Raw genomic sequence first — 143791 nt, forward strand, 5'->3', positions numbered from 1 at the left:
GCTACATGATGGTGAAAGACGCTGCAGCCCTCACCATGGTTTCCTTTCCAGGGGAAATCCTCATGAGGATGTTGAAGATGCTCATCCTGCCTCTAATCATCTCCAGCCTTATCACAGGTGAGCCTGTTTACTGAAGCAATAAACAGTCGGTTAAAAGATTCGGGTTTGATATTTTATTTTAAATCAGAAGCAGATGGATTATGAGAACTTTCTTACAAATCTTGCTTTAGATGTAAACGCATACACTTAAGTTTTGGATCACCAAACAGGTTTTAATATCAAAGACAGATAACCTGAGTAAATACAAAATGCAGTTTTCAAATAATTAACATTTTTAAGGGAAAAAAGCTACCCAAACCAGCCTGGCCCTATCTAAAAATAGGAAAGCTGAGTCAAATTTCACTCATGCCTGATCACTGATAGACCTATAGTATCAAGAACTCTCTTAAACAGAACATGTCTGGCAACTTGAAGTAGGCTAAAAGATCTAATAAAGCAACTCATCATGTCCCGATCTAAAGACACTCAAGAATATATGAGAAATAAAGTCATTGACATCTGTCAGTTTAGAAAGGGTTAAAGGTTATCGGGGAGTGGTGGCCTAGAAGTTAGAGAGCAGGGCATTTGCGTCCTGTAGAGGCCACAAGTACCCTGGTTCAAGTCCCACAGCCTGCCACTCTGGGTCCCTGAGCAAGACCATTAGCCCCGGGCCCATTGCTCAGGAGGGATGGGTTAAATGTGGAAGACAATTTCTCCATTGTGAGATCAATAAAGTGTAAATTATTATTATAAAGCAATTTCTAAGGCTTCGGTACTACAGCGAACTGCAGTGCGAGAAATTATCCACAAATACTGGAAGAATTACCTCAGGTAATGTCAGTGTTCATGATTCAAAAATAGGAAATAAACTGGCCCAAATGAGACCAGTGGGAGAGTTCCTCCATAAAAACCACTGTTAAGCAAAAAACAAACACATCTATGGCAAGACATGATGATGCCCAAGACCTTTGGGAAAGATTTTTGTCGATAATATTCTGACCTGAACAAATTGCTATAATTGGTAGAACCATGCATTCAGCTCCGCAGCAGAAAACCTTGTAGGACAACGTGCGGCCTTCAGTTTGTGACCTTAAACTTAAGTGCACTAGGTTCCACAAGTCTACCTCAGTTGCTCAAAAAACCCAAAATGAAGGTTTTGAAGTGGCCTAATCAAAGACTTAAATCCAACAAAGAGTCTGTGGCATGACCTTGAAAACCTTATAACATGGCTAAATGAAAAAGAATCCACAGGCCCATAATTCCTCTACTGCGATGTAAAACACTAGCTGCGAGTTATGCCATCAAGGGTGGCACAACCAATTAATTGGTTCAATAAACCTTTCACATAGGACCTTAAATTGCTTTTTTCTGAGAAATAAAAGAAAGGCTCTTTTGAAAACAACTCTTTGTATTTGCTCCAGTTATCTTTGATATTAAGAGTTGCATGATCTGAAGCCGTTAAATGGGACAACAAGGCAAAAACCGAAGGACTATGTGAAGTGGCAAATACTTTTTCACATCTCTGTACTTCTGTATTACAATAAAACACACAGCTAAATTTACCCCCGTCACCCGCCCAGGCAAGATAAGCTGTATGTTTTTAAACTTTACTATTTCTATAAAAAAATGACATAACTTGGAGAAAGAAAGAAATGAAAACATGGCACTACTTCTTACCTTTTTGTTCTTATAACTAAGCAGGACAATTGTTTCATAAACATGGAGTTCCTGAGTGTTAGTTTTAAGGTTGGGTGGGGGTCTCCATGTTGCTACTACATCACTACTGTGAGGGTGGGGTGAGGATAAGGTAAGACTGCATCGACTGTTTGGTGGGTGACCTGAAATGAGCTGATATTCAAGTTTATTGGTCTAATTGGTCACTTAAGAATCCAGGTTTCTTTACATGAACTATACCTTGACAAAACAGCTCATTTGCACCAGAAGCTAACAGCACATCTTCAGTGTGGAGGATGAGAAAGGCTTAGTCAACCTTTTTTAACAAGAAAGCACAGCAGACAAAGGCATAGCTAAATTTAAACCTCTAAAAAGTGGTTTGTTTATTCCAAGGGTTGCCAACTTTGGAAAATTGAAATCAGCAACTCTTTGTAGACCTTTCTTCTAAAACAATCCAAATGTGGATTTTAAGTCATGTTTCAACTCGTGATGTTTGTTTGTGAGATACAGTACTATTTTTAAAGTCTCTCTCCTTTGTGAGCTCTTCTAGCTCTTAACAAACACTTCTGATCGGCTGAAGGAGCAACAACTGGGGACCTACAACCAATGATTGATGGATTTGCTAGCCAAATTCATGATACATGTGACAGACAGCTTCGTAATTCTTCTTTAATAATCAAATATGGGACAGCCATTTTAGATATCAAATATTTCTATGCCCAGTTGCGTGATAGAGTGTAATTAACTATGAAGTGGCTTTCTGTGTCTCTGTAGTATCTCCAAACAATATGTCTTTTGTGTACAATACCAGTCACTATTACTAATTGCATGCACTGTTGCCTTGCAGCAAGAAGGTCCTGGGTTCGACATTCGTTCTGCATGGAGTTTGCATGTTCTACCCGTGCATGCGTGGGTTCTCTCCGGGTACTCCGGCTTCCTACCACAGTCCAAAGACATGCCTGTTAGGTTAATTGGTCTCTCTCTCTAAACTGCCCTTAGGTGTGTGAATGAGTGTGTGGTTGTTTGTGTGTTGCCCTGTGATGGACTGGGGACTTGTCCAGGGTGTACCCCGCCTGTCGCCCATACACTGCTGGAGATAGGCACCAGCTTCCCTGCGACCCACTATGGAAGAAGCGGTATAGAAAATGACTGACTGACTGACAAGCTCTTTTGGAATAAAACCATATAAAAAAGAATTGTGCTAAATAATTTCAAATCTATTGGATGTGTCCTTCAGGTCTCGCTGGTCTTGACGCTCGCTCCAGTGGAAGAATGGGAAGCAGAGCCATGGTGTACTACATGTCCACCACTGTGATCGCAGCCATCCTGGGAGTCATCCTGGTACTGGGAATCCACCCGGGGAACCCCAAACTGAGAGGCAGCACGAGGTCCACAGCCACAAAAAACCAAGAGGTCAGCAGCCTGGACGCTTTCCTCGACCTGATCAGAAACCTCTTTCCTGAGAACCTGGTGCAGGCCTGCTTCCAACAGGTACTCAACATGAACTGTTTGTATTTATTTGCTATGGTTAATTTAATTTATTTTTCCTTAACTGCTCTTCATCTGCATTCCTTTCCTTCATTAACACCTCCATACAGACTCCAAAGTTGTTAGTGGTCCTCATCAGATATATGTTTCGTTTTTTGGAGTCAAGGTTAAGAGGTCTTTTTCAAGTTATTTGAAGTCCATTATTCTATAGAGCCAATGATTATTCACAAGTGGAAAACACTTAAGGCATATTACAATCTTTCCAGAAGTGGACTTCTCTGCAAATTCAACCCAAGGTCAGACTGTGCAATGTTGAAAGAGCCTTATCTCAGACTCTACCAGCCTTAGTTAACATGTTAAATGTTAAAGTTGATGACATGAGAATATGAAAAAGACTGAATAAGCAAGAATAGACATAGAAATACTCTTCTCTTTCAAAAAATATGGCAACACAACTAAGGTTTACAAAGCTGCTTCTGAATCAACCCTAAAAACTCTGGAACAATGTTCTTTGGACAGATGAAACCAAAGGAAAAACCTTTGGCCATAATTACCAGCACCGTGTTTGAAGAAAACCACACACACACCTCCTACCATCTGTCAAACACAGTGAGCACAAACATGAGCTTGGTGCAAACTGGGTCATTAACAGAACAGTGATCCCTAACACAGGAGCAGATATACAACAGAATAGCTGAAAAGTCCAGACCTGAACCTCGTTTAATGCTGTGGTGTGACCTTAAGAGAGCTGTGCAGAAGCAAACATCTGCAAACCTCAGTGAAGTGAAGCACAGGTTGCTTATGCAAGTCATGTTGTCTCTCTTTGCTATAAAGCGTCTTTGTGTCAATGATCAGTAGTTTTTCTGTTAAACTGGGTGAGTGCCATCTTTTTATCTGCTATGCTACATCTACATTCACCTCAGTGAGGAATCTGGTGGTAAATGCTGCCAAATCTGACCTTGTAGACTCATTTATTTTTGTCCCATGGTAATCCATCTGGTTTTTCTTTCCTTTTCCCCCCTATACCGCTCCTTAAATTTCAGTTTTACTGCTCCTTTTGTTTGTAAGCATCAGGGATTCATTAGTCATAAGAAGCCTGAATGTTTAAGTAGAAAGAAATTTTCCTTCCCCTTTTAGCCTTTTTGACTCTTTTATGCATCTTTGTTGTCTTTTATGTTAGAAGCTCTTGTTCTCAATTTACCTTCTCTTTAAACACAAATTAAAGTTTATTCTCCAGCTGTAGACATGGTAAAATATTTTCCCAAACCACTGACCAGTTGAGATCCTCTTGTAGGTGCAGACGGTTTTGAAACAGGTGGTGGTCACAGCACCAAACCAAACTGAGCCCATAGTGGAGAACAGGAAAAAACTGGAATACAAATGGGGCATGAATGTTCTTGGTGAGTTCATAGCTCATGTAAGCAACACGTTTGGTCTGCATGCATCTGTTTGTGTTTATTTTTGCAGTAAACTAACTCCACTATTTGTTCTTCAAGGCTTGATTGGCTTCTTCATCACCTTCGGGATCTGTATGGGCAGGATGGGTGAGCGTGGGAGAATCATGTGCGACTTCTTCAACATCCTCAATGAAATCATCATGACGATGGTTTCCATGATCATGTGGTCAGTATCTGTTTACAGGCATGAGTTTCTGTTTTTGCTCTCGGTGACCAACGGCTGCATTACTCTGAGGTTATGGAGATACCACACAGAAGGTCAGCAGCAGTGACAAATGTTTACAAGAGACAAATTGTGGGAACATGCAGCAAGTCTGGACGCTGAGGACCGAAAAGGAAACGAAGCAGGAGGAAGAGGGAGAGAGTGTGTTGGTGAAGGACACAGACAGATGGAAGGGGTTAGGGTCTCCTGGGGACATGCTGGAGTCTGTGGTATGCTGGGGAGTAGCAGGAGTGATGTAGTGGGCTCCTAGGGGAGTTGGGGTGGAGAATCTCCAAAATTAAATGGATCCACAAACAGGCAGAGGAGCAGCTTGGCAACAGAGAATAGAAGAAGCAGAGGAGTTGTGGAGAGATGCGTGTGAAAGCATGACTTCAGAGCAGAGAGCACGAGTTGAGGCTTTGCAGGACTCTGGACAAGTCATGCAGGAATAGACAGTGGAGTGGCACAGAGGAAGGATGGGAAAGGAAAGGGGGAGTAGTGAGTAGGAGTGGATAGTTGGATGAGAAACACCAGGAAGCCTGTCTCACAGCTCTCCTAGACAGTTTACATGTGCAGCTGGACACCAAAGGAATTGTGTCCTGTTTGCATCACTCACTCAGTGTAAACATAGTCAGGCCCTTACGGAGGCGAGCCAAACACAGAGTCCTGTGTATATAGAAAACATGCATCATACACGGAGCACATCCATCCAGTCAAACTGTCGGAGAATGCCTCGGATTTCAGCACAGCTGACCTGGAAGAGCAGGCCGCTGTTGTGATTGGACCTGCAAGGGGGGCGGGCTTAAAGGCCAGATTTGGTTTAAATCGGATCTCCCAAAAGAACAGTCTGAATTTATGAATGGGAACAACTGTGCTGCAAAGCATGCAACCAGAGATCCAAGTATGTGTCATGTCGTCCGGTGGAAGAAATGCTCCACTGGGTGAAAAATTAGCTGATCTGAGAAACTTTTTTTTACCTGCAGATCATTTGTTTACAGGTAAAACATGTTTTTAACCACATGTTCAAAGAATTGTGGTGGGCTTTTGCAGGATTCTTTTTGGGAGTATTATTGCACAGGGAGAATTTGCTTCCAAAGAACCAAATTGGTCTTTAGCTGTCACTAAACACTACATTCAATATTCAAGTTGTAATTTTGCATTTTCTATGAACTTGTGAATTTCTAGGATCTCGTTCCTTTGAGAAATGAGTTTCCAGCTGGGTGTGTCATTTTGTTCAAGATAGATCTGACACACAAACAGAAGAAACCTCAGAACTGAATTAGTAAAAGGTGTTTCATTTACAAAGTGATACTGGAACGTGAACGTTGGAATCGCCAACTGCATGGAAAGAGGGGAAGGAGAACTGGTGAAAACAAGAACTATAATCTTGAGGAATAAACGAGAAGTAATTATGTTAATAGTAGAACGGCTTACTAGGTGAGTGTAGACAGGTCGCCAGGGGTAGAGGGAGTCGAGACCCAGGTGTGCGAAGCGGAGAAATCCAGATGGTTTACTTGAGCTGTAGAGTGAGTTCTGGTGAGTTCAGGTGTTATTTCAATGTTCAGGTACTTGCGTTGGAGGGTGGACAGGGTACGCTTCTGCCTTTAGTTCAGAAGACGGAGGACAACAGGAAGCTGCCAGCTTGGTACTTGGAAACGAAATCCAAACGAAATCCACCAAACATAGGTAATCTTGATCGTCCAGAAACTTCTGGAACCGGAGTCAAAGTTCAAAAAAGAATGATCAGAAGGTTCAGGTTTTTGCCTGCGAAGGAACATAAACAATGTCAGCTTAGAGACAAAGAACGAAGCCTAGCTTAGAAGTGACTGAGTTTGTTACCACTGAAGGCAAACACTCTGGCATCGAAGTGCTGGCAGCCTCCTGGTTAAATACTCCTCCAATGCAATCAGCAGATCAGTCGCACCTGTCACCCAGCACACCTGAGAAACTCCAGCACCATCTGGAAACTGAACACAAAAGTGCAGACAAAAACACAAACACACACACTGAAACCAAAACCCCAACAGGGTGTCATCCACTCAGGAGTCCTGATGGAATATGTTTCAGAAATAGGTTCCAGAGGTAAAATATTAAATCTTGAAAAGTCCACTCACGTTTTTGTGTTATTGGTAAATTTCCATGGCAGCGTTTTAAAGCCTATAGGGACTTGAATGTGTTTTGGCCTTGAGTCGCCTTGGGGTCCCCAAAATGATCTGAAGATTATTGGTGGGAAAACATTATATTGGGGTTTCAATCCTGAACCTTGGATGGGTGGATGGATGGATGGATGGATGGATGGATGGATGGATGGATGGATGGATGGATGGATGGATGATAATAACTCCACTCTTTCTTTGGTGCTCAGGTACTCTCCTATCGGCATTGCCTCTCTGATTGCGGGTAAAATTGCAGCTATTGGGGACCTGGAGATGGTTGCCAGGCAGCTGGGCATGTACATGGTGACTGTCATCGTGGGCCTCGTGATCCACGGGGGCTTGATCCTGCCCGCAATCTTCTTTGCCATCACCAGAAAAAGCCCATTTACTTTCTACTCTGGGATTTTCCAGGCATGGATCACAGCTTTGGGAACAGCCAGCAGGTATGACAACCAGCCAAAAGCATCCATATGTAAACTGTCCGTTTGCTCTTTTATATAATACACACTTCCAACAAAAAACTCCTTTAGATTAAAATAATTGGAAGAAGTGGCCTGCAGATCACTGGCACTGTTATCATTGTTCTGGCTTATGCAACCGCAGCAGCAGTCCAGAGCAGCAGAGCTAAATGTGTGTAAGTCCAGGCTATCATGGACAAGTCCATGCCAGACAGATCCCATGTTGTAAATGTCTAAGCCTTTGGATTAGTTGTCACCAGCCAAACTGGCCCCATTGTATCTAGCTTGGCTTTGGCCTGGGAATCTGCTGGAAACAACTGTCATTTTGGCACATCACTAAGGTTTTAGTGAACCCGGGTAATCCTATCAACATTTTCTCTAATTATATTATGACCAGAGCTTAACAGGGCGAGGAATCAGATTCCTTTAATTCATGTACAGAAGGATTGAAACAGTGGCCTGCAGCAGCTGTCAGGAGGAGGCTGTCAGCCGACTCGAATTTCTGCTGCCTTTTATTCGTCACTATGTCTGCTTTACCCCTTCACCTTCCTGCCCACTTCTACACTCATGTCTCGCACCACCTGTCTGCCTATTTTATATTCCCAAACAGACACTCTTCCCCCTATCTTTGATAAATTGGCACTAATTTCCTGGCCCGGTGGTCTTGTGGGGTTTGCCTTTTCTTTTTCAGTGCAGGGACGCTCCCGGTCACCTTCCGATGTCTGGAGGAAAACCTCAAGATTGATAAGCGTGTGACTCGCTTCGTGCTGCCAATAGGAGCCACCATCAACATGGACGGCACAGCCCTATATGAGGCTGTGGCAGCCATCTTTATTGCCCAGATGAATGACATAGCACTGGATGGTGGACAGATCATCACTGTCAGGTATGTATGAGGAACTAAATGCTACTACTCTCCTCGTACTCAGGTTATACCGCCCCAGAAACAAAAATAAGGCTAACTCACCTATGTCAGATGTTTGATGACACAAAAAATATGGCTGATGTGCAATAAAATGATCATTACCAGTTTAATCCTTTTACCTGATGGTGGCAGAATACAGTGTAATGCATTCCTAAAACATTTGTGATATTGAGAAGCAACAAAGAAAACTTGGCAAGAAAAGCTGCCAAGTTTGATGAAAAAGATAACTATTGATCTTGGCCACTTTAAAGGAATAAAGCTGTGAAGTAGTTCAAAATAGGGTTAGGTAATAACTTTAGCTTTGAACATCTCAGAAAACGCTATTCAATCCATCATCTGAAAATGGAAAGATTTTCACACAACTGCTAACGTACCAAGAGATGACCGTCCACCCAAAATGACTGTCTGGGCAAGGAGAGCATCAATAAGAGAAGCAGCCAAGCCTTGTGTGCAGGGTGACACATGGTGGGGGGCAGCATCATGCTGGGGGATGTTTGTTTTTCAGCCGGAACAGGGAAGCTGTTTGGTAAGATGGGTGGAGCTACAGGGAATCATGGAAGAAAAACCTGAAACTGTGGTGGATGTTCTCCAGCCAGCAGGACTACCACCCTAAACATACAAGCAGAGCTACAATGGAATGGTTTAGATAAAAGCAAATTAATGCCTCAGAATGGCCTGGTCGAAGTCCAGACTTAAATCTAATCAAAAATCTCTGGCAAGACTACAAAGTATTGACACATTGGGGCTTTTATTTGTTAAATAATATTAATAAATACATATTTGACAACCATGTTTTAATTCTCCTTCCATTTCACAATTATCCACAACTTTGTGTTGGTATATCACATAAAATCCCAATAAAATACATTGAAGTCTGTGGTTGTAATAAGTTCAAGGGGTATAAAAACTTTTGCATGGCTGTATAAACTCAAACCAAAGAATAAATTATGTCCCCTATAATGTTTTATTGGGTCACAACTGTTTTTACCAACTACAGTATATCACAAGCTGCAGAATGAATTTAAGATTTTAAACTGTGCACAACATCTCAGGTCAGTTTTTGTTTGAGTGTTTCTTGGGCTTCTCATTACCTAAACCTGACGGATTAATCCTGCTGTTTTGTCCTGTTCTTCAGGTTTTCTTTTAGGAGTTTTCCTGGCTTGAAAGCATACATGAGATTTGTGGCCATTTTCAAGGTGTGGGGTCAAAACAAATGTTTAATCTAAGATGGTATTCACATGTTCTATTCAAACCACTATAAACAGCTCAGAACCCTCTTTTAAGGCCCTTTGTGCTCTTCTTGTTAAATTTCCTGCTTTAGGACATTAAATGTGCTGCCTAACTCCACATCTTTCAGGAATAAATAATATTTAGGCCTTTTCAGTTACTGTTGCTTCCAGAAACCAATAATTCACCTTTTACAATCACTTAGCACCACATTTGGCCAGCTGAGCTGAAGCAAGAAAGGAGCCAGGGTTTTATTGTATTATTTTGTTTTCTGTTCTAAAGTTGTCTTGCTTTTGAGTTTCTATTACCAAGTAAATATCTGCTATGATAGAATAAAGTTGGAGTACAATTATTACCCTATTTAAACGTCTCACTGCTGGCTTTTCGGTGATAACAGGCACCACAGGATTAGGTTAGGCAGTTTTAAAAAGGAGGAACCATCGATGTATTCCCTTTCAGACACAAACAAACAGCATCTTAAGCCAGCTTTGTCAGAAAACTTGTCCTGGTAGCTTCTAGTTAACGTAGACCTGCACATTTCTAGGGCATGTGAAGAGCGCTGGTTCCAATTAACACATTTCTTTGTCTAACAACAATAAAATGCATAATTGGTTTGTCCCTGGGTGTTTAGATTTAAGGATAAATGGTCAAATCTCATCATAATTGATATGTTTGAAGGTATTATTTTAAAGAAGTGGCATATACTTAAATATACATACACAAATATAGAATATAGATCTAATATTTAATATTACTTTACAGGTCTTCTGTAGACAGACTTTTTTATCTCTGCTAAACAAAATACTGTTTCGAAAACAACACATGGCATTTAGATTATATGCTAAATTAAACTGTGTATGGGGGGTCACGCTTTTTTATGAAGGCGTTCTTGTTCATCAATGAGCACAGAAATGTAATGTGCAGCGATTTATGCACACAGATATATTATACCACAACAATCTCTACATAAACATTTATCACAAATTAGAAGACGCGCAGGTTATATATAAAAGCTATGTATGTAAAACTCCCAAGTTACAGTTTTAATAATATGAAGACTTTAGATGATATTCACATTCGTATAACACAGAGTTAGTACAAAAAATGTTTTTAAATGGTGATTTCATTTACTTGTACTCGTACTCGTCGTCTTCCGCTTATCCGGGACCGGCTCGTGGGGGCAGCTGACTCAGCAGAGACACCCACACGTCCCTCTCCCCAGACACTTTTTCCAGCTCCTCTGGGGGAAGCCCCCCTATTTCTAAGGGAGGGCCCGGCCACCCTACGGAGGAAGTCTAATTTCCGCCGCTTGTATCCGGGATCTCGTTCTTTCGGTCATGACCTAAAGTTCATGGCCATAGGTGAGGGTAGGAACGTAGACCGACCGGTAAATCGAGAACTTTGCTTTTCAGCTCAGCTCTCTCTTCACCACAACGGACCAGCACAGTCCCCTCATTACTGCGGCAGCCGCACCGATCTGTCAATCTCCTGTTACATTCTTCCCTCCCTCGTGAACAAGACCCCAAGATACCTGAACTCCTCCACTTGAGGCAGGAACTCTGCTCCAACCTGAAGAGGATAAGCCACCCATTTCCGGTCGAGAACCATGGCCTCGGACTTAGAGGAGCTGATCTTCATCCCAGCCGCTTCACACTCGGCTGCGAACCGCCCCAGTGCATGCTGTAGGTCTTGGCTAGAGGGGGCCAGTAGGACCACGTCATCTGCAAAAAGAAGAGACGAAATCCTCTGGTCCCCAAACCAGACCCCCTCCGGCCCTTGGCTGCGTCTAGAAATCCTGTCCATAAAAGTTATGAACAGGACCGGTGACAAAGGGCAGCCCCGCCGGAGTCCAACATGCACCGGGAACAGGTCCGACTTAGTGCCGGCAATGCGAACCAAACTCCTGCTCTGCTTGTACAGAGACCGGAGGGCACCTAATAAAGGGCCCCCGATTCCATACTCCTGTAGCAACCCCCCACAGGGCATCACGAGGGACACAGTCAACCTAAAAAAATACAAGTCCTTCTCAAAATATTAGCATATTGTGATAAAGTTCATTATTTTCCATAATGTCATGATGAAAATTTAACATTCATATATTTTAGATTCATTGCACACTAACTGAAATATTTCAGGTATTTTATTGTCTTAATACGGATGATTTTGGCATACAGCTCATGAAAACCCAAAATTCCTATCTCACAAAATTAGCATATTTCATCCGACCAATAAAAGAAAAGTGTTTTTAATACAAAAAACGTCAACCTTCAAATATTCATGTACAGTTATGCACTCAATACTTGGTCGGGAATCCTTTTGCAGAAATGACTGCTTCAATGCGGCGTGGCATGGAGGCAATCAGCCTGTGGCACTGCTGAGGTCTTATGGAGGCCCAGGATGCTTCAATAGCGGCCTTTAGCTCATCCAGAGTGTTGGGTCTTGAGTCTCTCAACGTTCTCTTCACAATATCCCACAGATTCTCTATGGGGTTCAGGTCAGGAGAGTTGGCAGGCCAATTGAGCACAGTGATACCATGGTCAGTAAACCATTTACCAGTGGTTTTGGCACTGTGAGCAGGTGCCAAGTCGTGCTGAAAAATGAAATCTTCATCTCCATAAAGCTTTTCAGCAGATGGAAGCATGAAGTGCTCCAAAATCTCCTGATAGCTAGCTGCATTGACCCTGCCCTTGATAAAACACAGTGGACCAACACCAGCAGCTGACACGGCACCCCAGACCATCACTGACTGTGGGTACTTGACACTGGACTTCTGGCATTTTGGCATTTCCTTCTCCCCAGTCTTCCTCCAGACTCTGGCACCTTGATTTCCGAATGACATGCAGAATTTGCTTTCATCTGAAAAAAGTACTTTGGACCACTGAGCAACAGTCCAGTGCTGCTTCTCTGTAGCCCAGGTCAGGCGCTTCTGCCGCTGTTTCTGGTTCAAAAGTGGCTTGACCTGGGGAATGCGGCACCTGTAGCCCATTTCCTGCACACGCCTGTGCACGGTGGCTCTGGATGTTTCTAGTCCAGACTCAGTCCACTGCTTCCGCAGGTCCCCCAAGGTCTAGAATCGGCCCTTCTCCACAATCTTCCTCAGGGTCCGGTCACCTCTTCTCGTTGTGCAGCGTTTTCTGCCACACTTTTTCCTTCCCACAGACTTCCCACTGAGGTGCCTTGATACAGCACTCTGGGAACAGTCTATTCGTTCAGAAATGTCTTTCTGTGTCTTACCCTCTTGCTTGAGGATGTCAATAGTGGCCTTCTGGACAGCAGTCAGGTCGGCAGTCTTACCCATGATTGGGGTTTTGAGTGATGAACCAGGCTGGGAGTTTTAAAGGCCTCAGGAATCTTTTGCAGGTGTTTAGAGTTAACTCGTTGATTCAGATGATTAGGTTCATAGCTCGTTTAGAGACCCTTTTAATGATATGCTAATTTTGTGAGATAGGAATTTTGGGTTTTCATGAGCTGTATGCCAAAATCATCCGTATTAAGACAATAAAAGACCTGAAATATTTCAGTTACTGTGCAATGAATCTAAAATATATGAATGTTAAATTTTCATCATTACATTATGGAAAATAATGAACTTTATCACAATATGCTAATATTTTGAGAAGGACCTGTACATGAAGTCTGATCTCAACCATCACGTCTTGACCGTAAGCTCAGCCACACTTGGGTTACCCAGTAGAACAATGACGTGAAGAACACCAGCAAGTCCACCTCTGAATACCTCAAAATAACAGAAAAAAGCTAAATTAATGTTTTGGAGTAGCCTTGTCAAAATCTTCATTTAAACCTTGATTAAGTCCGGGAAACCCCTCCAATGTGGCGGAATTAAACCAGTTCTGCAAAGAAGAGTGGGTAAGAATCCCTCCACAGTGATGATGGTGGAAAACAAAATAACCTATGGAAAAGAAAGTCACAGTTGTATTATAACATTCCTTCTACCATGTATTTAACACTTAGAGTATTTCAGTGTTAAATATAAATAAAAGCAACCAGAATGATAATTTAATAAACATTTACTGAATATATTTTTTATGCCAACTTATTTTTAATTAACTCATTCAAAACGAGTCTTAGCTGTTTGTCTTCTCGGTGCATTTTCCTGTGATTTAACAGCATCTTCTCGTGATTACGTAAACATTCCCCTGACAAAATTGAATTGCTTGCTGCAGCCAGAAACAGAGTTGAACAGGAAACTGTGTGGATTAGGCTGTAAACGCAAACAGCTGGAACTATAGCCTTACATGAGAGCTAAAGACAACAACACTCAGGGCTGTAAATTATGCAAATTGCCTAGTTTTATGACCCAAATGCATCCTTCAGTGTTTGTTGCGGCTCTGAACAAGAAAATAGCCAGATAAGACTCAATAAACCTCTCAAAGTAGCAGGATTAAAAATGTGTCAGAGCCAATTTTAAGGTAAGTGAAATTTGTAGCTTTTTTTTAGCTGCTCACTACTGAATTCATTTTAAACACCAGAGCGCCATATTTTCAGTGCATATACAGCATTCTGCATGAAACATTAAGTTTGATAATGAATATGCATTCAGTTGAAGCAAGTCTAAACAAAACACAAGGCGTTTGTGGTAGACTTGCATGACTAAGGCAAATTATTATGATATGTGGAATTGAGTGGTGGAGTAAATGTCTAAAATTAATGCGGCAAAGAAGTCATCAGACATTTTTTCCCATGTCTGAGGTTGCAGCAAAACGTTAAGTCTAATTGGAACCAGTCTGCTTGGATGGGACTCAACTTGTTATGGCTGCGGGTTGCAAATAATGCTCAGCACTTTGAAATTGTTTATTGTATTTCTTTTTTGTCTGTTCACCACCAAATTCCACAACCTAATTTTTGAAACGTGCTTTAAAGCTTTTATCATGTGGAGAGAATCTGCTCTAAAATATCATCCATATGTTACACTTGAAATTCTTTATGCCCCTTCTTACCCTCCCCTCATAGTGAAGTTAATGATAAGAGCTTCAGACTGTTAGAATAAAATTGACTCAGAATCCTCAGATCTGATGAAAAGGGTTCTGGTGAAAGAACAGAATCCAAAGATCGACATAAACTGATCATTTCTCAAATTGCTGAAGAGAAGCAACATTCATACATGTTTTGCTGAGGATCAAAGAGGAACTTCACAAATAAAGACCAAGATATTGGTGAAATGTGTCAGATGTTGTTGTACCTGCCTAGGTTCCCTGCAGTCTGGACAAGTCTGGAGTTTGATTTATGAGTTTTCCTTTTTCTTGTTCTAGAGAATATTTAGTACAAGAAGCATCCATCCATCCATCCATCCATCCATCCATCCATCCATCCATCCATCCATACCTGTGGATAAGGCAGGTCTTGTATATTTTAACCCTAATGTCTGCCTTTAATTCAGAGTAAACTTTTTTATTTATACTTTACAAAATGGCTACAAAACAAAGAGAACCCAGAAATCTGAGTCTGAACAGGTCTGGATTTTTACATTAAATGTTTATGAACATTTTACTAAATCTTCATCAAAGATTATACGAATGTGTTGAACAAAATCAGAATAAGATGTTTTTATGATGTAAGTCATTTACATGAAGTTGGTTTGGTAAACCTTTGTCCTTATTCTCCACTAGAACTCAGTGACTTTAAAGGCTGTTTAAGGTTAATAAAGTAATAGTTATGGGGGTTAATGGCAGCCATTCAACAGTGTAAACTCGCTGAGTCAGCTTTAAAGCTCTCCAGAATGCTGGAGATTAAGTCTTGCATTTATTTTAGCAGTAATCCCCACTGTTAAATGTTTCCTAACAGCTTCAGTCACTGAAGTTGTTGGAAACCCTTCATAAGAAAGTTTGCTTTACATTCAGTGCATATGTTCTCATATGAGGCTGATTTTACAGCATAGTTTCAAGCCAGAAAAGAAATTAGGTAGCGACTTGAGGCAGAAGTCTTTGGTCACATTAAATGACTAACATTCAGAGTTCAGTCAGGCAACCATACATTTGTTTTTGCAGAATTTAAAATGTACTTTTTCTGCCCCAGTATGACCGCCACCCTGGCCAGTGTTGGAGCGGCCAGTATTCCCAGTGCTGGACTGGTCACCATGCTGCTGATCCTGACAGCTGTCGGGCTGCCAACTCAGGACATCAGTTTGCTAATTGCTGTCGACTGGCTGCTGTGAGTAAGGTGTCTGATGAGCAGGGAATGAAAATATAACTGCTTTGCGTTTTATTTTAGGGAAGCAACAACAACAACTTTAAAGCAAAATGGAGGATACAATAGAATAGAATAGTCTTTATTTGTGCTGGGGGGTGCAACGAAATACTGCATCATCTGTAGTTATTGACTCTGCTGGGACAGATTTGTTAGTAAGGACAGTTTTTATTGCAGGAGTGTAAACTGACAAGTGCAACTTTAACTTGAGAATCTTTATTCAGTGTGAGGAAAAAAATCCAATGATGAGTAATAACTGTTTCTTTACCAGATCCCTGGTAGCGCATTTATACGTTTTCCCAACACATTTCACAAGGTTGGAGCATGCAGAGAGGGATCTTTGACCTTTTCTCTTAAAATAATCTCATTAGATCTTCCACACTCCTGGGTCCTCTTTTATGCTCTCATCTATTCAGATAACCCCACAGGTTTTTTGTTTGATTTAGGTCTGGAGATTAAGATGGCAACGAAAAATTGTTGATTTTGTGTCTGATGACCCATTTCTGTTTGGGCACATGTTTTAGATCATTGTCCTACTAAAAGATGCGGTAACAACCCCCAGATATGTATTTCAAACAGTTCATGATGCCATGCACTCTAACAACGTTCCCACTAAAACAGCCCGACAGCATTATAGATCCTCCACCATGCTTTACGGTTGGCATGGGGTGTTTGTCCACATATTCCTCAGTGTTTTGACTAGAGACCCACCTGGATTATTACTTGCAGAAAGCATCAATCTTAGTCTTGTCTGATCAGAACACGTTGTTCCAGTTAGAGTCTCTGTAGAGTTTAGTGAACTGGACATGTTTAAGTTTGTGATTTTATTTATACAGGTTGTCGCATTGAGTCCCAAGATTTCACTTACAAGAGCGACCTGTTTGAAAAAATCAACCAGAACAAAAGTTACAAACACAGTAACAATACAAACAATTCAAACATGCAACTCAAATTAAACAAGCGAATAAAATATCCACTAAAAACAAGAGAAAGTTTTATAGAAAGATGGTGGGATAGAAAAGGCTTCTGGGAAACAAATTTCTTGTCTTCAATTACATTTTTAACACACATCTGTCTTAATTAAATTGTTTTTCCCATTTTTAAGAATGGCGTAAAGAAAGGGACCTCTGTGTCAGATCGTATTTATACTCCATGTGAACAGGAAGTTGTGGGTAGCCATTTAATGGTTCCTGGACATTCTGTTCCAGACCCTAAACATTCTTTTCTAAATCAAACCAAACCTTTTCTCTTTTAGTCAGGATTATTAAACTTGAGAAACCAGAATAATGAGATCATTTGTTAAAGTTTTTTTTTTCTACTTTCTTGGGATGCTAAAATCTACGTACATTTCTTTAGTAGCTGGTCGAATTGTCTTTCAACGGTTTAAATTGGGTCAAAGCTTGACCCATTTGTGTTGACAGTGATGATGCCACCTATTTCTGGAAATGCACCAATCTCTTCTGCGGACACCTGAACAACATGGTACTGCCACACCCGTACTTCACAGTCTGGATTGGGTTCTCAGGCTTTTAGGTTCCCCCCTTTTTCCTCCAAATATATCATTGATTATTATTTCCAAACAGTTAAGTTTGTCAGACCACAGGACATGTCTTTTTGCAGAAGTGGATTTACAAACTGTAATCTTGCTATTTATATTGATTGTGGAGTAATGGCTTCTTCCTCTCTGGGTGGCCTTTCAGCCAATGTTAATACAGGGTTAATTTCACTGTAAATAATAACCATCTCTTACCAGTTTCCTCTGGTATTGTCACGATGTCCTTCTGTTCTGGAGTTAATACTCCCATTTTGCACCAAAACACTTTCATTACTGGGTCACAGAACCTGTCCATGTATTGAACAATGTGAAAGCTGGACATGCCTGTGTGTTTATACTTGATTATAAATGTTTGACCAGATGAATGTGGCTCCTTCAGGCTTCTAAATTTCTTTTTATGTTTAATGATGTCACACGCACACAGCAGTGTGTTTGATGTGTTGTCTTAAAATAAATCCACATGTACCTCCAGAAATTCCCAATTTTTTTAAAGGCATCAGAATCTTACTTTATATAAACTTCAAATAGATTTATAAGTTGTTTTTTTTACCTAAATGACCAAAAATAGCAAGAGTGTTGTCTGATTTATTGTCAAACTGCGAGAAAATTGTTATAGGTATGTTTTGCAGCATATGTAAATTTCTGATTTCAGCTGTATAGTTGCAACAGGTTGTGTAAAGTAGTTATTAGCCATCAGTATCTTTCCTGAGGTATTCAGTAAAATCAAGCATAAAATTCCCTCGAGGGCTCATGCTGCCTATAGTTTTAGGGTTATATTATGGTATCCCTGCACTGACCATTAAGAAGATCTATGATTTCACTTCCTGACTTTTTTTATGTCCACCCAGTGACAGAATGCGTACCTCTATCAATGTGGTGGGTGATTCGTTTGGTGCCGGGATCGTGGACCACTTGTCAAAGGCAGAACTCGCGGAACTCGATGCAGCAGAAACGCTCCCGACAGAGGAAGAGTTGGATTTTATCCCTCCGCCACCAATCCTCACCGAAATGGACCTCATTGACCCCCTCAAGCCTCCAGAGCTGCCACCTCGGTCCCCTCGCCCACCTAAACTAAATCATCACAGCCATGTTCTCTCCCAGTCCGCCACTTACTCACCTTCATGTTCTATCCGATCGCCATCACCACACTCCGTTCGCTCTCCCTCTCCACGATCCGTCTGCTCCCATTCCCCTCGACCTTTCCGTACTCATTCGCCACGCCTCCTCCGCAGGATGGAACCAGGCTACTCTGCCCTGCCTTGCCATGATAACCAGGTATCTATCCAATGCTGCTCCTTGGCAGTAAATTTATATTTGTCAGTGTGCCAGCAAAGAATAATCTCAAATCTTTCTTTCTGCCCTCAGATTTCCACATTACCTCGCACTCACAGGGAGCGGGACAGGGGGCGGGACAGGGGGCGGGACAGGGAGCGGGACAGGGTCCGGGACAGGGAACGGGAGCGACTGAGACCCGAAAGTGAAACGGAGGAGGAGGAGGACAGAGAGCGAGTTCTGGGTGAAGTGAGCGACGGTGAGGAGAGTGACGACACTGCTTACGATCGGCGGTGCGCCATCCCACCCTGCGATTTGCCATAATGCCATATTAGTCTGTTTGTCTCGGTTTTATAACATATTTTTCCACTTTCTGCATTGCTATTTAGAAAAATCCCGTAGAGGCTCAAAGTGGAAACTGTCACAGAGATTAAATCGCATATACCCTAAATATTGCGATGAAAGTGGGGTCCCGTTGAAATCTGGAACAAAGTACCTGAAGACGTTTTTGTATTTTTCATCAACCTAAGACGGTTCTGAATGGCTGAAGTTCCTAAACTGTGTTAGAAAGAAAATCGTCTCTGCTGTTGATTAGAGGGGCATGTTTCTGTTCTTACCAGACTTTATTGCCCAAATCCAAAGAAGTAAATAAAATATTTCAACATAGCAATCGACAACATGGGTGTCAAACTCCATTCCTGGGGGTCCAACTTTTAGATGTGTCCCTGGTCCAACACACCTGGGTACAATAGCAGAATTGCGAGAAACATCTAGAGAAACATCTAAAGGTTGTAGGACACTGATCCTTAAGTACACCTGTGATCCAGAAGATTAACTTTACCTTTTTAAACATTTTCACCGAATTCCAGAGGTGACAATATTGGTCCCACTAATAACTTTACAGCCTGGTTCTGTTCAAAAGCAACAGCTTTAACTGCATCACTTTTCCAAAGCCAACAGTCAATTAACCATCGTGCTTTATTACTAAAATTACTTTTAGTTACATAGGTTTAGGAATTTGGACTATCTTCAAATTTGACTAACTTTGTGCAATGCTCTGGTTGCACGAGTAGCAAACCTCCCCATAGAATTATGCTGCCACCACCATGTTTGACAGATGATACTGTTATTAGGTATAAAAGCTTCACCCTAAATCCTTCAAACATACCTAATGTCGTTGTGGACATTGTGTCTCTTCTGACCATCACATTTCTATCCTGGAGGTCTTCGGCTTGTCTGTGTGGGCAGATTTTGGAGCAGGGTTGTCTTTTTTGGTCTGCAACCCATCAGTCTAAACAGATGTAGAACTGGTTTCCATGACATTAACACTAGTGCCCAAGGAGTTTCCAGTTCATGGCAGGATTAAGTTCCTGGTGGTTCCTTGGTTATTTCTGAGTATCCTGATTTCAGTCCAATCTTCTCTCATACCAACGCAGAGACGAACAGATGTTAATCCATATCAGCCCTGCCTACGCTGTACCTGTAAAACTAAATCCCTCCCTTCCTTCCTTCCTTCCTTCCTTCCTTCCTTCCTTTCTTCCTTTCTTCCTTTCTTCCTTTCTTCCTTTCTTCCTTTCTTCCTTTCTTCCTTTCTTCCTTTCTTCCTTCCTTCCTTCCTTTATATATCTGCCATTAGGCTCAAAATAAGCATTTCAGTCATTTTTAAATGGCTTTAAGCTCTGACCAAGAACGCTGAAGATTTGAATAAGGAACAGTAAGACATTTTTACATGCCCCTTGTTTTTAGCTGTTGTGTTGAGAAACCTTGCTGCTTAACACTAGTATTTATTAAAAGTTTTAAACACTGATTATAAACAGTTAATTCTTCTAAATTATGCCACCATGCTATAAATATACATTCAAAAGCATGTAACAAAGGAAACATCCAGCAGATGTGCAGGTGTTATTTTTATACACTTCTTTACCTTCCTGAAACTCTCCAGAGATGCCCTCAATACTCTTTCTCATGTACCCCCAAAGCACTAACTGTTCTTGGTAAAATTGTCTATACTATTTAAGGTTTGTAATTTTTGTGGTTTGCGGTGTGAAATGATGAATACTAGGCAATATGCTGTTTTAATGTTGTTGTATGTTCAAATTTATTAGTATTTTACTCTTTTACTTTCTGTTATTTTCACCTCTAATTGCTGTAAAATAGCCTAACTGACCACCTCTGTTCTGCTGGATCTCCTTTCATTTTAGACAGCTGCCCTACATCCTTAATTCCTAAACAGATTTACTTGTCAGGTTCTGTGTATATTGTAATAAAACCTTGTAAATTTATTTAAAGTAACTGCAATTTGTCAGTTTTATTTTTTTTCTACCGCTTAAATAACGTCTTGTACAATCTGCAGAAGGATTTGCTGTCAGAAAGGGGTCACACGTCAGTGTTTGGTGACTAAAAACGGCTGAAAAAATCCCAGAGACAAAGGATATTACTGGTCTAAGAGGCTGCAACAGACACACAGGCATTACACAACAAGGCTGTGCTTGCACATTGATGAGACAAAGACACACAGGGATACCAGTGCTCTTAATCCTCTCAAAGACGAGTCAGAGATGGGCGAGGCCAGGGGGAAGTGATGGATGGGAGAGGAATCGCTGGGCAGCAGATGGCCAGAAAGACGTCAATGGTTTTCATTCTTCCCAGACAGCATAAGGGCACTGTGGGTAATTGCAAGCAGAGCTGATGATAGCTTTGGGTCCCTGTATATCAGACAGGGGAGCCAAACGAGGTGGAGGGAAAAGGTGAAAAGCTGAAGGCTAACGTTCTTATGCGGCCTGAAAAGTTCATATTAGAATATTTTGTACTGGAGATTTCTAGGTGACTGTGTCAATACAAAGAAATACTACTCTGCTACACTTCAAGAACTGCTTCTCCAGTAGGTGACATGAGGATATTTTAGGCAGCAGGATTTTGAGAATACAATCAGGCAAGAGCTTTCAGAGCAACGTGTCTGTGGCAATAAACGTACATGAGTTTATAAGAACTTTGGGAAGCTTGCGCCTTTGGGTTCGAGTATATATTAAATATTTTAAAAATCTCACACTGACCAGAGCAGCTGTTAACCTCGGGGTCACCATGTAAATGGTTTTTTCACATGTCATAGAGCAGCGTTTAGAAATGAGCTTAAACATCATAAGAAATCAGCCTAAAGCACCTCTTGACCTTTTTCACAATTTGTCGCAGTATAACTGCACACCTCAGAGTTTTTTGGGGGGGTGTTATGCTCTAAACTGATTTAAAGTTGTGTTTCTTTGTGACGTGGAAGGAAAATTATAAATTGTTTTATAAATTTATAAGAACTGAATATTTCAAAGTGGAGAGTTTATGTGTATGCGGTTAGGTTGTAAAACAATATCGCCAACTTTGACCATTGCACAGAGTTTCATTTTCCATGTGATTAAAAGGGATAGTTGGAATTTTGTGAGTGTGGGAGTGCTATGGAGTTATAATCAGCAGTCAAAATCTTACGTGCAGTTTATTTATATAGCAATGACTTACAACAAACATGACCTCAAGGTGTACTACAAGAACATACTGGTCTAATTCATCAAAAATCTAAATCTAAATAAATCCAAATGACTCCTTACAGGTCACTCAGATTCAAGGCAGATTACATGCAGGAAAATGCAAACCAACTATAATTAAATTCAAATTCAATTAAAAAATACTTTATTAATCCCAAAGGGAAATTAATGTTGTTGTAGCTCATATTATGAGGGTTTCTTCAAAGAGCCGTTGTAGATGCTGATGGCTGTGGGCAGGAAGGATCTCTTGTAGCGCTCCGTCTTACAGCAAATCTGAAGAAGCCTCTGACTGAAGACACTCTGTTAGGTTCAGTTGATCACAAAATGCCAGTTAGGAGAACAATTTCTAGTGAAAATAGCATGCAACAAATTCCTCACATTAGCAAGCACATGGTGACAGTAGAGTAAAACAATTCCACCTGCACCAAGTTCTTCTGATTTCTTTATTGGAGCAAGGCAGAGATGCTTTTAATGACAGAGCACCTAACAAGAAAGAAACAAACCCCAGGAAGGAACACCAACCATATGCTAGCTATGCTTTTACAGCGAGAACACAGACCCACTCCGCTATCCCAATCTATTAGACTGGTAAAACATGGTGGAGATAGCATAAAGGCATGCTCAAATGCAGGGCCGTGCAGAGACCACTAAAGGAGCAGGTGCTCAAAGTAACACAAGGCCACAGATAACTAGATTCTAGGTTCGAATATTAGCAAGAATCTCAACCAGCTTCTACAGTTCAGTGTACTATGATGTTCTACAAAATCGAAAACATGGAGATATACTATTGAATCAAATCTAGGGACAACTATAATATAGAACACATCACCATGCATATGTGTATTAAATATTTTATTAGAGAGCTACGTCACCAGACATTTTGTTTTTACACAATTACACTGTCAAGCTGAAGAAGGAGTCCTATCGGCAGTGGTTGGCTTGTGGGACTCCTGAGGTGGCTGACGGGTACCGTGGGGCCCAGCGTGCCGCGGCCCGGGCGGTGGCAGACGCAAAAACTCGGACCTGGGAGAAGTTCGGTGAGGCCATGGAGAAGGACTACCGGTTGGCCCCGAAGCGATTGTGGCAAACCGTCCGGCGCCTCAGGAGGGGGAAGCAGTGCTTCGCCAACACTGTTTACAGTGGGTTGTGGGGAGCTGCTGACCTCGACTGGGGACATTATCGGCCGGTGGAAGGAATACTTCGAGGATCTCCTCAATCCTGCCATCATGCATTTCCTGGTGGAAACAGAGGCTGGGGACTCGGGATTGGACTCTTTCATCACCCAGCCTGAAGTCACCGAGGTGGTTAAAAAGCTCCGCGGTGACAGGGCTTCGGGGTTGGATGAGATCCGCCCTGAGTACCTCAAGTCTTTGGATGTTGTGGGGCTGTCATGGTTGACACGCCTCTTCAACATTGCGTGGCGGACGGGGACAGTGCCTTTGGATTGGCAGACTGGGGTGGTGGTCCCCCTACATGAGAAGGGTGACCGGAGGGTGTGTTCCAACTACAGGGGGATCACACTCCTCAGCCTCCCTGGTAAGGCCTACGCCAGGGTATTGGAGAGGAGAGTCCGGCCAATAGTCGAACCCCGGCTTCAGGAGGAGCAGTGTGGTTTTCGTCCCAGCCATGGAACACTGGACCAGCTCTATACCCTCTACAGGGTGCTCGAGGGTTCATGGGAGTTTGCCCATGGGCCATCCGATCTCTGTATAAGCGGAGCAGGAGTTTGGTCCGCATTGCCGGCACTAAGTCAGACTTGTTCCCGGTGCATGTTGGACTCCGGCAGGGCTGCCCTTTGTCACCGGTCCTGTTCATAACTTTTATGGACGGGATTTCTAGGCACAGCCAAGGGCCAGAGGGGGTCTGGTTTGGGGACCAGAGGATTTTGTCTCTTCTTTTTGTAGATGACGTGGTCCTGCTGGCCCCATCTAGCCAAGACCTACAGCATGCACTGGGGCGGTTCGCAGCCGAGTGTGAAGCGGCTGAGATGAGGATCAGCTCCTCCAAGTCCGAGGCCATGGTTCTCGACCGGAAAAGGATGGTTTGTCCTCTTCAGGTTGGAGGGGAGTTCCTGCCTCAAGTGGAGGAGTTTAAGTATCTCGGGGTCTTGTTCACGAGTGAGGGAAGAATGGAGCAGGAGATTGACAGACGGATCGGTGCGGCTGCCACAGTAATGGGGGCGCTGTGCCGGTCCGTTGTGGTGAAGAGAGAGCTGAGCCGAAAAGCGAAGCTCTCGATAAACCGGTCGGTCTACGTTCCTACCCTCACCTATGGTCATGAACTTTGGGTCATGACCGAAAGAACGAGATCCCGGATACAAGCGGCGGAAATGAGCTTCCTCCGTAGGGTGGCCGGGCACTCCCTTAGAGATAGGGTGAGGAGCTCGGCCATCCGGGAGGGGCTCGGAGTAGAGCCGCTGCTCCTCCACATTGAGAGGAGCCAGTTGAGGTGGCTCGGGCATCTATACCGGATGCCTCCTGGACGCCTTCCTCGGGTGTTGTTCCAGGCATGTCCCACCGGAAGGAGGCCCAGGGGACGGCCCAGGACATGCTGGAGGGACTATGTCTCTCGACTGCCTTGGGAACGCCTTGGGCTCCCCCCGGAGGAGCTGGAGGAGGTGTCTGGGGAGAGGGACGTCTGGGCGTCTCTGCTGAGTCTGCTGCCCCCGCGACCCGGTCCCGGATAAAGCGGAAGACAACGAGTACGAGTAAAAGTACAATTACACTGTTAAAAATATAAACAAAGGGGCACAATACAACCTTTTAGCGTACAGTAACAAAGGCCATAATAATAAATATAGCAGTCTGGATGTTCTGTTGTTACGGTGGAGATAAAGATGATGCATTCAGAACAGCACAGGTGCATTAACCTTTAACATGGAACTGCAGACAATAAGACGAAAGAGTTGTTGACACATTACCTTAGTGTTACATGTCACCATGAGAAAACATAAAGCCTACTTACACTGCTAACCGACCACCAAACTTTAGGTTAAATCTCTTCTACTTGTGTGTGTTTGTGTTTTTGTAATTCCTCATGTGCATTTTGATATTTTCCTCTTATTTTCTTTGTTCTCTTTTTCCTCATTGTCTCATCCTCCCTGTGTTGACTGTAGCTCAGTGTCTCTTGTTATTTCTGTCTCCATCTTGTCTGATCTATCACTTTCCTTCTACAGGCAATAAATTAGATATCAATTAATCTACATTTAACTACAGAACATCTTAACATCATGAATAACTCTTAAACTGGTTGCCTATGAAATTCAACATAAGTGCACAACCAAACAGCTTTATGTTGACTAGCATATTTGTTCTTACCTGTTATACTCTCTCTTAACCAGTTGGTTAACAATCCACTACCTTTGGCTGCTTCTCCTTGTTTGTTTCAGACATTTTTCTTTACAATCCATCTTAAAACTAAAACCAAAACATTATGAATTATAATCTAAAGTGCTCTACTTAAAATGCACATACTACTATCCTATCAAATTTCTAGAAATGAGTCATTATAAATTTCTTGAATAATAAAAACAGAACATTTTACAAAATCATTTCTTATTAAATTGAAACATAAAAACCCACATTATTAGTCGATGAGACAAATTTTAACAGAAATGTGACATAATCTACAAAATGATTTGTTAGTGATAGACTATTTAGTTCATTCTAACCACTAAAACAGCTGATTGATAGAAGAATAAGAATGAGTTTTAATTGGCTCCCAAAAAGGTTAAATATTAATCAATCGCAGCACCAATGCATATCATCATCACACATCTCCTAAAAGTAGCTTTTCTACCAGTATTATAGTAATACTGCTGTGTGAAAGTTTTTTAGACACCTACAAAGTCTTTAATGAACAGCTAGTTCATAACAATAGCTTCTACTTACCTGTCTCATCCCGCTCAGAGAGCACAGAGCCGTCCTTATTTCTCCCCTGGCGTGTGTGTTGTGTTTCAGCCGCTCTCTGCTCAGACTGCTAGTGGACATCAGAGACCAGATAGATCCATACATGGCTGGATTGGGCTGTATGACCTTCAAGCTTGGTGAGAAATTGACAACTGCTGATGTAATTATTCAGGAATGGAAAAAAATTTAAATGTACCAACAATCAACCTTGGACTTGAAGCTCTATGCAGGATCTTAGCTCATGGGGTGAGGGTGATCATTACAAAAGTGAAAGATCAGCTCACAACCACATATGAGGAACTATTAGCAATCTGAAGGCAGTTTGGACCACAGTCACCAAGAACACCATAACACTTAGATCTGTAAGTTAATATCTAAATGATTAGGTGTCATGGGTGGAGTTGCTGGAGAACCCAATATAGCAGGAAGCAGGGGAAAAAAATCATTTATAATCGTGGAGAAAATGGATTATCAAATGAAAAAGGAACTCAAATTAACACAGGAAAAGTCAAAAGTCCAGAATCAAACCACAAAATGACATAAATCAAGGACATGATGGAACAACAGAACCAAAGACCTTCATATCATGATATTTTGACAAGGCTTGGGAGAAGGTCCTTTGGTGAGATTAGACCAAAATCTATCTTTTTGGTATCAACTTGACCCATTGAATTTACAGGATTGCTGAATATGACCCATAACTCAACAGAATCAGAATCAGCTTTTTTCACCCAAGTTTGAACACACAAACAAGGAATTTGACTTCAGGTGTACTTTGCAACTTCCACTTTCCCCACAGCACAACACAATGGCGGAAGGATCATGGTTGGCACAGTTTTTTTTTTTTTGCTAAGATTGCAAGTAGGTTTCACTGCATTGAGGAGTCCAAGAACACAGATGATGGGTTATAAACAGCTCTTCCAATGTGACAAAAAGTCAAAGCAACAAAGAAGTGCCACAAGAAAAACCACCTTATGTCAAGGTCTGACCTTACCAGTCTCCAGACCTCACTACTCTAAACATTCATTTCTATGGCCTAACGCTGACTCTAATCATTACCAGTACTGGTAATGGCTTCAAGATGGCGCCGCAGATGGTCGCCTTGGCGTGTTGGTGCGCATTGTTTTGTTTTGTTTTTTGCTTTCACTTGCACTGCCATACTTGCACACTGATCATCTGCACTGTTGTACCACTCTTGCACCCAATACTGCTCTATATTTACTCTCACTCACTTAAAACTGTGCACATATATTTATATTATATTGTAGATATGTTTATACTGCTTGATTTGTATTGTATTTCACTGACTATGCCAAAACAAATTCCTTGTATGTCCAAAAACGTACTTGGCAATAAAGCTTTTCTGATTCTGATTCTGATTCTGATACATACCTAACCCTAAACCTGACCTAAACTCAATTTACACCTTAGTCCTAAATCTAACCCCTAAACCAAAGCCAGAACTTTTTCATATAGAGCCCAGGTTTCGGGCCCCATAAGGAGCAGTGGGTCCTCACAACATAGAATATGTTGGAAAAAAATGTACACTGTAACAAATGCTAGAACAGACACACACACACACATACACACACACACACACACACAATGAGGCCTTCTCCAGGTTTATATAAAGCATTCCAGGCTGTCGTATGAAAATCACCATTTTCATTTTCAGGGCTGCTTCTCCAAAATTGAAGATTCCTTTAATCCGCCTTCCTCCTGGACTGTTTTTGTCAGGTCATTCAGATAAAAAGTACTTTCATAAGTAAATACTTTGGGAGAAGCTCCAAATCTTTATTTAAATATTCTTAGTCATGTGGTATAAATTAGTGATTTAAATTCAAGATGAAATATGCTTTGTTGTTTTTTTTTTCAATATTAAGTCATAAATCAAGCCCAGTGGCTGCAGGAAAGAAGGAGTCTTCTTGTTCTCTGTTATTTTGCTACTCAGTCTGACCTCTAGAGGAAGGATCCCTCTTCACATGCAGCCGAGTGACTGATAAAATACTCAGATCTCGCAACACTCAAAAATCAGATCAGAACCTTTCAATGTCCATTCTTTATCCGCCTCGAAGTTCATGCCTCGTGATGCTTTAAAAATAAAAGAAAAAGTTGTTTATTCAACCCACATCATCACATTCTCCCGGAGACACTGAACAGCGAGTCATGTGGAAGGAATGCAGAAATCCAGGATGTAAGTTATAAAACATGATCTTTATTAAGTAAAGAAAGATGTACGCATTACATGGAAACATTGGCTGTCAATGTGCGGGCAATATGGGGTCCTCATAACCTAATAAATTATACAAATTCATTCAAAAACCAAAGGTTAGACTCCTTTTTTGAGACTAAACCTTTTACAGCTTTTTCAGATTTTTGAGCATTCATGCTGACTTCTTTTTGGGTAGAATAATGTAAACATTAGGTTTGACTATTTTAAATGTAATAAATGAATGACTTTTATTATAATAAAACATGATATAAAGAATAATTGACATTTTTATTTTTGGGTCAATGTGGGTCAATTCCAAGATGCTTTATCAAGCGGCAAAATTAAATTGAATTCAATTCAATTCAGTTTATTTATATAGCGCCAATTCACAACACATGTTGTCTCAAGGCACGTCACAACACTCAGGTACATACATTCCAATTAGTCCTAACCATTGAAAAGTGCAATCAGAGTAAGTTATTTATTCATATTGAATAAAAAGTTTTTCTATCTAAAGAAACCGAGCAGATTGCGTCCAGTCAGTGACTTGCAGCATTGCCTCCTCCTGGATGAGCATGTAGAGACAGTGGACAGTGACTGGCGTTGACTTTGCAGCAATACCTCATACTGAGCATGCATGTAGAGATAGTGGAGAGGAAAAACTCCTTCTTAACAGGAAGAAACCTCCAGCAGAACCAGGCTCAGTGTGAGCGGCCATCTGCCACGACCGACTGGGGGTTTGAGAGAACAGAGCAGAGACACAAAGAGAACAAAGAAGCACTGATCCAGGAGTACTTTCTATGGGAAGGAAAAGTAAATGTTAATGGATGTAGATCCTTTAGTCGTTTCACCTAGAAAGAAAGAACAGATAAACTCTGAGCCAGTTTTCAAGGTTAGAGTCTGAAAGAGAGCACATATAATTAGTTACAGTAAAAGCTCAGTCAATCGCCATGTCTAGGAGAGAGAAAGGGTTAAACACTGAAAGACAGGACTATGTGGATCATCAGTAGAGGGTGAGCATTGAGTTGTTGCCAGCAGAAGCTTGGATGATGCCCCTTTCCAGAAAGGTGTCACAGGTAGACACAGAGTCAATAAAAAAGTTTTTTTTTTATTCATGATTTAGATTTTAAAAAATGATGAATTACTTTTGTTTAATTCTACTGTTTCAGTCAAGCTGAAATGTTGCTCATAGGTTTGCTGAAACAAAGTGTGTGAAGACAATTATAATTTCATATTCTTAATGATTTTTCCATTCAAGTGTTTTCAGTATTCTGTCACAGTATCAATATAACTGTGGAAATTACAGTTTATGTCATTAAATCTGTCAGAAAATGGAACGGAGACACTCCAAAATTAATCAAAATAACATTTTATTTTGCAAAAACACAGTGTGAATCACTCATTTTTGGTTTTTTATTATGCTAGCACCATTTTTCTTCAGCTCTTTCACATTACCAGTCAGTTTTTTTGTCAAACCTTGAAGCAGATGGGCTACAGCAGCAGACGACCGCACCAGGTGCCACTCCTGTCCGCTACAAATTGGAAACAGGGGCTACAATTCACACAGTTCATCAGATAGAAGAGTTTTTTCCTGGTCTATTGAAACTAACAGCAATGTTCACATGATAATGTCTGCGTTTAGCATGAACAACATGCAAGCACGGATTCATCTTGCCTTGTATCAACAGTTCAGCCTACCAGTGGTGGTGTCGTGGTGAAGGGGATTTATTCTTGGCACACTTTGGGCCCCTTAGTGCTAGTTGAACATCATTTAAACGTCACAGCCTTCCAGAATATTGTTGCTGACCATGTCCAGTCCTTTATGACCACAGTGCACCCATCTCCAGATAGCTACTTCCAGCAGGACAATGGACCATGTCACAAAGTTCAGATCATCTTCAATTCAATTCAATTCAAAGATACTTTATTGATCCCCGAGGGGAACTTAGAATTCCAGTACAACCCATCCAAACACTTAAACTTAAACTGGTTTCTTGAACATGATAATAATGAGGTTATTGTACTCCAATAGTCTCACGTTTTAATGACAGAGCATCTTTGGGATTTGATGGAAAAGGAGACTCATACCATGGATGTGCAGTAGACAAATTTGCAGCAACTGTGGAATGCTATTATGTCAGCATGGACCAAAATCCATAAGAAATGTTTTGAGCATCTTATTCATTCGATGTCATCAAAATGCAGTCGTGAAGTCAAGAATTGGCCCAACCTGGAACTAGAAGGTAAACGTATATAGTACCTTTAGTAAGTTCTGGCTCTTCTGCCAGAGGGACATTGTTGGATGGGTGCAAAAACTTGTTATCACTCATGTAAAACCTTTGTGTTGCAAGGCACCTGCACTATGCCTTCCTCCCTGTGTGTGTGAATTATTGTTATCTCTGTGTGAACCAGCCTCCTTTCTGTCTCACACACACACACCCTGTCTGAACTGTCTGTTGAATTGTGTATATAAATAAAGAGATAGGGTGTCAAAACTTTGTAGTTGCACTGCAAAGTGGGCTACCCTTGTCACAAGTAAAACTGACTCTGTATCGTTCTTACCTCTGAGTTGACTGAATAATACCTAACATTATTTGGTCCTTCGTAGCCAGATTAATTCAATAACCTTATTTCTCTTTGCTTTAACAGTGACTCTGGGATCCGTGGGGGAAGCCTGACATCGAGCGAAGCACCGCTGCACAGCCTCCTTTAGCCGGAGTGGCTGAAAGTCCCGGTGTGTGTGAATTCACACCTGGCCAGTGGGTTATCGCCTTCCTCGGCGCGGGGTGACTCTCACAGGGTCCAGAGAGTCACCAAGAAGTCAACTCCGAGGTGAGACAGTTTTAAAATACAGTTCATAAGAAAAGTACTTAACAGTCGTTGGTAGTGCGTCGCCGGTAAGGACGCTGCATTGGGATGGTTTTATTCCACCGTGAAAGGAATAGTGACAAATTTGGTACAATCCCGCCGTGAAGGGGATTAAAGAAAACGACTGAGGATTATTCCCCTGCGAGGGAATAGAGTAAAGCGCTATATACATAAAAGAAGAAAAGTACTTAAAAGTCGTTGGTAGTGCGTCGCCGGTAAGGACGCTGCATTGGTATGGTTTTATTCCACCGTGAAAGGAATAGTGACAAATTAAGGTAGGGCCCCGCCAAGAAGGGGGCCAAATAAAACGACTAAGGGTTATTCCCCTGCGAGGGAATAGAATAAGCACTATAAAAGTAAAAAGAACAGAGTAAATTGAGCTCATAAAATAACACCAAGTTAACTTAGAAAAATTACAAGGTACCTGAAACTAACTGTGTGACTGTGTTGTGTGTATATATGGAGGACTAAGCATTTTAATAGAATCAGTAGGATTCTGCTAGTCCTGTGTTTTCTTTTGCCCAGATTAAAACTACGTACTGGTGACTTTGGAGATTCAGGTCGGATTTCATTCCAGAAAATTAACACCGCTGCGAATTAGTCGCAGTAGAAGGCCGTGTTAATGTCCTCTCCTTAAAGTCTCATGCCAGTGACCTTTTATCTGGGACATTTATACTATAATTAAACTAACATAAAACATAATGGGGAAGAAACAAAGTAAACTAATTGACTTAGAAGGGGATGTAAAGTTTATGGAGAACTATGTGAAAGGAGCAGGTATGATCTGTCATAGATGGAATAAAAAATAAAAAACATGGGTTTTTGGGCAAATTAGACACAAAGGATGTCTTAAAATTACAAGGGGATCTAAAATTAGAAATAATGAAAACTAAAAAGAGAAAAATAACAAAGAACAATGGGGAAGGGACAGAGAAAAAGCTCTGATTTAACAGAAATATGTACACGATGGTATAAAAATACGGATTTTCAGGTAATTTAATTATCACTGAAATCCTAAAACTACACGGGGATCTTAAACTGGAGATTATGCATTCAAAAGATTCAAGAGACAATAAAAAGCCTTGCCAGATTATAATTTCAAAGGGGACCTTTCAGTCCCTGAGTGCACACAGTTGATAAACAGATTAAAACAAAAAGATAAATTAAAAAAACAACAAGAGCAGCCTTTAACTGACATAGCCATAATACTGAGGCCTTAAGAAAAGCACAGGAAAAAACTTTCAGCTTAACTGAAAACAAATAAAGGGGGGCGGAGCGCCACTCATCCCAGTTTAGAATACCAAGGTAGCCCCAAATTATAAAGACTAAGAGGTGGTTTTAGAGGACGTGGTAAAGGAAGTTAAAGAGGAGGTGACAATGTGGACAACATGGAAACTGTCCAACTGGACAACCCAGTGAACAATGACTAGAGAAGAGAGAACAGAATGTTGTTAAAGAAGTAATCTGAGAGTAAAAGATTTTGTAGGCAAGCATTAGTGAGAAACAGGTGCTTTAAAAATCATTCTATGGTGTTATACTACCAATAATATCATGATAAAATGCAAAAGATTCATTTTACAGGGAAATAATTCCATATTTGGCTCAGATTGTGTGCATTCTTGATTTTTCCTCTTTGAGAGAAGTTAAATTTCAGCTCTGTGAAACGACCTTGACAAAGAGATGCAGCTGCCTGAAAACAAAGATAAAACTTCAGCAAACAGCAGAAGCCTGTCTCTGCTGAAAGGTCTGGAAAAAAAATTGTAACTCTACCCTGCATGTGTCAAACTCAAGGTCCGCGGGCCAAAACCGGAGCCCAGAAGTTTAGTGATTCTCTAGAAGTAGAACCTTTTAATATGGTGATTGTGTGCTTGAATGTTATTTTGTCAATCAATAAGCAGTATTGTCTATATTCTGCCACAATCTGCCTTTTGAAAATGTTTTGCTCTTTATGTAAAAAATTGGCTAAAGTCTGCAGACACAAAATGAACCTGGATTGAAGCTCTAACTATGTTTATTTAATCTGAGATCCTCTCCAAATGCAACAGTATATGTCGATCTACATGAGATACTAACAACTTCACCTACAGGGTGAAGGATCCACAGGAGGTGATACCGAACCAGAAGAGATGGACATCAGACGGGACCCATCTCAGAACACTGACGGAAGAACATGACGCACATCCATTCCTACAGAATTTCTGGTATTGTTCATGGTGGCATATGCAACACTGAACCAGGTGGAAATGCACGAAAATGAAGGGGACGATTATGATGACATGTTGTAAATAAATCACATCGAAAGCCTGAGTGTACTCATACATTGTATTTCATAAAATGACCTTACAGCAGAAAATCGAAAGAAGTTGTTGCTTAAGTGAAATGAGAAAAAGTACAATGATGACATAAACAGGGCAGATTTTTAAATTCCTTTATTATGTTTCACTGTTTTCATTAAGTATTATTCTTTTATTTTTATGATTTCAAGTATTATTCTTTTATTTTTATGATTTCAAGTATTATTCTTTTATTTTTATGATTTCAAGTATTATTCTTTTATTTTTATGATTTCAAGTATCATTCTTTTATTTTTATGATTTCAAGTATTAATCAACATTTAACTTTTAATGGTTGCCGAGGGCATGAGTATTTCCCACAAAATATAATCTGTTTACCGTCCGTAGGTTTCTGCTCATACAGAGTATTTTTCTTATTCGTTTTTATATGAAATGTTTTTACTTGTGATAAAAGGAGGGACTGTTGGATGGGTGCAAAAACTTGTTATCACTCATGTAAAAACTTTGTGTTGCAAGGCACCTGCACTATGCCTTCCTCCCTGTGTGTGTGAATTATTGTTATCTCTGTGTGAACCAGCCTCCTTTCTTTCTCACACACATACACCCTGTCTGAACTGTCTGTTGAATTGTGTATATAAATAAAGAGATAGGGTGTCAAAACTTTGTAGTTGCACTGCAAAGTGGGCTACCCTTGTCACAAGTAAAACTGACTCTGTATCGTTCTTACCTCTGAGTTGACTGAATAATACCTAACAGACATCTTTGGAAAACCTCCAAGGGAGGCGTCCAAAAGGCCCCCCAATTACCCTGGACCCCCTAAGCTGACTCACATGGATGAGGAGCATCAGTGGTTCCTGGATGATGGAGCCCCTCTGCTTATCTCTAAGTCAGGACCCAGCCACCCTGTGGAGGAAGTTCACATGACTTGTATCTGGGATCTTGTTCTTTCAGTCATCATTCATATCTAAAGAGACAAGGGTGGGAGGTACATGGACAGACAAAGCCCTGATCCAACTATCCCGACTCACCTCTGAACTGGAGGAGGTATTCCACCTTTTCTGGCTTGGAGAAGCTGAGGCTTTTGGAAGAAACTTTAATAATCTATTATTATTAATTCAGGTGATCAGATTTAGTATAAAAATGTATTTATGGTTTACGTACAACCTTTATAGCATTAAAAGCTTAAAGTTGAAAGTAAGACAATCAGATTTTCAGTAACAAAGGATTTCGTTGATTAAATAAAGAATGTTAGTGGTTTCTTTAGTCAGATTATGATCATGACCTAACACGTTAATGCCTTAGCTCTGATCGGAGATCAGCTTTTTCCCATTTCTCTGAGCTGTATCACTTACACTGTAAAAACGTGTCACACACAAACTGGCTTTGGACCAACTGCATCAACTGATATGTGCACAACCGCCAGCCAGACGATGAGCGATCTCTTTGTTGTCTACTTCAGTGTGAAATTACATTTCTACCATAACTGTGACAAAGTGCAACATCAACACCTGCAACACCCATTGCACAATGTACTGTAGTTGCTACAAGAGGTTCACAGATAAATTGTCATATTTATTCATATAGCACATTTTTTTTACAAAGCAACAATAGCGCTGCACAATGAAGTATAAACATGTAAGGGATTGAACCTGTTTGAGCTTTATGGATTTTCTCGAGCGTTTACACACATTCCCTGAAAACATGCCTCATATTCTCAGAACTCTACACACAGTTAAAAAAACACAGTCTTCAAAACCCCTAAATTCCCCTGCAAAATCAAACTTTACTTTCTAAACGATATGAATTCCTCTCGGAAGGCTATTTTGTTTGAAAATGACACACAAACCTTCAAACGAATAAACATTTCTAAGAACCATTTAAACACTGATGAGCTCAGTGTAAAACACTATGATGAATGAAAATCACAAATCACAAATCATGACTTAGACCATTTTCTCTTCAATGTTGCTGCAACAGTTTTGTATTATTTTTACATATTTGTTTTTTACACTCACAAACTCAGAACACAGAAACAGTATATTTTGTATAATGTACAGTATGTTTTATTTTTCCTTCAAAAAAATACATCCAACCAACACAAAGTTGCACATGGTGCTACACACACAAAAACACTGAAATTTACTGTACATGTGGTAACAGCAAAAAACAAACAATGCTGCATCCTCTCGTCTGTTGGGGTGTGGCCACAGAACCTCATCCACGTCACAAGGAACGTTTTCCCTGGCCAAGCAGCAGGGTAAATATCGCCTTGCTTGGCGAATCCAGCCATGAAAAGCATCATTGGCTACATCTCCACATGGATCTTCCATAGCTTGGAAAAGATTACAATACTGAAATATGTAATCAATAATTTATAGTGTTGAGACTTTACATCAATTGTGAGATTATATAGAACCTACTTGCACATAGATATATTGCAGTTCTTTGATTCTCTCAATTGCATTTAAATGGCACCCTGTAATTATTCCTGCGCAGGACACGGTCCAATGTTGATAAGCTTACCCTATCAATATTTTTAAATAATTAATTGTTTTAATGATCTTTGTATTTGCCGTAATGTTATGGCATTATTTTCTAGGACCATGTCTATAATTGCAGTTTCCTGTTCAGGAGACAGAAGGCGTTCCCGACCACCTCATGTTGGTAATCTTTCAGTTCTGCAATACAAATAGTAAAATACTGTAAATACTAAGTAGCAATACAAAGTAGGAATATCACAACCAGACACAGAGAACCCAAATTCAGCCAAACACAAAGTGATAAGTTAAAAGGTTTATTCAGAAACTCAGGATCAGAGAGCAGGAGAGCAGCAGTCAACTTCCAGGAACCACTGAGAACAGAGAGACTAGTTAGTGGCTGAATAAAACTCAGGATTTGCGAGGAGTTAGATAAAGCCACTAACCTTCTCAGTCTGGGGATGAGGCACAGAATCCAGAAGAGGAAGTGATCCAGACAGTTAATGAGGAAGCGTCCAACAGACTGAAATCTACCGTGGCCGGGGGGTGCAAAACACTTTTACAAGTACCGAAACAAATTTACATTTCAGAAAACAAATTTACATTTCAGAAAACACTTTTACATTTCAGAAAACACTTTTACATTTCAGAAAACAAATTTGCATTTCAGAAAACACTTTTACATTTCAGAAAACAAATTTGCATTTCAGAAAACACTTTTACATTTCAGAAAATACGTTTACATTTCAGAAAACAATTTAACAAAATGCGAAACAAATTTACATTTCAGAAAACACTTTTACATAATCAACCGGAAAGGGAATGTACCAACGCCGAGCCTCAGGGCTGCATCCTTCGAAGGCCGTATTTGTAGACCGATTACGTTACAGCGCGGCGACGAAGGCTGTCCCAATTCATGAATCATTCTGAGCAAATGCTGCCAATAAATGTGTCCTTATTTTGCCCGATTTGAAGGATGCGTCGTGAGTATCCTTCGCGGCCCATCATTTCCCATCATTCATTGCGGGTCGAAGCGGATTGGTCAAGCAGGGGAAGCCATGGCGGACCATAGCAACAAAAGCTGTGAGTAAATTGTGGAAAATTACACTTTCTGTGACACAAATTAACTTCTACAATGTTTTTAGTGCGGGAATATAACTATGTAGACGTGAAATATCTGCTTGATTTATCAAGACATCGCTTAATTTCAAACGTGCTCTGACGTGTTCGGAGTTTTCCGTTCCCGGCGTAGTAACCGGCTCGCCTCGCGAGCCCTACCGGCGGTGAGGTGAGCTAGCCCGGTAGAGATCTGACCGGACTATCGGCACTAAGCTCCCGCTGGCAGTCATCACAGTGAACGTTTAACACAAGTGATTTCTAACAGTTTATGTTATTATTTTAATTGTTACTGAAAATCGATTTAACATTTCAGGTGATATTAAGGTTAACCAGAATAAATGGACTGTTTTATGTAATCCAACTGTATAGCTGGATTGTGTGATTGAGAATAAATAAGCTTTACAATATGAATTTTTAATGAAGAAATGTGCTATATGTTTTAAAAGTTTATTTATAATTCAGTTAGCATTATAATTTCTGATTCCAGGTACAATCCAGAGACAATCATGTTCAGGTAAAAAAGATGTTTGATTTAACTAGCCAATAAACAAAGAGATAGCAACTTTATGGCTAATGTATGTCGACATATATATATATATATATATAAACAACAACTTTAAATTTTAAGATAGATGGGAATTATAAAGTATTTGATCCCCTCTGGCTGTTCTTAGATAATTATATAATAATGCAGTGTTTTTGGTGTATTGGTATCTACTTGCTTTGATCACTTAAAATATCCAGAAGCATGCCTTAAAAATAATGTATTTTTCCATCTCCATTCTTCCCTTTTCTAGACCAGACCTCTTTACTGCAGGATCAACCTGAGTGTCCCAGTCCTGATCGCTTCTTCAACCAGGAGGACACCAGGCCTGATTTTTGGCTGAGCAGGGAGTCTCTGGCAGTGCTGCTTAATCTTTTGCACCAGGACAGGCGACATGGATGGGTGCTACTATTGAGACCTTAGTTTTTCTTTTCTGGCTGGCAAGTGGCACATCCTACAGAGTGGTCTGCAGAGTGTTTGGGATGCCTCGCTCTACTGTCCATCGCATCGTCCACAGAGTTACAGAGGAGATCGTGGCTATTCGTCACCAGGTCATCTACCTTCTAAAGACCCCTGAGGTCTTAAGGCAGTGTCCCGTGAGTTTGCAGGGCTGGCACGCCACAGAGCTTTTCTTAAAGCTGTGGGTGCAATTGACGGCTGCCATATCCGCTTCAGGTGTCCAAGCAGCCTTGATGGTCAGTGCTACAGGAACAGGAAACTCTTCCCTTCCATAATCCTGCTGGCAGTTTCTGAGAGCCATTTTATTGACACGTATGTGGGCTGGCCTGGGTCAGTGCATGACTCTAGGGTGCTCCGCCACAGCCCACTGTACAGTTTATCCTCCTCCAGGGCATTTTATCCTTGCTGATGGAGGGTACCCATGCCTCCAATATCCACTCCCCCTCATCACTCCCTACAAGAGGACAAGACAAGGTGTGGGAGCCCAGCGCTTTAACAGCCATCATTCCAAAAACACGCTCTATAATAGAGCGTGTTTTTGGAATGATGAAAACCAGATTCAGGGCCATCTTCCTGCAAGCGCTGGAAGTGCATGACACCTTTGTACCTCACATACGTTTTGACCTAGATCCATTTTATATATACATTATACTTAATATATACACATACACATATATGCACCCTCTTTTAAATTGTTTTCAGGTCATAACAGCGTGCGCCATCTTCCACAACATCTGCCTTGATGCTGGGGATGTCATGGCCCCAGAGGATGACCCAGAGCAAGCTGTAGAAGAGGATGAGGGTGTGGTTTGGACTGAGGCAGTCAGCGTTGCTCTCTGGCAGGACCAGCTTTCAGCTGTGGTGTCCGCCCTGGAGGAGGTACCACCAGAACATGACTACTGTGTGCAGCCAAGTATAATATTATAGATGTGATTAATGTTTGAGGGGTATAACTAATTGTAATATTTTGTGAGCACCATCTTCTAATTTTGCATTTTTCCGATTACCTCTTAGTGGCAGCCGTCAATTCAGCCAGCCCTTTAAACCCACTTGATGGACGATGACGTGGACAGCGGAGAGAGGCATCACAAACATCTGCAGACCACCTGTGTGATGCTTCGCTCACCATCCAGAAAGACTAACCACAGGTCTCAGTTGCAGCATCCCATCCAAGTCTCTGACCTTGTGAAAGATTTAGCCACACTGCCAGACTTTCTGTTCAGAAAGACATCTGCCTCTTTGTTCTGTTGAAGAGGTTTTTCCAGGAACTGGTCACTCAGGTTGATCCTGCTGTCTCCATTGTAAATATTTGTACATAGTTTTATTTTATGCCTTTTGTTTCTTGTAATCTTGATCTGTTTGAATGTTTTCTTCCCACATTCTGTTTAAAGTGCTGTTTGTATTTTTCATAATAAATTCTGTTTATAACTTTAAATGAAGTTGATGTATTGTTAGATCAAATATAAATAACATTAGTGACAAAAACAATTTTGAAATTTATTAGAACACCTTACAACTTTAAGAAACAATCTGAACAAAACTTAATATTTCTTATGCAGCACCTTATTTTGGTGCCAGTCTTTGGAAAACAGTCTGTCCATTCTCTGTGCCCTCATGTCCTCCCTGATCGACTCCATCAACTCCATCATCTCTGTCCCTCTTTCTTTTCTGATACCTTCCTGCTGGCTCACTGTCTTCCTTCTCCATCTGGTTGACCACCGCTCTGCTTGGCCCTGGAGTGTCCTCAGGGATGGAGGCAATTAGGACAGGAGGTGTTGTGGAAGACCTCTGTCCCAACACCTCATCCATAAGGACAAACCAGGGCCAAGTAGCAGCAGTGGGCTTTTCACTGACTCCCTCTCCTGACCCTGGTTACTTACAATCCTAAAGTTAGATGGAATAAAAAAAAAAGAGTTGACTAAACAGAGAAACCAACAAGACTTTTAGAAATATTTTTTTATTTGTGTGTGACATGAGAACTTCTGAACATACTTTATATTCTTTTTTTTTTTTTTTCAAATTGTCCCACATTGTTTTGTCCTGCAAAGGGGTGACCTTCCCCTGTTGGTCCATCTTCTCCAGAATTGTCCTAAACAAAAAAAAGTATGTTAATCACTGGATGGATATTTATGAAAGTTAGAAAGATAGGAGTTATTGAAACTGGACAGAAACTGACTGCAAAGAATGTTGTTATTGTACCTCCAAGCCACGGTGTCTGAGTTTTTAGCTCCAGTAAAAAGGTGGTGGTTCTCACCCCTGAGCTTCATAAACTGGCCCGTCTGCTCCTTTGTACCTAAAAAAAAACAAAAAGAAAATACCAAAAAAAAACATCTTGCTTAATATCAGAGCAAAAATAAAGCCTTTTTTAATTTCACATTTGTCTTAATTTGAAGAAAATATTTCTAAGCAAATGTCTAAAACAAGCTCTTTCAAACTTTTCACTTCTTTACTGAGATTCACTTACATTTGGAGGTGTATTCCTCGTCGGGTTTACCTGGAATTAGAAATTATAATGCTAACTGAATTATAAATAAACTTTTAAAACATATAGCACATTTCTTCATTAAAAATTCATATTGTAAAGCTTATTTATTCTCAATCACACTCTCCAGCGATACAGTTGGATTACATAAAACTGTCCATTTATTCTGGTTAACCTTAATATCACCTGAAATGTTAAATCGATTTTCAGTAACAATTAAAATAATAACATAAACTGTTAGAAATCACTTGTGTTAAACGTTCACTGTGATGACTGCCAGCGGGAGCTTAGTGCCGATAGTCCGGTCAGATCTCTACCGGGTCTAGCTCACCTCACCGCCGGTAGGACTGGCGAGACGAGCCGGTTACTACGCCGGAAACGGAAAACTCCGAACACAGTCAGAGCACGTTTGAAATTAAGCGATGTCTTGATAAATCAAGCATATATTTCACGTCTACATAGTTATATTCCCGCACTAAAAACATTGTAGAAGTTAATTTGTGTCACAGAAAGTGTAATTTTCCACAATTTACTCACAGCTTTTGTTGCTATGGTCCGCCATGGCTTCCCCTGCTTGACCAATCCGCTTCGACCCGCAATGAATGATGGGAAATGATGGGCCGCGAAGGATACTCACGACGCATCCTTCAAATCGGGCAAAATAAGGACACATTTGTCGGCAGCATTTGCTCGGAATGATTCATGAATTGGGACAGCCTTCGTCGCCGCGCTGTAACGTAATCGGCCTACAAATACGGCCTTCGAAGGATGCAGCCCCTGAGGCTGACTTCCGGGTCAGCCTCGGCGTTGGTACATTCCCTTTCCGGTTGATTTTCTGAAATGTAAATTTGTTTTCTAAAATGTAAATTTGTTTTGCACCCCCCGGCCACCGTAAGAATCAGAATCAGCTTTATTGCCAAGTTCATGCAAACAAACAAGGAATTTGCCTCCGGTACACTTTGCTCTTTTGTTCTGTTTTTGCATTACAGAATATACAAATATACATATTTACAATGTACAATATACACATATCTAATATAAAAGGTGCATTTGCAACATCTGTATGCTGTTGTTCTGTACTCTATTGAATGTTCATCAGAGAAACAACCTGGGGGAAGAAACTGTCTCTGTGGCGGCTGGTTTTAGTGAACAGTGCTCTGTAGCGGTGGCCTGAAGGTAAAACTCTGAACAAGGAATACATTTCCCAAATACTTGAATCATATTTTATTTTTTACAGGTTAACAGAACAGTCCACAGGCATTGCTGTCCTACTGTATAATTGAGTACTGTATTGATATGCAGTACCGCAATTTCCTAGTGAAAGTACATTTTTTACCTATCCTCATCTTGGAAAGTCTGGATGATGTATACCTTACATCATCCAGACACAGTAAGGTATACTGTGGTATACCTTAGCAGGTATACCACAGTATACCTGCTAAGGTTTGGCTGTCCTCTTTGCCCAGCCTCCCTCATTGTTAGACCATGGTTGACCACATGGTCAACTAAAGTGGTTCGAATGCCATTAGAGATTATGGTCCTTGGCCATCCTCGTCCTCTTCCTCCTCTTTCTCTCACTCCTTGTCCTGCCCGTCCTCTTCCTTCTCTCACTCCTATGGCTTTACCAATGTTTCCAATGTTGGCCTCGATTGAACTTAAACTGAAGGTATCACCTGTGGCCCTTGTCTGCTCAAACTTTGATTGCTAATTATAAAACTGTGTGACAGGTGTTTGCCCATGTTGATGTGCAAAGTTGGGCAATTGCTTTTAGAATTTTGAATATCAGTGTGTTCCTTGTGAAAACTGAACATTTTCCTCATATTAATTGTGCTAAATGCATGAGAATAGTGTGTAGTGTTTTGACAAAACTGTGTTTCATAACTACATCTATAGAGAGTAGCAATGGAGTTTGGACTGCTTGAATAACATCTGTGTTAACTGTTTTGCAAAAGTGTGGGGAAAACATGTCCATGCAATAAGAAAGGATTAACACATCTGCAAGAAGTGTCTTCTGCTCTACAGAGATGGTGATGATGACAACTGAGTGGATCCCAGTTTCTTCAAGTAGGTCAAAGCAATCAAGAAAACTTGAGCAACCTCTGCAGTTATTTGCACTCCTTGTAAACAAGTGCAAAAAGCCTTAAAATACGTCTTGTGTAATCTTGCGTTGCTGTAGCATAATCTCTCCATAAAGAAATCTAACCTTTAATTGGAGAACATTTATTCCATGGGGAAAACCTTGAGAAATAATTGCTTTTTGGTTGGTAAGTGAAACAGTTTTGTATTTTATCTATTTGACATTATATTGAACAGAGTGTCTATGAGCTTTTAATTAACAATCCAGGACTTCCTGATGCCCTGAGGGAAAAGGTGTGACACAGAGGCCCATTTCTCTTAGCCACTCTTCAAAATGAGAAGAACACGAGAACATGTATTCAAGTAATGCAGATGATTGTTTATTTTCACAGGTTGGCAAACAACCTACAGGAAAATAGCTACTTGCCTACAGTCAGAGCCATAATTAAAAAGTTTAAAACAACTAAAACGGTGACAATTTATTTTGTCACCGTACATGGTGAGCAAGATGGTAAAGGAGGTCAAATAAAATTTCTGAAGCTCCCTAACAACCAGTAGAAGCCATCCATCTATCTATCTATCTATCTATCTATCTATCTATCTATCTATCTATCTATCTATCTATCTATCTATCTATCTATCTATCTATCTAGATATCTATCTATCTATCTATCTATCTATCTATCTATCTATCTATCTATCTATCTATCTATCTATCTATCTATCTATCTATCTATCTATCTATCTATCTATCTATCTATCTATCTATCTATCTATCTATCTATCTATCTATCTATCAGACAGTGGTTTAGTAGGCATGCCAGGAAAAAGGCTTTTCTGTCCCTTTATCATAAACATAAACATTTGGAGTTCCCTTAACTCTACTGGGACTTTAACCAGTAATGTGAACTAATAGGGCTGCACGGTGGCGCAGTTGGTAGCACCGTTGCAGCAAGAAGGTCCTGGGTTCGATTCCTGGCCTGGGGTCTTTCTGCATGGAGTTCTCCCCGTGCATGCGTGGGTTCTCACCGGGTACTCTGGCTTCCTTCCACAGTCCAAAGACATGCCTGTTAGGTTAATTGGTCACTCTAAATTGACCTTAGGTGTATGAATGAGTGTGTGCTTGGTTGTTTGTGTGTTGCCCTGCGATGGACTGGCGATCTGTCCAGGGTGTACCCTGCCTCTCGCCCATAGACTGCTGGAGATAGGCACCAGCTCCCCCGCGACCCACTATGGAATAAGCAGTAGAAAATGACTGACTGACTGACTGTGAACTAATATTGAGCTTTATTGCAACAAAGAGTGCAGGTGAGTTTAGTGCCAAACAAAGGAGCAATATCTGGAAAAGCACCTCATGCCCACTGTTGAGTATGGTGGAGGATCTGTGATGTTGTGGGCCGTGTTTTCCTCCAACACCCAAGGTAGCCTTATTGGAGTGCATGGCATCATGAACTCTTTGAAATACCAGGACATTTCAACTAAAAACATCTGGTGGAACCTGCCAGAAAACGGAAAAATGGGTTGCGATAGGGTCTTTAGCAGGATTTTCATTTAAAAAGTACAACCAAATGAAGCAGAAATGGTTCACCAGACACAAAATCAACCCTTTCCCATGAATGTCTGAAAAGAGAGGATAAAGGGGCGATTTAGAAAGATTGTGCAAAGATCCTTCTCTTTGCGTTGTAGGGAACAACTAAGCAAAGTCCTAGTGGTAAAAACATATTAACAGGTTTTTTTATGTGTTCCATTTAAATGTTGGATTAAGTTTGGTATTTTGCCTCTACCATAAAATATTAATTTATTTTACATTTTTTCTTTTACACATCTTTAAGGTGGAGGGTGCTGCAATGGCTGTGACATAAATGGAGACATAAAAACATAAAATATTTTATATTTTGCTCTTGGATAAAAACCTAGCTTCCTTCTAGACTTTGCAAAATTTAACCGCACAAATGCCTGAGCTACAAGAATCAAAGTAACCAGCTATATTTGTGGCCATGTTCATCTTGATAACTCTGACTTGTTTTGTCATATTAGCAGTAACCTCTTTCCTTAAGTTGTCAGAGTATGAATTATTTTTGTCACACCTGGGTAACCAGAGGTTCTTTGAGAGAGAACTTTATCCCTTGCTGATCTTGTGGTTCCTGTTCTGCACAAAACCCAGACAGGAGGTTCCCATTGAGTGGTGGGCACATTGCCCTGTTCTGTTCATACAAAAGTGCATAATCCACCATGCATTCAGGATCCTGATCCCTTCCATCCTCTTCATCATCCTCTTCACCGTCCTCTTTGTCCTTTTCCCAGAGTGATGTGGAGACATGGTGGTATTCCCTGTTGTCCTCACATTCCATCTCTCGGTGGTAGAAGTAGCTGAAGTTTGACACAATGACAGGCACCGGCAAAGAGATGGTGAGCACACCCGCAATGGCACACATGGAGCCCACCAGCTTTCCCCCAGCTGTCCCTGGGCACATGTCCCCGTAGCCCACGGTGGTCATAGTCACCACAGCCCACCAAAAGGACTCAGGTATGCTGGTGAATAGCGTACCGGGACTGTCCACCTCAGCAAAGTAGACAGCACTGGAAAATATGATGACCCCGATGAAGAGGAAGAAAATCAGGAGTGCAAGCTCTCGCAGGCTGGCCTTCAGTGTCTGACCAAGGATCTGGAGGCCTTTGGAGTGACGAGAAAGCTTGAAGATCCTGAAGACTCTTACAAGCCTGATAACTCTGATGAGGGCCAGGGACACAGATGGCGGTGTGCCTTTGTCCTTGGCAAGCTCTGTGCCTACTGTGACAAAAAACGGTAAAATGGCCAAGAAGTCGATGATGTTCATAATGTCCTTGAAGAAATTTATCTTGCTTGGAGCACTGATGAAGCGCATGATGAGTTCAAAGGAGAACCAGCAGATGCATATGGTCTCTACTATGAAGAACGGGTCTTGGAAGGGAGAGAACTTTGGTGGGACCAGGATGGTTCCGTTGGGGATGGTCGGATGAGACGTGGTTGTGTATTGCTGAAAGACAAAATGAGAAGTAGTGGTCACAATCAAACACAAAAATCATCATCCTTCAGGATTTGATTGCTTTTTTCCATGATGAACAAACTGCACAACATACAATTTCAGTGATGAAAACTGAATCTCAGTCCACAAATTTGAATTTACTGAGAATTTTCTCAAATGTCTTTCAGCACCACACACATTTCACAGCCATTAACAGGTCAGTGGGATAACAGTCTCTGGATATTTGACCCCTCTTATTGACTGGATTAGTAGAATTTATTCATATTGGTTGCTTTCCTGGCATGGGCTTAGCTTTTAAGAATAGACCACATGTTCCATAAAAATGAGGTTGGGTAGTTGAGAAGAACATTCCAGAATCTCATTGTTAGCCCTCTTTATCAGTTCCAAAACCTGATCATTTGGGATTATTGTCCATTTGGAACATCTATCTGTGTTCCAACTGGACAATCATCTAGTCTCTAATTTGGATAAGGGTTTTGTATTACACTAGTACCACTGGCAGTGAAACAACCCCACAAAATGATAGTGCCACCATCATGCTTAACAGTTGGTGCAGTTTTCCAAACATTCTTCTTCTCATTGTGGCCAAGAACCTCAATCTTTGTCTCTTATGATCAACTTTGTCCAGAGGCATTTGGCTTCTCCATGTGGGAAGCTGTATATTTGTGTGATGACATCCAGATAACTTATACATGTCCCTAAAATTTTTATAACCTGTAGTTGACTGAAACCGACTTTCCGGATTTGTTTAAATCTACAATTCACCTTCTTAGATCTGCTCTGAGATCCTGAGTATTGATCGATTAAATGTGTGCAGAAACCACCAACTTCACTCAGTCATGATCACTAACCATAAGTTAATAGGACTTAGCCTCCTCAAGTGAAAAGACAGTGTAGGACCTACAGCACCAGATATGAAAATATTTAGGTGAGGGTTTGCTGTGAAAAAGTATTTCCCCATAACAGGTTTATCTGTTTTTGCAAAAAATGTTTGCATCAAACCAATTTTAATGAGTGTTAGACAGTGTTAAACGCAGTTTATATAAAATGAAGTTTTTAAGTGAGGATTTCATTTATGAGGGGCAAACATCTATTTATGGGCTCATGTGAAAAAGTAATTATCCCCCCTAAACTAATGCTAATAACTGGCTATACCACCCTTGCTGCCATCAAGTGTTTGTGATACCTGGCATTGAATGTTTTACGTCACTGTCGAGGAGTTTTGGTCCACTCTTCCTTGTAGAAAACCTAATTTGGCCCCACTAGAAGGTTTTGAGCATAATAAATAATGTTTAATGTCAAGCTGCAGGTTCTCAATCAGATTGAAGTCTGGACTTTGACTAGGCCACTGCAAAATCTTAAATTTGTTTTTGTTTTTATTTTTCAGAGGGGAACTTGCTGGTGTGCTTTGGATAACTGCCCTACTCCGTGTGCTTGGACTGCCACCACCATGTTTGTCTCTTGGCATGATGTTCGTTATTCTGAAATGCTGCGTTAGTTTTACTCTAGATGTAACGGGACCACCATCTTCCAACAAGTTTGTTTCCTCAGTCAAAAGGATATTTTCCCAAACGTTTTGAGCATCGTCATCTCTGCTATTGGATAATGACTCTCGCTGTGGTTTGCTGGAGGCTCAAAGCTTTAGAAATTAATTTGTAGCCATTTGTAGGCTTGTTGGATTTATTTTGTTTGGGCTATGATGTGTTGTTTTTCTTTTAGATATTTTGGCTTACTTAAAAATAAAATCCTTGTTTTAAAACTGCTATTTTGTCTTTACTTCGGTTATACTTTGATAGCAAATTTGACGAAAACAGAGGAAAAATAACGGGACATTCATGTCACATTAATTCGACTTCCTTGGAGTCTCTTAGGAGGTTTTTTATGCTTCAATGGTTTATAGATCAGAGATACATGTATTAGAAAACAAACAAAAGTCAGAACTGGGTCACAATTTGTGAAAAGAAAGGAAAAGACTGAAGAAAACAGCTTGAAATCAACCGAACATTTTAGAAGATTTTAGAAAAGTCTAGATCCTCAGAAGAAAAATGTAAAGAATGTTATCAAGTTGTAGTTTAGCTGTTGTAAATAGGTTGTCCGTTATGCATAGATACTTTGGTTCAGCCACTGAATGTTGTACATTTTTTATGATTAAATAAATAATAGGTCAGAATGGCTTTGCATGCAAAATGAAAGAGCATCAGAAAGCTTTGACCACTATTTATTAAAACAACTTTAATTTATTAAAAGAAAGTCTGGATGCCCATATGTGTAAAGTGTACAGGAGAGAAAACAGAATCAAAGTATAATATCTGTGACAAGGATATTATGATATCTGTGATACTGTTCTAATTTTTTCTCCCTTCTCCTTTTACACTTTCCCAGCTTTATTTCTTCTCACTGACTTTTATATAAATCACTTTCTCTATTTTTGAACACACAAACAAACTTTAAGTTCATGTGACTCTGGCTTGAATTACAGGCATCTGTTGCTTCGTTTAACTTAGACGTATGTTTTTATCTGTGTGGAAGATGCTCTCCTGACATAACTGGGCATTAGTGTCCTTTAACAATTTAGATAAAGTTACACCAGGTTTTTGATGGCTCTGTGCTGAATTTTGTCCTAAATACTGGCAGATACGGTTGAGATAATGTTATTGAATCAATTTAAAGGATGTAGTGTGTGGCATTTTTTACAGTTCCTTGCTTCATTAGGATAGATGTTTTCATAATTCAGCTCGAATGCATGGATGAATAAAATACCGGAAATTAACGATTCTTCAAAATCAAAGCGCAGCTGAGCAAACATCTCCTCTTTCAACTCAGACCGAACCTCATAACCTCCCTGAAAGGAGGATTTATTGCAGGACTGATGCATTAGATTAAATTAGTTTCAGCTGGATCGACCCAATAAACTGGAAACTGCACTCTTGCCTTCAATGTTCCTCCCTGCCCATCAGTTTGTTTTGTCTTTTTCTTGTAGTTTTGCAGATATTTTCCAGGTTTTTCACAAATAAATGTTAGTTTAAGACAGAAACTACTAATATGGGCTTGATTACAGTGGGTCTCTAGACCCGTGGTGCTTTTTAGATGTTTGCCTAAGCTAGGACATCAGAACTTGAATGGCTTTAATGCTCCGATGCTGAGCTGGTCCATCCACCGTTTTGGTCGATCCTGGTATACCAAACATAAAGCAACAGAACAAATTAATCAACATCTAAGAAAGTCTAGTCATGTTTGTAAGATTTAACATCTGGCAAATGACTGATTAGGTTGGAGCGATTGCATATGGAGGTTTTGGATAATGTCTGAAACTCTCAGACTTCCTGCAGCAGCGGTCTTATATGAGTTATGATGAAGCAAAAATCTACTTCCATATACAATATTGTGCAAAAACATATTTAACCATTGCTGTATTTTTTTATTTTGCTTCCATGGAGACAGACCTTCTTGGAATCCTTTGAATTGGTCTATGATCAGTAGCTCTCCCGGCTTTTTAGACGTTTTATTTGGACTATGGCAGCTTTGTCACTCATTTACTACTCAGGTGTTTACTAAACTAATATACTCTAATGTATTAACCATTCAGTAATTAAAAGCATCCTAACAGACACCTCATAGAAGGCCTTCATGCCTTCAAATAGTTAGAGAAAACAGAAACTTGAGTTTAGCTTCAACTTGGAAATGTTCTTTGTATATAAGACTTTCTTGAAATCTTTTGAAGAAATCTTAGTAGTTCTTCAAGTTTTCTGAAGATTTTCTTTGGCTCCTTTTTCACTCTTGCATTAAGTATCTGTTTGTATTTTGTTTGCTAAACCAATTACCCCTAGACATCCCAGTACACAAAATGGATGGTTTTTAAGCATTCAAATTTGCGTTTATTCGTTAATTTTCTGGTGTTAAAGAGACAACAGAAAATAAACACCACTTTTTTCCAACTTGGCCGTTGTCTTTATACCTTATTACCAAAGATCCAGGCTATCTTGTATTCAAACGGTTTTGATCAGTTGTTCCTGCAGATCCTGGAATTTCCTTACTAGTTTCTGTCCTGTCTGGCTGCTTTTGTATGTTTTTTAAACCAATAAAATTTGATCTACAGTATTAACCAATCAAACCTAAAAAGTCTCCTACAATACAACAAAGAAAAGCCTTTGTTCCTTCAATTCATTGGAGCTACAACAGAAATAGAAAATAATTTAACACCAGCTCCAGAAAGTTCTTCATACACCCTTCTTAGCAGCTACATTTCCTGTAATCTTTTAATTTGGTCTTGATCAATAGTTTGGATGAAGTTTCTCCTTAAAGTTGTTGTTTTGCCCTTTATTACCAGACAAAAACAGCATAAACATCTTTTTATGTCTAGTCAGTCAGTCATTTTCTACTGCATATTCCATAGTGGGTCGCAGGGGAGCTGGTGCCTATCTCCAGCAGTCAATGGGCAGGAGGCAGGGTCCACCCTGGACAGGTTGCCAGTCCATTGCAGGGCAACAAACAACCAAGCACACACTCATTCATACACCTAAGGGCAATTTAGAGTGACCAATTAACCTAACAGGCATGTCTTTGGACTCTGGGAGGAAGCCAGAGTACCCAGTGAGAACCCACGCACGCACAGGGAGAACATGCAAACTCCATGCAGAAAGACCCCAGGCTGGGAATTGAACCCAGGACCTTCTTGCTGCAAGGCAACAGTGCTACCAACTGCACCACCATGCAGCCCTACTCTTTATGTCTATTTCAGGTAAACCAGTACCAGAACAGTCCTGTCCAGATTTAGCCTTAACAAATGCTTTAAAATTCATCCAACCATCCATCCTTCTATACATCCATCTATCCATCCCTCTCCCCAGGCCTTCTTCCCACTGTGAAGAGGGAAATCAAGTCTAGGAGGGAAATCCAGAAGCACTCTCCTGCTGATTCAGGAGGATTCTGAGGCATTCCCCGGCCAGAAAGGGTGTACAATTCCTCCAGGGTAATCTGGGGCTGCCCTGTGGTCTCCTTCTCATGGGACATCTGCAGAAAACCTCTAAAAGAAGGCGCAGAAGAGAGACACCTTAACATCTCCTGATTTAGAAAATAACCATCATCATTATGATGCCGGCGGCTCCTCCCTTTTTACTTTTCAACCACATTGTTAAGCTAGAAAGCAACCTTGTCTTTCTTTTGCTTCTTTAAAGAAATGTTGCCTGGGGTTTTTACAGTTAGTGCTGGAAAATATGAGCAAAGTAAACAAATGGCCTAAATAAATCATGAGTCAGGAAGTCCAGAGGCTTAGCTAGCAAAATGTTCCAGTTTTGGACAGAAAATTTGTAAAAAGTAGCCAAGGATCAGAGGAGACCTTTAGAAAATCTGATGAGCTGACAAGACCACTTCAGATGACTACAAAAACGTCTGAATCAAGATTGTGACTTGCTGGAGGGAGTCTTTTTGTTTTGACACTTTTGTCCTCCACTTGACCGCTTTCATCACACTTTTCCAGAACACACGGTCCAAATGTGAGAAACGATTTCTAATTGCAGTGTTAAAGTTGCTTAAAACTTTACCAAATGGAATAACTAAGCCTGACTCTTAAAGTCTTATTTGGGCTAAATTCAGAAGGGAACTATGGGATAAAGAAGTGCAGATTTCTGTCATGATTTGTAGCATTTTGGGTTATGTTCTAAAGGGTTTTGCCATATATATTCAATTCTCTGTGCTTATATTTATTATGTGTTTTTTCATGCTTTTCTTTACATTTAGCTTTCAAGTTTATTCTTGTGTTCTTTTTATTTGGAGTTATTTCTGTTTAAAACAAAATCTTTAAATAGCCATAAAAAGGATGTGCAGTGCTTGGCTGAATTATATTGTTATGGTCAGTAAATGAGTGACAAAGCCACCACATTGCAAGGAAAACCCTTAAAAGATATTGAGAAAGCCTGGAGAAGTATTGCTCAAGAGCCGTTTGAAGGATTACATGAAAGTCTGGTTCCTCAGAGGAAACGTATAGAGAAGTTGGTGGTAAATTGTTGTTTTTCTATCCTCTGACACTTTTTGATTACATGAAGGTCTTTCATTGTCTCTGTTAGAAGGCTTTTTGTGCTTTACTGGTTATTAGATAAGAGTTTTTTTAGTTTAGCAAAAAAGAGCAGGAACTCCGTAAAATTAGTGAAAAAGAAGCCTCAGAAATCTGTTGAAGCCATTGATTGAGACCACTTTAAAAGATGATGGGATAGTCTGGAACTTCACACTGAAAATATAAAAGTATTTTTCAACTTGGATGTTAAACAGTAGTACATTTCTGTTGTCTTAACAACAGTTTGAAGGTGTGAAGGCCTTCTTGGTGTGTGTTAGGAGCATTTTTATGCCTGAAAGTCAGAGTTAAGTAGCTTTTTTTTGTTTTTTAAAAACTGTCAGGACCTGGACAGAAGATGTGTACAAAAGGCAGCCAAACTTTGAAGAAAACCATAAAACTCTACTGATCAAGACCTCCTAAATAGGCTAAAAGAAAGGCTTACTTAAGACTCTGTACGGTGCCGCATCCTTTCTGCAGCAGCCCACAATCCGTTTTGTATCTGGGCTTTATGAGCAAGTTTGGTTCTAATTTCCTGCTGCTGTGAAAAGCTGATCTGCTGCCGTCTTTTTCATGTCGTTCTCAGAGCTTGTGAGTCACAGCGTTTATTAATACGGACATCAGTTTATGTGTCGTGCTCTCTAACGGTCGTCCACACTATTTTTAGACATCTAGGTCTCTGAGCAGTAACTTTAGACAAGCTCTTGCATTCACGCTCACTTCTCTACCTCTGAGGCTTCTCAGTCACTCTCACTTCCCGCTGGTTTTAAAGAATCACCCAAAGGACTCTGGCAGTCTGTTAGTGGTCAAAAGAGGCAAGGCATCTCCACAGTGTGTACTCCTCTAACTGTACACCACCTGAATGCTGTCCTTATTCCTTCAACTCAGACTGATTGGATCAGCTTTAATGACACTGCTCTCTCTGCTTCTTTGCTTGCTTTTTCAGCTATTTTCACTCTGAACCTTTATATTCTTATCAAGACAAAGTGACTCTTGTTGTCCTCTTCTGCTCACCCCGTTGCTCATACCAACCTCCCCTCCTCACCTCCTTGTGTTCCTTCTCATTTTTGAACTCAGGTAGAGTCTCCAGGCAGAAGATGAGGATGGAGAGGACGATGACCATGACACTGATGATGGCGATGATCCGGGCTCCACCCGAGGACTCAGGATACTCAAACAGCATCCAGATTTTCTGCTGCCACTTTGTGGGAGGCAAGGGTCTCTCCTCCTCTTTAGGAAAGCCCTCGTCTGCTTTGAAGCGGTCGATGATCTCTTCGCTGAGCTCATAGAAGTGCAGCTCCTCCAGGAACATGTCCAGGGGGATGTTGGCGGGCCTCCTCAGCCTTCCACCTGACTGGTAGAAGTAGAGGATGGCGTCGAAGCAGATGCGGTTTCTGTCCAGAAAGAGCTCGTTGCGCAGGGGGTCGTAGTAACGGAGCCGGCGCCGGGGGTCCCCCAGCAGAGAGTCGGGGAACTGAGCAAGGGTACGGAGCTGGGTTTCATAATGCATCCCTGAGACGTTGATAGCCAGACGTTTACTCAGCGCCAAGCTGCTCCTACAGGGGCGACAGCTCTCCCTCCTGGCCTCACTCCTTACCTCCTTCTCACTGCTCTCCTTCTCCAGCTTGTTGTACTTGTCTTTGCTCTGCTTTTGTTCATCACTGATCTCCTCAGCTTTTTGTTTCCCTTCTGTTTCATCTCCTGCTCCATCTGTGCCTCCCTTGTCTTGATTATTCATGTCTCAGGGTCAGATGTTTCTCTCTCTTGCTGACTGTGTCTCTGTGCTGGAGGAAAGAAAATCAAGGTTAAACCAGGAGCAATGGCACAAGTGAACATGAAAACATCAAAGAGTTATGTGTTGATGCAGATAGAAATTTAAAATCCTTCAACTCTAAAGAATGACACTAATGTCTTCTGTTTATCCCCTTTTCTGCCTAACAACCTAAAGATTTAGCCAAAATATTCCAAGAGTGAGTCACAGAAAATCTTCACAGCACATTTCATTAAGTTCAATTCTTTGAGACAAAACTGAGAATTAGAAGCTGCTCAAAGCAGAAACTGCTGCAGGGCTGCATTAGATTTTGTTGAATTTGCTTTAGTGTTTGAGAATTTCTTCATATTTATTAAACATTTTAACATAAATCTCATCACATCATCAGGCTGCTCTCTTCCTTCTTACCTGGCTTCACTAACTCGGACTACTCACACTTCCACATAACTCTTCTGCTGTGCCTCCACCTCCAGGTGCCTGCGGTGATGAGCCTTCCCTCCGTCCGCAGCTTGCTCTGTATTGATTCCCTCATCAGGATGTCCAGGAAAGCTGTCCCAATCTTCCCTTCTTTCGTGAACTATGAGGAGGAGGCAGAGGGAGCAGCGTAGCTCCTTCAGGGGCCGCTGTGGTGTTCATCTGCAGCCCTGGGTTGAAGTTAAGCTTGTTTGTGGATCACTTCTCTTTGAACCCTCTCTGTTACGCGCCACCCCAGGGAATGCTGTAGAGTTGAAATTTAATCTTTGACCCCAATCCAAGAGCACCGCTGCCCCACACCTACCACCCATTACCCCCAACCCCCACCTTTGCTGTCTGAAAATGTCAACCTCTTAAACCTACTAAACATAGTCTACATATTAAATGCAGGAATAGAGTACATATCTGCATGCATAAGAAATATAATAGTAATAAAGTAACAAAATTATTTTTCTACTGTTACTATTGAGTGTTTTTATTTCTAAAAAATATAGGTTATAGTTTAGAACTTGATGTTCTCTATATTCATTCATCTTCTATACCGCTTATTCCATAGTGGGTCATGGGGGAGCTGGTGCCTATCTCCAGCAGTCTATAGGCGAAAGGCGGGGTCCACCCTGGACAGGTCGCCAATCCATCGCAGGGCAACACAGAGACAGACATACAGGACAAACAACCAATCACACACTCATTCTCACCTAAGAGCAATTTAGAGAAACCAATTAACCTAACAGTCACGTTTTTGGACTGTGGGAGGAAACCGGAGTACCCGGTGAGAACCCATGCATGCACGGGGAGTTAAAATGAATAAATTGTTTTAATTACATTTAATTTTATTTCGTTTAATTTAATTCCTGGAAAAAGATTTGGAAAACTTTGGTGTCATTTATCTTTGATCATTTAATATTTCCCAAATTTCTGCTTTAAGTTCAGTTTAGTTAATTTACCTTTTTATAAGCATTTTATGTATATTTTGTAAACAATAAAACAGGCACCGGTTTTATTGGTTAATGCATCTGTTTTTGTGGGTTTTTGATCTCTTTGTTTTATTGATCATTTTTTACTATTATTTATTTCTTACTATTTTAAGCTTACTTTTACGTGTACTTGGTATGTTTTTACTTTTCTCTAATTTTATATACTTTGTGTTGTTTGCTTTTCTTTTTAAAAATTTTTCTGTATTTGATTCATTTTTCCAACAACACTTTTACAACAATTTAAATGTCCCTTCTGAGGAAGAAATAATCTATTATTCCATCCAGATATGTATGTGCTGTGATGAATCTGTAAATTTGGGATTTAGTAGCCCTGAAGGAGCTCCCTTAAGGTGTGGTTCCTGTAGAATGGCCCTGTTTTCTGTTTCAACTCAGAACCAGAACTCCTTGTCTTTAACTTATAGGCACTAATATCTTTTAGGTCATATTTTATATCGCTTAATCAGCTGCAGGTATAATAACATTTTACTGTATATTGTACTATGCATAATTGTGAATATGACAAATAGACAAATAAAGAAATTGTTTTTGGATCAGTTCTGGATTTATTTTGAAAGAATTCCCTTATTTCTGATATTTTTGTGGTTTTCTACCTAAGGTCCTTGCATTTTTCCTCATCCATTTCCTCCTGTGTCTCATCAGCCTATCAGGTCTTGTTTATGCATTAAGGCTTGCCTCCTCCAACTTTGTTTTTCCTTATTGCAACGCCTATAAAAAATATGTATGCATGGTGTCATTGTCTTGCTGGAAAATAGATGGTCTCTCAACCTGTAGTACTATTTTTCTATATTCACAAGCCTTTCAGGGTCGACTGCTGAGAAGCTTTCCCAGAACATGATGCTGCCCCCACCGTGTTTCACTGCGGTAGTTAGTTTGTGGTGATGTGCAGTGTTTAGTGTCTCCCAAATATAGTGTTTAGTGAATACCTAAGACCCTTGATTTTGTCTCATCAGACCAAAGAAACTTCTTTCTTGGATTCTCCTACATACCTGCAAATTTCAGACAAGATTTCATAAGCTTTTTTCAGCAGATATTTTCTCTTCCCACTCTCCACCACAGTTTTGACAATTGACGAACTGGGCCAACAATTGTATGTTGTACACTCCAGTCCATCTGAGCAACTGAAGCTTTTTACCTATTTCATATCAGGTGATCCAGGAGGACCAGGATTAGTTTTTTGGATTCTTTTTTCCGCAGATTTAGCAACGCTCATGCTTTTATTTCTCCTGTGCTTGATAAATGCAGTAACCTGTGATAACATATACCCATACTGCTGTTGACAAAAACAAGCACTGCAACATATATTTTTTCCTAACTAAAACTACTGTATTTTACTGTTTTTATCAAGAGTGTAATTACATACATTAGGCAATTAAATAATGTAATTATTTAAACAGTCAAGCAATTTATAAAATAGTGTTTGTCATATTTAAAAAAAAACATCTGTAATTGTTTCAGTATTTATTTAATAATTTTTACAGTCTTGAAGCATATCGTATTTGTCAGCCTTGCCCGTCAAACTCAGTGGGTGGGGCTAAAACTGCTATAGACAAGGTGATTGGTCTGCAGTCCAAATGATGTGTTAATGAACCAATCAGATGTTCAGCGTCTCTTTGAAGCGCCATAGTCACAGTTTAAATTATTTCAGGGGTAAACCGTTGCAAATGAAAAACGAAATACTTAAATAAATACTAAATAATTAATCATTTAACGTAAAATAAACCAGATTTTCTATTATTTCTTCCTACATTAAATTATTCACTTGTATTTTTCAGAAATTATTGAACCATGTTCTACAAATATTTATTTTTTAATTATTTGAAGAATGTATTGCAACTTTCTTTAAATTATCAAATGTAGAAATATTTATGACTGATTTATTTTTTGGATTGTGGCCCTAAAAAAAAAAAAAAAAAACATATAATACCAACTGTATAATTATTGTTGTTTCCAGTAGATTTCACAGCTTTGTCTCATGTCATATGTATGAAGTTTTTAAGCTTTTATGTGATGCTTTGTTCATGTTTTTTAGGTATCAGATTTTTTTTTTATCTGTTCCTTAGTTTTCCCTGTAAAATGATCTGAATTACCCTTTATGAATGGTGCTAAACAAATTAACTGGTGCCATTCCTGCTTTATGAGGAGTTTTGCCGCGACTTCCGGGATTTTCGATCATTCCGTCACGACTTGAACGCATCAGAGCAAACCAGGACTTTTCTGTGGGACTTTGAACTTTACAAACAAACAGTTACTGACAGCTGGATAATATTTAACAAAGTAGAATTGACTCAGAGGTGCAGTCAGCTTGAAATATTGATCAACCAATAACTTCTGGTCTATAGGAGATAAACGTGTCGCGCTGTCGGGCAGCAGGGCACCAAAATGTCGCTCCGCTACCAAAACAAAGTGGTTGTTGTCACTGGAGGTTCCAAAGGCATCGGCAGAGGGATTGTCAAAGCGTTTGGTATTGTGGATAATTGTATTTGCATTTTTTGTGTTTGTTACGAATGCAACAAAAAGTGGAGCCCTGATCATTTTTGCGTCTTTATTTAGTGGAAAATGGAGCCATCGTGGTGTTTTGTGCAAGAGGAGGTCAGTCACATCTTGTCAGTAAAACTGCTAAATGCGTCTAGCCACACTATTTGCTCTCCTTGCCAACACATATGGGCTAACAACAGATGCAGAATATGTCACTTACAATAATAATGTGTTTCAGTTGCAGTAGGTGAAGCCCAGGAAGCAGAGTTCAACACGCAGGGACCAGGATCATGCAAGTTTGTGAGGTGTGACATGTCCAAGGAAGAAGAGATCAAGGTAAAGTGAAAAGGTGATGCTCTGGCTGCACATATTTTTAAAACACAACCTTAGAGCTGGAAGTTGTTCTCCACTTGGTCTCCTATCTTACAACAAGCCAATGAACATCTGCTTTCTGTCATTAAGTTGTTAGATGAGTGCCAGCATGATGTATATAAAACAGATGTCTACAGCTACATCGTTTGGAATAAGATGGACCTCAGGATTTGTTCATATGGCAGAGTCTGATTGTGGATGCCTTATGGGTAGTGCTTTTAGAACCAGCAGTCATTTGGTAGGAGAAAATATCCAGATTCACACCTAAGAAAACTTTAGAGCTTCCAGTTAGCCCAACATGTGTGTGTTTGTTCTATGGGAGGAAGCCAAGGTACTTGGTGACAACCCAGGAGAGCATGCAAACTTCACATAAAGAGGCCTGACACCATGTCCCCACTTGGTGCGCAATGGATGCTTTAAAAAGAATAACTACTAACTGCCAGTTAAAAACTCAAACATTTGACACAACTGTTACTTTACAGACAGGTTCAGAGAGAGTATATCCATGTTAAAGCAAGATAGCATCAAGACAGAAAGCAGCTACTGCTGTTGGTAATTTGTTTTACAGCCCTATTTTGGAATAGAACAGCAATTTTAACATTTCACAAGGTTGGAGCATGAAGTAGGATGAATCTTTAACTCTACGTGTGTGCGCAATCTCTCCAGAATGTTTCTGGGTCCTTTCTTATTCCCTCTTCTCTTGATTTCACTGCACAGATTTCCTAAAGGATTTATGTCGGGGGCTGGGATGCCCATTAAAGAAGGTTGATTTGTACTGGACTCTAGTAGAGGCCACCAGATCTTTAATTTTAAAGTCCTGATCTTTCAATGAACTGATAATGTTATCTTCTCTGACAAGGTTCTTAGAGCCTTTGGAAGAGAAACATGCCCACAGTATTATCGTCCTCTACCATGCTTAACAGTGGGGATGAGGTGATTTCAACGTATTTATCGCTTGTTTATCTCAACCCCCCTGGAGTGTTTGCTGCCAAACAGAGTCAGTTAAAGTCCAAACTCAAAACATTTATGTTTGTGGCAGTAGGCCAGAAAATACCTTTTTCTGCAATGCCAATTGGCATGCAACTAGCATCTAATGGTTGTTATGGAGACTTGGTGGCCGTAAGATGCCTCTCTCTTTACTCCACTTCTCTAACAGTTAGTTTAAGAGACTTGTGAGAGGTGGCAGGATAAACCTGGCTCTAGTCCAGTCTGACTGTAGATTTTGACAGAATTATAGTTCAGTAGCTATTTATTTTAGAGCCAATTTCTAGCCAAGGAAGACCAACACACATCTACTTTATTTGGGTGGCATCTACTATTGTCTTTACACTTTTGGAGAGTGGCAAAGGGAGGAAGGTTTCTGTGGATACATTGAGCAAATAAAAATGCTAAATTTACATTTACTGCATAAAAATGAATATATATACCAATAACTGTGTTGGACAGTTATTTCCTAAGATGATATGTTTCCCTACTGAGTTAATGCACTCATGATAAGGGTTGGATTTAGTTCAGTATAAATTATGCTGCATAAAAGATTAATTAAATAACGAAGCTTTTCACACTTCTTTATCAAGGGTGGGAAGTAGAAAAAAATATTACTGCTCACATCTAGAAAACACATAGAAACCTGCAAATGTCTTGTTTAAGGTTTGTGTCTTTCTGTTTGACCTGATTGTCTTTGCAGCGACTGATCACAGTCACAGTGGAGCTTTATGGATACATCGACTGTTTGGTCAACAACGCAGGCTGGCGTGAGTCTCTTCCTCCAGCAGATATCAAAACAGCATCAAGCGAAAGCAGCATATGTTTGAGATTGTTTCATTTTTTTATCTTGCATCTCAGACCCTCCTCACAAATCCACCGATGAAACCACAGCAGAGGAGTTTAGAAATCTTCTAAATCTGAACCTCATCAGCTACTTCTTAGCTTCCAAGGTAATTTTATTTTACTTGTGTTTGCAAATGATTTTTTTTTTTTTTGCAAATTTAAACATTACAAAAATTTCTTAAACACAATCATTAACAAAGACTTTTTAATCTAAACTCATGGGGAAAATTCACAGTGCCATTCGAAGACTGGAAAGCAGTAACCATTATATTCCATGTTATCTCATCCAAAATGCTTCTGAATATGTTTTGATCTCTCTCTCCCTGCAGTTTGCCCTACCGTATCTGCGTCAGCGTCAGGGAAACATCATTAATATCTCCAGTCTTGTGGGCACCATTGGTCAGAAAGATGCTGCACCTTATGTTGCCACTAAAGTGAGTAAAAGTGTCAGAAAGAGACTTTTTGAATTCAGCCAAAACGGCTCTGTAATGCGAGCTTTTCTTTTCTCCACAAGGGGGCGATCATCTCCATGACAAAAGCCATGGCTGTGGATGAAAGTGGACACCACGTGAGAGTGAATTGGTGAGCCAAACATAATTTCAAGGTTATTCCAGTTCACAGAAGGAAGTGAGACAACATCCGGTCAAATCTAAGGGTTTGTGATGAGTTTGTTTAAGTTTTTGAGTCTTTCCAAATAATCTCTATTAAATAGTTTGCATTATAATTTGTACTCTAGTGGTTTAAATAAATCTGTGCATTTTCACATGTTTTATTGGAAATATGTAATTTTAAACATTATATATATATGCATTTGAGACCATTTTGATGCAAAGTGATGGTGGCTGCCTGACAACATTTTAGGCTAATCAAACTCTCTTCAAAGAATAAATATGCATCTGTTTTTGCAAAATTATGTAAAAACAATGTGAATTGTCATGAAAACCAGAAGCTGCAAAGTTAGTAAAATACATTTGTGCCACTACAAAAATCTGTGGTAAAAAAAAGAAACCTATACAAATATTTAATAGCTTGTAATTTGATTATTAACAAGTGTCTAACTTGTGTTGCAGCATCTCTCCAGGCAACGTGATGACACCTCTGTGGGAAGAACTTGCGGCACAGACGGTCGATGCCACAGCTACCATCAGAACGGGGGAAAATGCGCAGGTGAGGCCAGGAGAATGCTTTAAAGTCTTTGAAGAGATGAGGTTTATGCAAAGTCTCCCGCTGTTTCTGCTCTTAAGAAGTAGCACCGAAACTGGATTAGCAGAAAGTTCTAGCTGTTTCGTTGTATTAATGAAGCAAATTGATTTGTTACAACCCTGTTGTGTAGTAAATGACACACCTTCATTCTTAGGGCTAGCAGGAGAAATTTCAAGTCATGTCTGTTATATTGAAATGCAAATTAGGTTAACGTCTGACAAAACTACCTGATGTTTGTTTCAGCTGCATTATTTATAGTGGAGAAGTTAGAAAAATTCTCAGACTTGAAAGGGTTGCTTCATTTATTCCCAGGCCCTGGGAACTGTTATTATTTACAATTTCTTACTGTGGTTTGCAAAGTATTATAACCCTTTGAACCTTTCCACATTTTCTCAATTAGCAACCGCATTTTTATTTAATAAACCGACACAAAACAGTGCACAATTGTAAAGTGGAAAGAAAAGAATACACAGGTTTCAAAATGCGTTATAATAAATCTAAAAAGTGTGTCGTGCATTTGTAAGCAATCCTCCTTTACCCTAATACCCCTAAATAAAATCTAAAGTAAGCATTGCTTTGTCCTCTTCCTGGTTAAATAATAATTTGCGATAGTCTCAATCACATAAAACCCCATTAAAATACACTGAAGTTTGTGGTTGTCATATAACAAAAAATCAAAAAGGACAAACAGTAAAAATACTTTTGCAAGATACTGTATATTGAATCTAGGACACTCCTGTCTTTCCTTCTCAGCACAAAGAAATGTGGTATTTTATCAAAGTTATGGAATAGAGTAAACTGAGATGTTTTAATTATATGTAAGTCAAGTGGATTTTACAACTTAGCAGCAACTGGGGGAAAGCTGCGGGCTTCCACGTACACGAAGCCGAAGTTCAACCTGTTTGCTGTGTTTCTCTTCCAACAGCTTATGGGTCGGATGGGGACTGAGGCTGAGTGTGGAGTCGCTGCTGTGTTTCTGGCTGCAGACGCCACGTTCTGCACCGGCATCGACCTCATTCTCAGTGGAGGAGCTGAACTCAACTACGGCTTGAAGAGTCAGATCCCGTCCTGATGGTCTCTGATGTCCACAGTGTCAGCAGGAGATTAGTTCAGATACTGACACGATACCTGCTGCAGGATTAAAACAAAACTCATTCATAAAATTTTAGTAGAGATGTTGGTATTCCAGGACAATAAATATTGTTGGCATTTTCCCTGGTAAAGATATGTTCTGGCATCCAGGCGAGCTGTAACAGGACCCGCACCACTCCCCTCCTGAGAGGCCATTCCACACCAAGCAGTTTGACGTAACGTAACCTCTGTTTTTCTAACCAATCAGGGGCAAGGCTTTTGGCACGCCTCTAATAACTCCCTCAATCATTCTGATTAAAATAAAAATTACCTCTAATATTGTTGCATTTTAACAGAGTAGTCCGTATGATTTTAAATTATTAAACCAGAACATTTTCACTGTAATATATTCTAATGTATTAATACAAAATAAGCAGTTCTGAAACAGGGTATGTCTGAGCGGAACTCATTTGGATTTGCATTTGTTTCCGCACGGGTGGATAATCTCGGTTTATCAGCAGAGGAGATGGCAGCCCTCCGGACGGTGAGTGAGTTCAATGTCTAATGTGTTCCTTATCTGTTTCACTGATAACCGGGTCCAACATTATTTAACCAGTAAACACCGAGGAAAGGAGATAACTGTTACTGTATAACCGACCATTCCCGCGCCGGGGTCCGACCCGCCAGCACGCACTGCGGGGCACGAATCGACCGCACGCCAGACTTCATTAAAAAATAAAATAAAACTAAAGTTTCGACTAAACATGAGACGTAGAACAACAAACTGGAGGTTGAATGTGAATTTTAAAGAGTTGACGACCAATTCGGCAACCTTGTAGCGTTAATATGTTTATAGTAACATTTGAAATGTTTTATTTTATACTTTGCACAACGTTAACTTCTAATGTGGCTTTTGTTTGTGTTTGTTTTTAGTGACTAAGGTTCATTCATGAGTTTTTCTTTTGCTACGCCATAAACGTATAAGTCTTTATGGCAAAATCTGCTTAATATACATGCAAAAATGTATTTTGAGTTGATAATGTGAACATGTTTTCCCTTTTTACATGGTTATGTTTTTATAAATTCAAATATTTTGTCATAGGTTTCCTCCATTTCCAGTCTTGAGATAAAGGAAACGTGGCTTTCATAAGATTTATAGCTGTATGTAAACACTCAGTAGAGGAGGCAATAAAGACAAAACTTGCATTATCCAGTCGTCATGCATTTCATTAATTTATATCTTACTGAAGACCTCTGAATTAGACCTCTGAAGGTCAACTGTGATTCTGAAAGTCCTGAAAATTACAACGTGATCCTCCATGGATCCGATTCAGACATTCAATTTTCTCCTTGCATTCCTAAAACCATTAGGGAGCGATGTGACCTTGTACCTTGAGTTTATAGCAGGCGGTCCTAACCTTTTAATAACTCAATGACATAATGAAGTTAGCAGTGGATCATTGCACAATGCTTTCAGGTTTCCACATTGGCTTATAATACATCTTGGGACAATGTTTTTATTATGTCATCAAAACCCATGAAGCCCCATTTTGAAATTATACACAGCATGGAAAAGTGTGGAGTTTTATTTCACTATTTTTCTGGTCCAGATAGGAGAAAGCAAAAATTCAGGAAATATTTTTATTTCCTGAATTTATTGCCTATGCAGTTGTATAACAGTTGTCTAATCTGTCTATGCATCCATCCATCTCTTGATTGATCCCTGTATTCTTCTATTCATCCAACTTTCTATGCTACCATCTGAGCATCTTTTCGTCCATTTATAGCAATTCCGTTTGTCTTTGGAGGAATTAAAAAATGTGATCTATCAGAGCAGGCCACCTTCATCCAGTGTACTTTCTTCTTCTTAATCCTCTGGAGGCTTGTCCACAAAGGGTGTATCTTTATCAATTCAAGCTACCAGTTGTCCTTCAGCACACATTTAGTTTTTTAGGAGCATTGGTGATCCTGGGTCTAAAGCCTGCTCCTAGTTTTCAGTTGTATTTTACCTTACCAGGAAGTCCACTCAGCTAGAGAATGGGTAAGTTTCCCAGGAGCTGCAAGAGTAAACCAATATTGACAAAATGCTCAAGAAAAACCTGTTTTACAAGAACTAAACTGAGTTTCTAACTATGTAATTAAGAAAAAGTCAAAACTCAGCTTGTGTGGCGAGAAAAAGAGCTGAAAGTTGTTGTAATTACCTCCAAAGATGAGACACAGATCATCTACCTGTCTGCAGTTTTACCAGAATGACCCATTATTGGTCTATTATCTCATATTACATGTCTTATTTTACAGTTTCCTATCTAAATTGCATTCATTGTTCAGGTTTGCATGCTCATGTCATGCACTGCAGGCGAGTCTCAGTGGAAACTTACTGCGACACATAAACTGACTGGCGCTCAGTCACACAAACCCACAGACACCGTGTCAGCCATTGTGTCATTTCACCAGGGCTTGATGAATTATGAAGAAGGCAGTGGTTCATCAGTTTTGCTGCATGTCGCCAGGTAAAACCTCACCTCTCAGCTGCCAGATCATCGACTTGTTTCCTTTGCAGGCGCTCCATGCACGACTTGTTCAGACTTTCCCATTTTCCTTTGGCTCCATGCGATTCGCCAGCTCCTTTAAGGTAATTAGGAAACTTGTCGGTAAGACCTGCACATACATTGTTTGGTAGATGTTTATATAGAACCTAGGGGGAAAAAACCAGAGGTTTTGTCTTGTTTAAATCTGATTTCCTCCTCTCGCCTTTTCTCACTCTTTCCCTGTTTAATTATGTAATTCAGTTTAATTGACCCTGATTAAAGGAACCAGAACAGTCAGCACCTTAGCTGACTCTAATAATTCTGTATCTCCAATATATTTGTTTAAAGCATGCTCTATCAATACCCTTTTTCAAAACAATTACTGTGTTCGTGGCCTCTGCTCGTGTCCGTCCCACTCTTGTCCCGTCCTATCCCTCCTCCTTCCTATGGTTCCCCGATCCGTCTCCACTTCAGGCAGCAGATCTCACCATCGAACGCAACCCGAAATGCAAGCCAAAGCCCGACCCGTCCACTCTGCTGTTTGGCAAACAGTTCTCTGACCACATGCTGACCATAAGCTGGTCGGAGAAGGGTGGCTGGGACGCTCCGCAGATCAAACCCTTCCAGAACTTGTCTCTACACCCGGCCTCCTCCGCCCTGCACTATTCCACAGAGGTAAAAGGGCAACAACACTTCTGTTGTAATGTAAAGCAGCAACTGTTTATTGTACAGTTTAACTGAGAGCGGCAGGAATAAATGTGGGAAAGTTTGATTTGAAACAGCTTTGAAAAGTGATGGTGGAAAAAACACTTCCCAAAAACGTCCTGGATTTGCAACCCTACATTCAGAATTGTTCCTAAAATGTTTTCTGTTTTTTTTTTGTCGTAGTTGTTTGAAGGCATGAAGGCCTTCCGTGGAGTCGACAACCACATTCGTCTGTTCAGGCCCATGCTGAACATGGAGAGGATGCATCGTAGCGCAGATAGGAGTTGCCTTCCTGTGAGTTCGTGTCCTGAATGTTCCTAAAATTCAGTTTATTATTTGCTCCTCCCATCATTAGCCAGAGCTGCAGTGCCTCTAAAGGTCGTTTTAGGACTGTGACAAATTAATATGGACTTCTTCTGAAGGACCAAACGCAGGAGCCTCATTTATCCGAATCCGTCTCTGCAGACGGAGAAATGCTGGGTCATCTGGCAGAAAGCTGATCCTGACTCAACTCCGACTGCAGTGCAAACACAAAGGGATCCAAGAAGAAGCTGCCCAGCAGGCAGGGAATCAAAGATCCTGTAAAATACAGAATTATGTGCAGCCTTTCAGAATATCATTACATGTAGGAAAAGGAGCAGGAGCTTCTTGATCAGATCGTCGTTCTCAGACCTTTATTGGAGTCTTTAATGTAAGAGGAAGTGAGCAGCATGCAGTGAGCCGGCAAATAAGATTGTAGTGGATGTCTTAAATGCTTTATATTCTGTAAAAAAAAAAAAAAAAAAAAGTTTACAAGTGACAAAAAGAACTCGGAGCATTAAATTGTTAATCGTAGGACTCCGGCCAAAGAAGAGATTTATAAAAACTCTGTTTTTGAGCCTGCGTGTGTACATGATCAAATGGACTTTTACAATTCGGTGCATCACTGTCTGCGACAAATATTGCAGCGCTGACGTCAAATGTGCGACCATTATTTATAGACTCGGCCGTACTGTGGAGTAAAAATGAAGTAAGAATGATTCCCAATCTACACTATCTTGTGTTTTATCCGCTTTATATTCTAAAACTGTATTTAAAAGAAGTTCAACTTGTTTCTCTGCACGCACAAACGAACCTTCTGGCGCCATGTTTTATACCTAACAGGAAGTCGTGATTATTTTGAAGGATTCTGATTGGCTGAGAAAGGTTTCAGTTTTGCAGTACACTGCCCCCTATGCGTCTGGAGTGTTTAACACAACGCTCAGTGGCGTATTTCTGCGGGTTGGTTTGGATGAAAACTTTTCTGAAAAACCTCACTTGTGTACGATATTATTTTTAAAAACGATGTAGGGGAGATATTCGTTCTTTTAAATGCCCTGCTATGTGTGTACAGGGCCTTAATCAAAAAGTTGATGCATAAAAAACCTCCAGAAATTAGTTTAAACTATGTAGTATATTGTAATAAACTGAAGATGTTTTTTGTCTCTATTTTTGCTCTGACTGAATTTTTCAGTGATGGTGAAATGTTCTGCTGGATTGGTGTTGGTTTATTTTCCACTAAAATGTCCACTTCAAAAAACCTTATAAATAATCATATAGCAGTGGCTGAAATTATGCTTCAGATGTTTTGAAAATGGGAAAAAAAAAAAAAAAAAGAACAATAAGTGACCAGATGTTCAGTGATGCCGTTTTTTTGTTTGTGAAAATTATGATGAAAAACTCCAGTCTGGAAAAGAACGGGATTTAAGAATTTCCAGACTTTATTCCCTGTCTCATTCTCTAAAAGTTGGATCCATCCATCAATCAATAATCATACATCTGTTTGGTGATTTATCCATAAATCCATCCTTGTGTCCATTTGTGCATCATCTGTCCATCCATCCATCTCTATCTCTGACTGTCCATCCATCCATTTCAAGATGCAAATTATTTCCTTTCATGGAGGAAGATTAATAATCCGCATTTTAACGTTTTTGGTACTTAAAGATCATCTTTGATGTGTCTTTCAGCTGTTTGATAAAGTCGAAATGCTGGAGTGCATCAAGAAGCTGGTGGAGGTTGACCAGGACTGGGTCCCTTTTTCCCAGGACGCCAGCCTCTACATCCGACCCACCTTCATAGGAACTGAGGTGAGCCTGGGCCTGATGACCTGTAAAGCATCCCGTCTCAGTGGTGTTTATCAGCTGGTGAAACTCTTGCATTTTTTAACGATTTCCTGCTCCTTTCACTGTGGTCTCCTCAACCAGCCGTCTCTTGGTGTGTCTCGGACCAGTAAGGCGTTGATCTTCGTCATCTTCAGCCCAGTGGGACCATACTTTGCCACTGGGTCCTTCAACCCGGTTTCTCTGCTGGCAGATCCTGCGTTTGTCCGAGCTTGGAAAGGAGGAGTCGGGGCGTACAAGATGGGAGGGTGAGTTTCTATCCCTCCCCATGTGCAGCTAGGATGGACTTCTATGTGGATTTAGTCCAGCATCATCAGTGTCGCCTGTGATTGGAGCTCTGATGTTCAGCTGAAATAATAAAGACACATTTCTCTGCATTACAGGAAGAACAACATGGAGAAAATGGAGATTAGACAGAAGAGAAAAGTTTATGTGAAACTGCAGCTCAGAACATTAAAGTCTTCTGGCTTTGCCTGCTACAAATCTTTCATACTTGTTTGGACGTGCAATCAGGAGCTTTTGGAACATCCTGTTCAGATCCTTTTGATTCGGCTTTCCCAGTTGTTGAGTCAGTTTGGAATTTGGAGAATTTGAAGGTTGAGATGGCGCCTGAAGCTCTTTGTTTCTCTCTGTGTGGCTGAGCTGACACCCTGGAGATCAGCTCAACGCTTCTGAATAAAAGGGGTTCGACCCTGACCCCTGTTTATTGCTGCATTGTGATGCTTGTTTAATATGGTTTTAAATTACAGATATATTGTAAGCTTGCTTTCGGCTCAAATGATTTTACGTCTGACTTCAGGTATTTGAGTTTTTGGGGCTAAAACGTGGTAACACCCAGCTTTCCTTATCCCTCGAGACACTCTGGGGGGACCAAACTTGTACTTTCTGCTTATTTGGTTTTTTTTACTTCTCAGTATCTCAATCGCCTTAAAGGTCGGTTCTGTAAAAATTGGCCAGGATTTGCTTAATTTTTATTTTTTAAATTTCTTTAATTTTTTTGATTGCAAGGTATGTAGATCAAGAGCTATGCATTTTGCATACAATCTTTACATATTTAGCATATTGAGTGTTTTTCCACTTCAAGAAATCAAGGTTTTTTTGGACAAAACGACATTAAAACATAGAAAAGATTTAAAAAATATGAAAAACCTTATATCTTTGGATAGGTCTGAAGTTTGGTGGAGAAAGATTTGATTAAGTGAATGTGAAAAAAATTAAATATTACATTTTATTACACTTCTATAAGAGGTACCGTTTTGGGACATAAAGGTAAAAAGTGTTTGTTCAGTATAAAGGTGCATCAAAGGTTAATTAAACGTTTGAGTTAGCTCCGATAAATTCACTTATTAAAAAAAAAAAATCTCAAAGAAAGACTCAATTTTCAGAAAACGGCACATTTACCAAACAAAATGTTCTTTCATTTTATTGTTAGTTATTTTTTCAGCGTTAGAGGCTTTTATGTTTTTTTATTAGGGGGGCAGAGAGAGGGGGAGACATTCGGCAAAGGACGCCGGGTCCGGGGCCTCAAACCCAGGACCGCTGCATCGAGGACTATAGCCTCTATATATCTATTTTATATATATATATATATATATATATATATATAATAGATATATAGATAACACCGCCAGCGCCGTGTCCCTTTCATTTTAAACATGAATATTACTGTGTCCAGTATTAACAGAAGTATTTGTGTCCAGTAATTACGGGCCGACCATCGCCGTCCAGAACGAGGCGCTGAAGCAGGGCTGCCAGCAGGTCCTATGGCTGTACGGAGAGCATGAGGAGATCACAGAGGTCGGCACCATGAACCTCTTCATCTACTGGACCAATACTAAAGGAGGTGAGACATTTTTTAAGAGTTGTTAGGTGCTGGTGGTGGGAATATATCAGCCGCTGTGATTTCTGTGTTTGTGTGTCTGCAGAGAGAGAGCTGGTGACCCCTCCTCTGGACGGCATCATTCTCCCCGGGGTGACCCGGCAGTCTCTGTTGGACCTGGCCAGAGCCTGGGTAAGAAGACACAATGTTCTCCTGCTTTTCGCCCTAAAGTTTGAGCTCAGAAGTTAACAAGAAGTCAAATTAATTTGTTTCTGGAAAGAGATTTTATCCAAGCTGGAGCTTTTTTTTAAAATTCTAAACAGAGTAAGAAAATTTGTATTTCAGCCATTTTTGAAAAATTCTTCATAACTTTGTATATCCTTGTCGATATCTAACAGTGTGGAAAAACCATTTATTTGTCCTTTTTACGTCCGTCTCTATCAGGGTGAGTTTAAAGTGACGGAGCGAACGATGGCGATGAAGGAGCTCCTCGAGGCTTTAGATGCTGGAAGAGTCCTGGAGGTGTTTGGAGCTGGAACCGCCTGCGTTGTTTGTCCCGTTGAAACCCTCCTTTATAAAGGAAAGGTAAGACTTCTGGTTTGTGTTTCTATTTTTTCTCTAATTTGCTGAAGCTGCTCATTCTATGGCGGCCTCCCAAACAGTTGCTAGAAAATAAATTTAAATAAATGTCTCTGAGGAATGAAGAAATAAACTACATGGTGTGAAACAGAGGGCAATTTCTCATTCCTCGTTCTTCAAAACAGGAAAGACAAGAACATGCCATTTAAGGACTGCCAACATGTGTTGGTCAGGAAATGGCTACTAGACTAAATTTGTCTACATCTGCTGTCAGAGCAGGAATTGAAAAGCTTTAAACAACTGGAACAGAGACCAACAAGGCTGGGCAAGGACACACGTTTATCATGTCTCCACCTAACAAAAATCTCCTAAGGGAAAATTTCAGGAAAAATTCTTTCTCTCTTACCCTCAGAAACATAACAATGTGGAGCTTGCTCAACTTTAATTTCAATTGTGTCCTCTGGTGAGAAAACTAAGATCTAAACTAACACTCCAGCTAAGTCTGGTGTGAATAAATAATGGATTTGTGCCCACTGTTGAGTACAGAGGAGGAGGTGTCATACTTTGGGCTAATGACGACTGGATTTCTTCCTTTCTTTCAGACATATCAGGTCCCTACCATGCAGAACGGTCCAGATCTTGCAAAGAGATTCTTTAAGGAGCTTACTGATATTCAGGTAAGATCATCACATTCTAATTTGCATTAGCCTACTTCAACCTTTTAATAAGTAAAATGACATTTAAGCAAGAAGTAAAAATAAATACAGGGGTTGGACAATGAAACTGAAACACCTGGTTTTAGACCACAATAATTTATTAGTATGGTGTAGGGCCTCCTTTTGCGGCCAATACAGCATCAATTCATCTTGGGAATGACATATACAAGTCCTGCACAGTGGTCAGAGGGATTTTAAGCCATTCTTCTTGCAGGATAGTGGCCAGGTCACTACGTGATACTGGTGGAGGAAAACGTTTCCTGACTCGCTCCTCCAAAACACCCCAAAGTGGCTCAATAATATTTAGATCTGGTGACTGTGCAGGCCACGGGAGATGTTCAACTTCACTTTCATGTTCATCAAACCAATCTTTCACCAGTCTTGCTGTGTGTATTGGTGCATTGTCATCCTGATACACGGCACCGCCTTCAGGATACAATGTTTGAACCATTGGATGCACATGGTCCTCAAGAATGGTTCGGTAGTCCTTGGCAGTGACGCGCCCATCTAGCACAAGTATTGGGCCAAGGGAATGCTATGATATGGCAGCCCAAACCATCACTGATCCACCCCCATGCTTCACTCTGGGCATGCAACAGTCTGGGTGGTACGCTTCTTTGGGGCTTCTCCACACCGTAACTCTCCTGGATGTGGGGAAAACAGTAAAGGTGGACTCATCAGAGAACAATACATGTTTCACATTGTCCACAGCCCAAGATTTGCGCTCCTTGCACCATTGAAACCGACGTTTGGCATTGGCATGAGTGACCAAAGGTTTGGCTATAGCAGCCCAGCCGTGGATATTGACCCTGTGGAGCTCCTGACGGACAGTTCTGGTGGAAACAGGAGAGTTGAGGTGCACATTTAATTCTGCCGTGATTTGGGCAGCCGTGGTTTTATGTTTTTTGGATACAATTCGGGTTAGCACCCGAACATCCCTTTCAGACAGCTTCCTCTTGCGTCCACAGTTAATCCTGTTGGATGTGGTTTGTCCTTCTTGGTGGTATGCTGACATTACCCTGGATACCGTGGCTCTTGATACATCACAAAGACTTGCTGTCTTGGTCACAGATGCGCCAGCAAGACGTGCACCAACAATTTGTCCTCTTTTGAACTCTGGTATGTCACCCATAATGTTGTGAGCATTTCAATATTTTGAGTAAAACTGTGCTCTTACCCTGCTAATTGAACCTTCACACTCTGCTCTTACTGGTGCAATGTACAATCAATGAAGACTGGCTACCAGGCTGGTCCAATTTAGCCATGAAACTTCCCACACTAAAATGACAGGTGTTTCAGTTTCATTGTCCAACCCCTGTATATTTAAAAAATGGATTCCACAAGTGTCTTTCTTCCTCTGGATGTTGTAGATCTTTATACAAAGAAAAAACAATACAGTTAACAGGATAAATATTTTATATCTGCATATTGTTTTTAATAAGCTGGTTGGGAAAATGTGAACACAAAATGCACTAAATAAAACGAGTGGTTAAAGTTTTCCGTACAGAATGCTGAGAATCTTCTTTACTGCACCATAATTTGCATAAGGAATGATGGACAAATCCATAACTTGGGTGCGTTGATCACAAAGAGGATGTATACCTTCCTCTGGTCTCCCAGCAACCGGCACAGCCAAGCCTGCACATGGTTAGGCGCCACGTTTATGGTTACAGCCAAAGCAGCAGCAGAACATGCCCTGGCAACTCTGCTGGAGGGTTACAGCAACTTACTGTGCTGCCAGTCTGGGATGGGCGTGGTGAGGTTGTAGCCTTGACTTTTTGTGCATGCAGGGAACTCCTGTGCTTCACCACACACAGGGGACCCCACTGTGTTATTAATGGACCCCCAGAAGACCTTAATTTAGGTCAATTTTGGTTTTAAATAATCATCTTTAACCTTTTCAGTGCTGATCTAAATATTCACCTGCTTGTTTTCCTTTCCTCTTGTTTCCCCACTCCTCCCAGTATGGCCGCAAACCAAACGAATGGGCGCCAGTGGTTGTTTAAAGAGCCGTCTTTGCACACGCCACATCCATCAACAGTATTTATGTCCAGTCCCTTCTGTTCGAACGACCAGCCAGTGCAATCATCCTAAACTTTACCAGCCTGAGGAGACCTGAGGAGGGTGTCCCCGTCAGTCTGAAGCTCAACACCCCCACCCCTCACAGATCTCTCCCCACTCTTTCTAAGGACCCCTCAAAGAAAAACAGTTGGAGCTTTGAATGTAATTAACACATCAAGAATATAAAGATTTAATGTCAAGTTTTGGTGTACAGACTTTCTCAGTAACTTTAGCTGAACAAACATCCATTGTGATCATTCTTGTCGGCACAAACAAACTTATCTATGTTGTTTAAACAGCAGCTAAATATTCAGTGTGTAGGGCCTGAGTGTTAGACAGTCAGCCTCTCTGCAGTATGCACTATTAATTCACTGTAGAACAACTGTTACACCAGTGTGAAGATGTCCTGTTACTGTTGCGCACACAGATCCGAGCTCCCCGGTTCTCGTAGTGGAGGCCGCGCTCAGAGGAAACGTTTTTAATTTAAATGTTAGTGATCAGAATCATGGAGGTGGAAGTGAACAGCGGCGCGCACAAGTGGTAGGAAGCAAACATGTAGAAGAGAACTAAATGCTGGCGGTTACTCCTGCAGTAGTTTGTGTTTTATGAGAACAATGTAAAGTTACTGATTGTGTTTCAAGGCTTTTAAATTATTGTCTCCTTGTATTGATGTAAGATTTGGCCAGCTGTCTTCCAAAGTTTCTCCAGTATCTTGCTGTATTCTCCTTTAATGTTTTGTTTCTCCTCTCTCTGAATGTACTTTGTACACAAATTGTATTCCTGTCCCTCTCCTCGAAGTGCCTGACCGCTGTGGGTTAGCTTGTCCTTCCTGTGTTAGTCCTCCAGAGGATGTACCGCTAAAACAAGTCATTTTAGTCCTGTTAGTTTCAACGTGCTGTTACTTTTATTCGGTTTTTACTATAAAACTTGACTAGTTTTAGTGGTTGGCTTTTCTTTCAGATGATAAATGTTTCCTGAAAGCAGTGACCACAAGGGAGCACTGTTGCACATAGTTCAACGTTGCAATATTTTCTCTGCGACACAAACTTGATTAAACATGCAGCACAGTTTTATCCTTGGTGCCCACTTTAAGGAGACTTTATTAAGATAATTCACACGTGGAAGACATTTAAGTCAGCTCCATATCCATGCAGGAGTGGACCAAAAAAACCAATAAGTCTTTCTCAGAGTCCACAGGCATCAGTTAGCATGTTAAATGTTTAAATTAATGACAGGACGACAGGAAAAACACAGAACAGGTTTGGCGTGTTTGGAAGGAGGGCCTGGCATAAGGTAAGCAAGGATGCTGAGTTCTGGAACAATGTCCTCTGGACAGATGAGACCAAATGTTCAGGCTTAATGTATAGCACCATGTTTGGAGAAAATCAAACGCCTAGTAGGGGTGTAATCCACGGTGGTGGAGGGGTAATGGGTCTGGCCAGGTGGTTTTTGCTTTCTCATAACCAATTCTGCTTGAGGACGTCACCCTGAAGCTTGGAGGCTGTTGGGTCTCCAGTGGTCCTGCTCTTTGGAGTTCAGAACCAAGCTGTGACCTTCCTGGATAAGCTGGTGTCTGGTCAGTACCAAGGTGCAAGAAGACAAAAATAAAACTAAACCTTTAAGGAATAACACGATCAACATAAACCCAACTTAACCAGCTAGTCCAGAACATATAAGATTACTTAAAGAGCCTTACGTTTACGTGCATCTAAACAAACAGCATGTTGAACCCTTGCCAAATCATCATTTGAAGGATAAAAGGTTATGTTTGCTTAGTTTTATTTAATGATAAAGACCATTTTGCTCAGTCTGGGTCAGAATGTGTGTGACGACATCGATTTAAAAAGTTAGTTTTTGAGCATTTATAATGCTAGAATTTCTTTAAAAGTTTTTGTTTCTGGACCATGTCAAATTATTACAATATAGATTTTCCCTGATTATTCTTTATTATATAATCTGAAGAACAGTTACATTTCACGAAATGTTCACTTTAAGTATTAACGTCTTTCCAGTAATAACAGGTGTCAGTAATTTCCTATCTGATCATTTATGTTATAGTCATGTTCAAATATATATATATATATGTGTGTGTGTAAAAGTTTTGGAATCAATTTTTCCATAAAGTTAAGCCCCTTCACCATTCCCATTATTTGCAAAACAACAGATAACTGAGGGGAGTTCTGCTAAGATCCATCAGAAAGAGATTCCTGATGTTTCCTAATGCAGATGGATCGGGTATTTTCTGGAGCAGCAGGTGAGCAGCAGCTGCATCTACTCCTCTGTATCTTCTGAGGAGACGTTGCTGAACAAGGCCAAGGTGTGCTGACCCAGTGGGTTGTACAGGAAGGATTCAATCTCCCCTCCACCGTTGCCGTTTTTCTGGAAGTGGATTTCCAGCATGTCCTGCAGAGTCTCCTGGTCCATGACGTTTGGTATTCCTGTCAGCAGAACGGTTCGACGGCACATGGAGGTCCTGGTCTAGGATGGGAAATCCCAAAAATAAAACTTAAAGCAACGCAGTACAAATGTGGGTTTTGGGGTGTTTTCCTAAAACTTTCTCACCTCCAAATTTGTTATCTTTCCATTTATGAAAGGCGTCACTCTCACTTTGTGCTTTGTTTGGGTGAGCTTTACTTCATGGTGTTCTGTTTCGGTCAAACGTTCTGCAACTGATTGGAGAAAGGTCAGAAGAAGAAACAGTTTCGCCGTTTTCTCTCCAGTGAACGAGTAAAGACAGAAAAACACAAAATATTTGAGCGTCTGCCGCTCTCCTCACTGTTTTTCTCCACGAACGTGATGACCACCGTCCCAGAGTCTGGCAGGAACTCGCAGCAGTCCACTTCGCCGCCTCCATTTTTGGATTTGGAGAAGTGGATCTCCAGTTTGTTCTGCATAGTCTCCGTGTCCATCTTGGGTAGGTTGGAGATTAAAATCCGCTGAGGACAAATCTCAGTGTCGATCTGCGGTTTGAACGGAGATGGGCACAGGTTACCTGCAGGCTGCACGGAAACATTTCCTTTCATGACCTCAGCACGGCTGGTTTACCTCGACCAGACTGGGCATCATCAGGTGAACCGGCTGGGCTTCCACGATGATCCTGCACTCTTCCCCCAGATCCACTTTATGTTTCCTCATTTCCAGAATTTTTATCGCCACTGGCAACAACAGTTTCCAATTACATATGAAGAAAAATCCCAGTTTAAGTAAGGTGGTAAGCTGCAAAAGACAAAGACAATTGGGTTCTGTTTTCTCACCGTCCTCCTCCTCGAACGTGATGAGTGCCGTTCCTTCTTCCATCGGGTAAGTGATGTGAGGCTTCATCTCAAAGTCCTCCGTGTCGTTGGCCTTTCCTATCTTCCCAGAAAAGACAAACTTCTTCTCTGGCATTTTGGAGAACACCTACCATGGATGGGTAAGATTTTAGGGGAGATGTGCAGAAGCTCGGGCTGCGGATAAATCAGAATATAACCTACATCCGCCCGCTCCCTCAGATGGGCGTTTCTGGAGTCTTCTTCCTCGATTTCAGCCTCGATTCTCTGTAACTCCTCCATGAGATCACTCTTCTCTTGCTTCAGCGCATTCAGCTTGGCCTGGAAATTAAGACAGTAACCAGACAGCTTGCAAGTTCAAAGCACCTTTCAGTCAAAGGAAAAGTCATTCAAGACAGTTTTGGTCAAGAAACGGGAATATTTGGTCCTAATTCTCACAAAAATTGAAGTCCGTGTCTTTCAAAGGCTCCCATAGACCCTTAACATAAAGTTCAATTCGTGTTTAATTAGATTTTATGTGATTAATGAACACAAAGGGCATAATTGTGAAATGGAAAGAAAAGCCGTCATTATATTTTAATTCTTGCCTAAATAAATAAGAGTGGCATCTGTGTTCAGCCCCGAAGAATCAATACTTTGTAGAACCACCTTTTTCTACAGGTACAGCTGCATGTTCTGTGGAGAACGTCTCCACCAGCTTTGCACATCTAGAGACAGAAATTTTGACCAATTCATCTTTGCAAAACAGTTCACGCTTTGTCAGATTGGATGGAGACCGTTTGTGAACAGGAGTTTTTCCGTCCTTACACAAATTCTCAGTTAGATTCAGGTTTGGACTTTGACTATGCCACTTCTCCAATTACGTTGATGTAAACCCATCCATTGTAGCTCTGGCTGTATGTTTAGGGTCGTTGTCCTGCTGGAAGGAGAACCTCCACCCCAGTCTAAAGTCCCATCAACTATAACAGCTACTCTGCTCTCAAAGAAAGAAAAGGTGTCTGTTGCCTAATCCTGAATCTAACATGTAGCTTCTACTGTATAAAATTATGCTCTGTGTTTGAATAGTTGAAAAACATATAGTCAAGTTTAAAATAAAACAATTTAAAATTTACAAGAAAAATTTAGGTTAAGACAACTTAATGCGAGTGGGTTAAAATTGAAAATAATTTCTGCTTACATCTCCACAACAGCATGTGGCAGTAATGTGCCTGTGTGTCTTTGTTTAGGAAATTGTTGCAGACTGATTTCTCAAAATCCACTTGAGCCTTTACGACAGTCTGGTCAGAATCCAAGAACCCAGTCTTAAGAAACGCACATAGTTGTTTTTGAATTAAATAGACATGACATAATAGACTGTTGGACACTGAAGTTTTAGACTGCATGCTATATTGCAGCAGGTGACTGTGCCTTTCGTGACTCAGGAAAGGGATCATGGGTAGAGTTCATGTTGACTGTTAATCATTTAGCTTGTTTAGGACAGTTCTTTTAGTGTCTTAGCCTGTTCTTGTTTCTCTAGTTTATGTGTTCATTAAGTGTTAGATTGTGTTCGACTGTTCAGCAGGGTGTGTGAGGAAGTTAGTTGGCAGGAAGACTTGTGAGCTTCACCTTATTTCTAAGTATCTAAAATAGTGGTGATTTTTTGCTCCACACCAGGAGATGTAACTCACTGTCAGTAGTCATTGGTAAAATTGCACAGTATTACATGAGGTAAAGTAGTTCAGCTCAAGTAATTTGTAGATTGTACTACTTTGAAAAGTAGCTGAAACTACCCTAATAAATTAAGTAACTTATAAGGAGATCATACAAGTTTAAATGACCCAAGGAAATATGTCAGTTCATAACATTTACACTTACAGATCTAGTTGGAGTGAACCTTGGTAACTAAGTAACAGTAACACAAATACATCATGTTTGCCCAACATAATAACATTTAGGTAACTCAACAAAATAGTTTCTTGCTAAAGGAAAGTGTTTTATTAAGGTGGCAATTATTTCCATTGTTTTTTTTGTTTTTTTTTCCAATAATGATAGTTATCCTGTCTACAGATTCTTCCACCTGAGCTGTATGTCTCTGCAGCTACTCCAGAGTTAACATGAGCTTGTCGTCTCCTCTGGTGAATGCTCTTTTTGTCCGACCCGTTGGATGTTAGGCGGATGACCACTTCTAAACATGATTGGGTGCACTAGATTTTATTTAGGTGAATCAGATTACAAACGCAGGCCACACTTTTCAGATTTATATTTGTTAAAATGTAATGAGTGAAATAAAATGGTTTTTCTTTCAGGTCAGAAATATTCACACACACCCATACATATGCTCATATAATCCCAGCAAAACACACAGAGGTTTGTGGCTGTGATGTAACAAAATGTGGATGAATTCAGAGGGTGTAAATACTTTTGCAAAGCCCTTTTCTGGGTGTTTTCATCGGTTAGTCTAATAATTAATTTTTCTTTTCCAGTTTTACTCTTTGGCCCTTCATGATGAGGGTAGAAACTGTACTTCAGGTCCTCTAGCATTAGCGTTGCAACAGGGATTTGACAGTATTTCTTTGTACATAAAATTAACCAGGTTTCTGTGAATGACGTATTTTTAGTTTTTACAAAAGAACTAAAACTGAAGACAGCAAATTTATTTTAAACAACTGTATTAAACCTGCAGAGCGCTGGGAAAAGTGTTATCTCTCTCTTTACGCCGTTACTTAGAGGCTCAGATAGGAAAATACAAATACTTTTGGCATTTTTTTTAAATCAGCGCTCAGTGTCTTGGTTCTTGGGTTGAGTCTGTGACCATTTCAACATATTTGATCTTTATATCCGACAATGATTTAGTCTTTTTTTTCCAGGCTGTGCTGCAAAAATGTAAGACCTTCACCATGCGCAGACACACCAACACACACACCAACCTCGTCACTGGCGATCTGTTCTTTGAAGGAGATCTCGTCCTTTTTCAGGGCCTCTGTCAGCTTTTGTGTGCGTTTCTTGAACTGTTGGGTCATATCCTGATGTTCTACAGTGGAGTCCTTTATGTCCTTTTGCTCCTCCAGGATCTCAGAATACTTTTTCTGAGGACACAAAGGAACAACCGTGTTTACGGGCTGCCAGAGAAGGCTGACGATGTGTTCCAATGTGGCTTGTTTGTCAGATTAAGAGTATTGTATGAAAATAACAACCTTTAAACATTTATAAAACATCTCTTCCAAAAAGCCCACGTCATGGGTCTAAGAATTCAATAAATGTAACTTTTTGGCACCTCTGAACATTCAAAAGATGTAAAAAGTTAAACACAGACACTTTAAACCCTCCTTCATCTGTCCTCCTTTTGTTCTTGCATTAACATTGAATAAAGGTCATTACCCTCCAGAATTACTGCCCTCCCAGTAAAGATGTGTGAACAGCCTACAAAAAAACTCGTCTTTTATTGGTGTGAGAAATAAATACAACTAAAGCTCTTTTTTCAACCTTTTTTAAAATTGATCAGATTGCTTACAAGCTTTTAATTAGATATCCATGGATCCCTGTTTCCCTGGGGGATAAATATGATGTGAAACAAAGACCCATTTCTCTTAGCTTCTCTTCAAAATGGGAAACACAGGAGAACACGTCATCCCACTAAGGCAAATTTGTGTCGATTTTAGTCGCCTGAAGTCAGAAAATTTTTATATGAATATAAATTAAAACTGTAACTGTGGCAACGAAGCTGGAAGAAGGTCGGATTTTAACTTGCCAACATGTACAGTTCGGAGGAAGGTAAGAGAGGTAAAAACATCTCCAGAGTCCACCTTTAGAGGACTGCAACAAAGAGTGGCATCTTGGGGCAACCACTTAAGAACCATTAGAGACTATCTGTATGCAAGCATAACTGTGTGGAGTTTGCTTAACTCTACTGGGGTTTTCATCAGAACCATGTGCTCTGGTCAGATAAGACTATGATGAACCTTTTTCAGCAACAAACACTACATGTCGATCTGGAGTAAAATAAAACATGAATAGGTGCCCACTGCATGCTGCCCACTGTTAAATATGGCAAAGGATGTGTGATGCTGTGGGCTTATTTCTCCTCCAATGGCCGATGGAACATTAGAGCGTACAGCAACATGAACTCTTTGAAATACCAGGAAACATCAGGTGGACTCTGCCAGTAAGCTAAAAAAGGGCCGTCATTGAGTCTTTCTCGAATGTTTCTACACAAAATCAACCTTTTAACCTTCACGGCCGTCTTAGTCCTCACACAAGAGAAGAGAGCATAATTGAGGAACCAGGTGGATGATACAGAGAAATTGTCGTAATATCCCTCACTCTGTATCCTCAAACATTGTGAAGTGTTACAGCAGAAGACTAAATGCTCTCCCATTAGCAATTATTTCCCAAATTAATAGAATAAGTGTTTCAGTGTAACATTATGCTACTGCAAGAATGTGCATATTTGAGCACCTGGTATTCCTTAATTAGAGCCTGGACTCCCTCTAAGGTGTCTTCATTTTGGTCCGACTTTCCCACCAGGGAGAAATCCTGACACAGGAGCAAACAGACAGTAAGAAAAACAGATCTGAAGACAAACGTTTGAGTTAAACATACGTTTAAAGTATATATGTTCAGTGAATACATGTGAAGCCGGATTCCACCTTATAAGGAAAGAGAAAGTGTTTTAGGCTTTGATTACATGACAAACAATGACATGATGAAGCTTAATCTCACCTCGTCTGATGACATGGTAAAAGAAACCTGAAAAACAATTCACAACATATTACATATTTAACAAGTTACAGCTGTAGAGAACTGTATAACAGCATAAAAACATTAAATAACGAGTTATAAACATGTTTTCATAATGTCAACAAGGAAAGGAGCCACCCTGTAGGCCTCCTTTCAGATTAACAGTAAAAAATAAAAGTCAGACAAATAATTCAACTTTATATTAAAACAGAAAGCGTTTAAATAACAGTAAAGAGATGAATTTATGAGTAAAACACAGCAGCTCGGTGTGAACCTACCTCCCACCAACGATCTCTGCTCTGAACTTATTCTTTCAGTTTCTTTTCTCCTTCAACAGGAAGACCTGCTAGTACCGATCCTCTCCACCAGAGGGCGCACAACCTCCCTACACGATGCTGCGTTCGGGGGCTGTCGAAAATCTGACTACTTACTGGCACAAAGCGCAGCCGGGCGAAGATTACTGCAGAACTGTTTTAATTTCTACAATACTGAGTGTACAGCTGCTTCTCGGTAAATTAGAAAATCCCAAAAATGTTAATGTATTTCAGTAATTAAATTAAAAATTATACTTTTATAGATTCATTATTCATAATGATAGATCCTTTACTGACAGTCTATTCTAACTTTTGCTTCCTGATTTTGAGTCAGATTTTTATAGTTTTTTGCTTCCATTTTGCCTTTTTGTTTTGCCACTGACACACCTGAATTTTCCCACTGTGGGACAATAAAGGATATTTCCATTCTATTCTATTTCAAGCAATTATTTCTGTTAATCTTCGTTATTATAGCTTACAACTAATCAAAACCCCCAAATCAAATTCAGCGACTTTAAATTAGATTATTAGGTGAGACAAAAAAAAAAAAACGGTGCTTTAATGCAAAATTATTACGGTCTGCGCAACCATATCAAAGACAATCACTGACTCCTCTTGAAGGAGGGTAAGCTACAAATGGTCATTGCTACAGAAACTGGGTAGACAGAGGGTGCTATATCCAAACATGCTATGGAAAAATGAGTGGAAGGAAAAAGGTTTGGTAGATAAGGGTGCACAAGCAGCATTAAGAGGATTCCTAAGTCAAGCCAATTTAAGACTTTGGTCAAGACTTACTGTTGACTCCAGCTGGAGTCAGGGCTTTAAGACCCACCACACAGAGATGTCTCCAGGACCTGGGATAAAACTGCCCTATTCCTCATGTTAAGCCATTCCTAAATCAGAACCAATGAAATAAGAACTGGACAGCTGCTCAGTGGTCCATCTTCTTTTCAGATGAAAGTAAATTCTACATTGGATTTGCAAATCAAGGTCTTAGAGTCTGGAGGAAAAGTGGAGAAGCTCAGAATCCAAGCTGCTAGAGGTCCAGGGTGAAGTTTCCACATTCAGTGATTTGTGCCGTGAGGCAGACACCCTGTCTACTTTTAAGGCTAGGCTTAAAACTTTCTTTTTTGATAAAGTTTATGGTTAGAGCAGCTTAGGTTATCCTGAGCTATCTCTGTAGTTATGCTGCTATAGGTTTAATGACCACTTTCAGCCTCTTCGCTACATTCTCACACTACTCTCCAATTTTGCATTATTTGCTGTTATTTCAGCTTTTAACTTTATGTTCTCTCTCTTTTCTCTTCCAAGAAGCTACACCTGGCCTGACTCTGTGTCTACCTGTGACACCTTTCTGGAGAGGGGCATCGTCCGAGCTTCTGCTGGCAACAACTTAATGCTCACCCTCTACCGATGATCCACATAGTCCTGTCTTTCAGTGTTTAACCCTTTCTCTCTCCTAGACATGGAAATTGACTGAGCTTAACTGTAACAAACTCTATGTGCTCTCTTTCAGACTCTAACCTTGAAAACTGGCTCAGAGTTTCTGTTCTTTCTTTCTAGGTGAAACGACTAAAGGAGCTACATCCATTAACATTTACTTTTCCTTCCCATAGAAAGTACTCCTGGATCAGTGCTTCTTTGTTCTTTTTGTGTCTCTGCTCTGTTCTCTCAAACCTCCAGTCGGTCGTGGCAGATGGCCGCTCACACTGAGCCTGGTTCTGCTGGAGGTTTCTTCCTGTTAAAAGGGAGTTTTTCCTCTCCACTGTCGCTACATGCATGCTCAGTATGAGGGATTGCTGCAAAGTCAACGCCAGTGACTGTCCACTGTCTCTACATGCTCATCCAGGAGGAGTGAATGCTGCAAGTCACTGACTGGATGCAATCTGCTGGGTTTCCTTAGATAGAAAAACTTTTTATCCAATTTGAATAAATAACTGAATCTGACTGAACTGTTCAATGGTTAGGATTGAATTGAATGTATGAACCTGACTTTTGTGAAGTGTCTTGAGACGACATGTGTTGTGAATTGGCGCTATATAAATAAACTGAATTGAATTTGGGGACCCATGTCATCTGCTGGTGTTGGTCCACTGGGTTTATCAAGTCCAAATATGTCCATCAAGAAATTGTAAAGCTCTTCATGCTTCCCTCTGCTGACAAGCTTTAAAGAGATACTGATTTCATTTTCCACCAGAACTTGGTACCTCATAACTCAGCCAAAAGTATTACTACCTGCATAAATGATCCACTGTGTTTGCATGACCTGAATCTCATGGCGAATCTATGGGGTACAATCAAGAGACACCAGAGCCAAAAACCCAGACAAGATGAAAGCTGCAGTTAAACACAGGCGTCATGAACACCTAAACAGCACTGCGCCGATGCAAAAGGAGCCCCGACCACGTATTACGTAGATATTATCTACAGGACATGAGCATCCTTTTTTAGTAGGCCCACATTTCTGCACTAAAATACTTTTTATTGGTCTAATGTAATATTCTAGAGCAATTTTAAACGTTGGATTAAAATAAACAGAAATCATTACTTGGAATACAGATACAGCACAAAAAAATTAAATATTGTTAAAAGTGTCAGAATTTTTCGTCATTCATTTCAGAAACCCATTCTATAGATTCATTACAGATAGAGTAAAATATTTAAAGCCTTTATTTCTTGTCGATTATGGTATACAGATAATGAAACGCAACTTCAGTGTATGAAAATTTTATATTTACATAAGATTAATAAAAGAAATGCACGTTAAAAAGATGATGAAAAGTATGTTTATTTCTTTGCACTTTGGTATGGGCTCCTTTTGCACAGGTTACTGCATTATTGTGGTGTGGCCTGAAGGTGATCAACCTGCTGGAGTGTAATGGAAACCCAGGTAACCTTGATGGCAACTTTAGATTCGCTATTAGGTTCAGATCAGACCAGTTTGTTGGTCAGTCAAGCACAATACCACCATGGTCATTAGACCAACATTTGGCAATAACCCCAGAAGGAAGCATGAAATGCTCGACCATATCGAACGTGGATTCTGTGCCTCCCCATTCTTCCTCCAGACTCAAATTTCGATTTCCAAATGAAAATGTAAACTTTATTTTCAACTGAAAAGAGGACCTCTGAGCAACAGTTGGCTGCTTGTAAAATTAAGCCAAGATTGTTTTTTTTTAATATATTAGAGATCAGTAAAAGTAACCACCCATGATACAATTGTTACACCGCATGAGAAAACGAGAACTGCAGCCTCTGCTCTAACTCTTCCCAAAAGGTGTTCAAGAAGGTTGAGGTCAGGTTTGAAATATATATAAATAAAACTGAAAGAAAGGAAAGAATCAGGGTAGGCATAACAGATGGGATACAATTTCGAGACTAGAAAAGCACTCGGTAAACGCAGACCTCTGCCAGGGCCAATGCCTGTCAGCCGCTCATAGGGTCACAAAGTATGAGCTCCAAAATGTCGCGCCATGTAGGAAGGAATAAGAATAAGCAATAGGATAAGCAGTACAGGCAATAAGGAATCCTCATTTTATTAGATTTTCAGTTAACTCAAGATCTAAGAACGATCAAGTGTTGTAGTCAGGTTTTAAAATCTGTTTTATATGTATCTAGACATGGAAAATGCTTGACTTCATTACAGCTTAAACGGTGCCTTTCCCTTCAGAATGGGATTCAGAATCAAAGAGCCAGGAGTCCAAATTTCCATTTATAAACATTTATTTTGTGAAACCGAGTGAAATTAGAATCGAAGCTTCTGGAAGAACCACTTGTTCTTGCCTGTCTTGTACCTGGAAACAAGAAAAAGACAAATTTAGTGAGAAACCAACAGCGTAAATTACAATTGATGAACTTAAGTGAAGATTGAATGCTCAAAAATCCGTCTGACCTCTCCTCAAACTTGACCTTGGCCTCCCGCCTGGCTTTGCGTTTGAGAGCAGGGTCCCTGAAGACATCCTTGTTGACGACAGTTTTGTCCAGAGGAATATCCACAGAGTATCTGAGGGTGAAGAGGGACAGCTGTGAAAGATTGTTGGGACGTTGTGGATACTGCTAACACGGTCCTGCATCTCTCATTTCAACGGTTTTACTACTACAACAATATGACCAAAAGGTAACAAAAAGCTGTTTAAATGTTCAGAAACAGCAGCCATAATGGAAGTAGTTTGTTATTCATTTTTTTTCACCTCTCCTTTAAAGAAATGGCCAAAACAAAAAATAGATTAGTTTATTAGAGCAGAATAGGACTAGTTTTAAAGATTTTTTCTATTTAAAAAAGGAGCACCATCCAACAAAAAGCTGAAGGAATAACAAAAATGGAAAGCAAAGCCAAGTAATACTCATGATCTTACTCTTCCATACCGCGGAGTCTGGCTGTATGTGGGGGTTCAGGTGAAAACCTCAGCAAATAAAAACCAGAAAAGTTCTTCTCTGCAGGCTGATTTGCTTTTATTGATCCAGGGGGAAGACAGTCCAATCAAAGATGCACCAATCAATCATTTACAGGGCAATAAGGACATCCAATTGTCTTTGAGGTCTGACATTCTCATTGTGATTTAACAAAACACAATAACTATGTTCTCTCACTGCCTAGAAGCTCCACCTGGCCTGGCTCTGTGGTTAGCTGTGGCACCTTAATGGAGGGGGACATCTGCTGAGTTACTGCTGCAAACAACTTCATGCTCTCCTTCTACAGATGATCCACTTGGGACCGTCAGTGTTTAACCCTGTCTCTCCTAGACATAGATACTAGCTGAGCTTCAACTGTGACTGTATGTGCTCCGTTTCATCTTCTAGACTTGAAAACTGGCTCAGCTCATCTCCTTAGTTGTCTTTCTCTCATAGATGAAGCCACTAAAGGAGCTATAACCATTAATGTTTCACTTTTCCTTCCCATAGAAAGGACTCCTGGATCAGTGCTTCTGTATTCATTCTGTGTCTCTGCTCTGTTCTCTCAAACCCCCAGTCGGTCGTGGCAGGTGGCCGCTCACACTGAGCCTGGTTCTGGTTCTGCTGGAGGTTTCTTCCTGTTAAAAGGGAGTTTTTCCTCTCCACTGTCGCTACATGCATGCTCAGTATGAGGGATTGCTACAAAGTCAACACCAGTGACTGTCTACTGTCTCTACATGCTCATCCAGGAGGAGTGAATGCTGCAAGTCACTGACTGGATGCAATCTGCTGGGTTTCCTTAGATAGAAAAACTTTTTATCCAATTTGAATAAATAACTGAATCTGACTGCACTGTCATAGCAAGGATTACTTGGACTGTATGTACTTGACTTGAAATCTGTGATTCAATTTAACTGTATTTGTGAAGTGCCTTGAGACAACAGGCGTTGTAAATTGGTGCTATATAAATAAACACAATTGATAAAAGTGTTGCAGGTTCCTTAACAGAGGAAGCAGTTCTGTTTCCAACAGGAAATGAAGGAATTACGATTATCACAACGTGTGCTTTAAAGCTCATGTCCCTAACTTTAGATTTTTATTCAACACAAGAAAATGCATCAAAGTAAATGATGGTGGTTAATGCCCTGGTGGACTGAAGATGGTGAGAGTTCTTAGTTAAGATGCATTTAATGAACTAAGGGCAAATAGAAAAATTTGAATCTACTTTATCAGGATTTAACCTGCCAATCGTCGTTGGTTTTGCTCCCTGGCTGATTCCTGCATTTCTAACTCCAGCTGAACCAGTCGGTTCTGAACAGATGAAAATTGAACACATGTAAAATAAACTAAAGGTTCTCATCTGAATAGGTTTACACAACAATCAGCGAACCTGAAGCAGAGTTGTGTTCAATACAAAATCTACTCCCAATTTCCAAGATGTAACATTCACAATTAATGCAAAATCACAAATATAGAAGGCACCATTAATCTTGCCCCCAAAATCCCACTTTAATCAAAAAGGACAAACCCCCTCTATTTAATGTTTATGTACATGTATAAACAACTGGGTTTGAATGTTAACAGTCCGTTTCATATGACTGTACTATAGTTCAGAGGGGTAACAAACTATTAGGTGAAAAATCCAAAGTTTTTTCTTGCCAACCTCTGACACATCTTTTAGCTTAAACTCAACAGTAAGGTTTAGATATGAAAATGGTCACAATAAAGCTTTCCCTATCAACAGCAAGGAAGCATCAGGCTCCATATGGTGAAGTTTCAGGGGGCATATGGTCATAATGCCACTTTTAAATGTTTTTCTGTCTGATTCTTGGTAAAAGAGAGAATCAGCTGTTTACCATCAGACTGATAGGATCATGTTTTGAAGAAGAGACTGCAGACTGGTGCACAGAACGAGTAGACCTAAACCAACTCAGAAGTCAAGTAATGTGGAATTATGTCTAGTTAACCTTAAGGTAATGAGAAAAGGAGTAAATTTGCTTGAATGCAAAGAAGGACCTGCAGTTACTCCAGTCATCAGGAGCTTATGCTCTTGAGTGGTCATTATGTAGAACTGGTACGAGACTGAGTTAAGATGTTGGTGTATTCTCTTAGGATTTACCTACAGGTGAACTGAAATAAAAGGAACATTAAGGATTGCTGTGTGCTACTGACCTGGTGGGCATGAGGTGGTTGTAGTTGAAAACTTTGACGAAGGCCTTGATCTTGGATCTCTTGGCAATCTTCTTCTTGCCCATGGTGGTGGTCACCTTACGGGGGTAGCGGTCGATGCCTGCGACCAGAGCGTGGCTGTAGGGTCGGTCGGTGGTGCCATCATCTATGTTCTGCAAAGAGATCAATAACAGACCGCAATTACAGATAGATCTGTACATCTTAGCCGACATAAAAACGCAGGTGACAAAAAAAAACCTTCAAAATGTTGACAATAAATGAAGAGAATATCTTCTCAAACTTCACCAAGTAGTGGATAAGATGTCTGAGGTAAATTATAATAGATCTAATTGCTTTCTTTGCTGCAAATGAAATAAGAAGTTATAATGGAACATTAATAACAGTCCCCTTAAACAGTTCACAGGGTACAGTGTCCTGCAACCTTAGATGGGTCCCATGTTAAACACACATGGTTGAATAAGACCCTCAGCATCCAATCAAGTTCTTCAAAGTCCTGCTAATGACCCAAACATCGAGTCAGGTGTGCTGATGCAGATACACTTTTAAAGGTTGCAGGACCACAGCCTGGACAACTGGAGTTTGAGAATCATAGGGTGTATTCACACTTGCCACTTTTGGTCCGCTTTAAACGGACCAGAGTTCGTTTCCCTCCTTGGTCCGGACCTTTTGTGCAGGTGTGAATACACTCAAGCGAACCCTGGTCCGGACCAAACAACCGGACCCAGACCCACTTTTTGAGGTGGTCTTGGTCCGCTTCCAAACGGACTCTGGTGCGGTTCGCTTATGGTCTGAATATAAACCGGCCCCGATCCGAACCAACTACAAAAAGCGTCTCTTTGGATATAAAAAGCCACCGTATCCGGTAGCAAAGGTGTGTGTTGTAAGGTAATCATACCTGATAAGCAGTGTGTTGCTTAGCAACGCTACTGGCTTGTTGTGGGACAAGGCACGTAGAGAACGTCAGCGTTCAGCACGTATTCTCCGACGGGGTTCCAAAATTATAAATGGAACGTCTCAAAGTCTGTGCTGAATGAGTTGCTCTTCAGTCTCACAATAATATTGCAGCTGTAATAACGACACAAATATCCAGAACAGAGGTGCTGCACGCAGCACGTCTACAGATGTTTTCCTAAATGTCCGGGTCTGTGCTCTGTCCCGCCCCGGTCATTTCTGTCCAATGGGAACAATGATCGTCACCCGCGCGGCTTTGTTTACAAGTAATAGTTCACTTGCAAAAAGTACAATGTGAAAACAAACCGCACAAAGTGAAAAAAATAGAGTTCGCTCTTGGCCCGGACCAAAGGACTTTCCTGGTGTGAATACACCCATAATGTAAACAATATACAGAAATGTTACTATAAAACTTTGACAAAGAAATAGACAATTTGCAAGCATTCTTCTAAAAGCAAAGTTAATGTAACATTTAAACGTGTTCAAAATGTATAAAATCTATCAAATCTTCTGTTTGGAGTATTACTATGAATGAATTCAAACACTGTATACAAGTCATAAAGAGTTTATAAATATATTAACTTAGTTTTTATTCATATATTCATTTATTTCCTCATTAACATTTTTGTAGCAACAAATATATATTTTTAAACTAGATAGGACATCTTAACCCAAATTTTTGTAGTTTGCTTAATCATGCAACCTTCTACAGATACGATTTGTGAAGACACTATACATTTTGGATAAAAACAACTAATATTGCCATTTGTTCACTGCTCCAACACAGCTTAACTCTAGAAAAACGTCAGTTTATACCTTGACGATGACAGCTTTACGCCCGGCGTAGCGTCCAGCCAGGACCATGACCACCTTTCCAGGCTTCATAAACTTGCCCATTTCTGTCAAAAAGAAGAAAAAAAGCAATTAAACCATCCGTAAAAAATTTGATGCAAAAATAACTCTTCAAAATCAGATTTTATTACCGCCTCGCTGTTACTCCCCGAATTCCAGGCTAGTTAGCATTTAGCTAACTACAAACTATAAAAACGTTTTAGAAATTAATTTCGCTCTGGTATCAGTTCTGGGTGTTTCTAAAACAAGGCAAAATGCTTGTCAAACAAAGCACCTCCACAAAAAGCCAAAATATGTCAAAATAATCAGACAACAAGCGACTAAAGTCCTGCGTTAGCCTTCAGAGGGCTGCCATGTTGGAAAGAGCGGCGGGGAAGCGAACCAACTGCAACAAAACGGCTCATTATCTTCTTTAACCAAGCACAAACCCACTAAATATCAGGTAGCCATTAATATTGGGGAGGACTGTCTGCGATATGCCGTGATAAAAACAACAGATATACGCAGATTTTACACGATGGACGTGGATTATTAGGAGGAAAATTTCACTTACTGATGCTGCTCTACGGCCGCCGCTAACAGGAAAAGGAAGTTCAGAGGGCTTACGTGAAGTACGTCACTTCCTAAATAAATTTTTTCGAGAAATCTCAGGAATAATTTTCTAAATTTACTGTCAAAAAGCTAAAACAAAAATGTATTATTTTTACATTTTAGATGTTATACATTTCTGCAAATTTAACATTGTAAATCACCTCTTTTAAAGAAGAGTCAAGAACAACACTAAAACGTTGCTGTCACTGTTTCTTTTGAGCATATGTTTAATGAGTAAAGTATTCTTCAGCATTATGTAACTATAGAATGTAGAAAAAGAAAGCAAAAATGTGGTAAATTAAAGAAATTACAAGAAAAAGTAAAGAAAATTAAAATATTTTAATTATGTAATCTTGTTAAGTAAAACACGACTCAAATATTTAGTTTGCAGTACCGTCGCCTAATGCAAGCACAGTTCAGGATTGGGACACTATATTAGGTACACCTTTTTAATTGTGTTAAATAGTCAGCCAATCAAAGAGAAAAAAAAGTATTTATGTAAACAAATTTGTTTGATGTGAAATATTTAAAAAACAGAAAAGACTATGGGAGCAAATACTTTTTCACCATATATATATATATATATATATGTGTGTGTATGTGTGTGAATATAGGTGATTCATATTTTTAGTTTTGGGAATGGAATATATATTGTAGTCCTGTTTGACATTTAACTTAATAAAGAACATCTGATCATGCTTAAATATTACTTTATACTTACAGCTAAACAGGACCTCAAAGACAAGTTTTGACAAAATCCTTTAGGATGAAAAGAAAGTTGAGGACGATAGTTCATACAAGTTCATTTGTACGAGGAGCCATTGCATGAATCTATGGGAAGAAGCTGTTGGAGCTAGTTTAAGAAGAAATGTTAAGTCACTGAGCAGAAGTAATAAAATTGTAAGAAAGAACCCTGCAGATGTGATGTTTGCTTTCAGTGTTGATCCATAGAGAAGGTCAGAAGAAGTTCAGGAAGTCATTGTGGTAGAGATGTGTGAGGATGGGGCAGTCAAACAGTGGTGAGGTGTGAGGTAGGATTAACAGATGGCATCATGGTGGGTTTAAGATTATATCAGGGATCAGCCAAAAGCTCCTTGTGTACAAAGGTGATCTACAGGTTGACAGATTGTTTGTTTGCGGATAAAATTGTAAAAGTGGGAAGCAGGTGGAATATGGAACTGCAAAAGATCACAGAGCATGTTCATGAATGTAGCAAAGATGGACATGTGGAGGGTTGGTGTGAAAGAGAAGGATGGTTCAGACAGGGTGAGATGGAGGAAGATAATTGAATGTTGCGCCCCCTAATGGTAGCAGCCAAAAGAAAAAACTTAGCAACTACATTTCATTTACTATACTTGGGTTTATTTTACTGCAGGTTTACATTAAATCTAATAAAACCAAAACAAATTTAATATCTTCCGATATATAATCTTTGATTAATTAAATATAGCATAAATTATTTTAAATTTAAATCCCATGTGATGCTCCAGGACTGAAATGCTAGTTACAGCACAGCTGCAACTTTAAGTGTTTAAAGTGGTTTATCTAATAAACAAGCATCTAAACAAAAAAACAAAAACAGGAAAAAGAAAATGTAGGATAGTGTGTAGTAAATATACCCAAAACACAACTGAAGGTGGAAAAAGTGCTCCACAATGAGAATACAACTGAATGTTTGATACATACACATCACACAAACACAGGATTTAATGTTATAAACAAAATAAACAACAAATATAAACTAACCTCAGTTAAATAGCATCTATGGTTCATACATTCAGGTTTTTACAGATATGATTCGCTGTTAATGGAAGATAAAAGAAAATCTGGAATAAAACGTATTCCCATTTATGAGTTTTACTCATATCTCATACAGCAGCTCAGTCAAGTTGAAAACACTCAAAACTGAAACACAAGAACACATTCAGGAAAAAGCTTCCTGTTTATAGGAACGTCACACAGCACGGACAGTTTTTGTTTGACACGGACAGAGAGCTTTTATTTTGATGCAGTGTGCTCCACAAAGGTTTCCTGCTTGGGTAACAGCATCCAACACAATTTAAGCTATAAACAAGAACTTCCCATGAATGTTTCTGTTCAGTTTTAATTATCCATCACTACTTTCCCTCATAATGTTTGCTGCATAGGTTTAGGGCACTATCAGGTAGAGCAGAGGAAGATGCATGCTGCTGAGCACAGGTCAAAGATCTTACGAGAAGACTTACTAAAGGTGAGGTAATCGCAGTTTCAGCTCTAAGGCATGTTTACAGTACAAGCAGCGCTGTCATCTTAGTGGGATATGCATATTAACACCACATCCATGCACACACTGCTGACATCACACGTAAACAACCTTTAAAGGGTTAAAGAATGCCAACAGATTCATGCTTTTGGTCCTGAACACAAATTGATAAAATGCTTTAATTATGAGGCTCATCAGAAAGCATCTTTTATGTTGTTGAGCTGCCGCACAGCCAGGTCCACCGGCAGGTTGAACCTGAGGTGGCTGATGCGGCCCAGAATGCGTAAGGCTCCCTCGAAGCCCGTCTGGGCCATGTAGCTCCAGGACTGATAATGCGGATGTATCAGACTGACAGATTTACACAGCAGGTTGAGCCACGACACAAGCCGCTGCTCGTTGAGAGCCATGCACACCAGAGCTTTGAACTCAATGTCCGGCCCCCTCTTGTAGCGTCCGTGCTCCTTCAGCACCGTGTGGATGGCCCACAGCAGTGAGTGCTTCGGGGTCACTGTCCCTGGGCCACCACCAACGTTCAAACTGAAGGACTGGGAGAGCTTTCGGGCTGGTGATTCCACAAAGGCTTTCCCGTTTTTGGATTCGTAAAACTTCACAAAGAGTTCCCAGGGGTGCATTGTTTGTGGGGCTGGTCTGTAAGGCAGAATGCAGGAAATGGGGGCCAGTACCAGGCTCATGGTCTGCGAAGGGGAAAACAGGCCATGAGCCAACAAGTCTTTCAGAGCGATTGCCAGCTCCTTCCTCACAGCTGTCGTCAGCTCGTCTCGAGCCCCGAGCGTGGACATGCTGCTGTAGCTGACCACATGTTCCACGGAGGGATGTTGGCGCGAGCCAAGCACTCGCACCTTCTCCACGGCTGCTTCCAGGCACTGCAGCAAAGGCCCGTAGTCCCGACTAGATGAGTCCTGGGGCCACATATTCTGAGGGACATGGCCAGCCGAGCAGCCGAACTGACTGGCAGCAAAGATCTGTAGCACAGCGAGAGCCTTCTGGATGAGCTGCAGGCCCGTGTCCCGCATCCTCTGGGCCTGCACTGGATCCACTGCAGGGTGAGGGGTAGCAGATTTTACACAGGATGTAGCAGTTTAATTGAAGTAGACATCTGCAATAAACTATCTGACCTTTCTTTTTCATTCCTGCAGATCTGGCGTTAGTTCCTTCTGCCTTTGGCTGCTGACTCCGCCCACCATCTGACAACAAAGGGTTCCCTACCTCATCTATAGAAAGACAAGGCAAATTATGATTAAAACAGACAAATCTAGCATGAATGCAATGAAGAATGAAGCCAATCACCATCTCAGCAACACAACGGTGTCCTACATACCCTGGATGAAGTTGATAAACATCTCCAGGTCCCTGATCTGTGTCTTTAGCTGCTCCACCAGCTGCTCTTTGACTCTGGCCGGGTTCACTATCTGAGCGATGGCAGCGTCCACCCGCTGTCTCAGCTCCTCTGGGGACAAGTTACCGATGTCCTCATTCAAATTCACATCCAACTTTTTTATCAACTCATCAATGATGACCTGAGAACAGAAACAGACTGAAGGTAAAACTTCTTCATTGGGATTTTAAGGCTCCCTAAAGGTTGGAAAAACTTCTTTAAAGGGGAAGAAAACTTCCTGAAGAAAACTGTTTTAAAAAATAATCTGCAAACAGACTATACTGAGCTGTTTAGTTTGACTTATTTGCATGATGCAGTTAAATCAAAAAGACCCAAAAATTCAACAGTCAGCTAATAAACTTGTAGGTTATCCTGTCTGTTTTGTCTAAAATTTGGAGAAAGTAATTTCAAAATGGAAAGGTAGAATATGAAATGCCTGGATCTAACAGTAACTGGGACGGCGGGTGACACAGTGGTAGAGTGGGCGGCCCATATACAGAGACCACAGTCCTCAATGCAGATGTCCGGGGGTTTAACTCCAGATCTTAAACCTTCACTGGATATCTTCACTCATTTCCTGTCTGAGTACTGTAAATGAAAGGCACTTTCATCACAAACATTTAGAAGACATTTAACCTTCTTTCACAAAATACTTTAAGCTAGAAAACTGGAAAACTGACTCAGCTCACCACTTCCTGATCCTCAAGTTTTATCTAAAAGGACTGGATGCAGAATCCTGTCAAAAAAACGAGCCCACAAATCAGGGATTTCCAGAGGCTGTTTAACCTGGACTTCCTTAAATACAACACTGAGTTACGCAAACAGGGAAGTGCCAGTGGGTTCTGGGAAGGGCAAACAAAAAGCTCACATTTGTCTAAATATAACTTCAACTCTGCAAAAAATAGCTTCATGGTAGGAGAGCACAGAGGAAAATTTTAATGTTTTAAATGTTAGCATGAAAAAAGAAGCAATTATGTTGAACTTAATACACCTGGTGTTTAAATGTGGAGTTAACTAGTATTCACCGATCCATCCAGCTGGATTATAATAATATTTTAGATAAACAACAGGATTACTGACCAGCTGGTCTCAACCTGTGGATTTTATGCTATGCACTAACATGTAACGGGATTAACGTGAAGCATGTTTGCATTCCCACACCTTCTGTCTCTCCATGACGACAGACTGCGGCAGCGAGTCGTAACTGCCCTCCTGATAGGCGAAGCGTTCCAGATCATCCAGTTGTGTCTTCAGCTGGAAAATGAGATCCTTTTGTTTTTCCCTCTGAGCTTCCAGACGCTCTCTCTTTTCCCTCTCGCTCTGACAGGAGACACACAGAGATTGTAACTGAGACAGACACCTCTCAGAAGCTGTTTTTGGCACAATGTTTACCCAAACATACACGAGTTTTACTCACCAGATCTCCCTGCAAATGAAGCATGTGACAAAAGGAACAAAACAGGCCTTGAGATTAAACACAATGCGCTGAAACCTCCAAATGCTGGTTTTCTTTTGGGTCTGACCTGAAAATTTTGACTTTGACAGATACCCGAGAACTAAAAGGTATAGGATTAAAAATATGCAGCAGGTACTTTAATAACACTAGTAGTTCTGAATGCAAAAGATAATTAATTGATTACCAAAGGATGGTTTTCAGACTTAAATGACCAGAAACACTGGGTGCAATATCAATTTCTTTGGTTTTTCCAAATCAAACATCCAAAGCAGAACAAAACACAACTGGAGAACAGTGCATGCTGCTTCCATGCCTGCCTTTCGACTATTAAAAAAATGGCACCCACGGCCTATAAAAAGCAAAGCAAAATTTAAATAATTAAAACGACAAATGGCTGTTGCAACAATATATATCTCAACAAATTCAAATTACTAAAATTATGAGAAGTAAAATAGCTCCAACACTTGTTAACTTAGATGCACTTTACATTCAGGCAGCCCTGGCTAGTCAATGTAACGATGGCGTAGACATCTTTTGGTTAAAACTGTTCTGTGCTATGAGAAGATCCAGGCTATGGCTTGATTCATCGGCACCATCTGAGCTACCGATTCAATACAAATAAAGTGTCTGCTGCACTGACAAATAAGCCAGGATAGTTTTTTGTCCAAGGTACTTAAAGCCCAGAGTGGTCTAAACTGGAAGTACTTCAAGGTGGATCATATTAAACGTAGCTTTGGGCCAGGAGTCAATAACCTTTACAACACTAAGAGCTATTTTTGCCTTCGGCCCATCTCAAGAAAATTAGTTCAGACCCAAAAAAGCCACATGATTCTTAGAAACCAAATAACGTGTTATCATAATACCTGCCATAGGAATTTTTGAAAGATTTATTTAGATTCAGATAGAGAACAGTCAAAGTCAATGGAAAAAAATCAAGCTTTCAAAACTGCATAATGGGAGTTCCACAGGGTTCCACTTTTGGACCGCTGCTTTTCTGTCTATACATCAATGACTCCCCAGACAGCTATAAGGATATCCGATGTCAGATGTATGCAGATGATGCCATCATATACAGGTCCTTCTCAAAATATTAGCATATTGTTATAAAGTTAATTATTTTCCATAATGTAATTATGAAAATTTAACATTTATATATTTTAGATTCATTGCACACTAACTGAAATATTTCAGGTCTTTTATTGTCTTAATACGGATGATTTTGGCATACAGCTCATGAAAACCCAAAATTCCTATCTCACAAAATTAGCATATTTCATCCGACCAATAAAAGAAAAGTGTTTTTAATACAAAAAACGTCAACCTTCAAATAATCACGTACAGTTATGCACTCAATACTTGGTCGGGAATCCTTTTGCAGAAATGACTGCTTCAATGCGGCGTGGCATGGAGGCAATCAGCCTGTGGCACTGCTGAGGTCTTATGGAGGCCCAGGATGCTTCGATAGCGGCCTTTAGCTCATCCAGAGTGTTGGGTCTTGAGTCTCTCAACGTTCTCTTCACAATATCCCACAGATTCTCTATGGGGTTCAGGTCAGGAGAGTTGGCAGGCCAATTGAGCACAGTGATACCATGGTCAGTAAACCATTTACCAGTGGTTTTGGCACTGTGAGCAGGTGCCAGTTCGTGCTGAAAAATGAAATCTTCATCTCCATAAAGCTTTTCAGCAGATGGAAGCATGAAGTGCTCCAAAATCTCCTGATAGCTAGCTGCATTGATCCTGCCCTTGATAAAACACAGTGGACCAACACCAGCAGCTGACACGGCACCCCAGACCATCACTGACTGTGGGTACTTGACACTGGACTTCTGGCATTTTGGCATTTCCTTCTCCCCAGTCTTCCTCCAGACTCTGGCACCTTGATTTCCGAATGACATGCAGAATTTGCTTTCATCCGAAAAAAGTACTTTGGACCACTGAGCAACAGTCCAGTGCTGCTTCTCTGTAGCCCAGGTCTGGGGAATGCGGCACCTGTAGCCCATTTCCTGCACACGCCTGTGCACGGTGGCTCTGGATGTTTCTACTCCAGACTCAGTCCACTGCTTCCGCAGGTCCCCCAAGGTCTGGAATCGGCTCTTCTCCACAATCTTCCTCAGGGTCCGGTCACCTCTTCTCGTCGTGCAGCGTTTTCTGCCACACTTTTTCCTTCCCACAGACTTCCCACTGAGGTGCCTTGATACAGCACTCTGGGAACAGTCTATTCGTTCAGAAATGTCTTTCTGTGTCTTACCCTCTTGCTTGAGGGTGTCAATAGTGGCCTTCTGGACAGCAGTCAGGTCGGCAGTCTTACCCATGATTGGGGTTTTGAGTGATGAACCAGGCTGGGAGTTTTAAAGGCCTCAGGAATCTTTTGCAGGTGTTTAGAGTTAACTCGTTGATTCAGATGATTAGGTTCATAGCTCGTTTAGAGACCCTTTTAATGATATGCTAATTTTGTGAGATAGGAATTTTGGGTTTTCATGAGCTGTATGCCAAAATCATCCGTATTAAGACAATAAAAGACCTGAAATATTTCAGTTAGTGTGCAATGAATCTAAAATATATGAATGTTAAATTTTCATCATGACATTATGGAAAATAATAAACTTTATCATAATATGCTAATATTTTGAGAAGGACCTGTATGTATGCGCAAAGACTTTACAACAGGCAGAGCTTTTGAACAGAGAGATGGTGGAGTGTCCCAGTGGCTTAAGAATGACTTTTTGACTCTTAACTATAACCAAACAGTTTCAATGTCTTTCTTTAATTAAATGTAAATTCTGTAAATAATTCTCCATTGTGATTGATCAGAGGGAAATCCAAAAAGGGTATCACTGTACGGGTGCTGTTTTGGATTCCCATCTTAACTTTGGGGCTCATATTCAAGAAAGTGTCTAGAACTATCAAGACTAACACCAACTGCTTTCGTCTTATAAGATTGTGTTTATCTGCAAAGGCTTCCCAGATGTATCTGCATGTCATAATTCTGCCTCATCTCTCAGACTGTGTCACTGTTTGGAGCCAAGCATCTCAATCTGCTTTTAAACCTATGATGTTGTTGTACAAACAAGCCCTGAAAGTCTTGGACCAAAAAAACAATGAAGTGGCATCATTGTAAAATGCTGGAGAAATACAATTTCTTAAGTTTTGCTAATTACTTAAGTTTCTCTTTTTTTAAAGTTGCATTTTAAATGTATCAATGGCCTTCTCCCAGAGGTAGTGCACAGACGAGAAGAGCCAGTAGCACAGGAGTTGTAACAAGAGGAGCAGTTAATGGAGATTGTAAACCACAGAAATACAAAACATAATTTGGTCAATCCTCATTCTCATTTATAGGTCCTCGGATTTGGAAAAGTTTATCACCCGCAATAAAAATTTTAAATCCAGATTATCTGCACCGGGAAAAGATCGGGTTTGTTATGCAATGGTAAAATGATTTTCGAGTTTTTAATTCTTAGGTGAAACAAAAACAATTCTGTGAACATTGATGTAAACTAGCCTACCTTGATGCGGCTGGTTAATACATTACCTTTAACATGCATGTCCATGTATCCCCTTCCATTAGTTATAGTTACTCCGAATGTGTGTGGTTGTAGTTGAGTAGTTTTGTTATGCTATAATAAAAAAAATTTAAAAACCCAACCAAGGACTGGGTTTGCAAGTTAGCCTGGGCTAGAAAACCTGTGCATTGTTTTCTCGTGTAACATTGTTGTATGTGCTGTCCTTGATTAAATAAACTTAACTACCACTATTTTTAAATTTTACTTTTGTTTTTAGGTTCTATACATTTTCTTTAATGGGACATTTAAAGTTTATAGAAAATTAGGAGAAAAAGCACAATGTTTGCAACTAATTGACAAAGAAGATTACATCTTTGAAAGAAAATTAATTACTCGATAATTGTCATTCTTTGTGGAAAACGTTAACACTAGCATTTTTCAATTAGCTTTACCTTTTAAAACATTGCTCAGTTCTTAAGAGTTGTAACGGGACGACCGTGACAATTCGTGGCAGGGGCTCGTCCTGTTGTCGGTTCGAGCCCCCGCTATGTCTTTCTCAATTGTTGTGTCGTTGGGCAAGACACTTCACCTTGCCTGCTGTTGGTGGTACAGGCCATTTACCATAAAGATCCACAGTGGAGGGTCTGACCGGGTTGCAGACCCCTGGTTTAGGCACTCTGTTTTACAAACTGCAGCAGCACAAAGATCCACAGCTGAGCAGCTGAAGAGACAAGATCTACACACACTATTAGGTCAGACACCTTGTTGATCTGTTACATTTTTCCCTGAGTAAATGTTTACGGACACATTTTGACCGAAGTTTGATTGATTAACACACCTGTAGTTCTGATCAAATCAACTTTGCTTCATCTCATTAAATCACATTTAATTGTAAAAATACCGTTAATATGTAAATTAATCAAATTTAAGCGAGACCTACCCATAAAGAATCGATGCAATTAATAAGTACAACTCATTTGTAACTTGCATACAACTTTTAGCATCTCCATTATTACATTTTAAGTAAAAAGTGTAACAGAAACATATTTTTTTCTTTGATGTGGCACACATGACTGAATTAAACCTATATTGATAAAGTTTTGAATAATCAGACTTTTTGAAAATTTTGAAATAATAAAGATTTCATGTTATATTATTTTGTCATGCCTTGGGTGGCACTTCATACAAAAATGTCATATTTTAAAGTTTTATGTACATTTCATTATGATGTATGCAAAAACCATGATAACATATCATAACAGAAATAAACTAAACTGAAATATTTCTTTGGAGGATGAGTTGATCATAGTAGTGGCAGCTCGGTTAAAGTCTGGTTTGTAATAAAAATATACCCATCTTTTCACCAATGGAAATAGAAGTTTTTCATTTTACTGATGTAGTAACCGATTATTTAAAGTATTTCAGTGTGTTTGTTTGGCGGTGTTGTGGTTATAATATGCACATTTCTACCGAAGGTTATAAGCATGAAGTGTGATTTAGATACTCAAATATTTAATGTTTTGCTTCCCGTTTATCCTCTTTTCGTTCAAAACTTAATTTACGGAAAGAAAACTAAACGTCTTCTTCTTTCGGCCGAGCTCTGATTATATTATGTTAAATGTTTCCATTATTATTTAATATGGTGTACCATTGCGTGGTTAACTTTCTTCTGATAAACTCAACCACGACCCGATACAACATTCTTATGTTACTGAACAAATAAATGCATTTTATGGCCCTTTTTGAACACTTGAGGCACATTAACTGGAAGTCTCACCGAGTTCTCCAGATGTTTGGCATCCTGAGCTCTGCAACCCACGACGTGCGGGCAGCCCCTGAAAGCGAACTCCTCCAGCTCGGCCAACATCCTCTCCTTCTCTTCGCTCTGAGCGTGAACTATCTGCTTCAATCGGAACTGAACCTGAGCGAAGTGCGATGTGAGGGCTAAAAGAGACGAATTCAACGAATCCTGCTCCTCTTCCAGCTTCATCAGCCGGGAGGCCATCTCCTCCTCGGTGGCCGACGACGAGCTTCTCTGCCTCGGCTGACTACTGCTCTCCTCCTCGGGGTTGGCCACGGCGCCCACCGGTGCCCATCGCTCCCCGGCGCCGGCGAAAAAAGCCTCGCTATCCGAAGCTGACAGCTCCTCAGTGGACATTCTGGACGGTGCAGGTCACTCTAGGGTTTCCCTCGCAGACGTCAGTTTGCTAACGTATTTTTAGCAGTTATTATTATTATTTTTAAATGCGCAAAACTAAGAGGTATCATCGCCTGAGAAACAGGTCCACCGCCATCTTGGGAAAGATGATTCATACGTAAACAGAGAAGAACGTGACGTTGACATAACGGAAGTGGAGTAGCTTTACCTTCGAAATAAAAGCATTTCATTAAAGATATGACGTGTGCGCATGCGTCGGTTGGCGGACGGAGGAAAACGCAAACATTGGCGGTTGGAATAAAACTGGTTTTGTGACTGGACCGCAGTGACGTCCCAGGTAGAGGACGATGGAGATTTAAAAAGGTCACCCCGTGCTGCCTACCACAAGGAGGGGAAGTGAGGTCCGGAGAAAAGCAGCGGAAATCGAGCAAGTCTCAGCCGTCAATAGTGTCATGCAGACACTAGAAAGCGTGGAAGGCAAAAGATGAAAAAGGAAAATGTTCAGGAGATTTCAACCAAGGCAAACAGCAACAGACACTGGATTTACTGTTGGGAAGATTATACTGTTCATTGCATAGGCTACTTGATAAATTGTACGGATTGTGCTTCACGCACAAACAAAGAGGAAAAGAAAAATTGTGAAAGGAGCAAAGAGCTTTTTGGCCTAAAGGAAGTATCCTGGGTGCATTTAAATAACAGACTGGCGGCAGAAGGGAAGGCAGGGGGACAGGGAGAGAGGATAAACTGATCATCTTACAGTGGAATGCCTGAAGTTTAATTGCAAATGGACAAGAGTTTAAATTATTTATAAAATAATTCAGAGAAGATTCAGATATTATATGCATTCAGGAAACTTGGCTTAAATCAAACCTTGATTTTGTCATAAAGGACATGAGAGCATCAGGAGAGACAGAGAGAGAGGCTCTTGAGTAGGGTGTATAACATTCATAAAACAGGGAATTCAATATAATTTTAGGTAAAGAAAGAGAGTTAGAATATAATATCAATGAAATCAGGACAAAAAATTGAAGCTTCCAAGTATCAATTTTTACAATGAATGATGGGAGTGGTACCAGAATCAGTTTTAGGGATAATACTGAGAGAATAATCAATTTCACTTTAGTTTCAGGTTCGCTAGCAGGTGGTTGTTCATGGAAAGTAATTAAGGAAACCACCATAGAAGGTGATCCTATATTGACTGAAAGCTAAATGTAGAGAGGTATAATATAACAGGTGTGCAGAAATGGTGTTTTAGCTACAGGTTGGGAAACCTTTCGGTGTATTAGTAACGGAAAAATGCAAAAACTGGATATAACTGATAAAAGTGATGATTTAAATTTTTTTGTATGAAATGCTATACTGGAAGCAGCTAGTCGAGCTATGAAGAAGAAATTAGGAAAAGGGGAAAGAAGATTGTATCCTGGTGTACAAAATAATGTTGTAAAGCAATTAGGAACCTGAATAAAGCTATTAAGTTATTAAAAAGAAATCATATCTCTGATAATCTGATTGCACATAAGAAATTACAAGCTAATGTAAGAAGACCCGTTAAAAATGCAAAGAGAGATTATGGGACAGTTTTTTATAATTCAGTGGGGAGGAAGTCAGAAATTTCTAAGGTATGGTCAATGATTAGAAGGATGAATGGTATTAAAATTGATAATAGATATAAAATGCTAAATGATGGAGAAGTAATAGTTGTGAAGAATGGAGGAAACGATGGCAAAAAAGTTTGTTAAAATGTATAGTTTGGATAATATTAGTGAAGACGGAAAAAAAGGAAGAGAATGACAATGTTGGAGATCAGGGAGATTTTGCAGCTAGTGGAATACACCAACAATTCTTTGAATATGCTGCTTACAACGGCAGAGTTGAATCAGTCACTTAAGAAATCCAGATTATCTGCACCAGGAAAAGATCAGGTTTGTTATGAAATGATAAGCAATCAAAGTGAATAATCTAAAATCATTGTATAATAATTATATAACAGAGTCTGGGAGGATAGGGAATTACCACTAAGCTGAAAGGAGGCAGTGATTAAACCAATATGAAAACCAGGGAAAGATGAGACAAAACCAGGAAACTACAGGCCCATAGCATTAACATCCAACATCTGTAAAATAATGGAGAGAATGATAAACAAAAGGTTAACACACTATATGGAAAATAAAAGAGTTGTAGAAACATAGAGTGGTTTTAGGAGTGGGAGAAGTACAATGGATCAAATATTATGTTTAGAGCATGAAAATAGAAAGGCACATGTGACTAAAGAGTGTAGTGGCAGTATTGTTTAGTATAGAGAAAGCGTATGATATGATGTGGAGAGAAGCTAAGAGAAGTTACTAATTAAAGTTAGAAGAATGGGTATAAATGGTCCATGTACAAGAGAAATACAGGAAGAAATGCTTTCAATACAGTTAGATATTCAGTGGATTGAAGAGGTAAGACCATTAAGATCACTAATTTCATTCTAGTTCATCTTTGGCCAGTTCTCAGCACAGCCAGTCAGATAGTAGACCAGATATTAATTGAGATACAACAAACACTTTATAGAATCAATATGATGGGGCTTACAGTTGACTTCGTATGGGTACCATCCCACCATGGGGTAATGGGGAATGAAAGGGCTGATAGGATAACAAAGGAAAGCAGCAAATGTTGATTAATTGATATTGTTGTTACGTTCAGTAGAACAGAAATAAAGGGCATAATAACACAAAAATTAAAACAGAGGTGGCAAAAGCAATGGGAAGAAAAACGGAGAGGACGGCGTTTTACAAAATCCTAAGGAAAATGTGAGATATAAAACCAGACCTTATTAAGTTATTTCAGAAAGACTCTGAGGCAATGTGTATCATCGAACAAAAACTGAAGAAAGAATGGCAGATAGGTGAGATGGGGAAAGAAACGGATGATGGTTTTATAAGATCAAAAAGGCAGTAGGAGAAATAAGAACCAGAGGAAGGTCAGAAAGGAGGAAAGAAAAATAAGATTAGGATTTGGACATAGAGGACTTAATTGCACAAGCAGTTGCAATGAGCAATTGTATGAGCAGGAAAGAATATTTATGAGGAGAACTTGGAATGATTAAAGAAGTGTTTAGTATAATAGACACATTGACACATTGCAAACAAAATGAGGAAGCAAACATATACAAACATATACATATTACATATACAAATTATAAGTTTAAAAAAAAAAAAAATTATTATGTAGAATTTGATTATATGTTATACAATCTATATATTAATTCATGATGAATCACACTCCATACCACTTGGTGGCAGAAACGCACACTTTCTAACTTCTTCAAGATCAAATGGACCCCCACAGACGTTAAACAGTAAATGCTTTGTCTCTCGGTAGAAACGACCCGTGTCCGCCATATTTGTTAGTGGTAAGTTGGGCTTGGAAACAGATACAAGTTTGCTGAGAAACGGAGTTTTCTATGTAAATGAAGCACTAAAAAGGACTTTCTGCTAATGTACCAAATATTTTTGTATGAGAGAGGTTGTCAATATAAGTTATTGCTTGATTTAAAAGATGCATCTCTGCTGTTTTACATAAACCTGAAAACAATTTGTTGGACAAAGTATTATATTTTAAAGCTATTATTATAAATGGAATTTATTGAAATGATGTTGCACTGTGTCGTAAGAAACATTTAGGTCTAAACCTGTTACAGAAAAGTATTAAGTGTTTTGTTTGTTTTATTTGATTTTAAAGACATCAGAATGAATAATGGGACAAGTACAGAAGCAAACAATCAAATCCCTGCAGCACGGTTGATCTGTGATGAATTTGTGTGGTCTGCAATTCTACTTCTGTTATTTGGTGACTGGACTTCCTCCTATCTTACTTTACCTAAATGTGTGATTTCATTACTTTTCATAGATTTTCAGATTTCTCAGAAGGATAACCAGCGAAAGCAGAATATTAGTATTTGAAAATTTGGGAGTAAAGCTGTTTTTATATCAATGACCATACATATTTAAATTTCTTAGAAGGATTGTATTACAACTATTTTATACCAGTGAAAGCCAAACATTATTGGTATTTGAAAGTTTGGACCTTTCTTCTAGCACAGGATGAATTCCTCACCACAGAAGACTTAATGATCTAATTACCTCTATTAGAAAGATTGGATTAGAACCAGCTATTACCAGTAAACTCCAAAGGATTATTAATGTCATTTGATTTGTTTTTCTTTGTTTGATTTTCTGTATCATTGTAATGTTTTTCTTCATGTACAGAGCTTTGAGTGCCTTGTTGCTGAAGAGCGCTACATAAATAAACTTGACTTGACTGGGAGTTTAAGGCCCTGTTTGCATGACAACGATCCATTGAAAAGAGGATTTCTTTTCCATTTTTGTTAACACATCTACATAACAACATTGTTCTCTGCACAGATCAAAAATGCATTTGCAACTCTGTCTTCCCAGCTTGTGGATTTTTTTTTTTGCTCTCTGGGATTGGAGCAGTACCATCGCCTAGCAACCGTTCCAGCCAATAAAATGACAGTGTGCAACTGTGAGGTCACAGCCTTAGTTGGGGCGCGCTTGTTTTTCCTTCAAGTGGGTGTGCTTGTGTGGCTACAGTAGATCGCTACGTCTCCTCTTCCAGTGCTGCCCACTGCATGTAGCGACAAACAACTTCAGCTTTCTGCTTTTGTCAGGAATTTCTTACAAATTTCCAAAAACATAACCATTTGTATTTGTCTGTTTAACGGTTTTGTAGCTGGTCAAACCTGGACACAGGTTTTTTTTAAGGCCGATACCGATTATTTTGACATTAGTCTAGCCGATGATTCGTGATGCCGCTATTCCTTTTTTGACCGCCATTTACCTGATAGCAATTACACAAGGATAACAAATGTTACACAGATCTTAATTTAATCAAAAAGCAACATTTATTAACAAAACAAAACATATTAAAATGTATAGTAAACAACGTAGAACCATCTAAATATATAACAATAAAAACAATCTTAACACGTACATGTTTGTGGGCTTGTAGCAGCTTGAGGCCTTTGTGCAAATTACTTTTCTCAGAACTTTGTAAACAGCAAAATAACAAAAATAAATAGTAGTGTTTTTTTTACACAAAATTTGGTCGACCTCTACCATGAGGTATTTTTGATGAATTACTGCAAGCCACCAACTTCTTGAATGACATCAGCCACTCAAACCTGACTGAAAAAAAGTTTGTCTCGTAGCCGTTTTGTTTTACAATGTGTGAATGAAATCCAAACGACGCCATCTAGCTGCTGCATTGACCTCAATCATAGCTCAATGTTGATCATTGTTATGATGTAAATATGTCTCCTATATTTCCATCAGGATGACTTTCACCACACGCACTATGTGAAGTACTTTAAATCTTTAATACGATTCAGGACGTCACATGAAATAAATAAAAAATTACCTAAAAGCCAGTCTTTGTGCACTGAGCCTGCAGAAGTGAGGCCTGCAGTTTAGATGTTGTCACATGATTTTTGTGACCTCTTATATGAGTTTTCTTGGAGTAATTTTGGTTGGGCAACTACTCCTGGGAAGGTTCAATACAAGGAAATAGATTGTGCGATGGTATGAGGAAGCGCCATGTTACGTGTAGTCTTTGCCACCTAACGAACAAGATGCATAATGGTGCGGTCTGAGGCAGGAGAAGAAGAGTTGCCACTGATGTCACTCTCCTGCGTCGCTTGGAATTGCAAAGTCAAATTGATTTATGGAACACTTTGCGGGCGTGGGCATGAAAACGAAAAGGCATTTTGCTCTTAGTTATTTCTTTCGTTGTGTTACAGAATGAGCAGTCTTGAAGAAGAAAATGTGGTGTGGATGATCTATTTGCAATTTCATGTATAAGACAAAAAAGCAGCTTTGACTTTAAAATGAAAAAGCATTTCTGTTAGTACATTTTAATTTTCAAATTTGACATTTCAAAATGAATTTTGGTCACTTTTGTCTGAGACATCTTTTGAAAATGAAATGTTGAATGTTATTTTATTTATCATTTTAATTTACAAATTGAGGAGTCTTGGAGAAGAAAAAGCAGTTTCAATGATTTATTTTAAATTGTATTTATGAGTAAAAAATTGCAGCTTCATTTTGAAAATGAAAAAGCATTTCTGTTAATCCATTTTAATATGAATATTGGGACAAATTTGCTTCCATACTTACCCATATTATCTTAAAGTAAGAAAAGAATAACTGAACTCGATTGGCTTTAAATAGCTTATTTTACAGTAATAAGGACTTTATCATGTTGTTTTTTCCATATCCAGACACAGGTCAATGCAAAACCCCTTCAAAGTGTAGTACTTAAGTTAAAGAATTATAATGATAAAGGTTGCTCTCATAATAGAACATTTTTTTTTAACGGTTTGCATAATCAGTGCAGTCAACCGTCACTGAACACCCTATGAGGTATTTCAACTGATATGCTAGGAAATGACCAAACGTTTTCTTTCCTTTGTAAGTCAGCAAGCATTGCACAAATTGTGATATTGAAATGTCAAAGACCCCCCATTCAATTGGGCTGCAAAATATCTTAACAAATGAATGATGTTGTTCACCTTTCAGAAATGACCTTGCTTCAGATGTTGCAAGTACAAATTAAAAGTGCAACTGAAGTATAACAACTGACTGTAACTTGAATAACTTAAAAATATGCAAACCACCAATAGAGAAAAACAAGCTATGTGAAGTTCACATCAATAAATATGTTTTATGTATTAATAAAGTGCAGCTTGGCTTGTATCATTTCAAGAGTAACAGTTTTCACTCGTCTCGACATGAGAGGTTAAGGCAAAGTGATTACAGGTTTCGAGCAAGGAAAATCAGACGGTTGATGGCGTCAGGTTTAAGTGCGGCCCTGTGGCAAGTGACAATGTTCCCACCGGTGTTAAACAGTCTCTGATGGTGTACTGGTAGCAGGTATGCATAAATATCGGCGTGCTAATTTAGTAACACGCGGGCAATTAACTACCCAGGATTTCCACCTTGCAAGGAGGTCAATGTTGCTGTCCACCTCTAAAGTCTGCAGTTATGTTTCGAACTCCATCTTGATGTCCTCCTCTGACAGTATGTTACTGGACCCCATGCTGTTCTTGCTTTGTCTATTAAAAAAGCTTCACAACAAGGACTTCTTCTTCCTCTCTGGAGGAGACGCAGGCCCTGCTGCTTCACTTGCTGCCGCCATGGCAGTGGACACTTCACTTTTACCCTGGATTTACTTTATTTATTCAATTGCTTTTGTTAGGATGTATTCCACCTTTTCATTGTTTATGTGGTTCTGAATCATGGATCCAGCTTTTCTTTACATCATCTGTAAGCTGTGTGGTGTTCTCTTTTGAGAATGCTTGTATTAAACAGGTGGAGGACAGGCTTCAAGTAGGAGACTGTCACATAGTGATCTTCTGAGAAGGCATCAGTAAAGTCATTAATGGCCTCAACACTTTGTTAAGGGACTCAAGGACCTCAACATCCTGCCAGGTCAACACCAAGTGCCTAGACTTTCTGTGAGATCTCAAGACTTCAGCAATGGGTTTCTCCTGTTCAAGAATTCTTACTATCATTTTCTGACGTGACCCCCACCTGGTAGGTGTCCTTGTCGTCAGTGCAGGCTTTGGAAGGCCCATTTCCTTCTGAGCAATGGCCAGGTCCCTCCTTTTTTCCAGGAATATGAGAAAGCAGAAACATTCTTCTTGCACAGAACAACTCCATGTTTGATGCGCTCAACATCTTTTGTAGCTACCTCTGTAAAGATGCTGGAAAACATTTCCATGACAAACAGTCCAAATGTTAATTGCAACTGCAAGCAATTCATTTCAATTAATAGTCCAAAAACAACACAAATTCCCATGTCTAAGTAGAAGTTAAGAGATTATAACAGTGATGACACTGACTAATCATAACAATTATTATTTATATTATCGTTAATAGTAATAATGATAGCACTATAATAATGTTATTACTACTACTATTACTACTACTACTACTACTACTAATAATAATAATAATAATATAATAATAATAATAATATATTAAGAATATTAAAACCAATATTATTGTTATTACTATACAACAGCAATAACATTTTCACCAAATCATAACAAACCCATAGCAAAGGTCCTAAGTCTGCGTCCAAAGCATTGAAGCATTATCCGGTTGTTGAGCTGCACTGCCTTCTTGATGTTCGCTTCACTGTCTGTGGTGATGGTGACTGACTTCTTTTTGTCAAGGCTCCAGGATTCAAGATGCTCAAGTAAGCCTTCTGCAATCAATTCGGCAGTGTGGTCTTCAGGGAAGAAACTGGTTTGCAGACAATGGCTTTGCAGCTCCCAGTCACCAGTCACTCCAGTTAATAAAATGGATGGTAAGGCTCAAGTATGGCTCCATCGTTCAACTAGACCACAGATTTGCTGTTGAGGAATAGTCAGTGACGGTCGCCAGCTTGGTCTGTAATTTCCCTGTTCTGAGTACATGACGGGTATGGCTGTGCTTCTGAAATGTTTTCGGTCCGCAGGACATACTGCTCCTTGCAGATTTAACTGTGGATGTGGAAGGTGTGGATCCTGGTTTAAGACATTCATGGTACTCTAAAATGTGTTTTCACGGTGGTGAAGCAAGTTGCCAGTGTTACCACCGCCGGCTACCACTTTTGCTCGACAGCATTTGCAAAGAATAGTCGTTTGGGCCATGTCGGACTGTTTAAAGCTGAAGAACTTCCAAACCACAGACGTGGCTCCTCTTTTTGGAATTAGTCCGTCTGGGTCAACATGTGCTTCACTCTGGGAACTTTCACTTGCAGCCATTCTCCTTCAATGCCTTCCTTAGCACGCGCTGTGATGTTTGTGCACCAGTGAATTCAGTCCCCGGTGAACAATTTCTCACTGCGCACGTCCCGGGCTTTGTTTAGGCTATTCACTTGTATAGCAGTATATGAAAAATTCATATCCTAAAGAAAATAAAAACTGGTTGTCAGTATGAACCGCTATACCGCACAGGCCTAAGTAAGACTTTTTTGTGAGGGTCTCTTCGCTTTTAGCAATCGTACAACTCTGTGCACTACATTGATAATAAGAAACCTTTATATAGGACATCATTGGCTGATATTGATTTGCACCATACAAGGGAAGCTTTCCAAATGCTGACGGATTTAATACGGTTGATTGACTTTCTATGCACTTCTGAACATCTTTTTCTTCATGTGTAAATACCTCTTCTCTGTGCCATTCCAATTGCTTTTTTGTGGAATATTTTGTGTTTGAGCTACCGCACCCCGTTGACGGACAGATGCCTCGGATCTCCCCCCAATTCTTTTCCCCAAGCGTCACCCCTACTTACAATTAATTTATCCTAAAAGGAATGACTCTCAAACTGTTCTATACTCTTAACACTTTAATTTTAAATAAGGCAGAGAAATGGTTGCAGAGATCAGCGGCGTTGGCTCCCGTCCTTAACCCGCTCGGTGATTGACGTGACGAACAGCCACGAAAGAAGGTCACACATGTCTGGTGTTCCCTGCAAGGAATGTACACTCCCTCAGTGTTTATCAGTAGACTATGTGTCGCCATTTTGATGTCTATCTGATAGTGTGTGTACTAGCAGATGTCAAACCCTGAATCTAAGTGTGGCTGCTGCAATTAATCAATCCACAATCAACCCAATGCACTAAACTTTATGTCAAACTGTAGGTCACTGAGGATTATTTTCCTATTCTAAAAAAAGTGAAAACAATAGCATTCATACTTTATCATTCTTTTCTGTGTGTGACAGCTCATCTATAAGTAATAGTACGTAAGTTTATTCCTAAAATTTGCTTTGATTTCTTTTTTGAGGATTATTTGAAAGTTTTCAGCATTTGGTATAAAGTTTGTCTCAATGCTTCTAAAATAAATATTTAACCAGAGAAAGGTTGATTTGTTCATTACTTATTTTACTAGCTTTAAAACGTGATTATTCCATATAGAAACTTGTTAATAATACGAATTTTGCAGCACACTGGAAACAATAGTATTCAAGTGAGATAGAGACCGAAAAGATGCTAGATGGGAAGACTAAAATGGTTTCAACATGTAGTTGAGATTGAGTGAATCAGTGTTGACATGCATGAAGAGACATAACAACAACAAAATAAAGGATAAACAACGCATAAGAAAGAAATTAATACAACCATAGCACCTAAATATGTTTATTAAAAAGCGACTCGGTCCAAGCTAAAGTCAAAATACTTTCTAACGTGTATAATGTGTTCAATATTTCCTGCAGATGTTAAGCAGATGCTGATGGTTAAAGAAGAAGCTCATGTAGACCATATACCTTGTGCTGACCTGCATGACTCAGGGGTCCACCATATAAAGGAGGAACAGGAGGAAGTCTGCACCAGTCTGGGGGGAGAGCAGTTCAATGGGAACAAGATTGATGCCATCAGTCTTCCAGTCACTGCTACTCCCATGCAGAGTGTGAATGATAAACATTCTCCTCTGCTCTTACAGCTTTATCCAGAACAAATTAATGGTAGAGAGCTTCCAAAAGAGAACAGTGGAGAAGAATTCATCAGGATAAAAGTTAATGGAGATGGTCCCATAGCCTTAAAGACTGAAGGCACCAAGAAGGATGAGGAGAGCAATAAACTGAAACACTCGGGCTCTGGACTGAAAACTAAGAACATGGACAATCACTGGAAGGAGAGCAGAGCTCATAAATCAGATGAAAACAATGTTAAACCCTTTAGCTCTTTTGAGTTTGCTGAACATTTTGTTCGCCATCATTTTTTCAGAAAGACACTATTAATTTAGAAAAAGCGTCTTCAAGCTCGCTGGATGACAAGAAATGTTTTGCAGAGAAGAAAAATGTAAACTCCCAAAGGAAAGTCGAGACAGGAGTTAAGTTTAGCTGCGAAGGCTGTGGCAAAACATTTGTTGGAAATAAAACTTTGAACACACACATGATAACACACACAGGACAGAAACCTTTCTGCTGTGATTTATGTGGACAAAGATTTAGCCAAAAAGCAGATTTAAACTGACACATGAGAATCCACACAGGAGAGAAACCTTTCTGTTGTGATTTATGTGAAAAAAGATTTAGCCAAAAAACGCATTTAAACACACTCGTGAGAATTCACACAGGACAGAAACCTTTCTGTTGTGATCTATGTGGACAAAGATTTAGCTAAATAGGAACTTTAAACATGCACATGAGAATCCACACAGGAGAGAAACCTTTCTGCTGTGATCTGTGTGAAAAAAGATTTAGCCAAAAAGCTGATTTAAACATACACATGAGAATCCACACAGGAGAGAAACCTTTCTGCTGTGATCTATGCGGACAAAGATTTAGCCAAAAAGCATATTTAAATGGACACATAAGAGTCCACACAGTACAGAAACCTTATATATGTGGACAAAAATTTAGCCAAAAACAATATTTAAATACACACATGAGAATCCACACAGGAGAGAAACCTTTCTGTTGTCATCTATGTGCGCAAAGATTCAGCAGAAAATCTACTTTAAACAGACACGTGAAAATCCACATAGGAGAGGAGCCTTTCTGCAGTGATTGTGGAAGCAATTTATGTGGTTAAAAAGTGCTTGTGCGTCTGAGAAAAAATGTTCCTGGGAGTCAAGTCTTGCTGGCCAAAAAAGGGACAAAACGGTGGTCTAGTTCAGCTCTGGAATGAAGAGTTGATAGGAGTAATAAAATTGTTGTGGTACAACTGTCACGTAGACCGGTTTGATTTCTTGCAGATGTGATGCTGGTCTCGTATTCTTGTAACTGTGCTTGAGAATCAATGTTATGGGTGCCAGAATTTGTGCGTAAATGAAGATGGCAAATTTGATTGGTCAGGAGGACCACATATACACTACTCCTTTGTATTTGTATAGAAATGTCCTGTAAGAGCTGGAAGCGGGGAACTTGTGGAATTTTTGATGATGTTTTGTGTATTGTGAAAAATAAAGGTTCCCTCCATGAGGGCTGGGAGGAGAGAGAACTCTGAGTTTTGTGTTAACTGCTTTAGCTCAGTAGTAAGGCCTCACTCTTCAAACTATCTGCAACACAGAGTGTACTCCCAGTAAACAACGGACAATAAAGGACGAGAATAATTGTTATGCGGAACACACTGGAAGACCAAGAGGTGATTCTAATTTCCCCTCGGGGATCAATAAAGTATCCTTGAATTGAATTGAATTGGTATTGGATCAATTTGGATCATACTAGGCTTGATGTAAGACTTGAAATAGATAGAACCATCATTCAAGAAATAGAACAACAACTTCTCAATCACCATTCTAACCTAAACTAACCAGAAGGACAAGCTGTAGGACAAGTAGAGGCTGCAAATGTGGTAGGGCAGCTCACTGAAGGGTCAGAAATAAACAGAGAACAAAATGATAGGCAGTAGGATTTATGCTATTGGCCTAAGATTCATCCACCTGACAGATACGCAGATGTAAGACAGCTGCCAATTTTGGTCAAAGGAAATACAACCCAATATGTTCCTTGGGCCTCTGGGGACTTGGTCAGATTGGTCACCCAGTTGCCAGATGTACATGAAGGTGCAAACAAGTGGATAACAGAATTTGAAGAAGAAACAGTGAGGAAACTGGTGGCATTGGGAGACATTAAAGCAGTTTGGGGACAATGTCTTGGGACTGCAACCATGAAAAACATTTGAAATGAAACTGTTTGGATGCTTCATCATCATCGAGCAGATGGGATTTACCCAGCAAGGGTAGACCCCAGAGCGCTGAAAGGGGAACCACTCGATGACAAACAAAAACCCAGCGACATACATCTCTAAACAATGGAAAGATTGAAACGGGATGCGGAACAGTACATTGACAAGAGTCCTCTACTCACAACCTTATTTCGGAATACCATCGTTGAGAGTATGCCAACACCAGTGCGGAGCAAACTCAAAGATGTTGTTGCTCTGACATCAATGCCACACAAAGAGTTTCGAGATCATGTAGTGCACAATGTAAGAAAATATAGAAAAGATGAGCAGAGGCTTAATGAACAAGACAAAAATATACAAAGAAAGCTGGTTCAATTGCAGCTCGGAGAGCTTAAGGGAAAAGTTGAAGCCAAAACACATGCTGTAATGGTGAAAAGGGAAGAACACACCTAAATCACAGGTGGGTCCTGCAAATTATCAAACAGCCCTGTCACTGCAACCGGTAGTAAATGTCTATCCTACAGCATTGAATTCACAACCATTTGGAGGTTCCCCATGGGCAAACGGGGCGAAATGCTGTACCTGGAATAGTCGGGAGATGCTGGACATGCAACAAACCCGGATATCGTGCTGAACAATGCTGTAATGACAGGATCTATACTGCGTGGCAGGGCCAGGCCTGGTCCCCCGAGAGTGCCAACTAACACGCCAAATTGTGGCTACTAGGGGTGCTCAGAGAGCTCTACAGGGTAGAGGCAGTACCCAGTTGTAAGCACGGGTGCTGAAAATGAGCCAGAGCTAAAAATTCAAATAGAAAATTAAAAAAACACCAATGTTAGTTGAAACAAGAGCAAACTTATATTGACGGTAGGGTTCTCGGGAACACGTCAACTAATCCAAATGACGGCTCCTGTACGGCTGGCAAGTAAAGATGATGAAATAAAAATATCAATTTTAGTCTCTAACCAAACCCCAATTACTTTGTTGGGCAGAGATGCTCTGTGTAAACTCGAAATAAAAATTTGGTGTTCCCCTTAAGGAGTGTATGTTCAAAAAGAAGGTCTAGATCTGCAAATGTTCATGCAGGCGCATGAGGCAAAGGTTTATTGGCTAGGAGACATTGACAGCCCAGTTGGGGATGTGATTTCTAAGTGGGACCGGTACATTAAACTCCAACTTCCAGAAGCTACAAAAAGCTTTTTTTTTTTAAGAATGTTTTCGGCACTAGAGGCCTTTATTTCAGATAGTAGGTAGAGAGGAAGGAGGGGCAAAGAGAGGGAGACATTTGGCAAAGGTCACCAGGTCCAGGACTTGAACCCGGGACAGCCAATTTGAGAATTCTATGTGTGGCCTCATGCTAAACCCCTACACCACCGGCGCTGCACCCAATAAAGCCCTTTTTTGGACTCTTATTGTACGATGTTCTATGAGGTTTCAAAAAGCACAGAGTTTGAGGAACAATGGGACAGCGGCACGTGAGGATTAAATGTGAACCTGGCGACCAAATACATTGTTATTGGTGCACAAGGGGCAAGAATAAATGCGGAAACAAATTATTTTATATCCAAATGGTATAATGTTCCAGAAACTGTGCGACACATAACCTTGTTTGTAAACAAAACTTTTCATGCAAAAGACTTGGGACCAATGATGAAAGTTGCAACCACAATCAAATGGGAGAAAACAGATAATCCATTAATTTTCCAATCACAGTATGCAACACAAATTATGATTGTAAGCGAAACATTGATGGAATCCAAACCACAAGTGGTAACAGTGCCTGCTAATGACACAAATACATCTGAGGAAAACGAGTTGTCAAAAGGAGATTTGATTGTGCAGGACATGAGAAAACATGTTCCAGATCATGTGTGGTCAAAACATGATACCGATGTGGGGTTGGTAAAATCGGCTAACCCATTTAATGTTGAGTTGAAACCAAATTTAGACCTTCAATACAGTCCACAATACCCTTTAAAGGTGGAAACAGAAAAAGGCATTAGCAGAACTACTGAAGGACTGCTTAAAGCAGAGGTATTGTTAGAAACAAACAGTCAGTGTAACACACCAATATTTCCAGTCCGAAAGGCAGATGGATCAAAATATCGTCTGGTTCATAATTTAAGTTGTTCAGTCAGGTTGTTCAGGATCGGCCTGCAGATGTGCCAAATCCAAACACTCTGCTAACTGCTCTTCCACCAGAAGCACAGTTTTTCAGTGTCATCGATCTCTGTTCTGCGTTTTTCAGCATCCCTTTAGCAGAAGAGTCTCAACACTTGTTTGCGTTCACATACAGAGGTAAAAAGTACAGTTACACTCGCTCACCACAAGGGTTCAAACACAGCCCTCATGTGTTCAACCACATCCTAAAACAGGATCTTGAAGAGTTGAAACTTCACAGCACATCCATGCAGTATGTTGATGATTTATTAATTTGTGCACCCACATTGGAAGACTGTCATCAAGACTCAATGAAAGTCCTTCAGAGACTGGCTGAAGGAGGTAATAAAGCCTTAAAGGAAAAACTTCAATATTGCCAACTGCAGGTAGAATACCTGGGCAGAGTGATTTCACAAGGAACCATTGGCATTTCGCCTTCGCAACTCGAAGGTGTCAGCAGAGCACCATGCTCACAAACGGTTGGTGAGATGATGACGTTTTTGGAATCACAGGCTTTAATGCAGACTGGACAGAAGATTATGCAGAAAAAAATGTCACAGTTAAGAGAGCTTATGAAAGAATCAGGAAATCAGTCTTTGAAAACCATGTTGAAATGGACAGCTGAGGCAGAAGTAGCTTTTGAAACACTAAAACAGGAAATGCAAGTTGCACCCAGTCTGGCAATGCCAGACTATGACAAGCAATTCTACCTATATGTGTCAAACAGAGAACATATGTACGTCTCAGCAGTACTGATGCAGGAAAGCTGTGCAGGTCGGCGAAAACAAGCCATTTCTTATTATAGGACAAAGCTCGACAATGCTTATGATTATGGAGTTTGCTATTTGTTTGCTTCAGTCTGGAAGCAAAGAGTGTTCAAAAGAGCAGATGGCAGTCCAGTCCTACATAAAGAGAAGCTACAGCAGTTAATTGAGGCAATGATGCTCCCCTCAAAACTGGCAGTAACAAAGTGTCAGACACCGCAAAGTAATGAAGTAGTAATAAGAGGTAATAACACAGCAGACGGAGCGGCAAAAATGGCATCCCGATGCCAGATGGCTATCTTGGCACCTATAGTGTCATTGGAGCCTTTGGTAATGCCAGAAGACTTATGCAAAGGCATAAAATCACCCATTGGACACATTCCGGTCCCTGAGGGACCGTTCAAACATCTTGTGATAGATTTTGTAGAAATTGATCAAACCAGTTCAGGGTAAACGGTACATGCTGGTAGTGATTGATCGTTTCAGTCGATGGGTTGAAGCCGTCCCATCAAAAACACTGGGAGCAGATACTGTTATCAAATTCTTAGCAAGAGAAGGGATTCCCACATTTGGGATCCCATCCGAAATAAGTTCTGACAACGGCTCAGCATATGTGCAGAAAACAGTCAAAGGAGTTTTGCAGCAGTGACGGATCAAACAAAGGTTTGGTGCAGTCTACCTTCCCCAGAGCCAGGGAATGGTCAAGAGAATAAATGGAACATTGAAAGCTAAACTGAACAAAATATGTGCCTCAACTAAGCTAAACTGGGTAGACGCTTTGTCACTTCCACTAATGAGCTATCGCATGCAAATGCATAGGAGCACGCATCTAACACTACATGAAATGCTAACTGGCAGACCTATGCCTGTGCCTCAATGGAGGCTACCATTCAAGGGACCAGTCCTTGAACAGTTGCAAACAGAGTTGAAGGCTTATATGGAACAACTAACTGCTATCTATAGAACCATCTATTCGCAGGAAAAAGCCAAAGGGTCCAGTCCAGAGATGGTGGTGAACAAACCGGCGGAGCCTGGAGATCTGGTGTACGTGAAGGTGTACAGGCACAAGAGGCATGAACTAAGAAGGGAAAGCCCATGCAAGGGTCAAAAGAACAACTGCAACGGCTGTTCAGTTAGAGGGAAGTGACATGTGGCATCATCTGACTCGTTGCACAAAAATTCATAAAAAAGACAAAGTAGAACTCAATGCTAACAAGGAGGATGAGCTGAAAGGTTGCAATGATGAAACTGATGCTCCACCGCCAACCGTACCCCTCCACCCGGCCAACGGCAAGAGCCACAGAAGAAAGCATTGGAGGAAGGCCACCACAGCATGCCAAGGACCGGGCACCCCTCCCCAACCCCACACCTCCAGATAACCCCCAAGACCCAAACCCCAACCCCAGCACAGATCCCAACCAGAAGGCTCGCTCCCTCTCCCAGCCTTTGACCCCTGATGGCAAACAGCAAATGGGGGTGTAAAAAGACTCCAAGCCTATCTCCGTCCTCTCAAATGTGGTGTTGCTGCGTGTTGTTGTAGTGTGCATTTAAAAAGAAAAATGGGTGGGGAAAACGGTCTGCCACACGCCCCCTACCCAGAACCCTCAATGTCTACATGCCACTTAACCCTTAGAAGTGAGCGCAGGCACCAAGTCAAGTCAAGTTTATTTATATAGCGCTTTTCAGCAACAAGGCACTCAAAGCTCTGTACATGAGTAAAAACATTACAATGATACAGAAAATCAAACACAGAAAAACAAATCAAATTACATTAATAATCCTTGGGAATTTACTGGTAAGAGCTGGTTCTATTCCAATCTTTCTAATAGAGGTAATAAGCTCATTAAGTCCTCTGTGGTAAGGAATTCATCCTGTGCTTGAAGAAAAATTATAATATTAATCCTTGAGGTCGCTGGTATGAGGCAGTTGTGGTCCCATCATTCAAATAATAACAGTCATGGGCACTCACTGCAGTCTAAGTAGAGTAGCTGGGTCACTGGTATAAAATAGTTTAGGTCCAAACGTTTTAAATACTAATAATGTTTGGCTTTCACTGGTATGAAATAATTGTAATAAAATCCTTCTAAGAAATCTAAAAATCTATGGTCATTGGTGTAAAAACTGTTTTAGTCCAGATTTTCAAATACTAATAATATTTGGCTTTCGCTGGTAATCCTTCTGAGAAATCGGAAAATCTATGAAAAGTAATGAAATCACACATTTAGGTAAAGTAAGATAGGAGTAAAAAAAATCGGAAGTAGTACAAAAAACCTCAGCAGGGGTAAGCAACACACAAATAAGTAAAGATTTAGCAAGAGTACGGTGGAATCTTCAGGGTGCGAATATATAGGTCTGAGTGTGTTTGCAAGATTTAGACTGTCAACACTGATAGAAGCGCCATTGTCCTTGAGAAGAGAGGTGGAAGTTTTATCAATTGGCTGCATAGTCCTATCAGCACACAGCTGGTAGGGGAGTGCTGGGGAAGAGCGTTGTGTTTATATAACATCCGGGAGATATTTTGTCGATAGACAGTTAGCAGAATTAGCCAAGGCCACAGTGGGGCACCAGATTTAGAAAAACAATCAATGTTGTGGTTCAGGCAGTTGTGAATTTCCAACTACCTTAAGAGTTTTACTGGTATGTCTCAATTGTGAGTCCAAATAGCCAAATTTCTGGTACTTTCCGCAGATCTCGAGCGAACTTCTCCAAGATTATATCCTTTAACCTTTGAGCCCAACCGCTGCCAGGCTGCGATTCTGTTCAAGAATCGCGTCCATCTTGCAATTCTGCTCTCTTAACATTTCAGTCTGAGTGCTGATCGCTCTACAGACTCCATCTATCATCGCAGACAGCTTTGGAAAGCTTTGAACAGCCGCCCACGTTTTGTGAATTACTCAATAAGCCAGGTAACCACCAACTCCAAAAAGCAGAAATCCTGTTATCAAAAGTCCAAATATGTACACATCTTCTACGTCCTCGACCGACATCGTAGTCAGGCACACAATCTTCTACTGCTGCCAAGAATCCATTGTGTATCCGGAGAAGAACGTCCCGTCTGGACAAGAGGGTTCACCTTTACCCTGTCTTCCCGTCGAAACAATTTGATAAATTACATTGAGAGACCAGCTGACCAAATCCATAATTTACAAGTTTGGAGGATATGCAAAGCGAGGCTCTGAGAAAAATACAGACAAAAAGCAGAAGCAGGGATCAGCAGGGAGGGAGGGAGAGAAAAACACGTGTCTTCCACCGAGAGCAAAGAGAAAAAGCCAGATGTTTGGGTAATAAAATACCCTCCCTCTTGATGCCAATGACTGCGCTCACACCCAAGGCCCTACATGCGAATGCCATGAAAATTAAATGTTATTAATGAGTGTCTAAGTTGTACAATAAAATTGGGGCACAGGGTGCCATGGGACCGCAGAGATGGAAAACCCTTGTGGCACTCCAATGACACACCTGCACCACAAGGCCCTACATGAGTGGTAGTGTGATGGAGTGGGCGGAGGGAGGTGTCCGGGGATGGGGAGGGAAGGACTCGGGGGCAAAATGCTCTCCCAGGGAGCTAGCTCCTGGCTCCCCAATAGGCACCCCCGTTTCGCCAAGTTCAAACAGACGGAGGCATACGCACATCCATGGGGCGAAAGGCTAGGGACACAGATTTTATATTTCTGAATATAAACAATCTGTTTCTTATAAAGTGCATTTGGGTGAAATTTGATTGTTTATAAATGAACCAAGTAAAATTAAACTGAATATAATTTTAATAAATTTCCATTTTGATGCTCTTTTTTATTGACATATTTCTTTATTTAATCATTCTATTTTGGTTTTATTGAATTTAAAATGTGTTCATATTTCATTGGTAAAGTCATAACAAAGGTCAGTCTAAAAAGGCAAAAATTGTTTGATACTGCCGTAAAAGTAAAATGGTGTTCGCCAAATGACATCACTTTAAGGCAGCAGACATGAGATCTAAATTTTTAATAAATTAATCAGATTCACAGTTAAAACCAGATGTTTTAAGATGTGGTCTCTAAAACATTTATATTGTTGTCCTCAACTCACTTTGGAACTAATTTGGTTGTATGCTGAGGGTCATGAACTACATAGATGAACCATTTGATTCCAAGCTCTAACCTCCTGTCTAATGTTATGTCAAAATTTCAACATTCTTTTTCTCATAACACAATCAATTTAGTGGTGTGCCCCCAGTCCCCATTACAGCAAAACAATCACAACACATGATGCTGCCATCCTCGTACTTCACACTTTGGATGGTGCTCTCAGGCTTGCATGCTTTCCTATTTTCCCCAAAAATATATAAAAGGTAATTATGGCCAAAAACCTCTGGTTTCATCGGACCACAGGACATGTCCCAGGTCTTCATCTCCAAGTGCATTTGGAAAATGTAATGCATTTTTTTAAGTTGCTTTAGGCGTGCTGGCTTCTTCCTTGCTGAATGGCCTTTCAGCAAAATGTTGGTACAAGACTCATTTCACTGTGGATGATGACACTCTCTCTTGTCAGCTTCAGCCAGCATGTTCACAATGTATTTTGCTTTTGTTCTAGGGCTGAGACACATTTCATATTAAGCATGTTCATCTCTGGGACACACAACCTGTCTCCTCCTGGATCGGTATGATGGCTGGTCACTCCTATGCTGTTTATACTTCCGGATAAATGTTTGAACAAACTATGGTATTATCTCTTCAAGCATCTGGAAATTTTACCCAACAATAAACCAGACTTGTAGACGTGTTCAAGTCTATTTTTGATATCCTGGCTGGTTTCCTTTGTTTTTTTCCACAATGTAATTTAAGGAGGCAGCCTGTTGAGGTGTTACACCTAAAATGTCTACAGATGTGCTTCCAATTAACTCAAATGTTATAATTCAACCTATCAGTACTTTCAAACGCAATGGCATCATCATTATCAGGGCTGTCCCAAAATGATTAAAGACATAATAATCTTAGTGTAATTAACCTCTTAATATTCTCTGGTTTAATTAGATATTAGGGTGTATTCACACCAGGAAAGTCCTTTTGGTCCGATCCAAAAGCAGACTTAATTTTCTTCGTTTGGTGTGGTTCGCTGTCACATTGTACTTTTTGCAAGTGAACTATAGCTTGTAAACAAAGCCACATGCATATCGATCATTGCTTGCATTGGACAGAAATGAATAGGACTGAACAGAGCAGAAACCCGGAAATGGAGGGAAACTATCATGGAAGTAATGCTTGCTGTATTTCTTTTCTGTTCAGCTGGAAAATCATTGTCAAGAGCAGCTCATTCAACACAGGTTTCACAATGTATTTCTAATTTTGGAATGGCTACGAAGAATGCGAGCTGTGAGCCAATGGAGACTATGTGGTCTGTGTGCCCTGATCCACAGCATGCTGGCAGCATTGTTGTTTTGTCTGGACTAGGGGTTGCTTGAGTGTATTCACATATGTACAACAGATCTGGACCAAGGGGGGAAACAAACTCTGGTCCATATAAAGCGGACCCAATGTGGCAGATGTGAATACGCCCTTAGATTGATTCGTACCCTTACTTGTCGTCTTCCGCTTTATCCGGGACCGGGTCGCGTGAGCAGCAGACTCAGCAGAGACACCCAGACACCTCCTCCAGGGGGAGACCAATGGGTTCCCAGGCCAGTCGAGAGACATAGTCCCTCCAGCGTGTCTGGGGCCGTCCCCTGGGCCTCCTCCTGGTGGGATGTGCCTGGAACACCTCCCGAGGAAGGTGTCCAGGAGGCATCCGATATACAGGGGTTGGAAAATGAAACTGAAACACCTGGTTTTAGACTACAATAATTTATTAGTATGGTGTAGGGCATCCTTTTGCGGCCAATACAGCATCAATTCGTCTTGGGAATGACATATACAAGTCCTGCACAGTGGTCAGAGGGATTTTAAGCCATTCTTCTTGCAGAATAGTGGCCAGGTCACTACATGATACTGGTGGAGGAAAACGTTTCCTGACTCGCTCCTCCAAAACACCCCAAAGTGGCTCAATAATATTTAGATCTGGTGACTGTGCAGGCCATAGGAGATGTTCAACTTCACTTTCATGTTCATCAAACCAGTCTTGCTGTGTGTATTGGTGCACTGCCTTCAGGATACAATGTTTGAACCATTGGATGCACATGGTCCTCAAGAATGGTTCGGTAGTCCTTGGCAGTGACGCGCCCATCTAGCACAAGTATTGGGCCAAGGGAATGCCATGATATGGCAGCCCAAACCATCACTGATCCACACCCATGCTTCACTCTGGGCATGCAACAGTCTGGTTGATACGCTTCTTTGGGGCTTCTCCACACCGTAACTCTCCCGGATGTGGGGAAAACAGTAAAGGTGGACTCATCAGAGAACAATACATGTTTCACATTGTCCACAGCCCAAGATTTGCGCTCCTTGCACCATTGAAACCAACGTTTGGCATTGGCATGAGTGACCAAAGGTTTGGCTATAGCAGCCCGGCCGTGTATATTGACCCTGTGGAGCTCCCGACGGACAGTTGTGGTGGAAACAGGAGAGTTGAGGTGCACATTTAATTCTGCCGTGATTTGGGCAGCTGTGGTTTTATGTTTTTTGGGATACAATCCGGGTTAGCACCCGAACATCCCTTTCAGACAGCTTCCTCTTGCGTCCACAGTGAATCCTGTTGGATGTGGTTCGTCCTTCTTGGTGGTATGCTGACATTACCCTGGATACCGTGGCTCTTGATACATCACAAAGACTTGCTGTCTTGGTCACAGGTGCGCCAGCAAGACGTGCACCAACAATTTGTCCTCTTTTGAACTCTGGTATGTCACCCACAATGTTGTGTGCATTTCAATATTTTGAGCAAAACTGTGCTCTTACCCTGCTAATTGAACCTTCACACTCTGCTCTTACTGGTGCAATGTGCAATCAATGAAGACTGGCTACCAGGCTGGTCCAATTTAGCCATGAAACCTCCCACACTAAAATGACAGGTGTTTCAGTTTCATTGTCCAACCCCTGTAGATGCCCAAACCACCTCAACTGGCTCCTCTCGATGTGGAGGAGCAGCGGCTCTACGCCGAGCTCCTCCCGGATGGCCGAATTCCTCACCCTATCTCTAAGGGGGTACCCGGCCACCCTACGGAGGAAGCTCATTTCAGCTGCTTGTATCCGGGATCTCGTTCTTTTGGTCATGACGCAAAGTTCATGGTGAGGGTAGGAACGTAGAATGACCCGTAAATCGAGAGCTTCGCTTTTCGGCTCAGCTCTCTCTTCACCACAACGGACCGGCACAGCACCCCCATTACTGCGGCAGGTGCACCGATCTGTCTGTCGATCTCCCGCTCCATTTTTCTCTCACTTGTGAACAAGACCCTGAGATACATGAACTGAATTGAGGCAGGAACTCCCCTCCAACCTGAAGAGGAAGAGCCACCCTTTTCGGGTAACTATTCAGTTACTTTTTAGAATCTAAAATGGTGTTACAGGTTTCTGACCAGAAAAATCAAGCCTTTTCTGATTGCACGGTGTAGGATTGTCGGAGGTCATGCTGGCAGTAGCAGGGTCAGGTTGTTAGCCACACGTATTGTGATACGAAGCTAGGTGCTTAATAAGGTTGGAGTTGCTGGTCACGGATGTTCACGGACATTACTTGCAATTCACATGCACATTTTCGCCTTTAATTTCAGCAGACGTGAAATATTGCCTACATTTCTAGCCTTCGAACGCTGCCTTTGAAGACTCCCCTCCATGTCATATATCTCTCTTGCTCTTGGTTTACTGTCTGTGTGGTGAAAACCCGCCTACCTGATCCCTTCTCAGCCAATCGGCATAACATATAACGTCCCTCCTCCGCTCCCCCACCTCCTGCTTTCAACAAAACACTCACTACAGGGAGAAAAGCAGATCTCTTCCCCACAACAGACTGTGGTCTTATTAAACCCCATTGAGTTGTAGTATAGAGTCGTGTTACCTTATAAACATAATAACGGCATTATCGAAACAATAAAAGTAATTAGTTAGATTACTCCATTAGCGAAAAAGGAACGCAATTATTAACGCCGTTATTTTGTAACGACGTTACTCTCAGCACTGGTTGAGACAGGGTAAGATGTTTGATAGGATCTGAGCGACATTCGGTTCACAATCCCTACCAATTGGTGGTGGTAATGCACCATTACGTTGTTTGCCTACCATTAATAAGAAGACAGAAGAAGAAGAAGGGAAGGAAGGAAGGAAGGAGGGTTGGTCATTGTGATAATTCACACTCTGATCAGTAGATGGCAGTAGCTGACATGGGGCGATCGGACGCTGTTAACGGGGAAGCGAAAAAAAACCAAATCATACTTTTGACGGATTTGGAAAGCTTTTCTTGAATATAGACTGAATTTTGAGAACAGTTTCAAGCAGATACATGTTGAGAGATTATCTATTTTTGGAAGAGGAGGTAAGAGGCATAAACTGGTATGTGAATGGTTCAGAATGGACACACAGGAGGACAATATGGACTTTAATGAATGGACGGCAGTAAGTAGAGGTAGAGGACGGGGAAGAGGTAAAGCAGAAGGAAAGATATTAGCCAAAGGAGTAAAAGAGAGCTGGAAGAAAACAATTCTGAAGAAGAGGGAGTAGTTAGGAGGAAAATTGGAAGGGGAGAATGTAAAATAATATTAAAGCTAAAAAATTAAGAAGAAAAAGAGAACCTGAGTCCTATTTCACTGGAGAAAAAAAAAGATAGTAGATGTTGAAATGGTGAAGGTAATGAGAGATGGAAATATACCGGTGTCATGTAAAACTGAAGAACAAAGAAGAAAGGCATTAAAAGTTGAAAACATTTGGAAGTAAACGGTGACAGAGAGGAAGATTATAGGAGAAGATAAAATAATTCGGGTGGTAATTTATGGCATTTCATTGGAGGAAAATGTAGACAAACTAAACAAACCATTGTTGGTGCACAGGTAAAAAATCTCAAGTGATCGACAAAAAAGAGTAGGAAGCCAATCAATTTTAACTGACTTTGAAGAAACGGTGTTGCCGCAAAATGATAAAATAGGATATCTGAGTGAGGCCTTTCATCCCTCCGCCACTAAGATGTTATAAATGTCAGAGATATGGCCACATTGCAGCTGTATGCAAAGGTAAACAAAGATGTCCAAAGTGTGGAGAAGTTCACCGAATTGAAGATTGTGGGGAAGAAGTGCAGGGAATGTTGCGATTGTGGAGGGCAACATAGAGTCACATTCGGGGGATGTGAGGAAAGGAAAAAAGCAAAAGAAATCCAACAAATTAAATTGACTAAAAACATAAGCTATGCTGAAGCAGTCAAAAATGTACAGAATGAAAGAACAAGGAAGGAAGGTCAAATTAGGATTCCAGATTATCAACAAAGAAAAGTAGAATCAGAGGAAAATGTTACAATGTCTGTGGAAAAACTGATATTATTCATAGCTTATGTGATTCACTGAACTGAACAGGCTAAACACAAAACAGAAAAGGTTAAAATAATAGTCAGAGGAGCAGAAACGTTCTTAGAGTTTAAAGAAGGATTTTGGGAATACATTAATAAAAAGGTGGAAACAAATGGAAGGCAAGGAGGAACCCCAGCTGATAGAAACACATGATAACATTACAGAAACACATGATAACAATGAAAGAAGCTTAATTGCTGAAATTGATGAAAAACCAGAAATTATATGTATGCAGAAGACATGGTTAAAGCAAACCTAGATTTTGTGTTTAAAGTGTATCAGAAGGGATAGACTAGAAGGAAGTGGAGGAGGATGTGGAATATTTATAAAAGAAGGAATACAATATCAGATATTGGGAAAAGGTAAAGAGTTAGAATACATAGTAGTTGAAATTTATGGTAAAAAAGAAAAATGTAAGATAGTAAATTTTTAGAATCCATGTAAAACATTATCATTCGAGTTGATGGATGAATTAATGGTGTATTTGGAAGGAAAAGTAATCTGGTGTGGAGATTTTAATGCTAACAGCACATTATGGGGAAAATGTAATGATAGAAATTGACAAATTATTGAAGAAATAATGGAAATAAAACATTTGGTATGTATAAATGATGGAAGAGGAACAAGAATTAATGTAAAAATAGGTACAGAGTCTGTGATGGATTTAACAATAGTATCAAATTCTTTAGCTAATAACAGTGAGTGAGACATTGACAAAGATACTACAGTAGGCAGTGATCATTACCCCATTAAAATCATAACAGGAATATTAATAAATAACGACAATACAGGATTATATAAAAGAACTTTATTAAGGCTGATTGGGAAAATTTTAAATGTTTAAGTCAAAAGAAATTGGAAGAAATTGATGTGTCGATTGATATAAATGGTTTAAATATAAATATATGTAAAACAAAAAATCTTTAAGGCTGCAGAAGAGTCAATTAAAAAAGGAGGAAGAAATAACGATAAAAGAATTGTGCCATGGTGGACAAAAGAATGTAGTGAAGTAATAAAACTAAGAAGTAAAGCATTTAAAGCATTAAAAAGTAACCCAGTTTATCAGAATCTAATTGAGTACAAAAGAAAGCAAGCAAAGGTAAGAAAGATGGATGGCAATAAATTGACCTCCGGTAATAAAGTAAAACACCTTGGTGTTACATTTGACCAGGACATGTCTTTTAAATTCCATATTAAACAGGTTTCTAGGATTTCCTTCTTTCATCTCCGGAACATTGCCAAAATTAGACATATCCTGTCCAGGAGTGACGCTGAAAAACTAGTCCATGCATTTGTTACTTCAAGGCTGGACTATTGTAATTCTTTACTATCAGGATGTCCACAAAATGCAGTTAAAAGCCTTCAGCTGATTCAAAATGCTGCAGCAAGAGTTCTGATGAAAATTTAAAAGAGAGATCATATTTCTCCTATTTTAGCTTCCCTTCATTGGCTCCCTGTTAAATCCAGAATATAATTTAAAATTATCTTCCTCACATATAAAGCCCTTAATGATTTAGCTCCATCATATATCAGAGATCTGATTGTTCCATATGTTCCTAACAGAGCACTTTGTTCTCAGACTGCAGGTTTACTGGTGGTTCCTAGAGTCTCTAGAAGTAGAATGGGAGGCAGATCCTTTAGTTATCAGGCTCCTCTTCTTTGGAACCAGCTCCCAGTTTTAGTCCGTGAGGCAGACACCCTGTCTACTTTTAAGGCTAGGCTTAAAACTTTCCTTTTTAATAAAGCTTATAGTTAGACTGGCTTAGGTTATCCTGAGCTATCTCTGTAGTTATGCTGTTATAGGCTTAGGCTGCTGAAGGACATAATGACCACTTTCACCCTCTTCGCTACATTCTCACACTACTCTCCAATTTTGCATTATTTGCTGTTATTTCAGCTTTTAACTTTGTTCTCCCTATTTTCTCTTCCTAGAAGCTACACCTGGCCTGACTCTGTGTCTACCTGTGACACCTTTCAGGAGAGGGGCATTGTCCAAGCTTCTGCTGGCAACAACTTAATGCTCACCCTCTACAGATGATCCACATGGCCCTGTCTTTTAGTGTTTAACCCTTTCTCTCTCCTAGACATGGCGATTGACTGAGCTTAACTGTAACTAATTATATGTGCTCTCTTTCAGACTCTAACCTTGAAAACTGGCTCAGAGTTTATCTGTTCTTTCTTTCTAGATGAAACGACTAAAGGAGCTACATCCATTAACATTTACTTTTCCTTCCCATAGAAAGTACTCCTGGATCAGTGCTTCTGTGTTCTTTTTGTGTCTCTGCTCTGTTCTCTCAAACCCCCAGTCGGTCGTGGCAGATGGCTGCTCATACTGAGCCTGGTTCTGCTGGAGGTTTCTTCCTGTTAAAAGAGAGTTTTTCCTCTCCACTGTCGCTACATGCATGCTCAGTATGAAGGATTGCTGCAAAGTCAACGCCAGTGACTGTCCACTGTCTCTACATGCTCATCCAGGAGGAGGGAATGCTGCAAGTCACTGACTGGATGCAATCTGCTGGGTTTCCTTAGATAGAAAAACTTTTTATACAATTTGAATAAAAAGTTAACTCTGACTGCACTGTTCAATTGTTAGTATTAATTGGAATGTATGTACCTGACTGTTGTGAAGTGCCTTGAGACAACATGTGTTGTGAATTGGCGCTATATAAATAAAACTGAATTGAATTGAATCAGCAGCCTAAGCCTATAGCAGCATAACTACAGAGATAGCTCAGGATAACCTAAGCCACTCTAACTATAAGCTTTATCAAAAAGGAAAGTTTTAAGCGTAGCCTTAAAAGTAGACAGGGTGTCTGCCTCACGGACACTGGGAGCTGGTTCCACAGGAGAGGAGCCTGATAACTAAAGGATCTGCCTCCCATTCTACTTCTAGAGACTCTAGGAACCACCAGTAAACCTGCAGCCTGAGAATGAAGTGCTCTGTTAGGAACATATGGAACAATCAGATCTCTGATGTATGATGGAGCTAGATTGTTAACGGCTTTATATGTGAGGAGGAGAATTTTAAATTCTATTCTGGATTTAACAGGGAGCCAATGAAGGGAAGCTAAAGTAGGAGAAATATGATCTCTCTTTTTAATTTTCATCAGAACTCTTGCTGCAGCATTTTGAATGAGCTGAAGGCTTTTAACTGCATTTTGTGGACATCCTGATAGGAAAGAATTACAATAGTCCAGCCTTGAAGTAACAAATGCCTGGACTAGTTTTTCAGCGTCACTTCTGGATAGGATATTTCTAATTTTGGCAATGTTCCGGAGGTGAAAGAAGGAAATCCTAGAAACCTGTTTAATATGGGATTTAAATGACATGTCCTGGTCAAAAATAACACCAAGGTTTTTTACTTTATTACCACAGGTCAATTTAATGCCATCCAGGTTAAGTGATTAACTAAGCAGTTTCTTTTTTAAAGACTCCGGTCCAAAGACGACAACTTCTGTCTTGTCTGAATTTAGAAGCAAAAAATGTAAAGTCATCCAAGTTGTTATATCTTCAAGACATGCTTGTAGTCTATCTAACTGGTTGGGTTCATCAGGATTTATGGATAAGTAAAGCTGAGTATCATCAGCGTAACAATGAAAATGTATCCTATGCTGCCTGATAATTTGACCTATTGGAAGCATATATATAGTAAAGAGACAGGCACAAGTCAATTATCTGAGGCCATAAGAATATCATTAGTGACTTTCAGCAGAGTTGTTTCAGTGCTATGATGAGCTCTGAAACCTGACTGAAACTCTTCAAACAGGTCATTGCTGGTTAAATTACACTCAAAGGTTATTAAGAAATGGTCAGACAGGACAGGGTTATGAGAAAATATTGTTATGTCTTTACACTCAATGCCATATGTCAACACAAGGTCCAGAGAATGAAGACAAAGGTGGGTAGGTTTGTTAATGTTTTGAGCAAAGCCAATTGAGTCTAAGATACATTAAAGGCTATATTTAGGCTATCGCTTTCAGTGTCAACATGAATGTTAAAATCCCCCACTATAATAACTTTATCTGTATTTAACACTAAATCAGATAAAAGGTCTGAAAACTGATCTAAAAATTGAGAGTAAGGGCCTGGTGGACGGTACAAAACAACAAACAGAAGTGGTTTTAGTGCTTTGAAATTTGGATGAGGAAAACCATGGATTAAATATTCAAAAGTGTTGTAGCTATTGATTGGTCTGGGACTAATAAATAAATCGGACTGAAAGATGGTTGCTACTCCTCCTCCTTGCCCAGTATTTCGAGGAATGTGAAAATTTGAATAATTAGTAGGAGTTGACTCATTTATAGTAATATAATCCTCTTGCTGCAGCCAGGTTTCTGTGAGGCAAAATAAATCAATCTGATTGTCACAAATCAGGTCACTAACTAGCAATGTCTTTGAAGAGAGAAATCTTATATTCAGTAGGCCACATTTAATTGTTTTATTTTTCTTTTTAGTCTGAGTTGTGTTTATTTTTATGAGACTTTCCTGATTTCTTCCTTTTAGATTATTTTTTAATCTATTCAATTTTGGCCTTATCTGTTATGTCTGTTTTCCAGCAAAGAGACAGCGCGCTGTGTCCCTCTGGTCCAGTTCCCCTGAGGGACCCACGTAGAAGAGACAGGATGTAGCAAGAGCGGTTATTTTATTTGGACAGTGACATCACGGGAAGGCTGCTGTTACCCATTTTTCTGGCCCTGCTGGAAGTAGGTTAATGCGATTCATTTTGAAAATTCCAGAAAAGTTCATACTGGACTTTCATGTTGTAACCATGGCTGGGGTCCCAACAATGGAACGAATGATTCATAATAAATTAACATATTATTTAAATATTAATGGGTATATATCTAGATATCAAAATGGTTTTCAAAAAGGGAGAAGCACTAATGACTCGGCATTATGTTTAGAACATGAAATTAGGAGAGCACAAATAAACATAGAAAATGTAGTAGCTATATTTTTTGATATAGAAAATGCATATGACATGATGTGGGTTGAAGGATTATCAATTAAATTAAGTAAATTGGGTATACTGGGAAAATGTTTAAATGGATTAAAAACTTTTTATCAAATAAAACAATACAAGTAAGAATTGGTCAAGAAATGTCAGGTAAATATATAGTAGAAAATGGTACTCCTCAAGGAAGTATTATAAGTCCGTTATTGTTTTCTATAATGATAAATGATGTATTTAAAAATATTGGTAAAGAAGTGGGTTGCTCACTATTTGCGGATGATGGAGGTATAGAGAAAAGGGGTCGTAATATCAAACTTATTGAAAAGAAAATACAGGATGAGATTATTAGAATAGAACAATGGGCAAAACAATGGGGATTTAAATTCCCAGTAGAAAAAACAAAAGTAATAGTGTTTACACAGAAAAGGATAAGAGAAAATATAAAACTAAAATTATACAATCAAGTTTTAGAACAAGTAAAAAGTATAAAGTTTTTAGGTATATGGTTTGATGAAAAATTATATGGAAAGTACATATAGAAAAAATCATAGATAAATGCAAAAGAATATTAAACATTATAAGATGTATGGCTGGTATTGATTGGGGAGCAGATCGAACATCATTAAAAATAATTTATACAGGATTAATTAGATCAAATATTGATTATCGAAGTATAATTTATAGATCAGCAGCAAACACACAACTTATAAAATTAGACAATATACAACATCAAGCTTTACGAATTAGTACAGGAGCAATCAGAACCAGTCCAATAGCAGAACTCCAGGAAGAGATGGGAGAGATGCCATTAGATCTACGAAGGAAACAGTCAGCAATAAATTACTGGAAGAACAAAGCAATAATCCGTATCATCCCACACATATATTAAAGCCATGCTGGGAAAAAGAAAAAAAAAAAAAAATTAATAGTTTTGATTGGATTATTAATAACATAGCAGAAGAATTTCAACTATATCATATAGAAATAAGTTCAATGTTGCCTTTGCCAGTGGTGCCACCGTGGCTGTTACCAGAGGCAGTGGTGGATATGGTGTTGATGGAAAAGAAAAAGGATCCAAAATGTTTTTTAGATTCAAGTATAATACAAGAATATATAAACAGTTACTATCAATATGTTCAGATTTACACAGATGAAAAATTAGGAGTAGCATTTATAATACCAGAATTTAAAATAAAAGTAGGAAAAAGAATTACAAATGGATTATCAGTATATTCAGAAGAATTATTAGCAATATTATTAGCAGTGCAGTGGGTGGAGGATATAAAACCATTAAAAACAATAATTTGTTCAGTCTCAAGTTCAGCATTATTAAGTTTAAAACATAATCAATCAGATGGTAGGCCAGACATTTTGTTGGAAATAACACATAATTTATTCAAAATACAAAGGATGGGATTAATATTAGTATTTTTATGGGTACCAGCGCACATAGGAGTTGGAGGAAATGAGATGGCAGACAGGATGGCAAAGAAAGCAACACAAAACCACATTGGCTTTATAATTAATATTAGTAGGTCAGATGCCTGTTTTATAAAATCAACAAGATAGGAGAAGTAAGAACTGGAAGAAAGAGCAGAAAAGAAGAAAGGTTAATTACAAGATTAACATTTGGACACACAGAACTTAATTCTACAGCATTCAAGATACAGAAACATAATACAGTAAAATGTGATCTTTGTGGAGAGGAGAAAACAATAGAACGTGTAATATTGAAGTGTCAGAAATATGAACAAGAAAGAACAATTTTAAGGAGAGAATTTGTAGGTATTAAATAATTTTTTTATTTGATAGATACATTGCAAAGAAGTTTAGGTAGCAGACATATTCAAATCATAGTTAGATTTTTCAAAAAAACTAAATTAATAAATAGAATTTGATTGTTTAAATAGTAAATAGGTAAATTTAAAACCATGAAGAACCACACTCCATACCAGTCGGTGGCGGTAATGCACACTTCAAAGTTACTTGCCAACCGCCAAAAAAGACAAGAAGAAGAAGAAGGACGGCTGGAAGAAGACTACCGAATAAACACTCGGAGTTGTATGGGCTAAGAACGCCTGCAGACTAGAGATATTTCTCCGTCTGAGGAAGAACAAAGTCATATAACTTTGCCTTCACTTGAGTCTGGATGTAAGCTGAGCTCTAACTGCTCAGTAACTGTTACAAGAACATCTGAAGAGAAGCTGACTACAGAGATGTGGAGACAGCAGCTCAAACGGAGGCATTGTGCAGCAGTGGGAGAGATTTCCGAAACGGTTAAAAAAGAGGATGAAGAATTTAATCTTCATCACAACATCCTGGAGGCTGATCTCAACCCCAAAGTTCTGCTGCATAAATTAGGTTGGTATGTTTTCATGTCGGTTACAGTTTAAGAATATTTTAGGTGACTAATGGATTAACCTCTTCAAGCCCAAATGGACCCCCACAGACGTTAAACAGTAAATGCTTTGTCTCTCGGTAGAAACGACCCGCGTCCGCCATATTTGTTAGTGGTAAGTTGGGCTTGGAAACAGATACAAGTTTGCTGAGAAACGGAGTTTTCCATGTAAATGAAGCACTAAAAAGGACTTTCCGCTAATGTAGCAAATATTTTTGTATGAGAGAGGTTGTCAATATAAGTTATTGATTTAATTAGAAAATTAGATTTTTATTGAGTGCCTTCTGGAGGTGAAAATAATACTAGGCAGCTCATGATTTAAAAGATGCATCTCAGGTGTTTTACATAAATCTGAAAACAATTTGTTGGACATAGTATTAAATTTCAAAGCTATTATTAGTGGAAATTTTATAAATGGTGTTGAACTTTGTTCAATTTAGGTCTAAACTTGTTTCCGAAAAAAAAGTATTAAATGTTTTTCTTTGGGGGCTGCACGGTGGCGCAGTTGGTAGCACTGTTGCCTTGCAGCAAGAAGGTCCTGGGTTCGATTCCTGACCGGGGGTCTTTCTGCATGGAGTTTGCATGTTCTCCCCGTGCATGCGTGGGTTCTCACCGGGTACTCCGGCTTCCTCCCACAGTCCAAAGACATGCCTGTTAGGTTAATTGGTAACTCTAAATTGCCCTTAGGTGTATGAATGAGTGTGTGCTTGGTTGTTTGTATGTTGCCCTGCGATGGACTGGCGACCTGTCCAGGGTGTACCCTGCCCTTTGTCCCTTGTAGAGGTTGACTGTTCCTTATGAAAAATAAGAAACCCAAATATTGTAATAGTAGCTTTGGTTTTCCAAAGTCCTGCCTCCTCAAACTCCCAGATCTGGTAGAATTTCAAACAGCTCAGCTGATGTATAAAGCTAGAAATAAACAACTACCAGAAAATATTCAAAAGCTGTTCACTGATAGAGTGGGGGGTTATGACTATAGGGAAAATCTCAATTTCAGAACCTTGAGGGTTTGAACCACCATGAAGAGAATGTGCATTTCAGTCAGTGGTGTGAAGGTCTGGAATAAACTCCAAAAAGAGCTGAAGCAATGTCCAAGCATGAGTCTGTTTAAAAAAAGACTAAAACTGATGTTTTTCAACATGTACTGGGATGAGGAGGTGAGGTGAACGGTATCTCATCTGAGCACTGTGTGTGTGTTTCTGCTGTGTGTCTGCATGGGGTGCATGGGGGGTGCTGGGCCCTCTTCTCTGCTTCTAGTCCTCTGTGGCTGCAGCCTGACGCTGCAGTTGTTGCAGCCTGGCTTCTCTCGCTGCTCCTCGCTCTGTGCCTCGTGGTGGTGGGGGGCAGGTCGGGGTTCAGGGGACTCTTGTGGATGGCTTGGTAGTTCAGGGGGGTCCCGGGGATCTTTCCGCCTCTTTGCGCTGTGGGGTTGGGATTGGTGGGGGGAGCTGGTGGTGGAGCTGTGGTGTTGGATTGTGGCTCTGATGATTTGGGGGGGGGGACATACATGAGTGTGAATGTGGATTTAGGCCTAATGTGTGGTGTGTTTTTGTGTGTGTAGGTATGCATGTGTGCAGTTACATGTACATATGTGGAGATACATGTTTGTATGTATGTATGTATATATATAATTGTGTATATATATTTTTTTATTATTTTTTGGTTTGTGAATTCTGGATCAAAAACATAGATGTTAATTAGGAAGGTTACTTAAAGTTAATTTAAGTGCAATTAGAGGGAGAAGGGGTATGAAAAATAAGTTTTATTTCTTCATACCCCTTTTCAGACAATTTATATTAATTAATAATCAATGTCAGATCTCAGGTTAAATATACTCACAAGTCTACTTATTGGAAAATGTTTATTCTACTAGTTTCTATTTATGTTTAAGTTAATTTAATTTATTTGGAAGTGGAAATTTAATTTAATGTTTACCAAACACTTCTTCATATGGTATTTGGATATTTGTTTGTTTGTTTGTTATAAGCATTTCTGAAATTGACTTATTTATTTATTGTTGTTTGTCATTGTCTGAAATAAATAAATAAATTCATTTAATATTGTGGTTTTATTGAACCAGTAGTGTGTTATCTATAGCAACCAGCGATAAGGAGAATAAACAAGCGTGTCTGGTGCTCTTTCTTGTATGTTAGTTTGAAGAAATATGATCCCCTGTTTTGATACAGGTGCTGGGCATGCAGTATAAGTCTCGCTATTAATATGAAATGGTAAGAAATGAGCATTTTTCTGTAATCAATGGGGGCTATTATGGTGTCTTTATTTAAAATTTTTCAATTGGGGCTGCACAATATACCAAAAATGTATTGTGATATCAGCATAAATAATGGGCGTATCACAAGAACCTTTGTAAACTGTGAGAACTGGTTGGCTCAAATTGTGGCATACATACTATTTATCAATTGTTTTGTCATTATAGAGGGGAGGTGTTTGTTGTTTTGCAAGGTTTGACGTGCCATTAATTGTCCATGACGTTGTGCCAACTGTGGACAAATACACACCTACTGTTTCCAAAATACTCTGCCTTCGTCTCCACAGTAAATCCAGTCACAGAGGGCTGCCTTGTTACAGGTAGCATACCGCCTTTAATAGATTATGTGTTGTCTGTAGATGTAATATCCCTCCATCCAGTTTGTAAAGACACTAAATCATGTTTGACTTTTGGGCAATGGGAGATGACCCTTTGTGCTCTCTTTGAAACGTTGCCAGTTTAAACCAGGGTCTTTCTTATCGTTCAATCGTGAACACTGACCTCGAATAAGGGAAATGAGGCCTGCAGTTCAAATGTTGTCACTGGATTTTTGTGACCCCTTAGATGAGTTTTCTTGGAATAATTTTGGTTGGCCAGCCACTCCTGGGAAGGTTCACTGTTGTTCCACATTGTCTCTTTTTGTGGATATTGGCTCCAACTGTGGTTATCTAGAGTACCAAATCCTTAGAACTGGCTTTGTAACCCTTGCCAGAAGGATAGTTTTCCTACTAGGATTATGGAGAAGTTAGTATTTTAACCTCAGGGTCAGTAACAATGAGGCTGAGATGAGGACGCACAGTGTGTCCCAATCCAGGGCCTGGATCCTTTGAAGGCTGTATTTGTAGGCTGATTACGTCACATCGCGGCGCCGAAGGCTGTCCCAATTCATGAATCCTAAAGAGATTCCTTAAAATGCAGCCAACAAGTGTGTCCTCCTTTTGCCCAATTTGAAGGATGGGTCATGAGTATCTTTCACGGTCCATCGTTTCCCATGATTCATTGCGGGTCAAGTCGGATTGGTCAAAAAGGGGCAGCCATGGCGGACCACAGTGGCAAAAGCTGTGAGTAAATTGTGAAAAATTACATTCTGTGACTCAAATGAACTTTTACAATGTTTTTAGTGCAGGAATATAACTGTAGACGTGAAAAATCTGCTTGATTTATCAAGACATCGCTTAATTTCAAACGTATTCGGAGTATCCCGCTCCCGCCGTAGTAACTGCCGTCTTGCCTCGCCAGCCTTCCCGTCAGTGAGGCTAGACCGTCCCAATCTGCAGCTGCTCATTTCTGGCCTCCATGGTTTTAGCGGTCGACGAAGGACCCGGCCTACGTGGGCTGGGTCCTTCGAAGGATCCAGCCCCTGAATTGGGACACACCCACAGTCCAGTTCGTGTCATGGCAGCAGTGGATGGCTATAACAAAGCCAGCAATCAGACCATAAAGGCAACTGGGGCCATTTTTTAATGACAAGTATGATCGTTAATAGAATGTGGTTGGACCAAGCCTTCCTCGTCTGCTCTTTGATCTGGAGCCAAGGCCTGCGTTCTTGTACCTCCTTGTCTTGCCTGACATTTTCTAGTAAGCTCATTGTACTCTGAGTCCTTTGTGTATGACCCTAGTCTGGAGGCCATTGCATTTGAAAATGTTACAAACTGAAAAAATTTAATCTGACATAGTAAGACTAGGGGTGGGCGGTAGGGCAAAACTTTCATATCACAATTTTTTTTTTAAATATCGGTTTTACGGTATTAGACTTTTTTTTCCAATATGAGGGCATTCTTACCCACATAGTCTTCAAATAAGAAAAGAATAACTGAATATGATTGGCTTTAAATAGCTTATTCTACTGTAATAATGTTGGTTTTCCAAATCCAGACACAAGTCAACACATAACCCCTTCAAAGTATAGTCCTTAAGTTAAAGAATTAAAATGATAAAGGTCAAAATAGAACATTTTATTGAACGGTTTGCATAATCAGTGCAGTCAACCGTCACTGAACACCCTATGAGGTATTTCAACTGATATGCAAGGAAATGACCAAACATTTTTCTTCCTTTGTAAGTCAGCAAGCATTGCACAAATTGTGATAATGAAATGTCAAAATATCTTAACAATGAATGATGTTGTTCAACTTTCAGAAATGACCTTGCTTTAGAAGTTGCAAGTACAAATTAAAAGTGCAACTGAAGTATAACAACTGACAGTAACTTGAATAACTTAAAAATGTGCAAACCACCAATAGAGAAAAACAAGCTATGTGAAGTTCACATCAATAAAATTGCACAATAGCCATGCATTTCAATAAATAAAAATGTTTTAAGTATTAATAAAGTGCAGCTTGGCTTGTATCATTTCAAGAGTAACAGTTTTCACTCGTCTCGACATGAGAGGTTAAGGCAAAGTGATTACAGGTTTCGGGCAAGAAAAATCAGACAGTCGATGGCGTCAGGTGTAAGTGCGGCCCTGTGGCAAGTGACAATGTTCCCACCGGTGCTAAAAACTATCTCTGATGGTGTACTGGTAGCAAGTATGCATAAATATCGCTATGCTAATTTAGCAACGCCGGGGAAATTAACTACCCAGGATTTCCACCATGCAAGGAGGTCAATGTTGCTGTCCACCTCTAAAGTCTGCAGTTATGTTTCGAGCTCCATCTTGATGTCCTCCTCTGAAAATTGCTTTCTCAGCTCATCTATAAGTAATAGTATGTAAGGTTATTCCTAACATTTGCTTTGCTTTCTTTTTTGAGGATTATTTGAGTATCTGGTATAAAGTTTGTCTCAATGCTTCTAAAAAAAATATTTAACCAGAGAAAGGTTGACGTGTTCATTACTTATTTTACTAGCTTTAAAACATGATTATTCCACATAGAAACCAGTTAAAAATACAAATTTTGCAGCACACTGGAAACAATAGTATTCAAGTGAGATAGAGACCGAAAAGATGCTAGATGGGAAGACTAAAATGGTTTCAACATGTAGTTGAGATTGAGTGAATCAGTGTTGACATGCACGAAGAGACATAACAACAACAAAATAAAGGATAAACAAAGCATAAGAAAGAAATTAATACAACCATAGCACCTAAATATGTTTATTAAAAAGTGACTCTGTCCAAGCTAAAGTTAAAATACTTTCTAACGTGTATAATGTGTTCAATATTTCCTGCAGATGTTAAGCAGATGCTGATGGTTAAAGAAGAAGCTCATGTAGACCACATACCTTGTGCTGACCTGCATGACTCAAGGCTCCACCATATAAAGGAGGAACAGGAGGAAGTCTGCACCAGTCGGGGGGGAGAGCAGTTCAATGGGAAGGAGGAGATTGATGCCATCAGTCTTCCAATCACTGCTACTCCCATGCAGAGTGTGAATGATGAACAGTCGCCTCTGCTCTCACAGCTTTATCCAGAACAAATTAATGGCAGAGAACTTTCAGAAGAGAACAGTGGAGAAGAATCCATCAGGATAAAAGTTCATGGAGATGGTTCCATAGCCTTAAAGACTGAAGGCACTAAGAAGGATGAGGAGAGCAATAAACTGAAACACTCGGGCTCTGGACTGAAAACTAAGAACATGGACAATGACTGGGAGGAGAGCAGAGCTCATGAGTCAAATGAAAACACTGATAACAAACCCTTTAGCTCTTCTGAGTTTGCCCATCACTTTTTTCAGAAAGACATGATTAATTTAAAAGAAGCGTCTTCAAGTTTGCTGGATAGCTGTGAAGACTGTGGCAAAACATTTATTGGAAATAAAACTTTGAACACACACATGAGAGTCCACACAGGACAGAAACATTTCTGCTGTGATTTATGTGGAATAAGATTTAGCCGAAAAGCACATTTAAACAGGCACATGAGAATCCACACAGGAGAGAAACCTTTTTGCTGTGATTTATGTGAAAAAAGATTTAGCCAAAAAACACATTTAAACACACACGTGAGAATACACACAGGACAGAAACCTTTCTGCTGTGATCTATGTGGACAAAGATTTGGCCTTAAAGCACATTTAAACACGCACATGAGAATCCACACAGGAGAAAATTCTTTCTGTTGTGATTCATGCGGACAAAGATTTAGCCGAAAAGCAGGTTTAAAACTGCACATCAGAATCCACACAGGAGAGAAACCTTTCTGCTGTGATCTATGCGAACAAAGATTTAGCCACAAAACAGATCTAAACAGACACATGAGAATCCACACTGGAGAGAAACCTTTCTGTTGTGATCTATGTGGCCATAGATTCAGCAGAAAATTTACATTAAACACACACATGAGAATCCATACAGGACAGAAAACTTTCTGCTGTGATCTATGCGGACAAAGATTTAGCCAAAACACAGATTTAAACAGACACATCAGAAGCCACACAGGAGAGAAACCTTTTTGTTGTGATCTATGTGGACAGAGATTCAGCAGAAAATCTACTTTAAACAGACACATGAGAATTCATAGAGGCGAGAAACCTTTCTGCTGTGATCTATGCGGACATAAATTTAGCCAAAAAGCACATTTAAACACACACATGAGAATCCACACAGGACAGAAACCTTTTTGTTGTGATCTATGTGGACAAAGATTTAGCTTAAAACAAAATTTAAACACACACATGAGAATCCACACAAGACAGAAACCTTTTTCTGTCACACTGGAATCCATACTTGAGGAAAAATGGCTAAGTTATGAATAGTCAAACGGCGCAGCTGCAGTTGGCTGTTAAATATTTCTGTTGTCATTAAAGGCAACAGTCTTCACTCATTGGTTTCAGCATTACTCTAGTCTAAATTTTGTTTCTGGAGGTAAACCAATTTCTTAGAGAAGTTAATGAGTGGTGTTGGGACCCCAGACATGGGGACCACATGAATGGCCAGTAAGAACTTTTCTGGAACTTTTGAAATAAATCGCATCAACCTACTTCCAGCACAGCCAGGAACAGGGAATAACAGCGGACGTTCCGTTACGTCACTGTCCGTATAAAAACCCCACTTTTGCAACAAACAGACCTCTTCCACGCAGGTCCCCAGAGGAACTGGACGGAGGGACACAGCGCGCTAATGTCTCTTTGCTGGCAAATAGACACAACTCTTCAAACTGGATCCAAGAGTGTCATACGATCACGCGATCATATGCACTAAGCTAGGTAGAAATGATTTGCTGTTTGTGTATTCAGTATTCATTCATGAACGGGGGTAATGAAGGTACAAGCATGGCTTGACTTTTCTCTCTGAGGTCTACAGAAGCAAACTGTGTTCTAGAGAGTTCCCCGCAGAGAGCCTGTCTCAACTTCATCGCCCCAGACAACTTTTCCTCAGCACGCTTCACGTAAGAGGTAGTGTTGTGCAGAGAGAAGTAGTTTAGCGTGAAATAATCTAAACATTTTTCTTTATATGACGTTTGGTTTTGTTTATGTTGAAAACTCGACCATCTTAGTGTTAGCAGATTATCTGTTCAGCACATGTGCTGAGTGTGTGTGTTCTGTGTTTGTTTTTTTTTAAAAGTTGAGACAAACTTTATTTAAAGCGTGATTTTAAACACAGAAGATCGGCCATAACACGCCGTCCACACGCTTATGCATTTTAACCCTTTTATTAATTGTATTTTAAAGGTATGTGTTTGATTCTGATGGTAAGCTATAAGCTTCTTTTGTTAGCTCCAACCGCTAACAGCTAAGAACACGGGCTTGCCTACTAAAGATCATTTACCCAAAAAAGGTTGTTAGTTTTCAATCTAGGAAATAATATTTCCCTAAATATTATTTTACTAAACTTGATAATTAGTAAACAGCATTAAGCCCAATTTCTCCAGAAAGATTTGGTTCTTATTCAAAATATTTCCTTAAATATTATTTTAATATTTCCTTAATAATATTTCTTTAAATATTATTTTAATGAAGGCAGCTAATTAGACACCATTGAGAATTGGTCATCCAAAAGGTTGGTTTTATTCAGCAAATCATTCTTTAAAATATTATTTTATTAAAATTATTTTATCTGATCTTGCATTGTGAATGATTGCCTAAAGGTATGCTGATTATTGCCTAAGTTGGTTCCAAGATTAATTTAACTTCATTTCCAGATTCTTCAAGATAATCCTTGGTTCTCAAACATAAACATTGCATGGTAATGTTGCATCACTCTTTTGGTCATGATTTTCAACCATCTTTAATCAACTTGTTTATATTGTACATAGCCCATTAGTCTTCGTTATTCTTTAATTCTGCTTGGTAGTTTAGTTGGATTGTTTTAGCATAGTAAAGAGTTTGTTGATTGAAATATGTTTGACTTGAGTTTACTTATTTTTTTTAATAATTTCTTGTATTTTAAGAAATTGTGTGAATTCATTCCATGTGTGCAGAGTTTATGCTGTTCAATAATGTCAGAACTTGGCTCACTCCTTTCAATTTTGTCCTAATGCCACCATCTTATTGGACTGGTATTCAAAGGACAACGCTTAACAGACCGAAATATTATTTAATAAATATTAAAGTATTCATATTAAATATTAAATAATATATTCATATTCATAATAACAACAGTGGTACGTACCTTATATGTCTGCAAAGGGAAATGTGTCCTTAGCTTTGTTTAAAAGTCTGGTGACCAATTTGTGAATGGTTTTTTGGTCCTTATAGTCTTTGTTGTTTAAAGGAAAGGAGGACATTTTCGGTTTGGTCAGATGTTTTAGTCTTCCTTAAAATGTGTTTTGCGTGTTTGAATTGGGCCCCTGTGTAGCAGTCAATTTGCAACTCGGGTTTAAAGATTTTGGGTAATCTTTTTAAATTTGAGTCACCCATCATTATGATTTTACTTTTGGGTGTCAGGGTTCAGTTTTTAATTTTGTCCCCTTGGTGTTCATGTGTGGTAGAGCTACATCTGTTGATCCCCCGAATGGGGGCCGGAGGGGTACGGATCACCGTTGCCCGGTCTAATCTCTGGATTGTTTTTGGTGTTTGTGTTTGAGGTTTGCGGTGGGTTCTCTAGAGGACAGTCTGTTTGGTAGTGCGTTATGTATGTGTCGAGGGTGCAAGTAGGCCTCTGTGGGCCCTTGTTTTGGTTTAACCTTCCCTGATTCAACTAGAGGATGTTGTGAGTGCCTGTGGGGTTTTGAGCCACCTTGTGTTTGTTCCCTTTCACTGTGTCTTTCCCTGTCTTTACAGTGTGTTGTCATCTGCTGTGGGATATCCTTTCTCTGTGGTTGACCAATTGAGGTTTTTTTTTTTTGAATTCCTTTTATAAGTAAGAATTATCTCCTGAGTGAATTGTTAGATCCACGTTGGTCTTCTTGTAAAACTAATTTGGAATACCAGATTAGAACACTTTGTCAGATTTTTAGGTTTGTTGGCCATGGTTTGGTTTTTTAATTTCCTATTTGCTACCAACATTGTTTTTTGGTGTCTGGTTACAGTCCTACATGTTATTTTTGTCTGTGAGTGGATTAGGTTGGTTTTGTTAATGTCTAGTATTAAAATTGTTTTAGATAATTGTGCTTCCTGATAGATTTGTGTTCTAAGGGATTAAGTTTGAGAGCTAAAAAGCTGTTTTTCAGTCTAGTTGAAGATGCATTGTTAGTACAAATACAGTATTACTGTGTCTGTATTAATTTGTATCTAAATGCTATGAAGTATTTCAGTTCTAAATCATCCGTAGTGTCGGTTGGGTCTACATCTGTTTCGGCCAGTTAATCACCAGACACTCTCGCCAGCAGCGGCCCCTCGGGGTGATCAATCCCCAAGGTAAAGTCCTGTGTCCAATTGGTAGGCGATTGGTGATAGTTTTAAGCTCTTACTAATCATAAGTGGTTCCGGTAGTTTATTACGCAAGGTTTCACTGTTTTAAGTTTAAGTTCTATTTAAAGTGGGATTCTAATTAGTTATTATCCCTAACTGTTGATAAAGAAATTGTGAATATTGTTGATGAGATTCACTTGAAAAAAAAAAGTAATTTATTTAAAAAAATGCTAGGATGCTGGAGTGGGCCGAGGAATTAAGCCCATTGCATCCACACTAGTCTCTACGTAGGCTAGTGGATGTTAATTTGGAAAAGGTTTTAAGTCAGATTGGACGTGTGTCGTGCAGAGTGTGCTGGTGCGACTGTGAGGCTAATCCCCATAGAAGAATGGGCTGCCTTTGAAGACTCCTAAAGTCACCCTTCCCATGTGCTCTTCATGAAGGCAGAAACCTGGGTGGAGCAGATACATACCGCGCCTCTGAAAGCTTGAAGTGTTTTCCGTTGTTCAGTGGAGTTCTCTCCACTAGAACTCTTGATGGAGTTTTTGGTGCAGTTTTACCAATGGTTTTTATTGTGTTACAACTAGATTTGAAGTATTTTTCTATGCCTGTCTGTGGTGGGATTTTGCATTGAATTGATTTTATATTTCTGAATATAATCGATCTGTTTCTTATAAAGTGCATTTGGATTAAATTTTATTGTTTATAAATGAACCAAGTAAAATTAAATTGAGTATAATTGAACTTTGTATATGAATAACTTGAATAAATTACCATTTTGATTATACTCTTTTTTTATTGACATGTTTCTTTATTTTATTGCTCTATTTTGCTTTTATTAAATTTAAAATGTGTCCATATTTTTCATTAGTATAAAGCAGAGGTCACGGATTAGCGGACCAGGGTC

The 143791-nt window shown here is 39.9% G+C and overlaps 8 protein-coding genes across 10 annotated transcripts in view; 4 read left to right on the forward strand and 4 right to left on the reverse strand.

Annotated features, from left to right (window-relative positions):
* LOC124862404 (excitatory amino acid transporter 2-like) overlaps nt 1-20949 on the forward strand; it is a 34339-nt gene extending 13390 nt beyond the window's left edge. Inside the window, exons 3-11 of the mRNA XM_047356290.1 lie at nt 1-117; nt 2951-3204; nt 4496-4601; nt 4698-4824; nt 7226-7459; nt 8166-8360; nt 15660-15794; nt 18234-18660; nt 18751-20949. The exon at nt 1-117 is cut by the window's left edge and continues 36 nt beyond it. Coding sequence (XP_047212246.1) covers nt 1-117; nt 2951-3204; nt 4496-4601; nt 4698-4824; nt 7226-7459; nt 8166-8360; nt 15660-15794; nt 18234-18660; nt 18751-18981 — 1826 coding nt within the window. The 3' untranslated portion in view covers nt 18982-20949. The remainder of the gene's footprint in view (nt 118-2950; nt 3205-4495; nt 4602-4697; nt 4825-7225; nt 7460-8165; nt 8361-15659; nt 15795-18233; nt 18661-18750) is intronic.
* Nucleotides 20950-43767: 22818 nt separating this feature from the next.
* On the reverse strand, nt 43768-54568 carry LOC124862484 (potassium voltage-gated channel subfamily A member 7-like). Of its 2 annotated transcripts, none has more exons than XM_047356438.1 (3): nt 53878-54568; nt 52744-53482; nt 43768-45643 (listed from the first exon to the last, which is right to left on the reverse strand). In XM_047356438.1, the coding sequence occupies exons 2-3, from the start codon at nt 53434-53436 to the stop codon at nt 44708-44710; spliced, it is 1629 nt and encodes a 542-aa protein (XP_047212394.1). In that variant the 5' UTR covers nt 53437-53482; nt 53878-54568; the 3' UTR covers nt 43768-44707. The 2 variants fall into 2 exon arrangements, with proteins under 2 accessions (XP_047212394.1, XP_047212395.1); XM_047356439.1 differs by having other exon boundaries at nt 53905-53957.
* Nucleotides 54569-57099: 2531 nt separating this feature from the next.
* LOC124862624 (17-beta-hydroxysteroid dehydrogenase 14-like) lies at nt 57100-63101 on the forward strand. The gene is made up of 9 exons (XM_047356663.1): nt 57100-57402; nt 57492-57530; nt 57655-57752; nt 59476-59542; nt 59634-59725; nt 59948-60052; nt 60133-60200; nt 60689-60785; nt 61747-63101. The coding sequence occupies exons 1-9, from the start codon at nt 57321-57323 to the stop codon at nt 61891-61893; spliced, it is 795 nt and encodes a 264-aa protein (XP_047212619.1). The 5' UTR covers nt 57100-57320; the 3' UTR covers nt 61894-63101.
* Nucleotides 61925-73381, forward strand: LOC124862622 (branched-chain-amino-acid aminotransferase, cytosolic-like). Its single transcript, XM_047356661.1, has 11 exons — nt 61925-62436; nt 64453-64524; nt 64895-65095; nt 65309-65419; nt 67114-67233; nt 67351-67514; nt 68967-69109; nt 69192-69277; nt 69530-69670; nt 70267-70341; nt 72345-73381. Exons 1-11 carry the CDS (start codon nt 62344-62346, stop codon nt 72384-72386), a joined length of 1248 nt encoding a protein of 415 aa, XP_047212617.1. The 5' UTR covers nt 61925-62343; the 3' UTR covers nt 72387-73381.
* A 987-nt stretch (nt 73382-74368) lies between these two features.
* Nucleotides 74369-80786, reverse strand: LOC124862623 (interferon-induced 35 kDa protein homolog). Its single transcript, XM_047356662.1, has 10 exons — nt 80705-80786; nt 80409-80435; nt 80145-80222; nt 78617-78775; nt 75915-76031; nt 75696-75840; nt 75487-75596; nt 75218-75401; nt 75004-75110; nt 74369-74919 (listed from the first exon to the last, which is right to left on the reverse strand). Exons 2-10 carry the CDS (start codon nt 80421-80423, stop codon nt 74713-74715), a joined length of 1122 nt encoding a protein of 373 aa, XP_047212618.1. The 5' UTR covers nt 80424-80435; nt 80705-80786; the 3' UTR covers nt 74369-74712.
* Nucleotides 80787-84445: 3659 nt separating this feature from the next.
* On the reverse strand, nt 84446-89751 carry LOC124862215 (60S ribosomal protein L27). Its single transcript, XM_047356036.1, has 5 exons — nt 89679-89751; nt 89090-89172; nt 87305-87474; nt 84633-84743; nt 84446-84534 (listed from the first exon to the last, which is right to left on the reverse strand). Exons 2-5 carry the CDS (start codon nt 89168-89170, stop codon nt 84486-84488), a joined length of 411 nt encoding a protein of 136 aa, XP_047211992.1. The 5' UTR covers nt 89171-89172; nt 89679-89751; the 3' UTR covers nt 84446-84485.
* Nucleotides 89752-91405: 1654 nt separating this feature from the next.
* Nucleotides 91406-100566, reverse strand: LOC124862236 (RUN domain-containing protein 1-like). 2 transcript variants are annotated; one of them, XM_047356051.1, is made up of 6 exons: nt 100088-100566; nt 94772-94780; nt 94516-94674; nt 93298-93496; nt 93095-93190; nt 91406-93015 (listed from the first exon to the last, which is right to left on the reverse strand). In XM_047356051.1, the coding sequence occupies exons 1-6, from the start codon at nt 100466-100468 to the stop codon at nt 92153-92155; spliced, it is 1707 nt and encodes a 568-aa protein (XP_047212007.1). In that variant the 5' UTR covers nt 100469-100566; the 3' UTR covers nt 91406-92152. The 2 variants fall into 2 exon arrangements, with proteins under 2 accessions (XP_047212007.1, XP_047212008.1); XM_047356052.1 differs by lacking the exon at nt 94772-94780.
* Nucleotides 100567-132504: 31938 nt separating this feature from the next.
* LOC124863265 (gastrula zinc finger protein XlCGF57.1-like) lies at nt 132505-140261 on the forward strand. The gene is made up of 2 exons (XM_047357575.1): nt 132505-132848; nt 138326-140261. The coding sequence occupies exons 1-2, from the start codon at nt 132704-132706 to the stop codon at nt 139846-139848; spliced, it is 1668 nt and encodes a 555-aa protein (XP_047213531.1). The 5' UTR covers nt 132505-132703; the 3' UTR covers nt 139849-140261.
* The last annotated feature ends 3530 nt before the right edge of the window (nt 140262-143791 follow it).

The sequence above is a fragment of the Girardinichthys multiradiatus genome, chromosome X (assembly GCF_021462225.1).
Source record: "Girardinichthys multiradiatus isolate DD_20200921_A chromosome X, DD_fGirMul_XY1, whole genome shotgun sequence".
In the NCBI taxonomy this organism is placed as follows: Eukaryota; Metazoa; Chordata; class Actinopteri; order Cyprinodontiformes; family Goodeidae; genus Girardinichthys; species Girardinichthys multiradiatus.

Coding starts and splice junctions, on each gene's coding strand:
- LOC124862236 (XM_047356051.1), bottom strand. CDS start 100,468: ATGTCCACTGAGGAGCTGTCAGCTTCGGATAGCGAGGCTTTTTTCGCC. Junction 93,191..93,297: donor GTTTATCAACTTCATCCAGG/GTATGTAGGACA, acceptor GTCTTTCTATAG/ATGAGGTAGGGAACCCTTTG. Junction 93,016..93,094: donor TGCAGGAATGAAAAAGAAAG/GTCAGATAGTTT, acceptor CTCACCCTGCAG/TGGATCCAGTGCAGGCCCAG.
- LOC124862623 (XM_047356662.1), bottom strand. Junction 78,776..80,144: donor CTCTAATTAAGGAATACCAG/GTGCTCAAATAT, acceptor TTGTGTCCTCAG/AAAAAGTATTCTGAGATCCT. Junction 75,841..75,914: donor ATCTGAGGGAGCGGGCGGAT/GTAGGTTATATT, acceptor CATCCATGGTAG/GTGTTCTCCAAAATGCCAGA.
- LOC124863265 (XM_047357575.1), top strand. CDS start 132,704: ATGTGGAGACAGCAGCTCAAACGGAGGCATTGTGCAGCAGTGGGAGAG. Junction 132,849..138,325: donor AGTTCTGCTGCATAAATTAG/GTTGGTATGTTT, acceptor TATTTCCTGCAG/ATGTTAAGCAGATGCTGATG.
- LOC124862215 (XM_047356036.1), bottom strand. CDS start 89,170: ATGGGCAAGTTTATGAAGCCTGGAAAGGTGGTCATGGTCCTGGCTGGA. Junction 84,744..87,304: donor AACCACCTCATGCCCACCAG/GTCAGTAGCACA, acceptor CTTCACCCTCAG/ATACTCTGTGGATATTCCTC. Junction 84,535..84,632: donor AAGGTCAAGTTTGAGGAGAG/GTCAGACGGATT, acceptor TCTTGTTTCCAG/GTACAAGACAGGCAAGAACA.
- LOC124862622 (XM_047356661.1), top strand. CDS start 62,344: ATGTCTGAGCGGAACTCATTTGGATTTGCATTTGTTTCCGCACGGGTG. Junction 62,437..64,452: donor AGATGGCAGCCCTCCGGACG/GTGAGTGAGTTC, acceptor TTTCCTTTGCAG/GCGCTCCATGCACGACTTGT. Junction 69,671..70,266: donor CCCTCCTTTATAAAGGAAAG/GTAAGACTTCTG, acceptor CCTTTCTTTCAG/ACATATCAGGTCCCTACCAT.
- LOC124862484 (XM_047356438.1), bottom strand. CDS start 53,436: ATGAATAATCAAGACAAGGGAGGCACAGATGGAGCAGGAGATGAAACA. Junction 45,644..52,743: donor ATGAGAAGGAACACAAGGAG/GTGAGGAGGGGA, acceptor TTTGTCTTTCAG/CAATACACAACCACGTCTCA.
- LOC124862624 (XM_047356663.1), top strand. CDS start 57,321: ATGTCGCTCCGCTACCAAAACAAAGTGGTTGTTGTCACTGGAGGTTCC. Junction 57,753..59,475: donor CCAAGGAAGAAGAGATCAAG/GTAAAGTGAAAA, acceptor TTGTCTTTGCAG/CGACTGATCACAGTCACAGT. Junction 59,726..59,947: donor GCTACTTCTTAGCTTCCAAG/GTAATTTTATTT, acceptor CTCTCCCTGCAG/TTTGCCCTACCGTATCTGCG.